We start from the raw sequence: 144,179 nt of genomic DNA on the forward strand, positions 1-144,179 counted from the left end.
ACCTTGGTGGTTCTTTCTCTCTGTTGACCTTCCTCAGCAGGAACCATCATAATCTATGGAGATCTAAAAATGTTCAACCTCAAAAGGGAAAAAGTTGAAGTTTCCATTTCTTTCTTCACAGGAGGTTCCTTATCTCTCTATATTTGGTAACCAGAAAGATGGGTAGCCTCAATCAAGTCACTGAAAAGGCCCTGCCCTAACTCCCACAGGGCAAAGTTTGATATTAATTTACATAAATAAAGGGCTTGCCTGACTCTTCCTGGAACAGAGAAAATCTTACTTGCTGTCTCTATCTAGACAGAGAAACAACTAGCAATGGCAGCTTCTCTCTCTCTCTCCACACAGACATAAACACACACACACACACACACACACACACACACACATTGATTAAAGGTTAAAACTCAATAAGAAAATAAGCAACCCAATTAAAAAATAGGCCAAAGGCCTTAAAAGACACCTCAGAACAGAAGAAATCCAGATTTCAAGTAAGCATATAAAAACATGAGCCACATCATATGTCATCAGGGAAATGCAAATTAAAACAGGATATAACTACACAACTATTAGAATGGACCGAAATCTGAAACACTGAGAACAACAAATGCAATAAGGATGTGTAACCTTAAAAACTCTCATACACTGCTGGAGGAAGTGCAAAATGGTACAGCCACTTTAGAAAATGGTTTGGTAGTTTCTTACCAAGCCAAACATAGTCTTAATGTATGATCCAGCAGTCATGCTTCTTGGTATTTACCCAAAGGAAAAAAAAACTTATGTGCTCACAAAAATCAGAATACAATGTTTATAACAGTTTTATTCATAGTTGTCAAAATTTGGAAGCAACCAAGATGTCCTTCACTAGGCGAATGGATAAACTCTAATACATCCAGACAATGAAATATTATTCAGCACTAAAAAGAAATGAGCTATCAAGCTATGAAAAGACATGGAAAAACCTTAAATGCCTATTACTAAGTGAAAAAGCCAATCTGAAAAGGCTACATATTATATGATTCCAACTATATCACATCCTGCAAAAAGCAAAACTATGGAGACAGTAAAAAAAGATCAGTAGTTGTGAGTGGTCGGAGGGTGGAGAAGAGAGAGACAAGTAGAGCACAGAGGATTTTTAGGGAAGTAAAAATACTCTGTATGATATCACAATGACAGACACATGTCATTATACATTTTTCCAAACCCATAAAAGGTACAAGACCAAGAATGGACTCTAATGTGATTATGGGCGATTATGATGTGTCAGTGTATATTAATCAATTGTAACAAAGGGGGCTCTGGTCAAGATGGTGGAGTAGATAAATGCTGTGCTTGCCTCCTCTAACAGCCACATCAGAATTACAACTAAACAGAATAGCCATCATTGGGAGTCACCTGAAGTCTAGCTGAACAAGAGTCCTATAACTGGGAACACACAGAGGAAGCCACCTTCAGACTGGTAGGAAGGGCGGAGATGTAAAGCAGGCTGGTCCCACACCTGCATGTGGTAGTTGAAAATCAACTATCTGTGGAGGTTCCCTTGGAAAAGTGAGGGGTCCTGGCCCCACACTGAGCTCTTCAGCTCAGGGTTCAAGTGCCGGAAAGAGAGGTCCCCACAATTTCTGGCTGCGAAAACCAGAGGAGACTGTGGCTGAGTGAGATCAAGGGCTGCAGGAATTGCAGGTGTTCCTCTTAAAGGGCTCATGCTCAGACTTACCCAGAGACAAACTCCCTCGTTCTGAACTCCAGCACTGGGGCAACAGCTCAAATGGCACCAGTGACATACAGGGAGGAACTGAATTATCTGGCTTGGGTGAGGGCTGGAGGGGCATCTTTCTCCCAGACAGAAGTGTTGGTAGAACCACTCTTCCTTTGTTGAGACCTTCTGCACCTGGCTTGCAGACCCAGGTAGCTGCCATATCTGAGTCCCCATCAACCTGGCTCACACTGGTAGCCCTGCCAGGTGATTCCCTGAGATCCCGCCTCTCCCAATGCTCAGGCCCATCCAAGCTGCTTCCAGCAGAGTTTCCATATAGTCCGTCTTGGCTCAAGCTGTAGACTTCCCTAAAATCTCTCAAAGGTTCACAAAACCTAAACAAGCAGCACCTGGCCTCACTGTGCCCTGTACCTCTTGCAGAGCAGCCCCAAACTTGGCACTAGCAGCAGCCAGCCTAGGTTTGCAGCTTGGAATCTCAAGGCACTTCCAAGCCCAGCATGAATGGCTACAATCTGTGGCTTGCTTATGCCAGGTGGCCCTGCATAGCGTATAGGAAGCAGCTGAAATTGGCCTACAGCAGGGCCCTTCCCAGGAGACCCTGGCTGGCATGCTCAGTGGTCTGCTTCAGTCTGAACTGGAGCCCTCCCCAGGGTCACATCTGAAGGTGACACACAAAGGGCAGACAGGGCAGGCACCAGAGAGCGCCCTGCTAAAGCAAATCCTGCTCTGTAGGGTGAGCCTCTGCACAACGGCTCCTCCCCTGGTCATGGTTAGTTATCACAATGGATCAGCCCAAGTGTCAATCCTTCCCATTGACAAGCAAACAGCAACCAAGGCTCAATTGCAACAAGAGGGCACACTCAACTCATACAAGGGACATACCTGGAGCACTCTGCCCAGGTGACCAGGGAAGACCTTGCCACTAGGACCTACAGCACACCTACTATAGAAGGACACTCTACTAAGCCCAGGAGACATAGCGGCCCTACCTAATACATAGAAACAAACACAAGTAGGCAGCCAAGACGGGAATACAAAGAAATATGTCCCAAATGAAAGAACAGAACAAAGCTCCAGAAAAAGAACTAAACAAAATGGAGACAAGCAATCTACCAGATGCGGAATTCCAAAGGATGCTCAGTTAACTTAGGTGAAGAGTAGATGAACTCAGTGAGAATTCTAACAGAGATAGAAAACATAAAAATGGAAATAGAAAACATAAAAATGGAGATGGAAAACATAAAAAAGAACCAGTCAGAAGTGAAAAATACAATAACTGAAATAAAGAATACCTTAGGAAGAATTAACAATAGATTAGATGAAGCAAAGAACTGATTTAGAGATTTAGAAGATAAGGTAGCAGGAAACACCCAATCAGAACAGCAACGAGAAAAAAGAATTCAAAAAAATAAGGATAGTTTAAGGCAGCGATCTCCAGCCTTTCTGGCACCAGGGACCAGTGCTCCTATGAGAACCTAATGCCTGACAATCTGAGGTGGAGCTGAGGTGATGATGCTAAGCACTGAGGAGCAGCTGCAAATACAGATGAAGCTTCACTTGCTCATCTGCCACTCACTTCCTGCTATGTGGCCCAATTCCTAACAGGGCACAGACCAGTACTAGTCTGCAGCCCGGGGATTGAAGACCTCTCGTTTAAGGGGCCTCTGGGGCAACATCAAGCATACTAACATTCACATCATAGGAATACCAGAAGGAGAAGAAAGAGAGTAAGAAATTGAAAACCTGTTTCAAAATATAATGACTGAAAACTTCCCTAATCTGGCAAAGGAAATAGACCTACAAGCCCAGGAAATACAGAGAGACCCAAACAAGAAGAGCCCAAAAAGGCCCACACCAAGACATATCATAATTAAAATGCCAACGATTAAATACGAAGAGAGAATCTTAAAAGCAGCAAGATAAAAACAATTAGCTACCTACAAGGGAGCACCCATAAGACTATCAGATGATTATTTAACAGAAACTTGGTAGGCTAGAAGGGATTGTTAGGAAATATTCAAATTAATGAAAAGCATGGACCTACAGCCAAGATTACTCTACCCAGCAAAGCTATCATGTAAAATTGAAGGACAGATAAAGAGCTTCCCAGACAATAAAAAGCTAAAGGAGCTCATCATCACCAAGCCAGTATTACAGGAAATGTTAGAAGTAAATATATATATATATAATAAAGATATATATATAATAAAGAGGTAATAAAAGCCAATAACTACATATCTGTCAACAATTACTTTAAATATAAATGGATTAAATCCTCCAATCAAGAGACAGGTGGCTAAATGGATAAGAAAACAAAACCTGAGAGGAAGGGAAAAAATGGTGCAAATAGAGGCTCTGTTCATCCTTCTGGAGACCAAATCAAAGTTGTGATGGAAACAAGGAGCAGCAACAAGGAAAAATCATCTGGGATCTAGAGAAACAAGCTATATAACTAGGGAGAAATCCAATAAATCACCTTGCAATAGCAGAAGGTAGAACGGGCTAGGACATGGGGCTGCCCAGGTGTGAGCGGCTGAGTGAGACAAAGGCTGCGGCAGCAGCAGAAGGCTCTTAAAGGGGCCGTGACCATGAACAGATTTTTGAAGTGACAGACCTGCTCACCTTGAGCACCAGTGTTGATTTAGCTGTGTGCAGCGGCCACCAGGGACTTCTAGGGAGACATTGTCGGAATGAGGGCTGAGGCAAGACTCGCTCAGTACAGAAGTGCCGGCAGTATCCATAGCTTTCTATTGAGCCCTCCCCACTACTAGTGCACTGGATACAGTGCCACCATAGCCTTGTTGCCATCAAACTGGGTAACAGAGATCGCTCCACCCAGAGGATTCCCTGAAATCTTTCCTCCCCCAATTTGTGGCCTCACCCAAGCCACATCCAGGTATATCCTCAGCAAGTCAGGTGCCCCGTGCTGAGCAGTGCTTAGACTCACACTGGAGGCAAGTGGCCTCCATTTCTGGTGTGGCTTTTTGAGGAAACTGTAAGCACAGCATCTGTAGACTGTTTTCTGAATCTTAACAGGTGGCTCCAGAAGGGTAGAAGCTTGGGCTAAGTTTGGCCTGTAGCTGAACCTCTCTCAGGACTGTGCCACTGGACACCTACTTCACAAATCCACACTAGTAAAACTGGGAGACTTAGGAGATTTGCTTAGTACACAGAAACAGACATGGAAAGGCAGCCAAAATGAGAAGAAAAAGAAGCAGAAGCCATATGAGAGAACAGAACCAGAGATCCAGGAATAATGGAGTCAAGTAATCTAACAGATGCAGAGTTCAAAACACTAGTTATAAAGATGCTCAATGAACTTTTGGGAAGTGTAGAGAACTCCAACAAAGAAATAAGAAACACAAAACTAGAAATGGAAAGTATAAAAGGAGATCCAGTCTGAAATGAAGAACACATGATCTGAGATGAGAAGTAGTAAATGTAATAAACAAAGGAATAAACAAAGCGAATAAAGAAAAGGATCAAATGACCTATCTGGAGGACAGGAAAGCCAAGGACACGTAATCACAATGGAAAGAAAAAAGATCCCAAGACTATAAAAATAATTTAAGGACCATATAGGACACTATTAGGGGTCAAAATATCCATCTCATCGCCATACCTGAAGGAAAACAAGATGTTAAACAGCTGTTTGAAGAAATAAGGATGGAAAACTTCCCTAACCTGGTGAAAGAAATAGACATACAACCCCAGGAAGCTCGGAGAGTCCCAAGAAGATGAACCCAAAGAGGCCCACACCAAGACATGTCATAATTAAAATACCAAAGATTAAGTACAAAGAAAGAATATTAAAAGTAGCAAGAGAAAAGCAAATAGTTACTTATAAGGGAACATCCATAAGACTGGCAGCTGATTTCCCAAAAGAAACTATGCAGGATAGAAGGGCTTGGCACAAAATATTCGACGTGATGAAGACCCAAGATCTGCAACCAAGAATACCTTATCCAGAAAGCTATCATTTAGAACTGAAGGACAAATAAACAGCTTTCCAGATAAAAATAAGCTAAAGGATTTCATCACCACTATGCCAGTATTACAGGAAATGTTGGAGGGACTTCAGAAGAAAAAACATGCATCAAAAATAGGAATAAAGAATGGTAACAACTACATTCCTATCAATAAGTACTTCAAATGGAAAATAATTAAGTGCTCCAACTAAAAAATAGAGTGAATAAATGGATAGGAAAACAAGACTCCTACATGTTGCTTACAAGAGACTCACTTCAGATTAAAAGACACACACAGACTAACAGGAAGGCGATGAAAAAAGATATTGCTTTGATGGACCTAGAAGGTATTTAAATCAGACAGTGAAAGATAAACACTATATGATTTCACTTATATGCAGAATCTAGGGAATAAAAAGAATAAACTAATCAAAAGCAGAGTCACAAACATAGTGAATGATTTGGTGATGGACAGAGAGAAAGGGGATGTGGGGACTGGGAGAATGAGGTGAAGGGTTAAAGAAGTACAAATTAGTAGTTGATGGATGGTCACGGGGATGGGGAGCATGGCATAGGGAATACAGTTAGCATTAATATGTTGGCTAGGTGGAGGGCCAGGAAAGGGAGAGAGCAATTGAGGGAATTATTTTACTAACTATATAGATGTCCAACCAATGTACTGTATACTTGAAACTAATTTAAATGAATTTTTTAAAAAAATAAAACAAAATCCTTACATTTGCTGCCTACATGAGACTCACTTAAGATCGAAAGGCATACACAGACTAAAAGTAAAGGGATAGAAAAAGATGTTTTATGAAAATGGAAACAAACAAACAAAAATTTGGCATAGCAATACTTATAATACCAGACAAAAAAGACTTTAAAACAAAGGCTATAGCAAAAGACAAAAGGATCCAGTTGTCCCACTTCTAGGTATTTATCTGAAGAAATCCAGAACACTACTTTGAAGGGACATGTGCATCCATATGTTCATTGCAGCATTATTTACAGTAGTCAAGATATGGAAGTATACTGAGTGTCCATCAATGGATTAATGAATAAAAAAGGATATATATATATATATATATATATATATATATATATTACACACACACACAATGGAATATTACTCGGTCATTAAAAAAATGATATCTTGCCATCCACAATAATATGGATGGAACTAGAGGGTATTGGGCTGAACAGAGTAAGTCAGAGAAAGACAAATGTCATATGTGGAATCTAGAGAACAGGATAAACATACAAACAATAGAAACAAGCTCATAGATACAGAGAGAATTTTGATAGTTGTCAGATTGGGGAGTTGTGGGGATGGCTGAAAGGGGGAGGGGATTAAAATGTACAAATTGGTAGTTACAAAATATGGGCTATAGAGTATAGCATGGGGAATATAGTCAGTAATGTTGTGATAGCTATGTGCGGTGTCAGATGGGTACTGAATTTATCAGGGTGATCACTTTATAAGTTATATAAATGTTTAATACTGTGTTGTACACCTGAAACTAATATAATATTGTATGTCAACTATAATTTAAAAAATAAAAATATAAAACATTTTTTAAAAGAACTGTGTAGAAACAACATGTGACACCTGGAAACCTGAAGTTTAATTCTCTAAACACTGAAAATTTTTGTATTTAACTGTTTCAAACAGAAATCTTAAAAATATATATCACTATAGTCCCTGCAAAAAAAAATTGTAACAAAGGTACCACTCTGATGGGGGATGTTGAAATGGGGTAGCCTATGCATGTGGGAGGCAGGGAGTATATGAGAAATCTCAGTATCCTCCTCTTAATTTTTCTGTGTTCCTAAAATTTCTCTAAAATAAAGCCTGAAAAATTTTTAATAAATAATAAATAATTAATTAAAGATACTGCCATTGCTTTATTTGAGCAGAAGAGGATGGGTTAGAGAGAATATGTTCCTTCTTTTATAACTGGATTACCTTGGACACCGGTCTTTATTTATTCATCCAACAAATACTTATTGCGTGAGAACTATCTGTCAGGAACTCCTCTAGGCACCAGGAATGCAGCAGTGAAGAGAAAGACCAAATCTCTTCTTTTTTCTGAAACTTACATTCCCATAACCTATAGAGGAAAAGAACAGTTGGGGGGAAGGGAGAAAAGAACACGAATTATAATAGGATGTTCTAGAAAGACCTCTCTGGTAAGATGATTTTTGAGTATGGAAATGGAGGATGTAGCAACTGAGTTTTTAGGTGGAAAGAACAGGGAAGACAAATACTAATGTACTTGAGGAAGTTAGAGCAGGGTGAATGAGGGAGACAGTGACAGGAAATGAGATGAGAGGCTTGGGGATAGGCACAGTCCATGTAGGGCCTTGAAGGTCTCTGTGAGAACTTTGTATTTTATGAGATGGGGAGCCGCTGGATGGTTTTGGGCAGAGAAGTAACATGGTCTTACTTCCATTTTCAAAAGATTGTGCTGGCCCCTGGCTCCTATGTAGAGAAATAGACCATAACGGGGACAGGGTAGAAGCAGGAAGAAACAGTAGAAAGTTTTTTCTAGTAGTCTGAAGGTGATGTCAATTTGGACTAGGCTGATCATAATGGTGGTGGTAAGAAATGGAAAACACTAGATAAAGTCAATAGAATTTATCAGTGGGTTGGATGTGGGTATGAGAAAAAGAGTTATGGAAGAGCCATCAGAAAAATGACATCACAATTTACTGAGATGAGAAAAAACAGCAAATGGATGGTGGGATGAGAAGCTGGGGAGTAATCAAAAGTTTGATTTTAAAAAATAAAGGATAAAAATCATTTGACAAAATCTAGCATCCATTTGTGAAAATAAAACTGCCAGGAAAGTGGGAATAGAGTGAACATATCTCAATATAATAAAGGTCATATATGACAACTCCACAGCTAACATCATAATCAATGGGGAAAAGCTAAAGCGTTTTGCCTAAGATCAGAAACAAAACAAAGATGTCCACTTTCACCACTATCATTCAACATAGTATGGGGAGTATAGCCCCAGCAATCAAACAGGAAAAAGAAATAAAAGGAATTCAAATTGGAAAGAAAGAAGTAAAACTGTCATTATTTGCAAATGACATGATATTCTATAGAGAGAACCCTAAAGATCCACCAAAAAGCTATTAGAACCAATCAATGAATTCGATAAAGTAGCAGGATACAAAATTAATATTCAATAATCAGTTGCATTTTATGCAGCAATAAATTATTAGAATGAGAAATTATGAAAACAATTTACAATTGCATCAAAAGATAATATACCTAGGAATAAATATAACAAATGTACTTGGAAAATTATGAGACACTAAAGAAGGAAAATAAATAAGATACAAATAATTGGAAGTATATACTGTGTTCATGGATAGAAAAAAATAAACATTGTTAAAATGTTCATACTACCCAAAGCAATCTATAGATTAAATGCAATCCCTATCAAAAAAACAATGGCATTTTTCACAGAACTAGAATGAATAATCCTAAAATTTACATAGAACTGCAGAAGACCCTGAATAACTGAAGCAATTTTGATAAAGAAGATCAAAGTATCACACCGATATCAAAATAGCATGGTACTGGTATAAAAACAGACACATATATCAATGGAATGGAACAGAGAACCCCAAAATAAACATGCCTACATGGTCAATTAATCTATGACAAAGAAAGCAAGAACATACAATGGAGTAAAGACAGTCTTTTCAACAAATGATGTTGGGGAAACCGAACACATAGATGGGAAAAAATCAAACTAGATCACTTTCTGACACCATATACAAGAATGAACTCAAAATCAATTACAGACTTAAATGTAAGACCCAAAACCATAAAACTCCTAGAAGAAAACATAGGCAATAAACTCTTCACCATTGCTCTTAGTAATATCTTTTTCTGATAGATCTCTTTGGGCAAGGAAACAAAAGAAAAAATAACCAAAGAGGACTGCATCAGATTAAAAAGGTTTTGCGCAGCAAAGAAAACCATAAACAAAATGAAAAGACAACCTACTGAATGGGAGAAGATATTTGCTAATGATACATTCAATAAGGGGTTAGTAATTGAAATATGTAAAGAACTCATACAACCCAACACCAAAAAACAAACAATTCAACTTAAAAATGGGCAGAGGATCCGAGTAGACAATTCTCTAAAGAGGGCATACAGATGGCCAATAGACACATGAAAAAATGCTCAAGGTTACTAATCATCAGATAAATGCAAATTAAAAGCAAAATGAGATATCACCTCACACCTGCCAGAATGGCTACCATAAAAACAAGTGTTGGCAAGGATGTGAAGAAAAGGGAACCCTTGAGCACTGTTGGTTCAACCATTATGGAAAACAATTTGGAGGTTTCTCAAAAAATTAAAAATAGAACTGCCTTGTGACCCAGCAATTCTACTTCTCAATATTTATCTGAAGAAACCCAAAATACTAATTTGAAAAGATATATGCCGCCCTTATGTTCACTTCAGTGCCACTTTCAATAGCCAAGATATGGACACAACTTAAGTGTCCATCAGTAGACAATTGGATAAAGAAGTTATGTTACTTATATACATTGTAATATTACTCAGCCATTAAAAAATGAAATCTTACCATTTGTGACAACACTGATAGACCTAGAGGGTATTATGCTAAGTGAAATAAGTCAGACAGAGAAAGACAAATAGCATATGATCTCACTTATATATGGAATCTAAAGAACAAAATTAATGTACCAACAGAAACAGACTCATAGATAGAACAAACTGATGGTTGCTAGATGGCACAGGGGTTGGGGGGTTGGGTGAAAAAGGCGAAGGGACCAAGAAGTACAAATTGGTAGTTACAAAATAATAAAAATTGGTATTTACAAAACAGCATAGGGAATGTAGTCAATAATATCATAATAACTATGTATAGTGCCAGGTGAGTATTATATTAATCGAGTGTATCGCTTTGTAAATTATATAAATATCTAACCACTACTTTGTACACCTAAAACTAATATAAAATAATATTCAATGTCAATCTAATTTTAAAAAATATTTTTAAAAAGAGGTGGTGTTTTTAGATTGAGCACATAATAATTCATCCATTGTAACAGGAGAGATGATCAGGCTTTTAAGAAGTTAGAAATTTTATGCGTGGGAATTTCTTTTCAACTTGTTGCCATAAGGTGGCAGTAGATGACTTCATATAAACCAAACAATTCTTAACATCTTGGGGGAAAATGGCAAAAGCTGAAGTAGATTTTGAATTTTTTTAAAGACTCAACGGGTGTTCTGAGGACCACATTGATGTGTCCTCATCCTTCTGGAAGTCCTTCCCTCTCCAACCTCTCTAAGTCCTTCCCTCTCCAACTTCTCTAAGCGGGTCCACAAGGCTTTTGGAGGAGTTCATACTTGATCAGATTCTCCAAGGATGGGTAGTGCCATCCTGCGATGATCATGTGGGAGGAAGTCCAGGCAATTACCTAGGCAACTACAGCTGGGACTGATTCAAGAATGAAGATGAATATAGAAAGAGTGACTAAGAGATAGCTGCAGCAGTGTAGGCAAGAGATGCTAATCAATAGGACTAGAGCAGGGTAGCAAATATGAGAAGGATACGATGGGCGTAATACATACTTATGAGGTAATATATAGCAGTAAAGGAAAGGGAGAAATCGAGACTGACTCTCAAGTCTCTAGTGTGGGTGAACAGGAAGATGGTGGTATGAACCGAATGTGGGGGGAGGACAAGAACACAGGAAGTTTGAGAGGAGGGTGATGACCACAGTTTTAGACTGTAGATTGTGAAGTATGTGGAGAGTATTCAGAGAAATGTGCAATGTTACACAGAAACATGGTGCTCGAAGGAGAGAACTAGGCCGAAGTCATTGAACTGGTTTGTCAACATAGTCAAAATACATAAGAATTGGTTACTGTCGAAATAGTTCAAGAATGGTGACATCTACTGGACAGAGCATATTGAATGAGAAAGGAGATCAACCATGAGAATCACCAATATTTAAGGATGGGCAAAGGACTAATAGTCCATCCAGAAAGAACAGCTGGAAAAGTATGAAGAGAATGAGGAGAATGTGGAGCTGAGGGAATACAGGCAGTGAAGAGTTTCAAAAAGAAGTCTGTATTCATTTGCTTGGGCGGCCATAATGAAGTACCACAGACTGGGTGGCTTTAACAATAGAAACTTATTTTTTCACAGTACTGGAAGCTAGAAGTCCAAGATCAAGGTGTCAGCACAGTTGGTTTCTCCTAAGGCCTCTCTCCTTGGTTTATAGATAGCAGTCTTCTTGTGTCTTCAGATTATCTCTGCCCTATGTATTTATCTATGTCCTAATCTCCTTTTCTTATGAAAACAGCTGTCATTATTGGACTCAAGCCCACCCTAATTACCTCATTTTAACTTAATTACCTCTTTAAAGACCCTGTCTCTAAATGAATACAGTCATATTCTGAAGTATCAGGGGTTAATACCTCAACATATGAACTCGGGGGAAAACAATTCAGTCCATCACAGTGGGTTTGATAGATATTGTCGAACATTGCAGAGACCCAGTCATTTAAAGATGCCAAGTGTCCTTTGAATTTGGCAATGCAGAAATCACGGTTTATCTTTGTGGTGCTTACCAGAGCCAGATGAGCACTAGGTTTGGGGAAGTTTTGAATGGAAACAAATACTCCTTGGAGAAATGTGCATAAATGCATGTACACAGACAATTTGGAAGAGTAACTATTAATATCTCCGTCCACTTTTCTCATTTGGAAATCAAGGTATAGGATATTTCTTACCAAATAATTGAAAATATTATGAATATTATGAGATGATCTTGAAGAGAATAACTTCATTTATTGAGCACTTATAAACTGGAAAAATTAGTTTAATCCTCACAACAAATCTATGAAGTAGTATGTATTACCTTTATTACCAAGTTGAGGAGGTGAAGCTTTTGGGTATAAGTAATTTGCCCACAGTGACACTGCAGGTGGCCAGACTGGGATTCACCCTTGCGGCTCTTTGAAAGATTCGAAGCCCTTGTCCTTAACTACTTTGTTATGTTGTCTGTATTTAAAGTAGACAGAGACAGTTTATTTACTAAAAGTTTGTTTGTAAGTCATTTGCTTGGATCTCGAAATACATTTTTCCATAGAAATGTGATTGGTGGTGATTGAGTTTCCACCAGCCTACAAATACATGTTTAAAATATAATGTATAGGGGCAGCTCCTTAGTGTAGTGGTTAGCACATTTGCTTTACACACAGAAGGTCCTGGGTTTGCGCCCTAGGTGGAGCCACGGACCATACCCCGGGTGTGCCAGGCCCCCCGGGGTGCACCAGGGATGCCAGGCCCTGGATGCACCATGAGCGTGTGAGATAAGACGCCCTGACTTCAGAGATCCATTTCTTAAGGGGAAACGGCAACATCCATAGGTCAGGGGTGGAAATTGGCAAGGGGCGATTTAAGAGGGGAAAAATATATATATATAATGTATAAGAAATGCTTTTTATATACTACCAAATAAAGAAAAACCTGAGGCTTTTGCTGTACTCGTGATTAAATAAAACAACAAAACAAGAATATCATTGAGCAAGAAGTTTTTTTTTTAAATTATCATAAATGCTAGGACTTGATTAAACATTAATAAGGAAGTAAGTAGAGGAAGGCTCTGGGGCATTTTTTCAAGCATTTAAGGCCACCTGTCATATGTACCTCTCCTGCCTGAGTAGCCTCTCACTCTTGTGCAACTCTACAATGCAGGTCATTTGTCGATTTGTCAGGATTGCATGTACTCATTTCTTCCAGATAATATTTCTGTGGAGGACAAAGTTAGATATTGTGGAGAACTAGACTGAGCTGCTGACCTATTTCTTGGATACTCATTTCTTACCTTGTTATTGACAAGCAGCCCTTTCCTTTGTTTACTGTAGCTGGTAGATTTTTGCTGACTCTTACTCATTGGTTGTTTAAACTGTTAGGTTTTGGAGGAAGGAAGGTTTTGAAATCTAACTTTCCTTTGTCGGTTTCAATCAGAGGTCAGAGATCAGATGAATATGTAGTTCGAGACTTAGGTCAAATATTAAATAGCCATCTGACATTTAACAGAATTTAACACATAGTCTTGTTTAAGTATCGGACCCACTGTAAAGTCATATATCTACGTTTCATCCATGTTTCTTACTCCTGTAACCACAGCCTTAGGCCAGCTATTTCCACAACCAGGCAGTCTCTGAATATTAAGAGTATAGATGCCTTTTCAGGCTGAGGTGAGGGGCCTACATTACAAGGAGTTCTGGGATCCCACCATTTAACTAGCTGATTTCAACTTCTAGGAACCACCATATTCTCTGTGGGCTGTAGTCGAAACATCCGAGAGAGGCATTATCTTATTTCCTCCCAAAGCAGACCTTGAAGTAAGAATGTGGATCCAAAGCAGCCCAAGTATCCCTCAACAAGGGGTAGGTAAACACTTTTTCAAACCCACAGAATTTACAACACCAAGAGTGAACACTAACGTAAACTATAGTCTTCAGGTGATAATGATGTGTCAATGTATGTTCTGATGTAATAAATGTACCACTCGGGTGGGGGATGTTCATGGGGAGAGGCTATGTGTGAGTGTTATAAGGTGGGGGCAGGAGATATATGAGAAATCTCTGTACCTTCCTTTCAGCTTTATTGTGAACCTAAAACTACTACAAAAAAATAAAGTCTGTTAAAAAAAAAAAAAAAAGATATAATAACTCCATACACAAGTGTTCCCTTCCTAGCGGACACCACTTCGTAATGTTGTAGCCATCCTGTCTTCTGCGGTGCCTTATGCTGTGCCTCACAAAAGATACTTATCTGAAATAAACCACAGAATCTCAGTCTCAGAAGAAAATCATGCTTTTTTGAGACTCAAGATGTAATTCCAGCTTGAAGCTGGTGCAAGAGAAATGCGTTGTGATTGCCATCAAATTCGAACTCTGCTTTAGAAAGCCCTACCTCCCCAGAAGAGGGGACTTGGAAATACACAGTGGAATGTTCACTGCCACATAAGGAGGACAGCCTATGACACCTTAAAGGGATAGTGCAGTGGATGCACAGGACTCTCAGTGCCCCAAAATCACATAAGGTAGATACTTGCTTATATGTAAGAGACCTGGTGCTCCATTGGTTTTGCAGCTCCTAGAAAAGTAAGTGCCTCCTGTAGTTACACTGCTGCACTTTGAGACATCTTCTTTAAACAGACAGATAGAAAAGTAAACAGAAATTTCTCTCAGAAAGAGCTACAAATTTGGGGCGGGAGCAGGACTTCGCAAACTTCATGAAACCTCATCACAAAAGACCAGAGAGCCTTGTGTCTACAAAACCCATGACAAAGAGAGTGCCAAAATTACCTAGATCTGGGTAGGATAATTCAATATTTCAAGAATAAACTCTTTTGGAAAATTATTTAATAGGCTAATGCAAAAAAACAGTGCCTGCTAAATACATACTCATTAACTGGGTGTTTTAATGCAGAATCAAAATGAACACATCCTGGAACTTTGCTATTAGATCCTGAACTGAATTTTCAAAAGGAAGAAATACTGAAGGAATTAGGAAGATTCTATGGGGGGAGGGGAGAGGAAAATTGATTTCTAATTTATAAAGATGGAGGCAGACAACGTATTGGGGGAGAGGGAGTTGTTACAGATACCACAAAAAGAAGCCAAGAAATAGTAAAATGTACCCAAAAAAGGGACAGCATATTAATTTATAAAAAAAAAAAAAAAGTTTATATAGATCACAAATTGGCAAAATGCAACACTTTATGCCTCTCAGAAGTTCCATATTGGTAACCCAGGATAAATGTGCCCAAGTGGAACCTGTAAGAATTTATTTATGAACTGTGACTCCATTGTCAAGGACTATAGCGACACACTGGTTGTTCAAGATAAAATGTCTGCCAAGGAAGCTTAATTAAAATGTTTACAGCATAGCCCCTCTGAGCCCTTATTTCTGTGTAAGTTTTTTATAGTCGACAGACAATACCAAAATAAAAAAAAGAGAACCTAATTCAGTGAGCAAAAACAAACAGACAAATCCATGGATTTGTTCACTGCCTGCCGGCTTTGAATGATATTTGCAAAAAGTTGAAAGAAAAGGTACAATGTTTAGAAAATAAAAATAATTCTTAAAGGAGTTTCAAAACAGAAATTTTGGTTTAAAGCGGATGAAGAACACAGGTTAGTTCAAGAATTGCTGAGAGAGAGCCTTCTGTGAGCTTGGTGCCCAGGATGTGCTGGAAGAGTATGATGACAGCCTGAATTGCCCTTCCCAGAAGAGATCCTCAGGGTAATGGGGAGCTGTACCCCCACACACAAAGGGCCCAGCAGGGATGAAAGAAGAGAAGGACAGCTAAAGTGTTTACAAAATCAGCAGGGAGGAGTACTCACGCCTTGCTGAATGAAGGTCTCAGACATTTCCGAACAGAATTATCCTCTTAACACCCTCTACTGTTGACTTAAAGTACCCTTATTGGGTGCTGTCCACCAAGTCTAATGAAAAACAACTTATAACAACATATGCCTTTCGAGAATGCCAAAAATTCTTGTGCAATGTCCGGACTGTCCCCTTCAAACGAATACCACCAGCACAATGAATGCTCATTTCCACAAGGCCATGAGTACCTTTGTTTGTCTCATATGTGCCCTTTCAGATCTTTGAAAGTTTGAGATGAAATGGCTAGCCAAAGTCTAAAACACGAATCATTCTGAGCATGTGGGCTGACTGCAATGGGTGCTTAAGAGACAGGACAAGCATGGTGCTGGTGCCTCCAGTTATTCCCTTATTCACTCATTCAGCCATATTAGGAAGTTGCAAGTGGAGAGAGAAACCTCCTCTAAGATAGGAGGAGAGGTGGGAAGGGAAGATTCCCAGACAGTCTCATCTCATGCCTCATCTTCTCCATAATGAAGGGAAGTGGGAGTGAGAAGCAAGCGGGGCAAAACCTTACGGTATTATGAACTGTGAGGAGTGAGTTAGGGAGAAAACAGTGACGGGGCACAAGCCCAGCCTGCGGTCTGAAGCTAGACGGCATCAATACAAGCTAGACCATGTTTGTGTGCCTTTGCTTCCTCAAGACCACTCTGAGTGAGGGAAAGGGGGCAAGTGGAGGTGGAAGAGGTAACAATCCTTAGTAGGGACACACAGAAAGGCTGGGCAAAAAGTCAGAGGCCTGGGGGCTGAAGGCATCAGCAAGGCATGTGGCTGAGGGCTGCCTTCACTGCCCAGCTCATTCTGTTGACTTCAGGCAACTCCAATAACTACTTGCTATCAAGAGTTCATCTCTAGACTGGAATCATAATGGTCACTCCACTTCACCACTGGGTTAGAATGAAAAATGATTCAGAAAACCATCTTCGAATGTGTCATAAAGCTTTTCTGAAGCATCAGAAACAAAGCCCAATGTTGCCAGCTGGCTGCCACTCGTGGACAAGGGTTGAGTGGGAGGATATCATGCTATGCCCATGAGTTCAGAAAAGGCACAAATTCTTATGTGCATTCAGAACATGGCTGGGGTACAGTCCCAGCTTCCAAACAAGATCGGGGAGGCCTCATGTTACCCGCTGTGTCCCAAGAAAATATCTGGGCTTAGATGACTTGGTGGGTTCTTGGGCATGTGTCATGCCACACTTCCTTTAGGGAAACTTCAGACCAAATCAAAAGGCTCTTAAAAGGCCAATCTTTTGTTCTAGTTTAGAAATTCAAAGCAGGAATTCCACGTCAAACTTCTGAAGGTGTCCATTACCAAAACCACTGGTGGCTTTGCAAGATAGGTGAAGAACATATACAAGCCCCTATCCAAATTGAATTGCCTCCTGACTTGGTCTGGGTGGCCCTCTCATACTTCTGAAACAGGACAAATCGACTTCATTCATAAATAATGGACTTAAAATATTAAAAATAAAATATGTTCAGATTTTTGAAGCTAAACATATATGGAGGAGAATTGAAAGAGGATTTTTTTGAGTTGCCTAATTTCCTACTTAAATTTGGTGACTCTCTTGCTAAAATCAGTTAATATGTGTAAAGCATTTAAACCTCTGTGTATAAGAGGCTGTTCTAACATATAAAACGTGGAGCAAAAGAGGAATCAACAATTTCCACTCTAAAATACCTCTTCAAGTCCTCCTCAGGTGGCCAGAGGAACTCTTCTTCACCAGCTCCTCCTCCACCCACTTTGGGCACTGCAGTTCATGCCAACCTACTCCCAGTTCCCACACCAGGCCTTGGGGGCCTTGGCCTGTTTGTCACTTATTGCCCACGGTTCCCCTACTTGAAATGTTCCTACACCCTGTCCTGCCTGGAAAAGTCCAGGTCTCCCATAAAAGTTCTGTTCAAATATCACTTCTCCTATTAAACCCTCCTGCAAATTTCCAACAGTGCTACAGTGCTGTAAGTGATGCTTGTGGTCTTCTCTGTCCTCAACCTCCCACCAACTTGTTATCTCACTGAGAGGTGCAATGACCTCTAATGTGGCCATCCCCTACATCAGACTGGGGGAACTGGCCTCACACATCACATTTAAAAGGAACAAATGGGTAAATTGCATAGATAAGAAAACTGAGGTCCAGAGGAGAGTGTACTGCACTCAGTCCCTGTGGTCCAAGCTGAGGCACAGCCCAGATCACACTGAAGAAAGAAAAATTTATTACCTGACTGCTGAACATGCTACAGAAAGGTTTGAGTGGCCAGGTTTTCCTGAACTCTTGGAGCTCTCAGAAGTAGCCCTCTCTCTTACGGAAGGCTAGTGCTCTCCTTATACAGGAAAAATGCAGAAGCTTCTCCTCTGCAGGACAATATCTGCCCTTCAGGCTCTGCCCCATCACTCCTTCTGGCTGGTCACTAGGCCCACGGTTCCACAATAATCAGAGTCAAGTTACTAGATAGCCTGGCTGTTGGTGAGCTGGGTACACAAAGACAACAAAGAGACAGGGCCTGAAGGCCAGCAACATTTAACTGCAGGTACCAGCAAGCTACAGGAGGGCACCTCTGGGTCTCGGTTCTAAAAGTGTCGCATCAACAGGTTGGGGGCGACCTGCAGATAAGAGAGACAGGATTGAACAGCTAGTAAGGCCCCAGGAGATGCTGGAAACATACAGGGTAGGGAGCCAAGCAATAGAATTAGAGAAAGCCCTAATGTCATCATCCCCAGAGACCACTTGGGAAATGTGTGCTTCTCATCTCTGCAAACTTTGGTCCTAAAAGGTTAGAGATCCTGGTTCTAAAAGGGTCACTCTACTCTAGAAGACATAGTGAGAGTCCCACTGAAGTCTAAGGTACGGAGCCATCTGGGAGGCTCCTTGGGCAGGAATTAGCAGATGAGAAGTCACTATCTTGACCCCTCTATCAGAAGATGTGGACTGCTGTATATATAAGTGGAGGACTGAGTGACTCATTTGGGCCCCCCCTTGTGTACCCTTGTGCAGTTTTGGTGGCAAATAGTAATTGTAAGTGCAGCACCCTGGGCCAGTAAGGGCATGATGACCAGGGGTTCGAAGCCCTCAAGGAGGAAGTTTTTGGTCCTGCCACATTGTAAACCACGGGCCCAGCAGAGTTGCTTGGCTAAGGGTAAAGGGATCTGAAACAATAAAGGAAAAGATACACTTGATCAATTTTAATTGGGGCCCCAAGATTAGCACAGTGATGGAGCTATAATTTGCCCCTCTAACCTTTTCTTTTAAGTTTTCTGCAGGATAAAATATAGAATGCCTAGTTAAAATTGAATTTTGGATAAACAACACGGCTTTTTTTTTTTTAGTGTAAGCATATTAGTAATATTGCATAGAACATACCATACTAAAGAAAAATATTCATCGTTTATCTGAAATTCAAATTTAACTTGGAGTTCTACAGTTTTGTTTGCTAAACCTGACAACCTACTCTAGGAAGGGAAACACTGGAAGCCTGAAGGAGCTGCTCCAAGGACCTATAAGAGGAAGTGGATCAAAGTATACCAAGGAGCCGACTTGGGTTGATGTTGTCATGCATTGCTCAGATTCCCACTTGAGAATGAGAGTCACTCCCTTGACTATTGGGCTGTTTCTGGAAGATTCTTCTCAGCAGGCAGCCCTGTTTAGAGGTTGCTCCAGCTGAAGAAAACTACCTTGTTTACCCATGCCTCCTTCCAAAGGCAGCCTGTACCCCTGAATGACGGCCTTATCCTTTCACCCCAACTTGGAGCAGACTCTTCCTAGCTCCAGGATTCTGTGTAGCATTGACTAAGGCCATCCTGGTAGGGTATTGCATCTCAGCTTCTCATCCTGCCCAATCCTGCTTCTTTTCAATGACTCCATAGGTATTTGACCCAAGAGCACTCCCTAATGAACATTCCACAAGTCAACCTCCATTTCAAGGTCTGCTACTGTCCCCGAATTAAAGTCGGAGGAAGGACTAGCATCATGTTGTATTTTTGTACCCAAAAGCGTTCCCTTAGAGGCAAGACACGTTCATTTTTAGAGCTCATTGCTTTGAGGCACTCAGCACTTTTATTCTGTGTTTCCAAATGTAAGGGATCAAAGGGACGGTGCCCCAAAGGAACCACAGCACCTACTGGTATCAACCTGGATATTGAGATGCCATCCATATATCCCATCTAGTGTTGCATAAAACCTGTTCCTTCTCCAGACTTCCTCATTTAGGTTCTCGATCATACCATTTCCCCAACTTCTGAGTCTGGAAATTCTCCAGTGGATCTTCGACTACCAACTCATTGCACCACATCCACCCTTCCCCTTGCATGCTCTTCCTTCCTTCCCTACTCTAATTACTCCTCCTTCTACTCCTGTCCTGTAAAAGAGCTCCTTGCCTCTTATCCAAGTCTCCCTAGAGCTCCTGGCCTTTCTTTTCTCTCCTACCTTACCCACACTATGACCAGGCAATTCTTTCAGTACAGTTCTTACCTTGTATCAGAGGAACATGAGTCATGGTGATGCCATGTGACCAAGAATGTTCTAGATAGTTTCTGCTTTGCCGGCCTGCATTCCCAGAGTGGTGATGAACAGCAGTGAATAACTCCTGCGAACAAGAAGTAGCTCTGTGTGGTTGCAAGCTCCTGAGATTTGGGTACTTATTACCCCCACATAATCTAACCTTTCCTGAAGATAGAGTCTACCACCCAGAGTGCCCTGGAGTCTCAGAAGTAACACTTCACATGTGACAAGGGAAGGTGTGTTGTTTTACAATGTTCAGCTAAAAGGACAGTTGATGAACTTAAGAATAACCCAGCATCATGAACTGGTACAAATGGGAGATTTAGACAAAGCTATTTGCTTTTCAGCTATTGCTTCAATTTTCAGAAAATTGACCAAGCCTACCAAACCATTTGCATTTTTGTTGGCTTGGCCAAGGGAGTTGGCAGTATCAAATGGTCCCTTGTTAAAAGCCACATCACTACTTATGTAGAGAGTATAACAAGTCAGAGAGAAGGAAAATGTTACTAGAAGATTTCTTAGAATACTAGCAAGAAGAGGAGACAAAAGTGAACAGTCTTTGTAAATAAAGGGAAAAGAGACAATGTTGCCTTAGTGTCTTTGACTTTGTGACATTTTATTACATAATTGATTAAAATGACAAGCCCAGTTTTCTATAAGCCTGAAAGTGGGTATATACCGTGCTTGGGGAAAAGCCATGCATATTAGCTCTGCACCCTAAAAAGAGTTCACAAACTAGTCCTGAACAGCCTATGTTCTGGGAATGTTTAATGAAAAATTCTTTCATTGAAGAAACTGAGAACACTTTGTAAATTAAAGTAGGAAAGTGTATGCAGCTCTGTAAGAAAAAAAAAAATCCAGGTTTGTTTGCTCTATTACTATTACCAAAGAATTTATCACTTTATTACCAAAAAAAGTTCAACTCAATTTCTTTAAACTGGGTGCGCAGTGAAAACATTTAACTTATGATTCAATTTCCAGAGCATTCCATTTTAACTCCTCTCCTGTATTAGCAGCTTATAAAGTTAGATTTCCCCTCCCCCCAAATGATTAAATATTCGACTGTAGTGGCTGAAAAGCAGCACCTATTTCATCCAGTTCCCTCAAAGTGCACATAGCTTCATGAAGAAGATAGAAGTGAAGACTAGTGGTTAGTTTAGTGGCTTTAAAAAAAAATTCAGCTTTTCTCACTTTGAATTTACCATAACCAAAAAAGACACTGGGCTGCCATTAATTGTTCTAAGTTAGAGCAGAAAGAAGAAGGGCTGGAAGAAGGTTCAGTGTTTATCTGCTGCTAACCTCCACTTCACAGAGAATAAAAATGAGGTCAGGAAGACCACATCTTACCCAGGTTGACTTAACCAATGAATGCCAGACTACAATTAAAGTGTCACCTCCAGAATGACAAGTCTGCACTCAGAGACTTATTCTGAAATATGAATGTGACAGGTAACCAAATATCTGTAGACTGGAAGAAAGAACAGTTGGTCAGAACGTGTGACTGGGCAAGACATTTGGACCTCAGTTGACCTTTTTGAATCTCTTTCCTTACCTGTACAATGCATCTGAATATTGCCTGCCTTGCCACCAGGCAAATTTGGTTAGGAGATCAAATGAGATAAAATTCATGAAACTTCCCTAAATGTTGAAGCCCAATGTAATAATAATAATACTGATTTGCTGAACACTTAAGACATACCAGGCATTGTGCTAAGCATCATTTCATTATCACAACATGTTAGGCAGCAAAAAGTCACTATCGTCATTGTACATGGGAAAGTAAGACTTTGGTTAAACCATTCATCCAAGACCTCACAGATTTGAACCAGGTAGAGCTGGTCCTAATATCCAAGCATTTAATTAAAATAATAACACATAATAATAACACTATAATACCGTACTATAATATTGTATAGTAATATCATATGTAGCATATATTACTATAGCATGCTAGTATTATACTATACTAACACCATGTTACTATGCTACTATAGTATATAGTGTACTTATTACATAGTACATATTACTATTTATATAATAACAGAATACAAGAATAGTATAATAATATCTTCATATAAGATTTCATGATCAATGGTAATAACTAGCATTGCATATATTTATAGCCAAAGAGCATGAGAGAAGATATTTATCCTATATGAACTGATCATAACAAAAAACATTTTTAGTATTTTCCTGATTTTGTACAAGTAATTAAAAAATTGTTGTCCTTTAAACCTTTCAAACATACAATTGCATTGGTTTTAACTATTTGTACCCCCTCCTTTTAAATGATGAATTAGTGAAAAAATAGTATTATTCAAAACAAGGTTTTATAATTTGTGTGTGTGTGTGTGTGTGTGTGTGTGTGTGTGTGTGTGTCTACTATGGGTTTTTCTCAAACATTTTTCTTGCATTTGAATGCATAATTTTGAAGGATTAGATTTAAAAATATTGAAGTCTCTATGGTAAATGTGATTTGAAAATTGAAATGGTCCACTCAGAATGGGCTCTATCTACAGCAAGCAGTACTTCAACATCTAGACAATTCACTTAAATAAATAATCTCCTCACTGAATATGATGATCAGCCTTCATTTTAGATAAATATTCAATTAACCAACTTCCTATGGTTTTCACTTTTTAACAGGTTGTGACATTTGAAGATAAATGTCTAGTCTTTTACTGAGAAAAACTTTGATTTTCTCAAATGTGTAGGGGCAGGTTCAACATTAAAAACTCATCATTTTTGTTTCAACTCTAAGACATAAAAGTCTTTGGTGATTAATTAGCAGCACTTACCTATTTACTTCCTCCCTTTCCCCAAGGGTTATGAGGAAGTCAAGAGTTTTAGTGATTAAAATATATTATTTTTTTTGTACTCAATTCATCACTTAAAAAAAAATCACTTCTAGTAGATCAGTATGACAAATGAGTAAACCAGGAGATGGCGTTGAAGATTAGCAGTCACATTTTAAAACCAAGTAGGCTGGTAAAGTCTCAGAAAGTTTCATACAATAACTGTTGTTTTGAATTTCTAAAAGTAGATGAATGAGGAAAATGTTGAAAGTAACTAAAACTGATGTAGAGGACACGTGTACGAAAGTGTAAAAAGCTAGTTTGTCATTTTTGTTCTCAGCAATCTCCTTCTGTCTGTTGTTTGTGAACACTTTGGGAAAAAATAATCACTGATTAAAATGTAATGCAACATGAAGGCAGTGTTCTTCGCTTTGTTTACTGCAGTATTCCAAGTTCCTAGAACAGTTCTTGACAAGTAGTAGGTGCTCAAAATAAGTTTGTTAAATGAATGCATCCGTGAAAGGAAAAGAAAGGAAGAACACATTATAACCAGGATTTTCTTTAAACAAAACCCTGTTGTTTGTTACATAGACTCTGATAATGGAAAACTTAACTTGGATGAATAAAAATGTCATCCTGTTAATTTCTCAGAAACTCCATTCGTTTTAGGAAAAGTGTACCTAATCTGTGTCTGAATGAATGTTTTGCTCTAGCCTAAACGTCAAGTTTTCTTTGGGTTGCTGACACTGACCTACCATTGAGATTAAAAAAACAACAAAAACAAAAACAAAAACAAAAACTGAGAAATAAGTGAAATTAAAAGCTTTTCAAAAGTTGTGAGTTGACCCAGGGCGATGGTGATTTAAAACCATATAGAAACCAGTGATCTGATGGTTTACCTTAAATTGCTAAGTAAATAAACATGCTGAGCATCCAAGATGCTCTGGTGAAAGTTTGGTAGGCTAGTGTTCAGGGAATTAATTTTGATATTAAGGACATCTTGGAAAATTAAGTAAAATTTCTGGTCCGCTTAAATATATTCCTATTTTGGACATTTATACTCCACTAGTAAGTTGCTTCCTACCAGGTCGATGTCAAAACTATGTCATTTTAAGGTGAACTGAAGTTCAGAAGCAATTAGCACGTGGATATTTCGGGATCTCTCCCCCAATCTTTCATGTCAAAACTGTAACCTTGAGGTCTACGCATCGTCTCTCAGAGTCCCCTCAATTCACCAGTTAAGTAGATGCAAAAGTATGTAAGCATTTCAAACATGTAGACAAGAGATCTGGGCCATTTTCTTTTTTCTTTTTAATGGTACGATGTTCTCTAAACACTGCAGAGGGACAGCCAAAGATGCTCCTCCCCCCGCCCTGCCCCTGCAAACACAGTTAGTTCTTCCATATGGATAATTCTCGTCTTTAGTTACATGCTCTGCAAGCGTAGTCCCCTTCGTACCAGATTCCCGCTCCTACTCGGCCGCCACTTTCAGCCCTAACCACATAGCTGTTGTTCAGCTGTTCTTAGTTATCAACCGGCCTCCCGCAGGTCCGGGTTCAGAGGCGAGGTCCCTATTTCGCGCCATGCTCTTCGCAGGAAACTACCACGAGTGAGGGTCGTTGAGGCCATGCGCTCCGGACTCGAGCAACGCCAGCCTGCCGCAGCGCGAGGCAGGTGGCGGAGAGAACCAGAGTCCCCAGCCTGGGGGCGGCAGACCCTCGAACACCCGCTCCACCAAGCCCTTGAGCGGGGATTTGCCTGCGGGGCCCTCCACTCAGCACTCAGCGCCCCTCCCTGCCCCTCGCGGGCACAGCAGGCCCCGCCCCGCCTCATGCTCCGCCTCCAGCGCGGCTTTTAAGCTCTATAAAAGTTTCGCTTTTCGCTCTTTGGACTCTTAGTTTGACCACTTGAACTTGGGATCCACCGCTGCCCTCAGCTCCCAGTTGGAGGCAAGGTAAGACCTGTAGTCTGGCAGGAGTATAGATATGAGGTCGGCAGGACAGAACCCGGAGCGCAAGACCAGAGGTCCTAGGAACCAACTCGAGGGCAGCGCAGGAGACCCCAGCTTCGGAGCCCGAATGGGAGAACAAGACTGTCAGGCCCTCTGGAGTGGCCAACACGGGGCCGTGGAAGGGACCTACACTATGCCGCAGGCTTCCCCGCAGTGGGCATCCCCTCATACCAGAGGCTGCTTTTGCTACTGGTTCATAAGAGGCCCAAACCCACCTCGGCCTCCGGCGCGTGGCTCCCTGTCTGGCAGTGGAGGAGGAAGAGCTCCAAATTTGCGCCACTGGGGCCTGCGCTCTGCTGCCTTAACCCCTCCGCGGTCCCTCGCCCTTCCTAGCACCCTCCCCGCCTCCGCTTCCCTTCGCGGGCCTCCAGGGTCTGTCTGGCTGACTCTCCGCGCGGCTGAATGTCCCGCTACTTGGATGCTGCGCTCCCCGACAAGGGCCGGAACACTGCTGCTTATTGGGGCTGGGACCTACTTGATCATAGGTGGCGAGGGCTCAGGGATATTCTTGGAACAAAGAGTGTGGGTGCGGGAGAAGGCCGGGAGAGGAGTTTCTGGGTGCTGAGTATCTGGTACGCCCGACTGCAGACGTGCCCGCGTACAATATTGGCGCGCGGGGGCCATCAAAGGAGTGTGAATTGGGGAGTGGGAAAGAGTGAAAACTAATAGTAAAGGGGAAAATGAACTGATAATAGCTTGGTGATGGGCAAAGAGGAGCGGGAATTACGAGTGAGTATGCAAACGGGGTGCCAAGAATGGCGGTGGCTGGATTTTGGAGTGTACGCAAAGGCAGTTGTGTATCTGAGCTGTGAGGCGCGTAACAAAATCCGAGAGTCCAAAAGTTGAGGTAGGAAGACAGACTGTGGAGGGCGCTCTCGGGAGGCGGCAGAACTGTGCACGTCAAGAGTATGAACGAGGCCAGCTGAGAAGATGTCTTCTCAATGAGACCTTTGATGATACCAACTCCTTAGCGCGCGCCTCGCTGCCTCGGAGACTTTCGGGCCTCGTGGTCATTGCCAGAGTTGGTTTAGGACTGGAAGCCCCAAGCCCCTTACCATGCTGGCTTAAGAGCAGCTCTTCTTTCTGTCCCCTGCAGGGCAGACGAGTGCCGGGGGCGCGGGGGGGGGGGGGGGGGCGTGGAGGCCCCTTATCATGATGTGCCTAGAACCTCATCAGGAATCCGATCTGATTTCAATAAATCTTCCAAAGTAATGCATGCGAATGTATATATGTGTGTGCATATACCTTTACATACACATTGAAATGGTGCCTGTACCCTGGGTGTGAAAATGAACTCTGAAAGTAAAAGGTGAAACATTTTGTAATCCTGAGTAATGTGTGCATTAAATACTAAAATGAAACCAAACAATTGTAGGGTTTGAGGTATCCTGATAACATGGGAATAGTCTCAGTAACTGCAAAGATATGCTAAAGGTAGAATGACAAACTATGACAACCCTCAACCGGGAAGCAACTTGCATTGTCATTGAAGCTGCCTCAAGAACTACTTGATAAATTAGGAAAACAGGAAGATGGTTTGTTAATAGAAAAGCTTAGTTAAAGTTATCACAGTCTTTTGCATTTTTAAATTTGTACGAAGAGTCAGATTCCAAAAGATGTGTCTCAGCCTATGCTATAGGATTTGGCAATTCCAGAGCTGAGGGCAGCGGTGGATCCCAAGTTCAAGTGGTGAAACTAAGACTCCAAGGTGGGAAAGCGGAATTTTATAGAGCTTAAAAGCCGCGCTGGAGGCGGAGCCTGAGGCGGGGCGGAGCCTGTTTCGCCCGTGAGGGTGAGGGGAGGGCCTGTTGCGCCAACGGAGGGGCCCGCAGGCAGTTCCAGAACTTATATGGTGAAAAGATAATGGAAAGGGAAGGAGTGAGTGTGAAAATAATGGGAGAGGTAAATGTGGAGAAAATGGTGGGGTGTAAGAGACAAGCCAGATTTCCTCTCCTGTGTGTCACTTCCATTGCCACAACCATGACTCTGACCCCCAGTAAACAAAGAATCTTTGGGATTATTGCCTTGGGAAAGAAAATGAACCCCTTTTTCATTAATCTCCCTGAGCCTTATTAATCAAAGCAGTCCATTTGGAGGGATCCTAAATGGCCTCACTACCAGGGTAGGATTGACCCATAGTAACTATGTGCAAGTAAGAAAAATAAGTTGAGAAAATCAACCCTGGTAGGTTGTGTTAGATATGACAATGCCAACTTTCAGTTCTGAATTCTCCTCCAGTCATCTGAGGTCAGCCACATGACTGTTTTTTTTTTTCCTAACACAGGTCCCAACACTAACCCAGGAAGGAGATAAAGCAGGAATGAGGACCTTAGCCATGCAGACGCCTGTTGGGAGTGAGCCTGCAAAAAGCAGAGCACATGGTGAGCTCCTGCCTCTCCTGCAGGGAATATCTTCACTCAGAACACAGTCCCTGGGAGAAAGTCTGTGTCTCTGCACGAAATTCAAACCAATGCCTGAGACACTGTGAGGATAAAGAGTTCCTGTATACTGGAGTCTACAGGCAATGAAGGAAAGGCATAGACTGATATGTACCCTTAACTTTAAAAATGGAGATTTCAAACACCTCAGAGAAAAAACTTGTAACAAGACCAAGAGAGGTTAAAAAAGACTGCAACCGAAGACGAACGGTATGTTCTAAAATGAAATTGTCATTTCACAGTCACAGCATGATAAAGGCATAGCCCCCACTCCTGATGTTTCCTTCCTGTGAAGGCACCATGGGAAGTTCTCCTGTCCCTGCCTACCTCCTTCCCTCCTCCTCAGGGCAGATGAATTGATAGGTGAGTTAGGGAGGAAGAGCTAAGAATCCTGCAAAAGCTTGTATACTATTTCCTTCTGCCCTGCAGGAACCAGGCCGGAGGGAGAGGGCTGCATTTGCCCAGCTGTGCTAATGATGGAGAAGCAGTCCTGGCTGATTCTGGAGATGAACACCAGTGTCTCTGATGCTTCAGCTGTGTTAGAAGTTTGGCATGAGCTCTCCACCGGGCCCCTCTATCTATATACTTCAATTAGTTCTGAATTTGGGTGGGCTTGCAGAAGTCATATTACTTGCATAAAGCCCCAACTAGTTAGTTAAAGAATTGTGATTAAACCCTGAGTCTTCTGTTTGGCCTGCATATTTTATAATAAGCCATAATATCTCTTAACACCATATAGCCAACACTCATTTTTAGAGGGGCTTGACTTCCCTAATTCAGAGTTTTCTACAAACCTACCCCTAGAGCCCAATGCTAAGCTTTTCTTGGCCACATTTGGTACCAGCCCTCTGTCCTCTAGCCCTAACTGGCCTGCAAACCAATTAATGACACAATCCTCACCCTCAAGCACAGAATGAGGAAAGGATCCATGATGAGCTACTAGGATGACAGAAAGCTGGATTCACTGTGGACTCTTAGAGCCAAGGAATCATGAAGGAAGGAGTGGTCCCTTTATGCTCAGAAAAGGCAGACTTCAGGTCCCAGCCCCCTCTGAGAAGAGCTCTCTACTTCCTGATGCTCCCGCAGCCAAATCAGCCACCAACTTCCGTCCTGGTCCTTTCATGGAAGCAGAGAGATGACTGAGAGGAGAAATTGCAGTTCTACTCCCTAGATACCACAAAGATGACTAAAGCAGGCTTAAAACCAGCCTAAGCAAGGGTAGTATGATTACTCTGATATTTGAACTGTCCCCCTAAGAAAATTATTCTACCATCATCTGCATTCTGAGACTCTCAGTTCTTTTAAGGTAAACAAATGCTTTCCTTTTATGATGAGAGATACGTTTCAAAGTTTCGAAACCCAACAAAGGCCATACATTTATGCAAAATGTCACTAGCATGTGATCGACAGCTATCTGATTATGGATTTGGGTTTGCATTTCATTTTAAAGTCAGAAAGCATTAACAACCACAAGGGCACTGAGCATATTACATGCATCTCAAAATTATACCCTGAGCTGATCACAGCAACACCAAATGTGTTAGTATTTCATTTCTAATCTTTTGCCTCTGCTTGTGATAGTGATGTTAATGAGAGTAAAGTAGGCTATGAAAGGAGAGGCAGGAAGTGTATATCAACTATAAATTGACTGATAAGGTCTTGAATTGCCTAATAATCAGGAATAACCAAGAATCCTCACGAATCATTGCCTCTTCCACGGAAGACCGATGAATAAGGGTATAAGCTTCTAACATGAAAATAAAACTCAATATTAAGATAACTTAAAAATTAACTCATCTAAACATGTGTTATGTAAAAGCACAAATATACAATGATTATTCATCTAGATTTCAAGAGAAACCTTCCCTACTCATTATATACCCTTTCCTCCCTAAGGAATAAAGAAAATAATTTTTTTCTAGACAATTCTTTCCTCATCTTCCCTAGCCCCTAATCAATCAATTGTCTCAAAGATCAGAATTTTTTAGGACCCTTGAGGAAGGATAAAATGCATAAAAACTGGAATTGCTTTAAAACAATGGATATGGGCAGTCATTCTCCAATACTGGTCAGTGAAACAGGACCAGAAAGTTTCATTAGAACCACCTGGGGCTTTGTGACAATGAGATTCTTGGGGCTTGTTATATAAATGTTCTATGCTCTGGTTTTAGGTGCTCAGTTTGATCTGCAATATATCAAAATTATTGTTTTAAAAATGCTCCTCAAGTTATGCATAGTTTATTTAATCAAAACTGGCTTTTTCTTTTTTACCTCTATGTATTTTTTCCCCAAAATAGTAAACTCAAATAACACTTGGCCTTCCCTGAATCGAAAGATCACGAAAAGAAACATTTACTAAGTATATGGAAAATGACTAAATGCTGCAGCAAAAGGAAAATTTATAATATTGACCATATTAGCCTTTAACTCCTCCCTCAAAATGACTTGTTTCATTGCCAAATATTATATTAATGAATGTTAATAAATCAAAAAAATGCTTATTTTAAAATGCTAATACTGAAAATGAAAGTAAAGGAGCAAAGACAAAGAGCAATTATCACCCTTTTTATGCACTCTCTAATGTAACATTCTAATCTAACATTCTCTAATGTAGACAAATAGCTCCTTATAACTATTCAATAAAACCATTAAGCTATGAATCATAAGAATAGCTACATAATTTGCAGGACCCTGTGCAAAATGAATACACAGGTCCCTTTGTTCAAAGAACAGGAAAACAAAAAAGATTTTTCCTTTCTCACATGATCTCTTTTGACCTGCCATAGTGGTTTTTCTTTTTATTTGTTATTATCACACTACTTCAGGCATGAAGATGGTCACAGCTCAAGTGTTGACCCCTGACAAGAACCTATATTTTTTTCAATTCCCCCTGTGACCTTGATGTAGGGTTCCTGTGACAACATTGGGAAGGAGGACTAAATAACACAGGTCTAGTCTCCAGGAATCAGAACCCTAAGATAATACTGGTTTTGCTGTACAGTAACATCTGGGATCACAACAACATAATGACCAAAGGCCATTTATAGCATTTACTAATGACCCCCCGTAGGATCAGAGTTATGCCAGCTAGCCCCTCTCTAGCCCTCATAGGAAATTCTTATTCTACCTAGAGATCTAGAACATGAAGAGACATCGGCAGAAAGATTGTGGCTCTGCACCCAAATTTTCTTGTCTGTTAAACAGAGATATTAATATATAGCTGTGCACCCTTATGCTACATGCATCCCCTGCAGGGTGGGCCTGCCCCTGTACAGGTGATGATAGATTTTGGAGGGAAGGATGGTAGCCCTGCCCTGAGGAGGCAGCTGCTGGGGATTGAGGACAAAGAGTATATGGTGAGTCAGGTCACAATAAACAGAAGGATGAGCACAGCCAAGCAGCAGGGTTGAAGTCCCAGAGGGAGATGAGCAGCTCCCACAGCCTCTCTGCTGGGACTGTGGTATTTCGACCCCTGCAGGGAGATCAAGGCCAGGGTCAGAATTGTTTTAAAAAGAAATAGACCTATCCAGTAGATGGATGTTGTCACATCACACAGTCCTGGTGATGGTATGGTAGGTATGCTTAGCACCTCCACAGGGACCTTCGGCAACACTGTGTAGGAGAGACAGATATAGTCATGTACACACCGATGTTTGACTTTGTCCAAGTCCGCAAAAGAGAAGTGGCTAAGGCACATACTAACTGAATGGCAACCATGGTCACAGCATGACCAGGCCCATCACCTGACGTTATGCTGCTGGCCCAACCACCCCAGCTGGTGAGCATCACACCCGGTAGTGCTAGCTTACCAAGTCAAGGGGGCTCTACAAGGACCCTAGTGCCAATCAGGATTCTTTTTTTTTTTTTTTTTTGATGTTTCTCAAGATTTCCATCCATAATCATAAGCAGCAGCAGTTATACCTGAAGTTCAGTGTTTAATGAGATGATAAAGGTGGCATTTTAAGGTTTCGGTGAAAAGCAAGAGCTGAAGTAACTAGAGAAGCGTTCTGGGTAGGACTTAAAAAACGAGCACGATTTAGTTAAAAGGAAAGACATGTTTAAATCAAGAGAAAATGAATATAATGTAAATATAATGTTATTTGTGGAAAAGTTAAGAGGCCAGACCGCTTATTGCAGAAAACTAAGAAGAAATAACATCTAAAAGATACTTTTCAAATGAAAATATAAAATGAAATAATTTGGAAGATGGATCTTATTTTTCTTTCACAAATGCATTTACCAGAAACACACAGGATGAGCAAATAGCCAGGTGACCATGTAACCCATGCCAAGTTTTCCAGATAGAGGGACAAAGTGGGTAGGAAACAAACCTGAGTTTGCAACCTACATCCCCATGGACAAGATGGAGACCTCTGGCATGTCAGTTGAGCCCTCTAAATTCTGTTTCTTCAGCTGTGAAACTGCGACCAGCGATGTTTGTCTCTTAGGGGTAGCTGAGTCAAATGCAGCAGTGTCTTAGCTACTATTCAGCTGCTGACAGAAAAAAAAAAAAAAACACTTGTGCTCTTTTAAGTAGACGAGCTCTCAGGGGACCTAACCAAAGAAGTCTATGCCTCAATTAAGAGAAAGCACTCAATCAAGAAAAGCTACCATATTTCAAGTCTAAGGGTCATCAATTATAATACGCACACTATAAACTGAATATTTCCATCCCCCACAAATTTGTATGTTGAAACCTTACCCCACTGTGATGATATTAGGAGATGAGGTCTTCGGGAGGTGACCATAGCATGAGGAGCCCTCATGAATGGATGAGTGACTTTATAAAACAGACCCCAGAGAGCTCCCTCACACGTTCCACGATACAAGAAACAGCGAGAAGACTGTCTATGAACCAGGAAGCAGGCTCTTACCAGACAATCTGCCAGAACCTTGAGCTTGAACTTGCCAGCTCCAGAAGTGTAAGAAATAAATGTTTATTGTTTAAATCACCCAGTCTATGGTATTCTGTTATAGCAGCCTGAATGGGCTAAAACAATGCATGTTATTAATTGAGGGATTAGGTGCTTATGAAATCATTGAAAGAGATAGAGGAGTGGGCCCTAGCCTGGGCTTTCAGAAATATCTCCCAGAACAATGCCCATGATCACCCACGAATTGATCTGCTTGGCTAACCTGCCATCTCACCATAAACCCAGAAACGTGGCTTTTAGACTCCAACCTCTGTAGTCCAGGAAAGCAACTAAGAAAGAGTAGAATGAGTACCAATCCATCACATCCACCCAAGGAAGCTAATATAAAAACCTAACACTGTGCCTGTCATTTAGAAAGCCCTCAATACACTTCCAACTGAAGCTGACATGAAAAATGGTACTCTTTTTTCACCTTAACTTAGGAGAGAATCAAAGAAAAGGGGAAAGCTAACCTGTTTCTTTTCTCCCGGGTGACTTTTGTCCCCAAACAGGAATGTCTACCACTGTTATCTATACAACAGTAATGTAGATGGGTTATTTTTTTTTTTAATTTTAATTAGTTTCAAGTATACAGTAAATTGGTTAGACATCTATGTAGTTAGTAAAATGATCCCCCCAATTGCTCCCTCCTTCCCCTGACCTTCCACTTAGCCAATGTATTCATGTTAATTTCATTCCTTATGCCATGCTCCCCATCTCCATGACCATCTATCAACTACTAATTTGTACTTCTTTAACCTTTCACCCCATTCTCCCAGCTCCCCAAACCCCTCTCCCCTTGGCCCATCACCAAATTGTCCACTATATTTGAGAGTCTGTTTTGATTAGTTTATTCTTTTTATTCCTTATGTTCCACATATAAGTGAAAACATACGGTGTTTATCTTTCTCTGTCTGACTTAAATACCTTCTAGGTCCATCAAAGCAATATCTTTTCCCATCCCCTTCCTTTTCACATGTAGGGATCTTATTTTCTTATTCTTCCAGCCACTCTATCTTTTGGTTGGAGCACTTAATTCTTTTCTATTTAACATACTTATTGATAGGAATGTCGTTGTTACCATTCTTTATTTTTGTTTTTGATACATGTTTTTTCTTCTTAAAGATGTCCCTCTGACATTTCCTGTAATACTGGCATAGTGGTGATTAATTCCTTTAGCTTATTTTTGTCTGGGAAGCTCTTTATCTGTCCTTCAACTCTAAACCATAGTTTTGCTGGATAAATTTTTCTTGGTTTTATATCCTGAGTCTTCACCCTGTCGAATATTTTTTGCCAAGCCCTTCTGTCTTGCATATTTTTTTTTGAGAAATCAGCTGCCAGTCCCTTACAAGTAATTATTTATTTTTCTCTTGCTACTTTTAATATTCTTTCTTTGTATTTAACATTTGGCATTTTAATTATGATGTGTCTTGGTGTGAGTTTCTTTGGATCTCTGATTTTTGGAATTCTCTGAGCTTCCTGGGGTTTTATGTCCATTTTCTTCACCAAGTTAGGGAAGTTTTCAATCATTATTTCTTTAAACAACTGTTCAACATTTGATTTTCTTCTGTTACGCCGATCAGATGAATATTTGGAGCCTTAATAGTGTCCCATATTCTCCTTAAATTATTTTTATAGTCTTGGCATCTTTTTTCTTGCCATTGTGATTGCATGTCCTGATTGGCTTTCCTGTCCTCTAGATAGGTCATTCGATCCTTTTCTTTATTCATTTTGTTATTCCTTTGTTTATTCCATTTAATATACTTCTCACCTCAGATAATGTGTTCTCCATTTCAGACTGGTTTCCTTTTATAATTTCCATTTCTATTTTTATCTCTTTGTTAGAGTTCTCTACACTTCCCAAAAGTTCATTGAGCATCTTTATAACTAGTGTTTTGAATTCTGCATCTATTAGGTTACTTGACTCCATTATATCTGGATCTCTGTTCTGTTCTCTCATATGGTTTCTGCTTCTTTGCCTTCCCATTTTGGCTGCCTTTCTGTATCTGTTTCTATGTACTAAGCAAAGCTCCAAAGACTCCTAGTCTTATTAGTGTGGATTTGTATCCAGTGGCACAGTCCTGAGAGGGGTTCAGTTGCAGGCCAAATTTAGCCCAAGCTTCTGCCCCTCCAGGGCCACCTGTTAAAATTCAGCAAGCAATCCACAGATTCTGTGCTTATAGTTGTCTCAAAATGCCACACCAGAAACCAAGGCCAGCTGCCTCCACCAGTGTGAGTTTCAGCAAGGAGTACCTGACCCACTGAGGATACACCTGGATGTGGCTTGGGTGGGGCCTAAGTTGGAGGAGGTGGGGTTTCAGGGAATCCTCTGGGTGGAGCGACCTCTGTTACCCAGTTTGATGACTTCGTGGCTATGGTGAGGCTGTGTCCGCACACTGGTAGGAGGAAGGGCTCAACAGGGAACAATGGATACTACCGGCACTTCTGTACAGAGTGAGTCTCTCCTCGGCCCTCACCAACAATGCCTCCCTGTAAGCCCCTGGTGCCTTCTGCATGCAGCTGAACAGGCACTGGTGCTCAGAGTGAGCAGGTCCATCATTGCAAAACTCCGCTCAGGGAAGCAGCCCCTTTAAGAGGCATCTGCCAGTTGCTGCTGCCTCCATCTCAGCCAGCCTCTCGTGTTCTGGCAGCCCCGCATCCTCACCCCGTCCTACCTTCTGCCATTGCAAGGTGCGTTCTTGGATTTCTCCATAGTTGTATGGCTTATTCATCTAGATCTCAGGTGATTTTTCCTTGCTGCTGCTTCTTGTTTCCATAACAACTTTGACTTGGTCTCCGGAAGGATAAACAGAACCTCTATAACCTATGCCATTTTTTTCTCTCTCCCACAGATGGTTTTTTGAAGTAGTTGATTTTCAAAGTACCTGAGACAGTGAAATTCATAGCTGAAGTGAGCAAATAAGAAAACTGCTTTATATGGCTCTTTAGTAGATTCATTGCAAAACGATTTTTTCTTGAAAATTCATTACTCCTTCTTAATGATTAATTAAACCAGTAAAGCCCTAGACATTTTAGAAATTTTCTGAAATATTTTACTCCTTGCTTTCCATTAACAATTTCAAGACCCATGATATTTATTCTTTCAAGAGAGTGATTCATCTAACCAACACCTACCCTGCTCACCTCCAAATTAAAGAGGGATGGCAGCCCGCCCTCTTGTTACATGTCCTCTGGGATACATGTGGGGAGCACAGGGATGAGGTGGTGTGTCTGTACTCTGGCCCTCGAGTCACCCCTTTGCATGATCCTGAGCAAAATGTTATCTCCTCAGACTTCAACGTTCTTACTTCTAAAATAGGGATTAAGTCTATTTTCTCTACCAACCTTCCATGGATACTAGGACAAATCATAAAACAGGTATAGGTTGTACACATTTTAAAGCAGTAAACAAGGTGGTTTGCCTTGTCCCCCACTACACCACAGTAGTCTAAATCCTTACCATTTCCTCAGTATTTTTTTTTTTTTTTGTAAAATGCTAGTCTTACTGCTTTTTTCATTCCAATAGAAAAAGTCCATGTATGGTTGGAAACCACACATTGCTCACTCTCTTTGTTACTTAAGAACATAATACGAGATGTTGACAGTGCAGCACCATGCCCCAGACACCGGCAGCAAGGCTTCGCGGTTAAGAGTTTGTCTTCGTGTCAAGTTCGGGTTTGAATCCTCTGCAGCTGGCTGAGACTGCATATGAGCTACTCAATCTCTCTAAGACTCAATTTCCTCATCTTTACAATGAGGGCACATCTCATAGGGTGTAGCATGGATAACAGACTGTAGTGTATGCCATAGTGTGCCACCCAGATCTTCCCTTTAGAATGGAGGTGCTTTTTCCCTAGCTGCCAACAGTAATGGCTGATGGCAGCTTCTGTCTGAAATGCTCCTTCGAATTGCCCTTGGTCGAAGAGAGATCCCACCTAAGATTATAGCCCATCTACGGTGTTAGATGAAGGGTGGAGCTTTCATCCAATGAATGCTCCATGCTTGCCCCAACTGCGGACATCTCTGAAGGATCATCTCAGTCCCAGAATCCTGACTCCTAAAGGTCAGCTAAGGCCTTTGTCCTGACTGCATTGTAGTTAAAAATCTCCCTTTGGCCAATCCTGCTTCCTTTCCCATCCCACAGGTGCAGATCTTGAGGGCACTCTCCAACAAACTCCATGTGTCAAAAATCAGCTCAGAGGCTATTTGCAGGGAACCTGACCTAAGACATGTATGCAAAGTGCCTCATAAATAGGAAGCACTCAATAAGGGTAAGCTATCAGATGTCTTCAAGTCTTAGAGGCATCAGTCATAAGATGCCCATTATTATGTATCACTTAGGAAGAAAAAGTACCCAAGATGGGAAGTCTAACAAGAGACACCCAAATATTGCTGAGACAGCAAGAAAATGTATAGGGCTCAACTATGGTGCTGGGTGAAGAAAGGGGGAAACACTGCCCTAGTAATCTGCATTGAGCACTCTTCAAGCAAAAAGTTGAATTTGAAGGCTCCCAGGTCAGTAGCACACCTAAGGGACCGGCAGAAGCAAGCACAAATTCTCTCTGGAAAAACTCAACTTCTATTCTAGAAAACAGGGATTATAAAACCCATTCGGATTTCAGAGATGTTAAAATGAGAAAGATATGTGTGCTAGAATCAGTGAAGTATGGCATTTCTCTGTTCACATAGACATGCGCATGGTCAGCTGTCACTCTGCAGTAGCAGTAATTTCATTATCACCTGTGAAGTTCACTATAGTCAAAACTGACCATGGGAGATGACCAGGTTTCCTGTGAACTCTGAAGCTGATGAATCCAAAGTAGCAATCCCTGAGATAAAAGCATAACCCACTGTGGCTGGTAAGACTGATGACAGTAGGGAAGAGCTCAGAGTAGAAACTGGGAGAGCTAGGTTCCAGTCCATTTCTACTCCTCATTAGCTTTTTGAGCTAATAACCCACTTAACTTTTCTGAAGCTCATTTTTCTCACACATTCCCATTAATGAGAGGCAAAAAAGCTGTCCTTCCTGCTCAAGTATTATATTAGATGAACTGGTACTTTGAAGGGTTAAATGTACATCATCATCATTGTCATCATCACCATTACTGAACACATATATTGAATAGGTCTTACATCTTAGGTCCTAGAGTTACATGTACAAATAAAACAAAATCCCTGCACTGATAGAGCTTATATTCTGGTGGGTTCTAGTGTCATTATTTTAACCCAATTCTTTCCATAGTGGGATTTGCCACACTTCTCATAGTTATGATGCCCAGAGAAGGTTCAGTTCCAAATGGGCAAGGTTTTCAACAAGAATACAAAAATTGGAGTATAGTAATGGCCTGTTTCCATACATACTATTTTAAAATATGCGTGAATCAACTGCACACCTGCGGTTCAGATAATGAATCATTTATTTGCTTGAAAATCATGCAAGGGAAGGTGGGAATTTGGAAAAGGTGGAGGCATCCAGGTATATGGCTTTGATCAGGAAACTTCTCTAATCCATTGCATCCTACACACCTCTACTGTCAGGGATATCTTCCCCACTCCTCAGCAATTTGTCTGCTCCAGGCCCATTTAGATCACAATCTACTTTGACTCTGGACTGAAGCAAAACAAGGGATCACTTTCAGATGATTGCAACAGGGAAGCAATAAGTACAGCAGTTAGGAGCAGAGGTTCCAAAGGCAGACTGTTTTGGGTTGCGATCCCTTTTTTGAGACTTAGCATCTGTGCAGTCCTAGGCAAGTTACTGGAACTCTCTAAGTCTCTGTTTCCTCATCTATAAAATGAGAATGATAGCTCCTGCCTCATAGGCTGTGGTAGGCATTAAGTGAGATAATGCATATTAGGTTCATCGTATTCAGGCAGAACAAGTGCCCAATGAGTGACAGCTGTTACTGCTATCATTGTTATCAGTATTACAATACCACCCCTCCGGTCTAGATGTGTGTCTCAGTGATGTTCCTGACATGGTCTTGGGAACATTTCCACAGTTGGACAAGAATTTTTATCAAACTGAAGAGGATGCCAGTTCTGACGCTTTTTATTGCAGCTTTTTGGTAAGATCCCTCTTAGGCATACCAAATTTAGAGGCTTCGCTGTCCTGCCTGCTCTCTGTGAGGGGGTCAGCCGTTTATCTGCCCACCCCTTCCTCCATCCCTCCATCAGTTCCCTCAGGTACACAGATGATACCTAATCCTACTCAACCCCCTTTCCTTTCACAGACCACTAAAAGGCCAGACCACAGGACCTACATTAACCCAAGTTGAGACAGGTAGGGAAGGGTGGACAAGGCAAGGTGAGTCCCCCCTGAAAGCAGTGTGTCCCTTCATCAAAGAATCCAGTTCACCAACTTCTCCCAATTTAGAAGGCCCAATGCTCAAAAACTTAGACTTGTCTATGGCCATGCCACCCTGGACATGCCTGATCCCCTCTGATCTTGGAAGCTAAGCAGGTCGGGCCTGGTTAGTACTTGGATGAGAGAGCGCCTAGGAAGACCGGGTGCTGAAAGCAGAAAACAAACAAATGAAAAAAACCTAGACTTCTTTCTTTATTTTGACTTTTAAGGTGATCTCAACAAAAGAAACCAGTTTGGAGCCAGAAAAACATGGCAACGTGTTCCATTCATGTTTACCCAGAAACCTCTATCTCCTAGAATTTTTAAAATTCCAAATTTCAATTCTTTCCCTATCAAAGCCAATTTTGCTAGTAATGTTTTTTTTTTTTTTAATGGACTTTATTTTTTTAGAACAGTTTTAGGTTAATAGACAAATTGAGCAAAAGTGGAGCATTTCCATGGCCTTCCTCACTGTCAACATCCCGCCTAATAATCTTTTATATTAGAGATTCTCTAATAAAATGAACTATCTAAAAGGGCAGAAGCTTTTTTTCATAAACCACACAGAAAATTTGCTTTTTATATATAGCCACATTCTAACCTGGCAAAAAATTATAGGAAATATATCTATTCTTGATAAAACCATAATTCAACAAAGGTATTATTTTGCCCCCTTGGCTCCAAATTCAAATTTTTCTCCAGAGAAATTAAATAAATTTTTTACACTCATAACAATGTTCTTTAAAAGGGGGAGGAGGGTTGTTATTATTGTTTTTCAAATGGGTTGTCCACATACATCTCCTGCAACAGGAAGAAAACTCTTTCCTTCTGCCTCTCCAGGACTCAGCATCCATCTCGAAAGATATCCTTTCCCCTTAGCTGCATCAGAGGTCTTTTCTTCCTGCTTCTTTGGGATTATTATCTGTATACGTTTTCTTTTTATTGCATTAATGCACCAACCAGGACCTCAGTACAATGTTGAATGGAAGTGACAACAGCAGACATCTTTGCCTTGCTCTTAATCATACGAGAAAATTGTCCAATCTTTCACCATTAAATACAATGATAGCTCTAGGATTTTTGTAGATGATCTTTATCAGGTTGAGGAGGGTTCCTAGTTTGCTGAGTTTTTGTCTGTTTGTTCATTTGTTTGTTTTAACCATAAATAGGTATTAAACTTTATCATACGCTTTTTCTGCATCTATGAAGAATCATGATATTTTTAGTCTCAAAATGGTGAATTACATTGAATTTCAATGTTATGTCAACCTTATGTTCCTGGAATAAAACTCAGTTGGTCATATTTAAAATGTATTATTGCTAGATTAATTTGTTTGCAAAAAATTGGCAAATTTTTGTTATAGTTTCTATGTTCATGAGATATGTTTGTCTGTAGTTTTCTTGTAAAGTCCTTGTCTGGTTTTGGTATCAGGATAATGTCCGGGAAACTCTCCTTTCTCTTGCATTACTTGAGTTTGTGAAGACTTTATATCATTCCTCCTTGTTTGGTAGAATTTACCAATAAAGTCATCTGGAATTAAAGTTCTCATTGTGGGAAAGTTTTTAACTATCAATTCGATGTACTGAATATATATAAGACTATTGTTGAATTTATTGGTGTAACATCATTCATAACATTCCCTTTTCTATTGTTTTAAAGTCTGTAGAATCTATAGTAACACCTCCATGTTAATTCTTAATATCAGTAATTTGTGTCTCTTCTTCCCCATTTTCTCCTGGCTAGAGTCTGGGTAGATCCATCTGCCTAGAGGCTTATCAATTTTATTCATCTTTTTGAAGAACCAGCTTTTAGTTTCCTTTTCTTTACTGCTTTTCAGTTTTCTATTTTACTGATTTCCATTCTTTGTTTTATTTTGGGCTTAATCCAATCTTCTCTTTCTGGTATTTTAGGATAAAAGCTTAGTCGTTAATGAGAAACCTTTCTTCTACTGAATGCATTTGATACTATAAATTTCCTTCCAAGTACTGCTTTAGCTGGACCCCACATTTTGATATGTTTTCATTTTGATTCCACTTAAAATATTTCCTTATTGTTTACTTTTGACCCATGAGTTATTTAGAAGCATACTGTTTAATTTCTAAATATTTAAGGATTTTTCAGTTATCTATTATTGCTTTCTAGTTTGGTCAGAGTACATACTTTTGTATAATTGCGATCCCCTAAAACATAATGAGTTCTTCTATGCCCCAGAATATGATCTATCTTGGTGAATATGACAAATGCATTTGAAAAGTATGTATTCTGCTGTTTGGGTAGAGTGTTCTAGAAATGTCAGGTCAATTCGGTTGATAGTATTGTTCAAGTCTTTCACTGATTTGCTGTTTATTTATGCTATGAATTACTTAGGGAGGAGTGTTGAAATCCCCATATATAAACTGTGAATTTGTCTATTTCTCCCTTCTGTCTTGAAACAATGTTTCACGTACTTTGAGCCTGTCATTTTTGGTGCATACAAATTTAGGATTGTTAGGTTCTCTTGATGAATTAGGTTCTCTTGATGAATTAGACTATTTGACTTTTTGAAATGTTCTTCTTTATCCCTGCTAATATTCATTGTTCTGAAGTCTGCTTTATCTGATACTAATATAACTTTCTTTTGATTAGTGTTAACATGATACATTTTTTGCCATATTTACGTTTAACCTTTTTGCTTCCTTATATTTAAAGTGAGTTTCTTATAGACAACATATAGATAGATCTTGCTTTTTTATCCTATTGACAACCTTTGCCTTTTTTAAAATTAAAACTGTTGGGGTGACATTGGTTAATAAAAGTCAAGTAGGTTTCCAGTGTACAATTCAATGTCATATGTAATCTCTGCCATTTAATTCAAATGTTTAGAACATTTACATTTAATTTTTAATATGGTCAACATATGTGGATTTAAATCTACCTTCTTGCTATTTTCTATTTGTCTTTTTTTTTTAAAAAAAAATGCCTATAGCACCTGGTCTTCCTGAGTGGTCTCCCATCCAAGTACTAACCAGGCCTGACCCTGCTTAGCTACTGAGATCAGTTGTGATCAGGCACGTTCAGGGTAGCATGGCCATAGACTATCTATTCTTTTGTTCCCTTTCCCTCCTTTCTTGTCTTCTTTTGAATTGCTTTTAATTATTCCATTTTTTCTTTATTATGACTTATTAGCTATACCTGTTGTTTATTAAATAAAAGTGCTTTCTTTATAGTTTATAATATACACTCTTAATTATCATAGTCTATCTTCAAATAATATACCACTGCATATATAGTGTGAGGACCTCACAATAGTATACTTCCCTTCCACATTTGGCACTGTTGTTTATGAATAGCTTTGGCTGATTCTAGTGTATTGAACCATGTCCATAACCAATATTCCGATAATACGACAACCAGCACACAGGGCTCAACATATGGGGCAAAAAGAAAAATGGAATAGTATGTCCCATGTTAATAATATTATTTAGGGAGAGACTAACTACATAGTCACCAATTGATCAGAATAGTCACCATCCAGCCTTAACCCTGGAGTAGGGCACTCTAAGACTCCCAGTTACACTGAACACTTATCTTTTATTTGCTGGCTCATGGTGGTGTCTAGGAAAGGGTCAGGAATTTCCAGGGCAAAGACAGGGAGACAGGAGGTAAGCTAAGGACAGCAGTTATTTATTAAGCAGTTTAGAAATATTTCAGTATTTTAATACTGTTTGACACAAGCTGTGCATATACCCTAGAGGTATATGTAATGTGAAACATTCTTTATATACATATTTCTCTATGGAATCTTCCATAATATATGGCATGTTGGCTAATGCTACAGCATGAGAGAATTATCTGAGGGCACAAAAAGTATCTAGGTTGATCCATCAGCAAAGCCAAACACAGGAGACAGCAGAAAGATCTTACACATGTTACAAACCTTAATTGCAAGTATTTAGTACTTGCCATCAGACACTATGTGAGGCAATTCACATTTATTATCTCTAAACCTCACCACAACCTTTTAAGGGTGCACTGTTATTCTCAACATACAGGTGAGGCTTAGGAGGCATGGAGAGATTAAGAATTTGCCCAGGATCACACAATGAAGAGGCACACCGGTACTCTCTCTCTATGACTCATTCCATTGCCCTCTTTAATTATAGCTATTCCTTCTAGTACATGAAGAATTTATTATATAAAAGTGTTTCACTTGTATTAGTGTCTACCATACCAAATAAAGCCCAGGTTCATGCCTCATCTCTCTATATTCCTAAAAGTTCCATTAATTACTTTCCTTAACCTAAAGAGGAATCTTAGAGCTGTAGGAACATGGGTTACTAAAGTCCCATGATTCTGGGAAATTAGCCTCATAGATACAGTAGTCAAACAACCCAACTCCAAATCCCTTAATTGGTGCCACAAAGTGTAATCTTCACAAGGCAGGACTCCCAGAGTCTGCAACCTTTCTCAATTCAGTATCGTCTAGATAGTATATGTAGTAACTCCTTGAAAAACAAAGTGGCTCCTGCCTTGTATTAGTAAACTAAAAGATTAAAAATAAGAAGAGTTTATATTCTATTTTAAAGCAGCATCTTTTCTCTTAGGTAGCCTTATTTTTTTGAAAGAGAAAGTGACCCTGCTTGCTCAGTAAAGATGAATCCAGCTTACGGTTAGCTCCTTAAGTCTGACAAATCATATTTTTTTCTTTCCTGAAAGGGAACACTAGAAATTACTGGTCCCAATCCAACTCTCCAAAAGCTGTGAGGACTTTATGTAACACTAAACTCCCAAATCTGTGACCAGAATAAGAAGTACAATCACTAATAAAACAAATGTGGTTTAAAAGAACTTTAGTTTAATAATTAACACACTTGCCACCTCAATTATAGCCAACTCAAAAGAAAGATACACAAAAAGAAATTGGCCTCATAAACATACTCAACTATAAATGGATTTTATTTTTCTACAGTCGAAATGGTAACAAAGTTTTACATGAGAACCCTTGGGCCTTTATGAACTCACTATTTTTTAAAAAAGCATCCTCAGAAGACGGAAGGAAAGACTCTGTGCAGTTTTATACGATTAATATTTCTGTATTATAGAATACATACATTGGTGATTAGAAAATATTTTTCAATGCCAAATTAAAATATTTTACCTCTTGTTTACCATTTGATGAATAATTTTCACTAACAGGTTTGAGATTATCCTATCGGCCTTTCTCAAAAATGGCAAATAGTTGGAGACTTTTTATCTAATGAGAAATTGAGTATTTAGTTCATTTTCTTACTGAATGTAATCAGAGTCCTGGGCTCTGCGCAGCAGCTGCCTTAACAATATGTAAATTTAAGTGGCCAATGTCAGCCTAAATATTTGAGAAACTCCCTTAATTTCTTTTGCTCACAAATGCCTCCTCTGTTGAACTTCGCTAAGCATTGTTCTCTAATGGCAGACTGGAGCCACATCCAGTCTCTTCCTCAGGATAAGCAAGAGATAGGATGCAGAGGACAGGAGGATAGAGTAGATCTGAGTTTTTCCTCAGCTAATTCCAATTTCCTTATTTTGACTGAATTCCTACAGGAATCCAAAACTTAATTGTCAAGTAGTCTTAATTTTTGGAGGTGATGACATTTTTTCATGTCTTCATGTGAAATCTTGCTATGTAAAGTTCGTCAATGCAATAAACTTTGGTGCATAACTAAATGGTATCAAGATACAATGTAAGTTTAATTGTGGATCAGTTTAAGTTTAACAACATAGGAGGTGATAAAATGTTCAATTTTTTTAATATTTTATAAATGAGTTCAGAGAACGCTGGTGGGTATGAAGAACCTGCTATGAAATAGCAGATACAACTACAATGTGAATCTGCTAAAAAGGGTCCACAGTTAATAAAGTAGTTTATATAAGAGTAGGGGCTCTAGTTCCAATATGTATAGTATTGTTTGTGCATTGGGGAACTAAGCATCTCTACACTTAACTGTCCTCATATAAACATTTATCAACTCCATCATTCAAGAATTATCCAATCACTTTGGTGATTCAAAGATAATCATCATGTATTTTACTTTCAGAAAAATTTTAAAACCTGGTTGGGGATAGGAGCAGTACATAAAAAGCAATACATAATTCTAATACAAGAGAGAAAAAATTGAAAAAGCATAAACCCTGAAGCAAGACTGCCTGGATTAGAATTCTAACTCCCACTTTCTTTGAGAAGTAGAGCACATAACTTAATTCATAAACCTTCACAGTTTCCTCATTTCCAAAATGGTAATAATAGTATTTACACTTCCGAATGTTTTACGAGAATTAATTTTAATATAAAGAGCTCATCAAAACTACAATGAGATATCATTTCATACCCATTAGGATGGTTATTATCTTAAAACAAACAAAAAAATAAAAAACAAACAAAAAAAAAACCAAGCACACACTGCAGGAAAAAAATAAGTGTTGCCAAGGATGTGGTTAGAAGTTGGATCCCCGGTGCATTGATGATAGGAATGTAAAATATACAAACACTGTGGAAAACAGTATGGCAATTTCTCAAAAAATTGAAGTTATCTTATGACTCAGCAGTTACACTTCTAGGTATGCACTCACAAGATCTGAAAACAGGGATTGAGATTTTTTACACCCATGTTCAAAGCAGCATTATTCACAAAAACCAAAAGGTGGAAGCTACACCTGTTCATCCACAGAGTAACAGATACACAACAGGCGGCATACACACACACACACACACACACACACACACACACACACATACACAATGGAATATTATTTAGCTTTAAAAAAAAATCTGACAAATGCTACAATATGAATGCACCTTGAAAACACTATGGTAAGAGAAATAAATCAGGTGCAAAAGAATATTCTGTAATTTCACTAATATGAGGTACCTAGATTAGTAAAATTCATAGACAGAATGTAGAATGGTGGTTACCAGGGGCTGGGAGTAAATGGAAAGTAGTTGTTTAATGAGTACAGTGTTTCATTTTGAGATTATGAAAACATTCTGGAGACGGACAGTGATGATGGCTGTACAACAATGTGAATGTACTTAATGCCACTGAACTATACATTTAAAAATGGTAAAATGGTAAAATTTTTTGTATATTTTACAATCAAAAAGAGCTCAGAACAGTCTGCCACACAGTAGGTACTCAATAAACATTAACTATGCTTAGTGCTTTGAAAAGAGTTTGAAAGGAAAAATTTACAGTCAATAGATCAGATATTTGGGTGAGAAGATTTCATCTGAGCTAAGACTTGATAGATGTGTAAAATGGATAGCAGTTTATTAATATCACACTTTTATCAATAAAAAACTAGATGTTACGTGATGGGTTTGCAAATACTTTTGTCTAAATTTAAATAATAAATTAACTATTATATGCTAGGCATGGGGGTTATATTGATGGAGAAACTCATAGTCCAGTGAAAGGGTCCAAAATATACATAGATAAGCATGGAAAATTAATACATTTAAAGATCAAACAAATACCTCTTACCGCCTAATTCTACATTTTATTGGACAGTTTGCAGTAGTTGATACTAAAAATTTTGGACTTTAAAGAACTCTAGTTACATTTTAGATCATCTTTTTTCATACTATCCCACTTTTCCCCAAACCCGCTACCCCATTTTTTTTCACTTGTTTCTTTTACTAAAACCCAGTCTGTCTTTTAATTTTACTCTTTAGTTTCTTCCAGTTAGTAGAATCATTAAAATCATAATGAAAAACAAAATTATAAATTAAGTTATACTATAGAAATTGCTGATAATTCAAAAGCAGTAATTTCATATAGCTCAACATTATGGCAACTCCAAAGTCCTTGTTTTTAAGATTTTTAAATCTGACTTTTATATATTTAGAAATTAAGCACAATGGCAGTAATAGGACTTCATGTTGAAAAGTGACCTGTTGATTTCCAACTTATAAGCGCCATTTTCTATTTCTGAAGGATAACAGCCAATCTTTTCTAAATTCAGTCAACTTTTCTATCATTGTCAGTTACATAATGAAATAATTATGTAATAAATATGTAAATGAAACATAACTAAGGTTTCATTTCTATTTGGAAGCCATTTTGTAATTTTTAAGCTACATTTCAAGATATTCGGAAATGAGTGCTAAATATTTAATGCCAAAGTTTCACTGAATGATCTGTCAAACAACAGAATACACTACTAGCAACAAAAGGGAATAGACTACTGACACACAACAACATGAATCAATCTCAAAAATGTATGGAGTGGAAGAAGGCAGAGTGTATATTGTAGTATTTCATTTATATGAATTCTAGAAAAGACATATTTCATCGACAGTAACAAAAAACAGATCTGTGGCTGCCTACCGCTGGGGGCAGAGAAATTGACTGATTGTGGAAAGGAATATAGGGGAACCTTTGCAGGCAGAGGAAATATTCTCTATCTTGAGTGAGGTGATAGTGACATAGTTTGTCAAAACTCAATGAAATGTACACTTAAAATGGGTACATGTTATTTTATGTAAACGCTACTTCAATAAAATTCATTTACAGAAAACAAAATGACAGTATATTTTTAAGAGTTCATTTACCGAAAAAAAAAAAAAAGTATTTTTAATTAACAAGAAAAAGATGAATATCTTATTTTTAAAAAATTAATGTAGTATGGATAAAGCTAAAGTTTGCTTTGGCCACCCTCTCAATCCTGGTTTCTACCCCTTAAACTCTCCATCTATATTATCTCCCCCAAATAAATAATCACTGTTGTGAGTTGGTATGGGCTCTTTCAGACCTTTAAAAATATGTTTACATACATAGACAGCCACTGAACACATAGAGTATTATTTTGTACAAAGGTATAACTTGCACATATCTTTTTGCAACTTGCTATTTTCACTTAGCATTATGTTTCTGAGATCTATCTATGTTAATATAAAGTCAAAATCTTTGAAATCCAATATAGCAATTTATTGTATGACTATAGTGCATTTTATTTAGCCAGGCCTTTCCCCTCCTGACAGATACTTACGTTGTTTTTCACCATTATAATTCACTAGTGTAGTGATAAACAACAGTTACCACTGGGGTGGCCACAGGGATTACAGATGGTGTTCCAAGAGCACTTTAGCCTTATCTGTAAGGTTTAATTTTTTTTACAATGAGAATGTATTCATATATTATACAATTTAAGTATTGACTTTAAAATTTTTTCTGATACATAAATTATCAGAAAAGAATAAAACAAAATCAGTAATAGGAAGCAATCATCTATTAAAATATAAAGAAGACAAAGTTACAGGGATATTTGTGTATTCATGGTTTGAGACATAAGCACTTACTGAAAAATAATGATCTGAACACAAATAGGTCATATAAACACATCCCCTACACAAAGCAATTATAATGAAAATATGAACATATTGGTTATCATTCCATCAGCATAATTAAAGCATGCAAAAATACTTCACTTATACTTTTTGTTTTCTTCTTTTATGACTATGATGTCTTTCCCCATCCCTGAAATGAAAGGGGTAAAAAAAACTATCATAAATGATGGACATTTTAACACAAAAGCTTTAACATAATTCATCGATAACATACTTACATCAGATATAAACCAGAACAAGTTAAAGCATGCATTTACAACTGAACTGTGATTTTTTAAGAGTAAGTATGGACGATGCATCATTAAAATTAAGGAATAAACAAAATTGATTTTTTTAAAACTGCACTTTTGAGTTCTGCCTTAAAATTAACTTTGAATAAACATACATAGTTTATGACCAGAAAATTTATTTCAAAGAAAATACTAAAGTCATAGAAGCCGTCTGACACCCTTATCCTGGCTCCTATCTCAATGCCCCATAATTCATTCCATCTCAGGGGGGAATAGCAAAGATTAGCCTATTCAAAACTACTTCCTGCTAATACTCAGTTTATCCTCTATAAAAAAAGTATTCATGTTTAGATTTTGAGGCTAATGTAGTTAAGTAAATAGAAATTGATCAGATGTCAAAAATTAATTAAGTGAAAGAAGCACTAACAAATCAGAAAGTAGAAGTTTAACAAGCAGGCTAGTAAAAAACAGGCAGCAGAACATAATGTGGAAAGGCACAAATGTGGCATGGTGTGCATGAGAAACTGTAATTTGGGCTAGCTAGAGCATAAGTTATACATTTCATGGGGTAGTGCCAAATATAAGAATAGGTAGGCAGAGGCCCTAACCCTGGAGATCTTGAGAGCCATTCGAAGGAATGTGAATTTTGCCAATGAAGAGTTTTAAGAGGTGAAAATTCATTCTGGCATAGCATAGGGATGGACTCATAAGGGACAAGCTTACAAACAGAATAATTAAGAAAATGACCATTATTTTCCAGATGGACAGCAATAGTCACAGAGATGTGTATGAGGTATTTTTAGGTAAAACTGACAGCAATTAAGACCAGATGGTAAGGAATAAAAAAGGAATATCTAACATGACCTCCTGATTTCTGACTTAGAAAAAAAGATGATGGTCATCCACCAACCAGGACAGGAAATGCTGAGTAAAGAGGAGCAGACTGAGAAAAAGAAAGTTCAGTTATAGACCTGATGAACCAGGTAGATGCCCAGTAAGCAGCTGGAATACAGAAATAGACTTCAACTGATTTAAATTCATTACTGTAGTCTTAGTTCATATTTCTCAGCTATCAAAACTTTATCAGGGATATTAACAAGGGCAAATTGATATTAAAGTTTGGATCTTCTTTCTGACACTATACATCCTCTGTCTGAGGAATTAGCAAGAGAAAGAGATAACAACAAAAAGAGAGAGGAATGGTGGAAGAGAGGAAGGAGGGAGCAGAAGAGAGGCAAACACATTTTTAACAGTTAACCTTCTACCTAGACATTACTTTCAAATGCCCTGATTAGAAAACAAGTAATAAAAAAGGAAAACCATATCCAATCAGATATACAGAGAACTGTCACCAGAGCTGTGGTTATTTGAAAAGAATGAAACAGGATGACTGTTAAGAATGTTCATCAATTATTTATCCGCCTTACCTTAATTAACTGCTACAATCTATTTTTTCAACATGGTCTATAACAGAAGGAACTGTCTATTTTTCAAAAATAAACAATTCAATGTTAGATGACACAGTGTTAGACTTACCTCTCTTTCCTTCTTCTTGAGTCCCAGTTTTTATCCTTATCTTTATTTCTTTTTCGTTTATGTGGGCTCCTACTCCGATCCCTTCTATGTCGTGAACACTCAGCATCCAAATAGCTTCCACCTGACTGTCGTGAATCTACTGAAGCTGATCGCCTTTCTTCATTCCTGAAACACCGAAAAGAACATTAATCTCTTACTTTTAACCACTGGTCTCCCATATAGGCCAGGCTGAAGTCCAATATTCTATATCAGACCAATGATAGATAACGTCTAAGTAAATATGTATAATCTTATATATCATACAAGGCAATCAAAGAAACATAGCTTTTATAACACCTTTTACAACGCTGGTATAATAATCCTAAGCAATGACAAATGAAAAGCATTCTGATGAGTTATACAGTGTGCTACTAATGGCCTTAGAAATGCTAAAATTTAAACAATTACAGGTAACATTAAAAGAGAATATTTTCACCGATAAAAACAATGACATACTTTTCAGCATTATCCTCCGCTTTTTCCTGTTCCTCTTGCCAATGATTACTGAGTTCTTCCATGTGCACATTTATCACATCCCGAATCACCTTAGGAGAGTTAAGCACAGAATTTCAGATAAGAAAGCTGTTCAAAAAATTAAGATATAAGATAGGGGGGAAAAATCACCACTGACAATCAAATATTTATTAAGAGCTATGATACAATGGACTATAGGATGTGTTTAGAAAACAAAAGAGATAACAGTCAAATTGAAATATGAATGGTAGATGAAAATATATCAGCTAAAGTTGATAACTATACTGTGACTATGTAAGAAAATAACCCTATTCTTAGGAAATACATACTAAGTATTTAAGGATAAAGAATCAAGATGTCTATAACCCTTAAATAGTTCAGAAAAAAATTTATGTACAGACAGAAACTGAGAGAGCAAAAAATATACAGATAAAGACATTACAAGTGATCTGTATAAAGGATAGACAGGAGCTCTTTGTACTATTTTTAGTTTTGCAATTTATTTATATATTTGAAATTATTTACACATAAAACTTTAAAAAAAAAATCTTACAATTAAGTTAAATGACAGACAAAACATGAAACATTATAGTCAATTCACAGATACTTTCCCAATGAGACTATAAATCAATTACCTAAGAGCCATTTAAAGGTGTTTTTCTTTCATATTTATTCTGTGGCATCACCTAGCACAGCGCTAGTCACTATTTAGATGAAGCTTACAGATGGTTCCCTCACACCTAATTAGGAAAGTTTTAAGAAGAAAGGTACAGGAAATAAAGGGCAATCTCAGACACATACTATAGGTTCAGGTCTGACTGCATTTCTCTCCATCTCAAAGAAATTTTCAACAACTCCTAAAGTAAAAGGGAACAATATCCAAACTCTGTAACAGAGGCTATGAAGCCTTCCACAATTTTACTACATCACAAAGTAGAAGCTAGCCTTATCTCCCACTTGACAGTTCTTTAAAAGCCCCAAGTTCTAGCCACCTTGGATTACTATCAGGTCTCTGGAAAACTCCTGTACTTTTAATTTTTAGTAACACTAGTCTTTTCACCTGGAAAATGCTTATCCACTGTTTCCCCTCCTCCACTATATTCTCTTGCAGAAAATCTAAGACAGGTCAAGGTCTAACCCAGAGAGTGGTATCAGTCACACACACCTGAATTCTAATTCCAGCTTTAGCACTTCTGGAGTAGCCCTAAATAACTTCCTGACTACTAGTTCTATGTGAGCTCCATGAAGCCAAATGTCACTGGATTCAGTTTCCATAGGGCCAACCTAGCACACGTCCATCAAATAGGAAAAATCCAATAAACAGACATTCTCTTACCCCATCTCTGCTTCTCTCCTTCTCTCAAATATTTTCTCTATGACAGCTATACCAATCTTATTGTTTTTAAGAATTTTTCCTTCTTCCCACATACTTTGATCTCACCTTATTTTAGCACTTACCTCAATTTGTATTTTGAAAGGCCTTTTTCACTTATTAACTAAAATAAGCTCTTTAAGGGTGGGATCTGTGTGCATTTATTTTATACCCTACAGCAATATGGTATGCATAATAACTATACTATGTAATAAATTTACTGAAATTTGTCAAAGTTCAGGTTATAGTCCAGAGCAAAGAAAAAATATATAAGATATAAGTGACGTTAGGAATTGATAAAATGTTGAAAAAGCCCTGACCAGGGATATAAATCACTAAAAGATCTGTAAACACTGAAGTAATTCACAGATAAAAGATTATTTGGGATCTGTTTCTAAAATTACCAAGCGTTAAGGCAGGGGAGATCAATAGTGAGTGGGGATATAAATAAAACCAGGAGGTTGTATGTTGATAATAGTCTAATAAACTTGTAATGAACATACAAGTTTATTAGACTATTTCATCCACTTCAGTACATGTTTCGATATTTCCATAATAAATAGTTAACCATAAAATTGTAAAGAACACTAACAGCAATACTTGATTATAAGGTTATGAGACTACAGAATAAACAAATGAGGTATTGTATAACCAAGTATTTGAGGGACTATAAGAATCACTAAGGTAGTATGACATGGTCCCAGACCTCTACTGAGATGTCTAAAGTACATACTTTAATTACAAAAAGAACAGCATAAAATTAACTGCTAAGCCATGTGGTACAGAGCATAAATGTGACAAGCCACTGGATGGCTCAGAGTCAACTAGCACCTCATGGAAACAGTGTATATCAAGATTTCAAACAGTGACATTCCGGTTCATGATGGAGGCATAGGAAGACCCTGAACTCACCTCCTCCTATGGATACAACAAATATAAAGCTACAGATGGAATAATTTTCCTCTGATGAGGATCTGAGAGCTAGATGAGCAGTGCCTCCACAACAAAAAAATAAGAGATGCACTAAGATAGGTAGGAAATGCAGAGACACGGGCCCACCCCAGGTGTGATGACTCACAACCAGAAGGGATTCAAAAATAAGAAACTCTCCCTCAAAGAGTGAAGGAATCATGCCCCACATTAGGAACCCCACTTCTTGGATCTGGTACAGGAAAGATGAGCCCCAAAGTGTCTGGCTATAAAAATCAATGGAGATTAAGTCTGCTAAAACAAAGAACTGTAGGGAATGGAGAACATGCTCTTAAAAGGGCGTGTGCACATACCCACTCACCCTGAAATCTAGCACAAAAGCACCATTTGAAAAGGCCTATACCACAAGTGAGGAAGATCCACCTACTAAACTTAAAGCAGCTGCCAGCTAGGATTTTCCCTGGGGACATAGCGCTAGCTGGCACCAGACTTTAAAACTTGCTAGTGACGAAGCTGGTATATGCCATTTTTGATGCCCTTCCTCTGGCCTGCCAGCATAGGTAGAGTGATCTGCTCATCCTGTGCTGCTACCAGGCCAGGCAAGCACCCGCACCCTGCCCAACCCATGTGGTAGCCACACAATAAGACAGACAAGCACACCGTGCCCCATACTTCCTGCACAACAGCTGCACCACAGCCAGGCCAGATGAGCGCCCCATGACCCACTCATCTCACACGGCAGCCAGCCTTGCCACAGGCTGTGGGTAGACACAGCTCACACAAGGGAAGCGCCTTGAGTGCCTGACTCTGGTGGCAAGAGAAGATTGCATTTTTGGGCACCATGGATCATCTACTACATAAGACCACTCTTTCAGGGCCGGGAGAGGTAGCTGTTTCACCTAATACATATAGACAAACATAGGAAGTCAAACAAAATGAGGAAACAAATATGTCCCAAACCAAAGAATAAAACAAATCCAGAAAAATACCCTAATTGAACAGAGACAAGCAATATACCTGATAAAGAGTTCAAAGTAATACTCATAAAAATGTTCAACAAACTGGATGAACATAGTGAGAACTTTAAGAGATAGAAAATATAAGTATCAAAAATAATTTATAACTAAATGACAAAATACACTAGAGGGGTTCAACAGTAACTGGATGAAGTAGAAAAAATCAGTAAGCAGGAAGACAAAGCGATGAATACAGAGCAGAAAATGAAAACAGAATTTTAAAAAGCAAAGATACTTTAAGAGACCTCTAGGACAACAGCAAGTGGAATAAATTTCACAATATAAGGGTCCCAGAAAGGGAAGAGAGAAAGAGCCACAAAAGTTATTTAAAGAAATAATGGCAAAAAAAAAAGCTTCCCTAATCTGGGAAAGGAATCAGACACTCTAGTCCAGGAAGCCCAGTGAGTTCCAAACGATATGAACCCAAAGAGAACCACAGCAAGACACATTATAATTAAAATGGTAAAGTTAAGAATAAAGAGAGTAGCAAAAGAAAAACAACTTATTACTTAAGAGGCAAACCCCATAGGCTATCAGCAGATTTTTCCACAAAAACTTTAAAAGCTAGAAAGGAGAGGCATGACATATTCAAAGTGCTAAAAGAAAGTTTTCTAACCATGAATATCCTACTCAGAAAGGCTGACATTAAGATTTGAAGGAGGTCACGAGTTTTCCAGATAACCAAAAGCTTAACTTCATCACCACTAAACCAAGCTTACGAGAAATGTTAAAGGAACTTTTCTAAGCTAAAAAGAAAAGGCACTAATTAATAGAAAGAAAACATATATAAGTAAAAATATCACTAGAAAAGGTAAATATATAGTAAAGGTAGCAGATCAGTCATCTATAAAGCAAGTAGGAAGGTTAGAAAATAAAACAATAGTTCATGAAAATATAAAATAAAAAGATATAAAATGTCATCAAAAATATAAAACATGGAAAAGGTAAATATATAAAGCATTGGAATATGTTCAAATTTAAGCTGCTATCAACTTTAAAAAGACTTATATACATAGGATGTTATATGTGAAACTCAAGGTAACCTCAAAGAAAAAACATATAGTAAACTATACAAAGGAAAATGTGAAAGGACTCTAAACATAACACTAAAGAATGCCATCAAACCACAAGGGAAGAGAGAAAGAGAGGAAGAAAGGAACAGAGATGAACTATAAAAACAGCCAGAAAACAATTAACAAAATGGCAATAAGTACATACTTATCAATGATTACTTTAAATGTAAAGGGACTAAAATCAGCAAGCAAAAGACAGAGTGGCTGAATGAATAAAACAACAAGACCCATCTATATGCTCCTATAAGAAAGTCACTTCAGAAGGACACACACAGACTGGATGTGGAAGAACGGAAAAAGATATTCTATGTATATAGAAATGAAAAGAAAGCGGTGTTTCTATAAAAATATCAGACAAACAGACTTTAAAACAAAGACTATAATATGACAAAGAAGGGTACTACATAATGCTAAAGGGGTCAATCCAGCAAGAGGATATTACTTTTATAAATATATATACACCCAACATAGGAGCACCAAAATACACAATGCAAATATTAACAGACCTAAAGGGAAAAATTAAAAGGAATACAATAGTAGGGGACTTAAACACCCAACTTTTAGCAATAGATCACTTGGACAAAGAAATCAGTAAGAAACCATTGGCCTTAAATGACACATTAGACCAGATCTACATAATAGATATAGAGAGAGAACATTCCATCCAAAAGCAGAATACACATTCTTCTCAAGTGCACACAGAACATTCTCCAGGACAGAGCACATGTTAGGCCACAAAACAAGTTTCAATAAATGCAAGAAGACTGAAATCACATCAAGCATCTTTTCTAACCACAATGGTATGAACTTAGAAATCAATCATAAGAAAGTGGAAAAACCACAAAAATGTGGATATTAAACAACATGCTACTGAACAACCAATGGATTAACCAAGAAATCAAAGGAGAAATTAAATTTAAAAAAACCTAGAGACAAACAAAAACAGAAATATGACATATCAAAATCTATGGAATGAAGCAAAAGCATTTCTAAGAGGGAAGTTTACAGCAATAGAGGCCCACCTCAAAAAACAAGAAAAATCTCAAATAAACGAACTAACTTTACACCTAAAGAAACTAGAAAAAGAACAAGGCCAAAATTAGTAGAAGAAAGGAAATAATAAAGATAAGAGAAGAAATCAATGAAATAAAGACTAAAACAATAGGAAAGATCAATGAAATTAAGGGTTGGTTCTTTGAAAAAATAAAATCAACAAACCTTTAGCTAGACTACCCAAGAAACACAGAAGGGCTCAAATAAATAAAACATGAAATAAAAGATTACAAGTGATATTCAGAAATACAAAGGATCATAAGAAACTACTACAACAATTATACACCAACAAATTGGACAACCTAAAGGAAATGGATAAACTCTCAGAATACAATCTTCCGAGACTGAATAATGAAAAAGAAAACCTGAATAGACCAATTACTAGTAAGGAGATCAAATAAGTAATTAAAACCTCCCAAGAAATAAAAGTCCAGGACCATATAGTTTAACTGGGGAATTCCTTCAAGCATTCGGAGATTTAAAAACTATCTTTCTCAAACTCTTAAAAAACTGAAGAGGAAGGAATTCTTCCAAATACATTCTACAAGGCCAGATTATGAAAAGTCTGAAATCATAGAAGTGAGGAATAACGTGGGAATCATTAGGGGTTCAATGAAGAAATTCATATACCAAAAATTCATCAACTCTATCACTAAATGACATCTGAAAATAAATCTAGATATACATCAAGAGATTAATGTAATTAATTATATGATTTTATAACATACATAATTTTAATTTATAGTATATATATAAATAATTTATACCAAGATATTTCTTAAATCCAAATATTTAGTAGAGTACACTAAAATTTCTGTCCAAAAAAAAGATAGCTATTTATTGAGTAATTTGTGTCTGTTAGGTTGGGGGGGTGGGGTGGGGCGGGGTGCATCCTGCCTGGAGGCTTCCCAGTTTGACATCAAAATCGGACAAAGGCCCACCCTAAAGCCCTGGCTCCGCCCTAATCCACCACCACCCTAATCCGCCACTACTCTAAACCACCACTCTAATCAGGATGCTCAACTGACATTCCCCATTCTACACTCTACCCCCATATAACCCTATAAAAACTATGCCCTCCTGTCCCAGGTCGTGAGTTCTCTGGCCCCTCTCCTCTCGGGACCAGAAAACTTCACCGGGGAACGCTCTCCTAATAAAGGTTTGCTTTTAAAACTTCTCTAGGCGTGACAAATGTTTACCTTACAGTGCCTACATGCATAATCTCAGTTAACAACGCTGCAGAGTCTGTATTATTATAAAATGAAAAAAAGCTGAATCTTAAAAAGCTCAAATAACTTGCCCAAGTCAAATAGCCAATGATATACAGAACTTAAGTTCAGCTCTGTTTAAAGCCAAAATCCATCCTCTTACCACTTTCTCAAAAGGAGGTATTTTTTAAAAAGATTATGCCTCTTTATGTAAGGTTTTTGTACCCAGAAAAGCCTTTGTCTGGTAAAGGGTGGGTCTGAAAGCAATGGAGCAAATACAAAATCAGGTATGGCCACCTGAAGATACAATCTCTGAGGAACTGTGGAATTCTGTAAAACAGACTCAGAAAAATACCTACGGGCCATTTCTGTTCTGGGGCAAAGCTCTACAAGATTATGTAAAACTTACCTCAGTATATGATTTCTTGGTTATGTGAACATTCTTAGCTCTATAGGACTGGCGTCTTCTTTTATAATCCCTCACTTCTGCCAGGATTTCAAGGTAAGATTTTGGACTCTTTCGACTATTATCTAATAAAGAATAAAATAAAATTATTATATGCTTAGAAGCTTTTAAATTCTTATAAATTAGCAGGAAGATCACAATCATCCTACATTTCAGTGTAGCACACAAAAATATTATAAAAATTCCACGTTATATAAATGTGCTACGTTATCATTCCTTTTCTCTAGCCATTAGTTGAATATAAGAGTGTTTAGGTACATAGAGTCAAGTAACAGCACAGCTGTAAGTAACATTCTTACAGAAGGAAGCTATGCTTAATGAAAAATTAGAGAGCAAAATTTCATGTACTAAGTAAACACCTTAATATATATATATGAATATCAGATGATACAAAACTATCCTATTCCAACTCATCTTAACACTCAAAGAACAGAATGACAGTTAAGAAATAAAAAACTAAGATATTCATCTCTAACCTTGATTGACTTTTGCAGCCAAGTCTACAAAGAGATCACTGTCATTTTCAATAATTTGAGAATCAGAGCGCTTTTTCTTTGTCTCCTCAATTACAAAATCATAAAGGGCAAGACGATCGGCTTGGGTTAGATCACAAACAAATCGTTTGTGATTCAGAGGAACTTCAACAGGCAATGAAGAATAAATCCCTAAAGTAAAAATAAAACCACAAGAATAAACAATACATGAAGCACTGTGGACTTAAAATTCTACTACTTATCTTTAAATATATGCTGTAATAATACAATATTAACACGATTTTTTCATGGTAATCCTTAAATATATAAAGTATCAATCTATATGATAAATGATAAACAATGAGACTATCCTGAATGCTATAGCCACAGAAAGGATGTACTGTGGATGTTTTCTATTCTCTCCAATAGTGTTAAGACAGATCCCATGAAGGCATGCTTGGTAGTAACAACCATGAGACAATTTGCTTCTAAGAAAACCTTTTGGGTAACAATTTTTAAAAGGCTACCCATGTTCTAAAAGTAGATATTAATTTCTCATTTATATGCTTTTTCCCATAAAAGCTAGGGGAAAAACTTTTAGTAGGTAATAAGCATTACAGTGCCTTTGAAAAATACAGAAAATGTGTCTTTTTCATCCAACATATCAAGTTAACTGTTCCATATTCAAAATACATCCCATTGTGCAATGACTTAGAGCTAGGGACCAAAAAACAACTAAGTAGCAGAAATTCCACACTTCCTCAGAACAGAAGAAGACAGATTAATACTTGTTTTAATTTTCTCAAGAAACAGCATATTGGCTTAACCAAGTTAACTGAAAAAAAGTTAACAGCGGTGCCCCCACAACGGTTACGGAACTTTCTAAAATCTGCTCGTTAATGAAAAAAAGTAAATACAATACCTTGATATGATGTATTAAACACTGAAGAAAAATTTGGTTTTGAGATTCAAATTTTCTCAAAGAAATAAAAAATCATTGTAACTGCAAATAAAGCAATTTAAAATGATAGTCCCATACTTCATTATTCACTAATGCAAATAAAGAACATGAGCTACTAAAGAAAAACTTTAGTATTTGCTATGTTACTCTAAAGTAAAAACTCTGGGTTCACAGAACAATGTAAAATCAGTGGCTCTTCCCATATACTTATATTTGGTAAAGTCTAGCCTTGTTGACTTCCTAAGAGACCTAAAAAAATTTTTTTCAAACAAAACCATACCATGAACTAAGTATTACAATACAAAAAAGGAGATGACCTTACATTTGTCTACAAATTAAGAGGATAACTACATTGAATCTGAGTCTGTGGTTTAAAAGCTATGGATAACAATACATGGCCATTTGTACTAATTGAGGGGTTTTGAATTAGTGGGGAAGAAGGGTTCCTTCCTTTTCAAGTCAATTGATTTTACTCTAATTCTGGTGGACACTAGAAAAAGACCTTTTATGCAGCCAGATATTAAAACATTTAATTTAAAATAATATAAAATAAAATATAAAAATGAGTTAGCTTTGATAAAAGTAATTCCTTTGAATATAAGCTATAAAAGCCTGGGAGAAAAATACAAAGATTAGAAAACATTGTATAGTCATGCGCCACTTAATGATGGGGATATGTTCTGAGAAATGCGTCGTTAGGCAATTTCATCATTGTGTGAATATCAGAGTACACTTACACAAACCTAGATGATATAGCCCTACTACACATCTAGGCTATATGGTACAGCCTATTGCTCCTAGGCTACATGCCTGTACAGCATGTTATTATACTGAATACTATAGGCAACTGTAATTAAGTATTTGCATATCTAAACATATCTAACCCTGGAAAATGTACAGTGAAGATACGGTATAAAAGATAAAGTGTGTGGTGGGGGCATATGGGTTAGTAGGGCAGGGGAAGGACTGTGGAGGAAAGCATGATGGGAGGCAGAGCAGACATGAGAAGGAGGGAGCAAGGAAGGGAGAAAGAAAAGAGAAAGGGAGAAAAAGAGCAGAAGCAGAGGCCAAAAAGACACAGATAAAGCTTGAGACAAGAAATAAAAGGGGGAAGGAGGAGAGAGAATGAGAGAAAGAGGAGAGGGAGGAATGGAACTGGGAGGAAAGTGAGTTTGTGGGCAGAAGTGTGTGTGCATGTACATGTGTGTGCAGGGACAGGCATGGGCTGTGGGAGGAGTTTCTGGGCTCCCCTTCTCTCCAGTCCACTATCCTAATTTCTTTACCAACTCCAGGCCCCAGCAAGGTGCAGGGCACAAGGCAGGTAGACAACAAGCTGAGCCACTTGTCTATTTAAACCACCAAGAGCTAGCCATAAATTCCACATCTTAGCTGGGTTTGGCCTTTTCTTTCACTATCACAAACTTCTGCTTATAATCCATTATAATTTTACAGATCATTATTGTATATTATATGCATTCTGTTGTAGACAAAACGTCATTATGCGGTATATGACTGTATTATAAGCAAGCTCCACATAAACTTTTGCCAGTCATTTTTAAACAAAGAAATATAATTTCCTCCTTAAAATATTTTTGAATTTTCTTTATTCATCTTAAATTTCCGTATGATGAAGACTGATACTTAAATTCCTTGAAATTCAACTAAAATTCCAAATCTGGACTATATTATTGTGACAGTGATTAAGATAAAGTTTAGAAATTTGAGTGATACTTTTAAAAGGATATCATTTGCAAAAAGGATACTGATATCTTTAAATAAGGAGTACATTCAGGTTCCTAATTCCTCTTTATACTCACCCCAATTACTGAAAAAGAAAAAGTACAGGAAAAGTTAAACAAACTGTATTCAAATCATTCAGAACACAGATATTTGTGACAAAAAAAAAATGGATAAACACACTTAAATACATTTACATTTCAATAAAATGTAAATTTTCAAACTTGAGTTTCTATATGATTTAGAGGTACATCTGAATGAGCTGTAATCACACCAATTCTGAGACCTTCTTTCTACTTTTTGTATAGCAGGTTTTTTTTAATTGTGATAAAATATACATAACATAAAATTGGCCATTTTAACCACTTTAAGTGTATAGGTCATTGGCACTAGCACATTCGCATTGTTGTGCAACCATTTCTTCTATCCACCTCCGTAACTTTTCATCATCCCAAACTGAAACTCTTAATCTCCTTTTTAATAACTCTTAATTCTCATTCCTCCTTGTTAGTTGCTCTTACCTCCATAGAGCATCCTAACCATACGGGAAACAACACTAAATATTAACAAGAGGCATTGTTTCCAAAATACAAATTCAGAATTTTAGGGAGAATTCATATAGAATCAATTTCCTAACATTAGAGATAAAGAAATTAAAGCCCACAGAAGCAAAATGACTTGCCAAATTCTCACAAGTAATAGGAACAGATTAGCTCTAGAACTACTGTAACCCAATCTCTTTAGGGTTCTTTAGTAAACTGATCTTCAAATCATGGCCATGACTCAAATAAAGTTGACCCTTAAACAATACAGGGTTAGGGCCATGAATGAACACCAACTTCCCCGTGCAGTCGAAAATCCTTGTATAACTTTTGACTCCCTAAAAACTTAGCTACAGTCAGCCCTTGGTATTCATAGGGGATTGGTTCCAGGATCCTCGGCGGATACCAAAATCCACAGATGCTCAAGTCCCTTATATAAAATGGTATAGAACAATGCACACAGTCAGCCCCCCACAGCCCCGGATTCCCAACTGTGATTTGAAAATTCTGTTTTGGTATCCTCCTGGGATATCGAAATCCATGAAATGTGAAACCTATGGATATAGAAGGCCAACTGTATTTAATTTAAAAAATCTGTATATAAGTATATCTGCACAGTTCAAACCCATGTTGTTCAAAGGCCTACTGTATATATCATAAAAGTATAGCAACTCTAATCTTTAATATGGAAGGAAAAAGATGAACCACTCAATATAAAATGATTGTTTATGAGTGGAATTAATATCTGAGTTATAAAATTAACCAAAGTAACTATATATGAACACAAGTAAGTAGATCTAATGGTTGTTTAAGCTTTCACAAAATTAATGGAATAAGAATTCTGTACCTTGAGTTTAGATTTAAGACTGATGAAATAAAAACATAAATATAACCTCATTAAAAAAACATAATTTAGTGAATAACAAAATATTAATTAAATGGGAAAATGTAAATTTGTTCATGTTAGTCATCTTCCTCCAAAGTAAATACATCAATAAAACAATATTAAAGAGGTCCTGGAGTAAAATATTTAATATGCCTAAGATATAAGTGAGTCACGAAAAATAATCTTTGTTAAGACATTGCAGAACTCTACACAATATTTTTGAAAAAGCTTTAAAAAGGTTACAGATCATATAAAAATAGTTATTCTTAACAAGTAAATCTTAATTTAAGCTAGTGCAAAGATTCAAAATCAATAAAAGTTCCTTTTAACTATTGAGAGTATTCATTCAAAGCAATTCTTTGCTTTTGTAAAGAACTAAATTCAATGTCCAAATCTGCCTTTTAACTCGATTACATAAATAAAAAGCTTAGAACATTTTCTAATGTCTAGAATATCACTCATATATATAAAAAAATTCTCCCCCATTTCATTATCTTAATATTGCTTCCTATACATTAATTTGCTTAGAAATTAAATTGCTTAGACAATAGCAGCTTCCAATTACTAGTTAAGGCTAGCATAGCATTCATTATCTCTATTGCTCTAAACAACACCACAACATAGTTTTGTATTACAGAAAAGGAAGCGAAAACTCAGAAAAGTTGTCATTTGTAAGAGGTGTAGTAATTAATTCTTTAAAATAGTCTCGCATAAAGTAGAATAAACGATGAACAGTATTAACAGTTACAGTATAGAGAATTGAAGTTTGTGATTTCTACTTAATCATGATAGACATAATAATGGATGTATTTGAGCAATACCTAGAATCTACAAATTTCACTAAATGCGGAGTTTCTAACAGAAAGCAGAACAACTCGGTTCAGAGTTTGTGCCAAGATTCAGAACTTGGTTCTCAACCCAGCTTTGCTAAGCAAAGGAGTGTTAATTTAATTCACTTGTGCACCTCTACTTCTTTACCAACTGTGGAGGGGAAAATATTTGTCCAACCTATCACAGGTCTGTTTTGAGGCGTAAAGAAATATATAACAGAGCTTTGAAAAAAGGATCGCTCTTAAAATTTAAAAGTATTGAGGGCCTTTAAACAAATACACCAGAACTTTGTCATCTCTATCAGACAGGTTCTTTTTCCTTATCTATAAAAAGCAGACACAGGACTAGATGATATCCAAGTTCTCTTTCAACTCTGAAATACATCCAGTAAATCTATCTAACTAGTTAAGATCAAATACAGTCATTTAACAATTAATCCTTCCAAAAACTAAAATTCTCCCCGTTTTAATTGGTTCATTAACTAAACAGAGGCAATGAGTAGAACCAATAAGAGGCCAAAACAAGGCAATCTTTTCAAAAACAATGAGGATCAAATGTCTCCCTCAAAGAAAAATACCTGGAATTTAGCACAAAAGTACATAAAAATGGGAGCTTCAAAACAGGAAAACAAGAAATGTGATTCTGGTTATTTCAAGGAACCAACATAATATACACTAAGGATAAGAGACTTCCTCCTTCTGAACTTAGGGAGAAATCAAACCCAGATATTGGCTGAGAACAATGGGTTAAGACCCTGAACTTCAATCAAATAAAAAAACAAATCATAACAATGAGCTGGTGAATATAATCCAACTCGAAAGAAAAGTGAGGGGGAAAAAAGGTATGTCCAGAGAAAGCAACCATTAGAAGATTTGAAAGACAACTCGGAAATCCTTATAGAAGGAGGCAGTCATGTTTAGGCTAGATGTTATATCTAGAATCAGAAATCTAACTCTATTTACTCGTTTACTTCTGTTTTTGATAGGTTAAGTTTTCTTTCAATTTCCTAAAAGCTCATGCTTAAAAATTCTAACCTAGTCTCTGCTGAAGTAAGTCCAAGTCAGACACTCCTAACCCAGCTCCAAACCTGGGCATGAAGGGAAATGAAACTGAATGTAAAACTTTTGTGTTTGTGCTTTATTCAGGGGGGCAGCTATGGAGACTGATCTAAATCTTTTAGCCTTATATTGCATTTCAACATTCTTACATTTAACAATGGGCTAATTCTCAAGAAAGGAAATCTTGGGGTAAAACAGTTGTACTCAATGAGATTTATTTACTAAATAATAATTTTAAAAATTATCTACAAGGCAATCCTACCTACTAGGTCATTCCAAAGTATGAAGCCCTAGCTAAGATAATGTCCTATTGAGGACTCTGGTGTATTTGAGCAGAAAATATCAAACAAATGAAGTTGACACCAGGCACAGTATTCTAATTAAATTAAAACTTAACCTTTCCCATGTAATTGTTTTCACAAGTTTCTTAAAAATTAGTAACATGTTTTTGTGGGGGGCAAAAACAGTTTGATTCATTAATTAGCTCAAACTATGATGCCACTTACTTTGATTATAACAATCGCCATCTTTTCCAACTGTGGTTCTAGCTTGTTTAATTATCTGGAATTGAGAGTCCTTATCTGTCAAAAAAAAAAAAAAAATCCATAAACATAACATGAATCATTAGTGTCCACAATTAAATTACTAACTGATTTCCAATCCAGGCTCTTTGAGCTCATAGAAAAACCTTCAAGAATCTTAGAGGAAAAACCCACATAAGTGCCTAGGAAATCCGAATGCATAATTCTTGCAGATCTGACTAGATCCCAGTAAGTAACCAGAGATCAAGTGGTTCAGAAAATTTATTCAGGCATGCAGCAATAGCTACTACAAATTTTAGCAACCAACAATATCTAAAATTGTTTGAATCATTGTGATATAATAGTGTCAGGCGCTATTCTAAGAATCCTACATATATCATATCATATCATTTAATCCTCACATAGGAACTATTACCGTCATACCCATTTTATGAAGAAATTTAGGCCAAAAAAAAAAAAAGTTAATTACTTTGCTAAAAGTTGCACATTAGTGACAAAACTAGGAGCTAAAACAAGGCAATCTAATTTCAGAGCCCAAGATTTTAATCTCTTGGAACACATTTCCATCTTCAGTCCTATCTTCAAACTGTTGTGTGACCAGATTTTTGTTATAATCAAGAAGCATCCTACTGTATAAGGCTTTGCAAAGTTTTCATTGCCTATTAATATAAGCTTGGTCTCTAAATTTCAGATTACAAAAACTAGTTTCACTGTACATTAATTAATCCTATATTCTCTTAAGGTACAAAATTTCCTTAATCAGAAGCAAAAACTCCATTCTTTTGATAATTTAAAATGAATTGTCAATACCTATACAAATATATCTACAGTAAGACATTTTAAAATTATAATCTATTAAGCTAATACTTACTTAAAGTAACTGAAGGTATCCTTGCATTCTCATAGAAAAATTCAGAATCATACATTTTATCCTAAATAGTAAAGAAAAAAAACTTAAGTGTTTTTGAGTATCAGACGATTAACTATTTTAAGATTAGGCATAAACCAACCATAGAGTAGTATCATTTAAATATTTTTGCAATAATTTGTGACATTAGGCAAGTACCATTCCATCCCACAAATGACTATTGTTTTATGTCAGAAAACCTCACACTGTCTCTTCCATACATTATAAATTTATTAATGCTTGAATTACATGACATATATATAATAAATATATGGTACCTCTTCTTCTTTGGTGTAGCCCAGTTTCCTCAATCTACAGGATACCATGTGCTTCGCTAAAGATGATTTAGGCATGTGATGATTGGAGTCATAAGGGCATATCACAACTTCATCCTATAAAAATCAAACAGAAGCAAAGGAAAAAGGAACACAATATTTGAAGATTTAAATAATTAAATGTTTATACTTAGGTGGTATTATCTAGTTATGTCCTCTTCTACATGCTTCTCCCAACCCCATCTGAGTATATGTGCATGTTAAAAAAAAAAACGACAACCTCCCTCAATCTCTCTTCCCCTTATAGCCTCTGCCTTCTCTCCACCCTTTTAAAGCCCAACTCTGAAAGACTAATTCACACTCACAGCCACAACAGCCTCACCCACCAGTCAGTAGGTCACTAACAATCTTCTTGCTACTATAGCCAAAGCACATGTTACAGTCTTTATAATATTTGAATTCTTAGAAGATCATAATACAATTGTCCATTTCCATCATCCTGTTCCATTTACCTCTCTGGCTCCTTCTACTTAGTCTCCTCTAAAGATCTGTCTTTGTTCTACCTGTCCCCCTTTGTTATTTTTTTCCCAAAGGGACCTTATACACCTGTGGTACACATATATTTTCTTTTATTTACATTCCAAACCCTCAAACCCCGCCCCTTTGGTAACCATTAGCTTACTGTCTGTATCTATGGCTGCTTCTGTTTAATTATTGTTTGGATTCCACATATAAGTGAAATCATACAGTATTTGTCTTTTTCTGTCTTACTCCACTTAGCATAATACTCTCTAGGTCCATCTATATTGTCGTGAATGGCAAAATTTCATTCTTTTTTACTACTAAATAATATTCCACTGTGTATGTATATCACTACATGTCCCCTTTTAAATGTTGGTGTTTCATGTATGTCTAACCAGTGGTATTTTGCCATTTGACATAGACTTACTGGAAGAACTCATGACTTCGATTTTCACTATATAGTGATGACTCCCAAAATCTAATCTTTAGACCTTGTTTCTGTCTTGAATACTTTACACTAAAGACACTAAAATTTCAAAATGACTAAAAATAATTAATTACATTCATGGTCTCCTGACCCCCAAACCTGTTCATCTTGTGTTTTCCTATTTCAGTGAAAGGTCTTACACAGGAAACTGCCTCTTCTCCCATATTATCCACATCTAATCAATCACCTATCCTTTTTATGACTAAATAACTCTGAAATTTCTCTACATAATCCATCCCCACTACCAATTTCCCAATTCAGGATATCATCATCTCTCTCCTAGATTACAAAAGACATTGCCAAACTGCTTGCTCTGCTTCCAGTCTTGCTGTCCATTCCATTCTCTACACTGTAGCTAGTGTGTTCCCAGGTCTGCCACTTACTGACTGTGAACTTGATCAAGGTACTAAACCTTTATTTCCCTCAGTTTCCTCACCTATAAAATGGATACAATAGCAGGACTTCTCTCATAAAGCTATTGTAAAGATTAAATAAGTTATACATGAATTTATATACCTAAAGCAATTCAAATAGGACCTAATACAGAGCAAGTGTTCAATAAATGTAAGCAATTACTTTATTAAAAAGAAATATATTTAGGATATGCCTAGCTTAAAATACTTCCATGCCTCCCCATTGCCCTCATTAAAATATATGTATATAGATTTTAAAAGGCTCACAAAGAGCCCTGTAAGATCTGGCCCCTGACTACTATCATTCCCCTCCTTCTCCACATCCTATGCTCTAGCTGTCCTTAACTATAGGAGGTTTACTGATCTGGTCATGCCCTTGTCTCTGGAATTCTACACATGCTGTTGATGTTTCCTTCCTCTGTGCTTCACCTAGCTAAATTCAGCTCACTTTTATTATCAGCTTAGAATTCACTTTATCCAGGAAGTTTCTGCTGTCCCACCACAGTCTATGAAGGGTGGATTAGAATTGTACTACAGCAATTCTAATCCACCCTTCATAGACTTTGTCATATTATAATGTTATGGCTGATTTCTGTTTTCCTCCTCACTACCACCAAACAGTAAGCTCTATGAGGTCAGGAACTGAGACTGCTGTTCACTCAACTTCAGTATTAAAATATTCTAACAAAAAAGTATAGATTCATTAACTATCTGGACTGCACCTAGTCCAGGAGTTATAGATGTCACTTACCAGGATTTTTTTTTAAGCCAGTCGCTTTCCTGAATATTAGATATTGGTTTTGCAGAAGTAAGAGGTATACCATAGCTGACAGTCGAATTTTGGAATTTTACAAACAAGTTTTAGAGTGGCAGCATAGCAATTAAGCACACAGATTCTCAGGAGCAAGAACGCTGGGGTTCAAATCCTTACTGCCATTAGCAATGTGTCCTTGGACAAATTCGTACCTCTCTGGGTTTGCTTCATCTGCAAAATGTGGCTTAACAGTACTTACTCATGGGGTAAAGATGAGTATTAAATGAGGTAATATATAGTAGGTGGCATATACAAAGAGTTGTTAACACAAGAAATCCAAATTTACTACAATGCTGAGTAAACACTGGCATGGAAAGGCTTGAGTTAACATTTAAGTGTTCCTGTATTAGCGCTTAAATATAGCACTTTGTATACTTCACCCAATGAAATTTGCAGCTTCAAATATACCTCTAAACAAAAAAGTGTTTTTTTAATTCTACTATACTGTTAATACTATAAATATGAACAATCTGTATATAAATCAAATACTTTTTTTAGTCTTTTTAATTTTCATTTTTCAATTAGTGTTGACATTCAATATTATTTGATATTAGTTTCAGGTGTACAGCAGACTGGTCAGGCATTTATATAATTTATAAAGTTATCCCCCTGATTAGTCTAGTACCCACCCACCTGGCACTCTATGGAGTTGTTACAATATTATTGACTATATATATTCCCTATGCTGGACTTCACTTTTAAATGCCTCTGGGGAATCAGTTATGTAATTTAAACTCAAGAGAAATTATTACAGCATGGTAAACCCAGAAAGAATTTAGAGATCATGAATTATCTCACATTGGAACATTTCCCTTCCTCCCACCCTACTAAAAAAAAAGTCAAAATTAGTCACTCTAACAGACTAACCTACATTTTTTTTTTCAAAACAATAATATTTTGGAGAGCTGCTAGTCACCATCTCTTAGTGACGTTCTTTTAATAATTCTAGGGTCGGTGCTGTCCCCAGTCAGAAGTGCACGATTTTTAGGCAAACAAAGGTGAACTGAACTCCCAAGCTCTCCTGACACCGAACCTGGTGCAACTGCGGAATCCAAGTGACAGATGACAAAGCAAACCAATACCTGTTAGTAGCATTCTGAGACCCATTCACTTTCTAAATAAACATCAGATCTACCATTCTCCCCTCACCCACAGCATTTTCACATTTTCTTTAAACTCGAAGTTCCGAGGCAGGTGTGCGGCACAAGAGGTGGGTGCGGAGCGCTCGGCGGGGGAGCGGGGGGGAGCGGGGAGTAGACTTGCCCGCCCCGCCCCAGGCCCCGGAGGCGTCATGGGCGTTCCAAGCCGAGTCCCAGGCGCCCACCATGGCTCTGCAGACGAGGTGGGGTGGGGGGAGATGGGGGCGCTCCTATGTCCTTCCCTCCACGGCTCCCCGCGCGAATTCCTCCACAGCCAGAGAAGACTGCAGGCTGAGGGCCCCCAAAGGAACCCCGCGTGCCTACACCCATTACCTCTGCCGCCTCCTCCTCCCCAGGGTCCAGCCGATCCAGGCTCCAGCCCAAGGACACCGTCACTTCCTCCAGAGTCCGACAGCAGCTCTCCACAAACTCGCTCAGCTCCTCCTGCAGCCGCCGCCGCTCCTCCACCGGAGGAGGATCGTCCTCCATGGCTGCGCCGGCCCAGCCACAGAGAAACTGCCCAACTGCTGGTCGCGCGCGCGGGATTCTGGGAGCTGTGGGCGGAGCACAGAGACACGTGACTAGAACCGCTCATAGGGAAGGATTCCGGGGAGGGCCGGAACTGTCGTTTTGAGAGGTTTTCCTCTCTTCCAAATATCGCTGCTTTTGTAACTGCCTTTCAAAGCATTTGCTCCTGGTCTTCCATCAACAGCATCCCGCCCCACCCCAACTCAAAAAAATATAGCTTATATCCAAAAAAAGTTTAAAGAATAGTACAGTTAGGATTAGCATAGCCATCCTCATTAATTAATATGTAGCCACGTTTCCTTTCCCTGGGTCTCCACATACACGGTCAGCCCCACACACTATTTTTGCTGAATTACTTAAAAGTAAGTTGCATATACTTCACTCCAAATGTCTGTATAAATCTCTAAGGATGTTTTCTACGTAATCACAATACATAATCAAACCTAAGAAAATTAATAATTTCATAATATCTAATACGCAGCTCATATTTAAATTTCTTATTGTTCCCAAAATTCCTTTTATAGCTGTTTTATTTTTTCAACCTATAACCTATAATTGGTTATTATCTCTTTTAATCTGAAACAGTCTCTACTACTCTCCTTTTAAAATTAAGTCTTTGAATTTTGTCAGGAGCCTCACGGTTGTCGTAGAATGTCCCTTTTTCAGGATTTGTCAGATTTTTATTCCTTTATGATTAGATTAGTTTAAGCGGTCTTGCAAGATGTGTATCTCTTCATTGCATCTCATAGAGGACACATATTTTAGATTCTCCTGCTATTAGTAATGTCAAATTTGATAACTTGATAAAGGTGGTGGCTGTATCATTCCATTTTAATAGTACATTTCCTCTTGGTAATTGGTAATCTGTGGGATGATAGCTTGAGGCCATATGAATGCCCTGTTCCCCAACAGACACAAAATCCTTCACTGAATCTGTACGATGTTAGGAGCTATAGGTGGTAATTCTTTAATTCTACCGTGGCTTCTACTTATTAGTTAGCATCCATTCTTACATCTTCATTTTGTTGTTTCACTATGCAACCAAGGTGTTGATTTATTGTTTTTAATTCATTACTACTACTCTATTACCATTTTAATTTTTGTTGATTCTCAAATTATCCCAAATTTGACCAGGGGAAGCCATTTTAAATCACTCCTTGTGTTTTCGACATGTCCACATTGATCCTTGAATGCCTCCTTACTTTGATTAACACAAGCTTACTTTGTACATTTCCTACCCAAGACCTGGAATCAGCCCTTTTAATTTCCCCACATAGTTTCAACTCCCAGAATCTAATCTCTCTTATGTTATTTTATTCACACCTGATGCCAAATCTTTGCTTCCCTTTGCACTTGCATCCACCAGATGAAAAAATAAGCTGTGTAGGAAATTTATGTGAACAGCTGTTTCCAAAGGCAAATAGCACAGTTCTCTGACCTACAAAAAAATGGGTGATGAGTCTAAAAAGACAGTACCAGAAAACATGGAAGTAGATCAGTAGCTGTAAGCAGATGTGGGTTAAGGGATGAGTTCTTGAAGTTTATTAATTCTCTGCCCACAGCATCTTTTATTTGCATTTACAGAGCCCAACAGCCTGGAAAATGTGAGGCTATTTGGATGTGAAATGATTTTCACTGACAAATTTTATTTATTTCCCTTTTTGGTAGATGCGCCATGTATGTAAACCAATTCAAAACTTAATGCAGGTCAAGTATGTCCTTTCTCCAGGACATAGCCCATCCTCATCTCAGAGCTTAATGACAACTTTGGCAGCAGCTTGAAGGAAGTGTACTGTTTCGACCTTAGGAACGACTTTATACGGATGCTTGTTAATCTGTTTAATAATCATTTTTCTAGAACAGTCTCCTGCCCCATTATAGATTATGCCTCTGTAATGGGGTGAATTGTGTTGTCCCTCCCCATCCCGCCAAAAAAAAAAAAAAAAATTTATGTTTCATCCCTAACCCCCAATGTGACTGTATTTGGAGATATGGCCTCTAAGAGATAATTAAGGTTAAATATTATAAGGGTGGGGCCCTAATGTGATAGGACTAAGTGTCCTTATAAGATGAGGAAAAGACACCAAAGCTCTCTCACTACCCAACACTGCCCACAAGACAGAAAAAGTTGTCACTAGCCATGGAAGACACCTTGATCTTAGACTTCTAACCTCCAGAACTATGAGAAAATAAATTCGTTTAAGCCATGCGTCTGAGCCATCTTATTATGGCAGCCTGAGCTAACACAGCCTCCTAGCTCTTCTATAAGGAACTTCCTTCATTTACCCCAATACAGCATTTATCACATATCATGTTTTTCTTCCTTTCATATTACGAGGACTATTTTTGTACCATGTGCTCCCTACCATGGAATACACAGCTTCTGTCACAATATATGGCACGCAGAACTCAATATTTAGTGAATGGTTTTCACACTAAGTACCAAAGCCCCAATAAAGTGTTATCTTAAATATGATCTTTTTTGTCGTACACGATTAGCATTTCATTTGCTTTCCCATTTCCCAATACTATAAAATTCTATTGTATTACTATATGCAAGTAATTACTTTGTGTTCTGTTCCCATCTAGACTGCAAAAGCCTGAAGTCAGGGGACCTCTAAATCCTATCTCCTCATAGCACCTAGCTCAATAATAGACACAAAACAGGTATTTAGGAAAGTCATGTTAATTTAATGGCAAATGTCTTAATCTCAAGTTTCTCTTTGATCCAAAGAATAGCCTGTCTCATTGGCCTTCAACAGAGATGTAAGAACTCTTCAGGAACTATGTTCATCAATTCAAGGACAATTCTTTTAGGAGACAAAATAAAAAACCGTGTATTTTAAGTACAGCCAAAATAGAATCTTAGCCACCTCATGTGTTTTAACTGTTATGATGATGACTTTTGCCCATGGTACTCGGCACTCACTGTCAGAATAAACTAAAACTGGCTATTGTCCCCTAACCTGGCCTCTTTACACAGGCTTCTTTCCAAGGACTCTACCTGGTACACAATAGGCACTCAAGAAAATTTTTTAAAAACTAACATCAAAGACCAAATTCTAACAAGAATTCAGAACTAAATATTTTGTAAATGATTTTTCTTAATATGTATTTCATAAACCAAGTTTTAGACATTTTACAATAATCAAAAAGCTGCTGCTAAATGCTCTTGTGTGTATAAACATGTTATTAAATCAAAACACAAAAAATTTCAAAAGTCTAAAAGTTTATTGCCAGAAATAGCAAACTTCATAGGCAGCTTTTTAAAGTACATTGAAAATGACAAGCAAAATAAACAGAAAACTTTGACCAAAGAAAAGCAAAGATTGCTATCATGCACAAACAGTCAAATTAATACCAAACCAAACAGGTACATAAGAGTATATAGGCCATATGATCCAATTCTAAAACTAAAGACTCATTCCAAAATGCTTAAGTTTGGGTGGGTTTCTTTAGGGTAGGTAGGAGGATAATTTTCTCTTAATATAGAAAGTGAAAATATTTAGATGAGAACCAAAATGATGACTAAAATATCAATGATCGATTTAATTTTCAACTCCACGAGCAGAAATCTGTATTATAGGCAAAAGAAGTTCAAGAATGGATCAAAAATCTAAACACAGAAGAAACAAATTTAAATTCAATTTGTGCTATCCTTACAACTGATTACCACTTCATGTATACTACACCCAGTGTATTACGTTAAATGAGCTAAGAAGATAAAAAGTGAGAACAGCATTTATTATTTGATTTCAACCATGCCTGTATTTCCTTAAGCATAGAAAATTATATCACTATATGCTAAGCATTAGATTTTATTGTTTAATAAAATGAAAATTCATATAATGAAGTCAAGGCAGAGCCCCAATTCCAACCAACTACTAGTGCCCAATAGAGCTACTGCTAAAGGAGTAGGAGTAAGAGTAGGAAGAATTCCCTGTTGCATCAAAGCTTCCTCTTCGGGACCCACTTCGAGAACCAGAACGAGAACCAGAGCGAGATCCAGAGCGGGACCCGGAACGGGAGCCTGGAGCAGAAGACATGTTGTAAGGGCTTGGCAAACCCTTGGATGAAACAGAGGCAGCCTCCAGAAGGCGTAGACCACTGATATCTTCCACCATGGAGCGATTCATAGCATCTTTATAGGATATTTTTAATTTGGTTTTGGGGCAGGTCAGGATTTTGGCATAGCTGCTGGTGTCTTGCAGCCTTTGAGCTGCTCTGCCGTCGATAAACCCCTTTCTGATGGCTTCTTCCGTGCTTATCCTCCCATGCACTTCTGGGTCAACTAGGCCTCCAGTGAGGTACTGGAACTCCAGGAAGCGCTGACCTGCTTCATAAGGAAGCCATTTTTCTTTCACTGCTTCTGCCGCTGACATCTTCTTTCCCTTCACACCTTCAAAGCCAATGAAGGCTTTCTGAGCAGGCTTCAGCCTGGTGGCCATATCTTGATCAATCAGGCCCTGGGAGATTGCATCTTGAAGTGACAATTTCTGACCAGTGGTTGGATGGATGATGCCACCTGTGCAGGCCTGAGCCTCCAGAAGCCTCTGACCAGTGATGCTATCCACAATGCCCCGCTCTATGCCTTCTGCAATGGAGATTTTCTCCAGGTTTTCTGTGTCAAAGATGGCTGCAATAGGGCTCGATTCTTCCAGAGGTTCAGACAGAGAGCTGCTCTTAATGGTTAAATTCCTGACACTGGATATGGTAGAAATCTTACTTACCGACTCATGTCGGGAGTTGCTAAAAACATCATCACTGGCACTACCACCCATGCTAATGCTATTGCCGACACCATTTTTCAAGGAGATCATATCGGCAAACTGAGTGAGGCTGAGGCTGCCAGATCGGTACTGATCAAAGAACTTCCTATCAACAAGGCCCTTGTCAATAGCATCTTGAATATCGTACTGGCTACCTGTCTTCCTATCTACCAGAACCACCCTGGTAGAGCCATCAGATCCAGTGATGGTTATTTCTTCCCACTCACATTCCTGCTCACACAGTTCTTTAAAGGTTTCATAATCTATAAGGCCCTTCTTGTAGGCCTCCTGAACAGACATCTCCTTGTTGGTTTCTGGATCAACGATGACCACTCTACGCTTCCTGAGAGTATTTTTCTGTGATGTCTGCACCTGTTTCTTCTTTTCTTTCAGAGGCAGTAGGCAGAGCCCTGTTTCCTCATCCTTGATGCATCTTTCTTTTAGTTGCAGATAAGTAAGATTTTCTTCAGTGTTTGGGTCAAAAAATCCTTTTGTATCATCACTTGGATCTGAGAGAATCTCACTGAGCTCCTCATTAAAGTAGCCCCTCTTGTATGCCATATCAACTGGTAATCGATGGCTCTCTTTTGGGTCGATGATCCCACCGGTTGCAATCTGTGCTTCTAACAAGCGAATGCCATGGCCCTTCTCAATGAGTTCCTTGTTCATGGCTTGGAACAAAGAGATGATGTTTCCCGTTTCAGGATCGTTATACCCAGTGACAGCTCGTTCCGCAGACAGGAGCTTCTCTTTGAACTCAATACCCACTAGACCCCTTTTATAGGCTTCCTCCACTGGTAACCTCAAGTTGCTAACAGGATCCACTATGAAGCCAGTGGCTGCTTGGGCTTCTAGCAACTCCAGAGCAGTACCAGGTCGGACCAAGCCAATTTTCATGGCCTCATAAATGCCAAGCTTCTGTTTTGTCGTCTCATTGTATATGCCTGCTATGCAGCTTGAACCCTGAAGGAAGTCCTTAATTCTTTCACCAACCTCGTCATAAGAAATTCGACCTGATTCCAGTTCATTTACAGTGGACATTCCCAATATACCAGAATCTACTAGCTCAGAGACGGTCACAGGTTGTCTGATTCCTTGGAAAGACATACTTCTCTTCTGTACTGACAACAAGAGCAGACCAGTGTGGGGTTCAATTCTGCATCGTTCCCTCAGCTGCATGTAACTGACCTTCTTTTTGGTGACTGGATCCACAAAGTTTTTCTGACTATCTCGGGGATCGTTTAGGGACCGATACAAATCTCTGTCAATCAGCCCACGGGCTAAGGCTACATCTTTTGGCAAAAAGACACTGTTCACGGGGTCCACTATCCCCCCTGAAGCAATCTGGGCTTCCAGCAGACGCATTCCAGTTTCTCTATCAATCAAATTTTTCTTGATGGCTTCTGAAAGAGATACTGTCTTGCCTGAAAATGGATCATCAAAACCAGTGATAGCTTTTTCTGCTGTGTATATCTGTTGACGGTCATCAAAGTCGATGAGGTCCCGAGCTATTGCATTGTCAACAGTCAGCTTCTCATTCCTATGGGGATCAATTATACCACCTGTAGCTGCCTGGGCTTCTAGAAGCATGACTGTGGATTCTGGAGTGATTAATTTCTTTCTCTTGGCTTCTACCAAAGAGTACTTTTCCTTAGGGGAAGTAGAAGCTCCAGCAATAGCTCCTGCACCACGAAGAAAAGGCTGGATTTCAGAAGCAACTTCTTCTACTGACTTTTTCCCCTTCAACAGTTTGTCCAAAGTTGCTTTGTCAATCAGCTGGCACTCATAGAGCTGCATTGCCGTCACCTTCTTCCTCAGTCCATCAAACACCAGCTTGGAGGAGTCAACGGTCCATTCGTACTCAGTCTGGGTCTCCCGATGGGACCCATATGGGCGCTGTTTGAGTTTGTCAATTTCCCTCTGAAGTCGGCAGCGTTCTGTTTCCAACTGTGACTGGGTATCCCTGGTAGAATCTTCCAACTTTCGCCTGCACCTCTCTTCGATCCTCTTGATCTCTGCTTGGAGTCTTTCAATCTCACTTCTAAGGCTGTTCTTCTCTCTCTCACTCTTTTCTCTTTCTGATTCTATCTTCCTAATAGCTTCTTCCTTGCGGGAATATTGAGTTTTCCACTGGTTAAGGTCATTCTGGATTTGTTGTTTCTCACACTCCAGGCGCTGTTTCACCCTACTTTCTGCCTCTAGAGTTGCTTTTGCACGGTTCAGCTCATCCTCCAGCCTCTGCAACTTGATCTTGTCTTGCTCCAGAACTTTGATTTTCATCAGAAGGCTCTCTCGTTCCTGCACCACCTGAGTGCACTGACTCTTTGATTCGTGAATCCTATTAGATGCCTAGAATTGAAAAAGAAAGAAATGGGAAAAAATGTTTTGATCATATGACTACCACAATTTGACCTCTTTTCTTACTTTAAAAAAAAAAACTTGTTTACTTATTTTCCCTTTCTCTGATTTCCCCAGATATATTGTTATTTTTTTATCTTATAAATTCATGAAAAAAATTCTGTAGATATATGTTGCCACTTTGATAAAATGGCTTCATACTTACTATTTTTTCCATAAAATGAATTGGAAATTGTAGACCTGTCTTACTTGTAACAGTAATTATGGTTTGAAAAAATTGGGGACGTTTCATTCCATGTAATTACATCCACTATACCTACACCTCACTTAATACAGCTATAATGCTATGTTTAAAAAAGCAATAAAAATTTATGGGTATATATACACACACCGCCCCACACAAATATTGTCTATAGAAGTCAAATGTATTAGAAATTACAGAAATTATTTTTAAAATAGGAGTTAAAAGAATAAAAGCCAAATGAAGAGGGCCATGATCAAAAGAACAGAATAAGGCATGCAGAAAAATCATGTAAGTGAGAGAGAAAAAATGTTTTTAAAATTGCGTAGAAAACACTTATGACACGGCTTTTATTTAGGAAATTTTTAGTTAAAAATGTAGGTCACAGCAAATATGTAAGAGCTATCTTCTAGAAAATAGAGTGGAAAGTGATCTCAGCTGCTATACCATGCTAAAGTTCTAAAAGCAGGGCCAAACACAGGTTACTCACAGACTGGCACTTGATGCAGTGACAGAATAGAAAGGCAACGAGTACTGAAGTTACTTTAAAGCAGTTGTGTGGATGGTGACAGATAATAGTAAAGCAATAAAAAGAAAAATCAGACTGTGCAAGCATCCATCTCAGAAGCAAGAGCACAGTTAAGATAAGACGATAATGGGAGTGAATTATTGAGAGACAGTGGAGCTGTGATCAAATATTTGTGAATACCTCTAAAGCCTGCTTTTGGAATTTCTCAATTTCCTGTCTCAAATTTTCCCTCTCTCTCTGTAAATCATTAATCAGCCCCTGCAGTTCCAGGGTTCGGTTGTTGCTGATTTGCAGCTGGCTCCTTAGTTCAGAGATGGTTGCGTTTTTATCACTATCCATTTCACTTCGGCCCCTTCTGAGTTCGTCATATTCCAGCCTCAGGTTTCGTAGTTCTTCCTCCAACATCAAGTGCTCCTTGGTCAGGTTCTCTGTGAGAGACTGAAGCCTCTCGATTTCTATTTTGCTTTCATTTAAGCTTCTGCTTTTATCTTCTATTGCCTTCTGGAAATGCTCATTCCTTAAGTGAGCCTGTTTGACATTTTCTTGTTCCTGGAGCAACTGCCGCTTTAGGGCCTCGACCTCCAAGGAAAGCCTCCTCAGCTCTTCCTGGGTCCTCTGCTTCTCCCTCAGGTGGCCATCTAAAACATCTCTCTGCTGCCGGAGGTCATCCTCGCTCCTTTTCTTAACAATGGACACCTGCTCCAGCTGCTGGGTCAGGCTGGTGATTTTTACTGCTTGCTCTTTCAAAGATTTCCTCATGCCTTCCAGCTCCTCCTCTAGCTGCTTCCGCTTGGAGGAGTCGTCTGAGGCTGTCCTCTTTAGCCAATTCAGCTCATCTTCCACTTTCTGCTTCTGTACCTGCAAATCTTTCAGAGAATTCTGGAATCTTGTGATATCCTGGTCCTTCACAGACCTCTCCTGGGAAATCCTTTCATAGTCAATTTTCAGGCGCGTGAGTTCTTTCTCCTGAACTTTCAATTTGCTTATTGTCTCTGTTGCACTATTATTTGCTTTCTGCAAATCATACTGAGCCCTTTGCAATTTAGCATTTTCATCTTCCAGGCATTTCCGTTCATTTGTTTCTGTTTCTATAAGTTGTTTTAACCTTTCAATTTCCCTGTTTTTATCCTGGATCGTCTTTGCAGCATCATCAAGAGACTGCTTATATCTCAGGCTCTCTTCTGTTCGAATCTGAGTGACCTGTCTCAGCTCAATCTCCAGCTGCTGCTTTCTCTGAGACACCTCCGAACCAGTGGCCTTTTGCTGTTGGGCGGTTTCTTCGACCCTCCGCAGATTCTCCGTGGTCTGGGCTAAAGTGTTCTTCAGTCTCTTTATTTCTTCAGATAGGCTCTTGTTTTCTCGGGTGAGGTTATCTATCTGGGTTCGGTAGCCACTGGTGTCATCTTCCTTTTGCATGGTGAGCTGGTGGATGGTTGTCTTGGTGATGTTGATCTCTGTCTCGAACTGGTTTTTTAAGCTAATGATTTCCTCATCGTAACTGTTTCTTACCTTAGCCAGTTCATTTTCATATTCCCAGCGGCGCTTGGCCTCCTCCTGAAACTCAGCTTTAAGTCTTTCAATCTCCTTATTTTTGTCCTGAATGGTCTTTGCGGCCTGCTCCAGGGACTGCTTGTGTCTTGCATTGTCCTCTGAGCGCTGCTGGATGACCTGCTTAAGCTCTATCTCCAGATGCTGCTTCTTCTGCATCACCTCAGAGCCACAGGCTTTTTGCTGAAGAGCATCTTCTTCGGCCCGCCTTCGCTGCTCAGTGGTCTGCAGGATGCTGTCATTCAGCCTGACAATTTCATCCTTCAGATCTCGATTTTCCCTTGAGAGTCTATCAAGCTGGTTTCTAAGATTTTTGGAATCATCTTCTTTTTGCATGGATATCTCCTTGATAGTGGTCTTCGTAATGTTAATCTCTGTTTCAAACTTGTTCCTTAAATTACTCATCTCCTCATTATAGTGGTTTCTTACCTTTGCCAGCTCATTTTCATATTCTCTCTTCCGGTTGCTCTCCTCCTGCAGAAGAACCCTCAACCTTTCTATCTCGTACTCCTTCTCCTTGATGGTTTTCTCAGACTCTATTTTTTGCCAACCAAGGCTCTCCTTTTCACATTGCCTTGCTTTCTGCAGTTGGTCATAGTCGTTCTTCTGTTGGTCAAATCTGTCTTCCACAGCCTTTCTTCTTCTCTTTTCATCTTCAATCTCATAAGTAAGTCTGGTGATCTTCTCATTGAGTTCTTTTATTTGGCCATAGCACTTGTCTAGATTTTGCTTAGCTGCCTTTCCATCCAGCTCAGCTTGTCTCTTCAGTTCCTCTAGGCTTACAAGCTTTGCTTTGAACTGGGAACACTCTGTCTGGTATTTCTGCAGATTCTGATCCAGGAATTTGTTCTTATTACAGTTTTCAGAGTTGGCATCTCGGGCCAGCCTGAGCTCCTCTTCCAAAACTTCAATCTTGGTGTTTTTCAGCTGTGAAAGTAAAGTCAGAAATATGTTTTATTACAAGATAAATAAAATATTTCATATCACAAGGAAGAAGCAGTACTTTTCCCCTCCCAGATCAATGTACATTCTCATTTCTCTTTACACACCCGCACAGGCACGCAAACAAGCAAACAAGCACACACATGTGCAGATACCTGCCACGCACATAAGCAAACGCATAAAGAGTAATATAAGACAAAAACTACTTGACAAAAATTCAAGAAATCTGTATTCTCCTCATAATTCTTCTATCTGTTGCTGGTGTGATCTTAGTAAATGATATATCTTGGAAATACCAGCTTCCTCATCTGTAAATGAGGTAATTCCAAAATCAAAAGCCTCTCATTTCATAAATTATGTTTCCTTTACTTCCAAGTATAAAACAAGTTTCCATTTAAACTCAATTTAAGTATTAGAAATGAAGAATAAGTTAATCACTCAACATAAAAAATTCAAATGCAGCTAGTCCAGGATATTCTTATTCTTAATTTAACACAAAAAAATAAAGGAAATTCCTTGACCAAACATTAAATGAAATTACTGGTTTTGTGCAAAATAAAATAGCTGTAATTTTGCAACTATTACCTAAGTCCATTTTGGAGCATGGGACTAACCCCAGGCTTACGAGCAAACTATATTATACTGTGTAGAGGAAATATAGTTTTACCAGTGAGTGTATCCAAATCCATGTTATAATGAGGCAGTAATAATAAAGTTCTATTCCATTTTATTTTTTGATGCTCCAAGGAAATGGAATAAATTACCTTCAGATCTTCCAAACTCTTTAGCATCTCACTTAAGAACCTGTAATAGTCTCCAGACCTTGTAAGTAGCTCTATGTACCGAGCATGTATATCTGCAGCCTTGAAGAAAAGGAGGAAAAGGGAAAATATATATATAATATTTCAAAAAAGTCCTATGCCAGTTGACTGATTTTATTTTCTAAAACAATGAAATAGCAAAAATTATAGTTTAAAGAATGAATTCCCTTCTTTCTTGCATGTTAATGCCAAATTCTAGAAGTACAACAAAACAAAGGGCTAAAAACATTGTACACCATCCTCATCACTCTAGGGTGTTTCTCCTAAACCATCTGACAGGTGATGCTCTCTGACATCTTTGGGAAGAAGTTGTCTTTTTGAAATCCACTAGATATTTTCCACTTTTTAAGAGTCTCCCTCATTACGCCCAGAATTTAAGCCCAGTTTCTGCAAATACTTTAATATATAGACAACAGATTCAGACTTCCACTGATAATTTCCTAAAATGCATCAAATATTGATGACTCACACTAGAGGGAACATAACCTACTATTCTACCTTTTCAAATGGATATCCTATAACAAGGGATGAACTCAGGCACTATACGGAAGACAGGAAAGAGGCAGAGAATAGAGAAGAGGCAGAAAGAAGGGCAGGCCCTAAGAGATATGGAATGATGTATATACCTCTTGCAGAATCACTCCAGAAGGAGACTGAACCATGGACCTCTTGATAGGTATGTTCAGTAAAGTTTCCAGTCCTGAGGTGTACGATGCCAGCTGGACTTCATAATCCTGAAGAACAATGAAGATTAAGAAAAACAGACTTGATGAACTTAAAAGGAGTCACTGATAACTACAATTCCACAGTTTCAAATCATCAACCTGTATTTCTAATGATGAACCCCAAAGGCTATCATGAGCATCTAGTGCCCAACCGGCTAATATTATCTTATTAAACCAAGCAGTACATCTTTATATGTTAATTGGAGAATTTTGCACATTTGAAGAATAAAGACCAGACTGTTCTCACAGATATTGCCGATGCAGAATGAATTCAAGTTAATGGGTAACAAATTTTTATGCTTTGTTCAGAAGAGAATATATAAAATCCATAATTGCTATCTTCAAGAAGTTTATAATCTTAAAAGTGTATCAGAAAATAATGCAGTTAATAATATTCTTGATGAAATATCAGCATACCTTAATTGAATTTGCACAAAGTTCAGCATGTTTTTGTACTTCTTCTGATTTGTCTCGTTTGCCAGAAATTTCATTATGCAAGTTCTATATAAAAAATAAAATATTTACAAATGTTAAAGTATATAAATATTTTTTAAATAAACGTTATTTCACTCTTTAACCACTGTTATTTTTTTCCCTCCGTTTATTACTACATGTACTGACCCATAGTCTCTCAATTAAACCTTAGGAGATGAGGATGTTTTTCTATTCAGAAAAGAGAAAGATCTTCAACTTCTTATTATCTACCTAGAAGGTTACTTTCTAGTCAGTGCTCTTTTTCTGGTCCTTTCACTTCAATTTATAAAGATACTTATTACAATGTTACATTATTTCCATGTTCATAATTACATTTCTTTGTAAACATCTAAATTGTTTTTCCTCTGGGCAGTTTTTAGCATTCACACAATGGGCTAGTAATATTAAATATTTATCATTTCAAACCTAGACACTGCTATGAAAACCAGAGAAAACTACAGTTTACACCCAAATAATTTCAAAACAGCTCTGAAAAGGCAACCTGGCTTACCTTCTGCTCATTCAAAAATCTCATGACTGTGTTGGAATCTCCAAACTTCATGGATTCTAAGGAATCTTGGCGGCGTTTGGCATCATAGAGCCACTTGCAGAAAGCCTGATAGTTATCACGATAATTCCTCAATTGCTTAATTTGTTTTTCCAGGTCCCATAATCTAGGAAAAACACACATAAAATTATAAAAATTGTTAAAGCATTGTTACTGTTCCTCGAAGTATTTTTTTTACAGAGTTACCATAAGACCCAGCAATTCCACTTGGCACATACACAAAAGAAATGAAAAGATACATCCACACAAAAAGTTATACATGAATGTTCATAGCAGCATTTTTCATAATAGTCAAAAATTGGAAATAACTCAAATTGAAAATAACTTCATCAGTTGATAAAAGGATAAACAAAATGTGGTATAGCCAGACATAGAATGTTCTCAGCCATCAAAAGAAATGGGGTACTGAAACATACTGTACCATGTTTGAACTTTGAAAACATTATGCCAAGTGAAAAAAGCCAGCCATGAAATGACCGCATGTTGTTTGATTGCATAAAATGTCCAGAATAGGCAAGTCTATAGAGAAAGAAAGTAGACCGGTGGTTGCCTGGGGCTGGGGGGGTTGAAAGTAGTGACTGCTAGTGGGTATAGAGTTTCTTTTTTGGGGTGTCGAAATGTTCTAAACTTAGATTATGGTGATTGATATATAATTCTGAAGATCACTAAAGATCACTGAATTGTATGACACGTGAATTTTATATTAGTAAAGATACTTTTAGAAGGCAACGCTAGTAAAATGAAATACAAACAAGATTCAGGAAATTTTTTTAAAACCTCCATTTGTGGTAAACATTTATTTTATATATGATTTAATTTTCATAAAATTCTTGAAGAATACTCACTCCAAAAATCTACTTCTCCCAACAGTCATAACAAGTGCTTATAGGGTACGGAAGAGCTTAATCAATGGTTTCCACTGTTTCTCTAAGAACTGGGATGGCACCTGGCACCTGGCATGGGTTGGTTCAAGCTTGGCCAATGTGCTGTACTCTGTTTCCATTTCTAACAAAGCTGCCTAACAGGCAGTCCACAATGAGAACACCTATTATGCTAACTTTCACACACAGCAAAACCACTATTTTTTTATTGTGATTATTTCAAGTAATATTATTCTGGGGACAATCAAATGGGAAGAAAGTACAGAAGGAGGTTGGCATACCTGAAGTCTATTTGTTTATCTATTCTTTGCCAGCGATCTGTCAGCTGTGTGACCTTTTCGCTGAACTTGCCCAGATCCAGGTCATAAAGTGGATATTGCTGTGAAGTCTGGGAGTGGATCTGCTGGGCCCTCTGCAATTCTGTTGTCATGGTGGCCAACAGTGATTTCTTCAAGTTCAAGTCATTTTTAATTTTCTGTCATAAGACAAAAAAGAGGACAAATTCATCTCATCTCCCACTTTAGGCTATACAAGTCACCAAAAGAAAAAAAGTTTATAAAACCCTTTAAAATATTCATATTTTAAGTGATAATAATAAGTTCACAAAAATATATTTACTGATTGCATTTCCTAATATTTGTACCAACGATCTAGTTCCTTGTGCTACCTCATTAAAAAGGATTCAATGTGTAAATTAGTTTAAGAAATGCTAAATATCATACTCTATATATTAACATATTAATGCCTCTGAGAAGTCCAATAGTAAAGAAAACAGTTTAACTGTGTTTAACTAATCATTCTCCAGATTAATCTCACCACAAATTACTTTCTCACATAGTTTCTGCTAACACACTCTGGGAAACTGTACTAGAGATAGCAATTGATATCAATGTGTGGCAAATGAAATTTAGTAATCCTCAAAACTCATGAAAACTTAGTAAAGCCTTATAATTGGGGACTAAGTTCTGTATGATTTCCCATTAATGGGGCCACTGTTATGTCCTTCCACATTACCTTCAGTCCACAGCGGTAAGCTTCCACTTTATCCAGATCGAGGTAAACAGTTTCCTCTTCGGTGAGTCTGGCTTCATAAACCTTTAACATGTCTTCTGTTTGGAGAATAGCCTGGAGTAGTGCTCTCACTGTACATAAGCTGTAAAGAGCAAAAGAGGCAATATTGTCAGTGACTTCATCAAACTATGAACATTTGGCTCCCACCATCATTATGAAAGAGAACAATATTAAAGCAGATAAAAAATTGTTTTGCCTAGTTTATAAGCTACAAGAGGAATAAATTTTCTTCCCTCTACTATGTTTCAGACCACCATTTTGCATTAACTGAAGAATTCTAAGTCTGGCCTTTAGAGTACTTAACTCTAAGATGCGTTAGATCTCAGGATGAAATTAACACCCTTGGCTAGAAGACCCTCTCTCGAATGCAGAGAAGAATGCAAGTAAGCCTCTAGTGAAAAGAGAAACTAAGGGAAAGGCTCCAGTAAGCCAAGCACATAAAGCAAATGAAGTCTGACGAAATGAAGGTTAAACAAAGCCAAATGTCTGAGATTAGCATTAGCGTGATTACCTGTTTAAATAGCCATCTGTAACGCCATTGATATTTTCCAGTTTCTGAAACAGCCCAAATACCTCATTCTGTAAATAGCAATATTTTTCAGAACCTCTGAAGTTAGCTAGCATATCTTTAAGCTGGTTGAGAACTTCAGCAATTGCTTGAGAATCATTCTGCACACTCTGTCAAAAAAGGAAAGGCTCTTTTGATTTAGTTGTGTGATTCTTAAGATCATTTTTATACTTAAAAAGTTCACTAAATGTAAGATTCAAGAAAAAGACTGACTTAACCTTTCACTTTCTTCTACAGGGAGACCTTATCAGTACTATGTAATATATACTGCTTACTTAGAATACACACCTTGGACATTCCAATGCAGTGCCTAGACCTGTCTGGGCAGAGAAGGTCCTAAGCTAAAACACCTGGGCTATAGTCCCAGCTCTGTCAATGGCTTTGAGCTTCTACTCCACCAACCAAATCTCTCAGTGTTAGTTTCCTGTTTATAAGTGAAGATAATTCCACCTGTCTAGCCCATATCATAGCTGTTCTAGGCAAAAACTAAATTAATGTTTGTGAAAACTTTTAAAATGAACCAAGTACTATGTCCCACAAAGGAAAAACCTGTATCTGATTCAGCCACCCATAGCGAAGGTGGCTGTGGCTAAACCCCCACCCTGGCAAATGTCTATGAATTTGGAAAGATGAGAAAAGAATTCATGCCAAGATCCTGTTTCCTTGAAAAATAATGTTCCTTGTCTATAAGTATTTAAACCAAGGGGTTTTTTTATTAGTTTGCAGAAAAATATACCTAGAATCAGTCAAAATATTAATGGATACCTACCTTTAACTCATTTATTTTCACTATGATATGATGAGAAGACCCTTGGTCTGCCTGAAGGATGTTTTTAAGAGTCATTCTGCCCTCACAGTGTTCTATCTGCCTGCGCATCTTCTGGAGCTCCATCAGCATCCATGTTTCTTGCTTGTCATTTTCTCTGTTGGTTTCAATTACTTTATTATGGTTGACATCTTGGCAGGAACCACAATGAGTGATTTCAGTTGTTTTTACTGTAAAAATGTTAGGACCACAAAAATCAGAGGATTTCTAGTTAGAGGGTGTTAGGCCTAAACAAACGAACGAACAAACAACAACAAAAACCCATACTGCATAAAAGTATAGCTACTTCCTTTGATTTAATTCCGAAAATTTAGTGTATAAATGACTTTTGATATATTATTTTTCAAAGAAGTGATTCTGAAACTAGTTTTATGAAAATTATATTCTTAAAGAATCTGTACGTATAGTTGATGCAAAGAGAAAGATGCTCCAAACCAACCTGTCTGGTGCTGGGGATGGCCAGGGAGCTGGATGACCAGCGTCTGATAGTGCTTTTGGGCATCTGTGAACTGTGACTGCATTTTCCGTTTGTCATCATCTCCAAACATTTCTGAGCCTTGGCTGTTTCTGATGAATTCTTGGTAGTGTAACTCAAGGTCAGATATTGTCTTCATGTAATCTTCCTGCCGCATTGTTTTCAGCTAGAAGTAAACCAGGCAGAAGTGATTTATGGTTCCCCCATAGCATGACCAAAAAGAAGTGCTGAAAAATGCCCTGTGCTAGATGGGGCTTCGGGCAATGCTCATCACAGGCCCATTAAGATACAAAAGGTCTTTGAAGGTAGAGAGATTGCTCCTAAGAAACATAGCAATGGGTTATCAATTTTTCTATAGAATTTTATTCTTCAAAGGAAATATTATTTAGAAGCCCCAAATATAAAGCAGATCACAGCAAAGCTGTTCTGACTGAAAAGAAAAAAGGATAAGAGGAGTCGAAATCAACCCATTTTGTGCTCTGCTCCTCACTGCCATCGCAGGCATCCCAAGATTATCCCCTTACCTGGGATTCTTAAACCCCAGTTTGAAAACCATTGATCTTGAATAACTAATGCTTTGGTGTTCTTCTAAGGATTCTATCCCACCTTTTAATTCTGTGATATCCAGTCAATAATTTATGACCTAACTTTCCATTACATTTAAGGATATTAGGATCCAGAAAACTATAGTAGGACCACATGCCTTTGCAGGGTACTGCTGGCTTGTCAGGTAACTTTAATTTGTCTCATAATCAGCCACATGTGAATTTCTCCCATTCTGTATCTGACAAGCCAGACCCTCTGTAGCAGGCTGAGCTGAATCTCTTAATGAGATACAATAGCATTAGTTGTACCTCTAGAAGGTTTGCCTGGTGGGAACATGTACTGTGCCTCCTCCGGGCAGCCTGGGTGGTCCTGGGGACATACCTTGGCAATAGTCATGGCCCTGATTTTCTCGATGTCGATCATGCAGTAGTGCCAGGACACCAGGCTCTTCATGTTGATGTAGAGCTGGTTCCACAGAGCCAAGATGGCTTCATAGTACTGCTCAATCCTGGGAGACACAAAGGGGAAACATGCTGAGCCCGGCTTTCAAACTTTATCACAAACGGGAAATCTGGTCATGCAACTACACAAAATCTAAAACAGAACTAACAAGAGTAAGGGGTGAATGTATAATTTCCAAAACATTCAACATGTCAATGCATTTGGATTAATTTACTCCCCAAAAGTACATTCTCAATGAGCTACATTAGTATAGATAGTTTGAATTATTTTGATCAAAATGCTTAGTATGATTTTTTGTTGTGTGTTGTTTGTAGCACACACTTTTCAACTGACAGAAGTTTAACACTGGGCGGAACAGCAAGGGAGAAAGCATGGAACGCTGGGGGCTGCCTGATGGGGCTCATTCTGCTACCCACCCTTCCTATTCTGAGGGTGGTTACAGATTTCTATAGCCAACGGTTTAGAAGAACCTGACATGGACAATCTGTTAAATGAAGGCTCCACCTATTGATGAGCAAATATTGATATTAAGGGCATTTTATAGTTGTGACTGCATGCAAAATTACTGATTGTCTAAGAACTTCAAAACAATGCCTTTAAAGTATATAACAAGAATTATATATACTCCAACCCTCCTATAGTCGGACATTCTTCTTTATCTCCCCATAAAAACTATATCTTTGACATAAAATTATAAAACAATGTAAGGGGACCTTCGTAAGGTTCCTTTGGGGTGGCGGGGTAGAGGGCATTATCGTAAGGAAGAGCATATTTAAGTTCCTTGTATAAGCACTTGCCCTATTTCTCCCCACTCTCATTCATGTCATGGCTACAAGGAACTTCAACAACTTACTTGCCAGCAAGGTCCACGGCCAGCGGATTTGGAGGAGGAATAATCAGACTAACTGATGGAACAAGCATGTCCACGCCTCCTGGGCCTGTCACGTACCACTTGCTGCGCTCATTGTTGTCCTTCAGGATGCACTCATCCCCTTTGTGTACAATTTTCTGTAAGGCAAGCAACACCGTGTTTTGGCTTTGTTCATGAGTACACATTTTTATCTATTTTTCTCAAAGCTATAAAGATGAAAATATACATACTATTTTGAGCTTTTTACCTCATTATTTTTTCCTCAAATGAAGATAATCTTTGCACAACCCAACAACACTGATGCTTTTAATAATACATGTGAGCCTGAAAGGTGAATTAGGTGAAGTACTTTCTGAAGATAGCCTGGGGAATCCACCAATAAAGTGAGAAATCCTTCTGTAAAGTAAAATTTCAGCCCATGGCTTTTCTATGTTTACAAGCTCATGTTTTATGTATTAGATTTTAGCGTATGAGAGTCCCTTGTCTCATTCATTTGCTTTTAAATTTTTAAATAAAAATTTTATAATTCTGGGATCAGGTCCTCAGAAAAATAACTTTCTAAATTAACTCTAGTATCTAACTGGCTTCTTTTCTAAATTAACTACAGAGGCAGCTTCTTAAAATATGACAAGTATCTTAACTAGTAAAATGTAACAAACTTGATATTCATATATTTCAATCTCCATTTCAAGTTCTTCTCTCCACAAAAGTTCTTAAAACATTTCTTCATGGTAGAATAAACTCCATTGTTTTATCATATTTATCTAACCAACTAAATACATTTTATATTTCTTAAATCCTCCATAATTTTTATAAGAAAATAAACTGAGAATTTCATAAATTATTACTAAAAACAAGTCATCTTTTCATGTAAATGCATGTATTTGCCACAGAGCCTACAGAATATGTTCAATCACTGCATAAAATCTGTGATGACATTCACTTTAGATGCAGCATAATGGTCACATTTTTCATTTCTTTTGTGTCAGAAATTTAAAGATGAGCGATCACAGATAAGTAAGTTTTGCATATTAGAAGTATTTAGCCTTAAAATTGAATTAGACTAGTTTTAAAATACTAAAAAACCTGCCATCGTTATGGACAAATATCATGTGATTCAGAATAAAGCTGCTGCATTTTTTCAGCAGCTTGCTGCTTTGTATATAAAAGAGAAGACATTTGCTAATGTGCTCACTGATGCCTCCATTAGATTCTGCTCTCTTGATTGACAAAAATTCATATGTAAAGGAAGGGGAAGCTTTTGTATCACTCTGAATAAGTGAGTACACACCTGGTCTTGTTTGTAGTCACACAGAGCCCTGAGAATAATGGGCTTATTGCTTCTGTAGTCTGGGTTACGCGGTTTCAGCTGCACAATCTTCTTGGACTTGTTCACCAAGTTCTGTACCTGACGCTTGTACTCAAGGATTTTCTCTCGTTCTTTCTGCATTTGCAAATAAAATCATACTTTAACATAGATACTCTGTAAATTTTAAATAATATCTTCATATGACATTAATATAGTTACTATGATATTACAAATGAGATGTTGCTATAGTTACTTAGCTGTAAAAAACCACAAATTCATCTATCTTTGGGGACTGTAAGAACCTTTCATAATAAGCAACTCCAGAAGCTACAACGCCATGAATTAAGTGGGCAGGAAAGAATATCATTGTGTAAAAGGACATTTATGTTGCTAAAACTTGAAGTATGTTTTTCCAAAGGAATGTTCAGGTTATCACTTATTCTTTCCATTTTTATTTTGAGCAATAGTAATTACTTAAGCAACAGTAATTTTTCATAGTAACTGAACATGTAAAGAAATTTATTTTGAGAAAGCCACTAAAAGATGAAGAAAATGCTTGCTTGAGTTTGGGCATACATTGTTCTGTACAATAATGCAAATCTGCAGCCTGAACTGTGTCAAGTGCAGGCCTGTTATCTCTCCCTGCACAAGGCTGCTGAGGGCCTGGGTCTGAGATGATACCTCTAGCTCCTTGATCTGTTCCAGCAGGCGCTGCAGGGGCATGTTCTTGTCACAGGAGTACTTCTTCCTGATGGAGTCTTGAAGGCCTTTCAAGTACGCTTCAGTTGACTGGGCCTCTTCAAAAAACTGTTAAGGAAGAGAGTGATCCAGTGTCAATGAAAAGCAACTCAAAGAGCAATTTCATCTAGTATTTTTATTTCAAGGACTATCTTCCCTAAGAGTCTTTTTGATAGGTGGATAGAGAAAAGATTAGAGCAGAAAGTATCAACTTATGTGACAGCAAGAGACTATTTGAGTGATTGATGAACAGGTTACCAATCCATGCTTCTCTAAACTAAAACCAATAAAGGATATTTAGGCAATATTTTGAAGTTTGTGTTCAGTGCTTTTTAAAACACATTCAAAAGATAAGGTATTAAGGCCTAAATGACAATTAAATTATTACTAAGTATAAAAACCTGAAAGTAGGCAGCATTTTCTTTGAGATGAACATCAATGCATTTGGTGATCTGAAGAATCCAACTCCACTGTGTCTGTAGAGTATCCATATATGCCTGAAACAAGAAAACATCAGCTGTCTCACCACCACTCAAATGGTGAAATTCATTCAAGCTGTGAATTTTTAAAATCTAATTCCAAATCAAGCAAATTTTTTTCTTTCTTTCTTTTTTTTTTTTTTTTACAAAACTTAAAAACAAAATTTCCCAACAGGGAACTCTTGAGGTATGGTAGAAATTAAATTGGATACCATTAGGAAGATTAGTCAAATATTCATTCAAAAGGCATAGCTACAATCAGAACAGACACTAGATAGTCTTAGAGCAGAGGTCGTTCCTCCACTGCACCAACCACTGTTCTTGGATAGCTGCTAGATAGGGAAGTCCTAGGCAACCATGCAGAGGGCTTGAGGAACTTAAAGCAATGATTTTACCAACTAATATGGAAATACTTCAATTTTTTTAGTGACCAGTATGACCATACCAGTACTACCAGTTAATGTCAGCCCTGAACACAGCCTACAGATGGCAGTCTAAGGCAGAGGTAAGCAAACTACAGCTCAAGGGCCACATTCAGCCCACTGCCTACATTTATAAATAAAGTTTTATTGGAACACAGGTTTTAACCACCATGCTCATTCATTTACATATGGCTATGGTTGATTGCACACTACAATGGCACAGTTAAGTAATTTTGACAGAGACCAAATGACCTGCAAGCCTAAAATATTTATTATTTGGTCCTTTCCAAAAAAATATCATCGACCTCTGGGTTGATGGATCCCAAAATATAAAATAAACTTATACCTTTATGAAGAGAAGAATCATTCATTTGCACAGTCTTACTTCTTGAAAAGTTTCCTTTTTTTTCTCCTAATAAACATGTAAATCTCATAAAGCTTACCTCAATTTTGTCTGAAGCTGGATGCTGATTGAGGACAAGTTGATCACTTTCTTGTTTAAGTTTGTTGAGTTCTTTTTCCTTAACTTCCAATTGACTCATGCGTATCTGCAAATGAAAGAAAACTCCTTCAGAACAATTCACCGATGGTCTTCCATCACTTCCGCCGTTTTTAAGGAAGTTAAGTAAAAAACTACATTTTGGAAATGAATTATGCCAAACAATCTTGTTATGTTTTCCTCAAGAATCATAGCATTTTTAAGAATGGAAAGGATGTTTAAGACCAGAAAGAATGTTTGAAATTATCCAATCTGTGGCTAAGTCCAGACTGGTGACATCTCTTGTCCAAATTCCCACAAGTAAAGTGACAAAGCTACAGATAATGCTGAGATTTTTTAATTCTAGGTTTTAACCACCATGCTACTGTGCTACACACACTCTGGGACATATGAATGAACTACTTCTTACACTATCTAATGTCTTCCGGGGTGTGTTAAACAATGCATTGCCCCTCTTGAAAAGCTTTCAGTATGGAGTGGTTTTTCATGACCATTTTAACATAGGCTGAATTACAACTGGCTGATTAAGTCATTACAAGTCCATCTGAGGCAAGACAGGCAGTGCAGAGATAGCCTCTACCCCTCCAGGAAATGGCTCCAGAAATTTTTCCTTTCTTCGGACATTCTCTAGCTTTTGCCCCAGCAAGAGGGGATAAGCCAAAACCGGTCTTTTCTAGCCTAGATGCCATCTTTGGCTAAGGCATGACCTTTAGCTAATTATAATATCATTATAATTCCATCTGTATCATAAATACTACAGCTCCCGTCATGCACCTGACACCATGACAGTTCCAGAAACACCACGAGGGGAAAAAAGCAGGAAACCGAGTTCCCTGCCTACAGGGAGGAGACGACAAGGCTATGTCAGGACCATGTTCCCCTACCCGACCTCCGGGGAGAACAAAAAGTTCATAATCAGCCATCTTAGTGAGACTGTGGCATGCATTCATTCTCTCTCTCCCTCTCTCTCTCTTAGTAAGCTCACACTCCCCACCTTGGATGTGTACTTTTGCTTTAATAAACCTTGCACTGTTCAACTTACCCTTGAATTCTTTCTGGTAGAATAAGACAAGAACCTGGTAACTGGAGCCCTTAGCTTTCATCCCCACCTCAGCAGCCTCCAAGAAAACAGCCTCAAGGCAATTATCTACAAGTAACTAGGGGTGGCTTACGGAAAAGGCCTCCTGCTTCTGAGCAATGTTGGTGTTCTTGTCACTCCAATCATACAGCAGCTCCTCTTCCTCACAGTCATTGATCCACATGATCTCTCGGGATGTGGCTTGGATGATATTCTGCAGGTGGCGCAGGTGATCCATCCTCTCAAAAGATGCTTTCTGAGCAGAACATTCAAAAGCAGCATTAGATAACAATATACAGATTAATGGCATTCCCTGCATATCTGATACACTTGCATTGTCCTTTTTGATCCCTTTTACCAAAAAAAAGCACAAGAATCAATAAAATGTTAACTTCTTACATTCACTGACCATCTGGTATGTGAAAAAAATCCATCCAAACTTGCAATGAATAAGTGAGCAATTTTAGATTCAAAAAAACAGCCTAATCCAAGAAGAGTCTTGATTCAGATATTGATGTTTGGGTTCAATATTTAGACTATGAAGGGGAAAATGGGACTCTTAAAAAGATAAATCAAGCCTTTTCTGCCCTCTCTCATATCCCAAAAATTCAGGTGCCATCAGTCACGCAACAGACTTAATAGGAAAATTACTGTCACTACTAGCCAAGTTATTTAAAAGTATCACTGCCAATAAGGAAATATTGAAAAAGTGAAGACAGGGTGACACAAATAGGCAGAGATGGAAATACCTCTTATGAATCAAGTAATTGATTCAGAGTTTGTCACAAAATGGTGATGATGGTCTGGTAAACCTCTGTCTAAGGAAAACAAGCCTCATAAATAGGCTGTAACTCACAAGTGGAAAAGCTTTATTATATTAACTGCAAGTATTTAACAAGTGTTATTTACGTGACAATTAATTTGCAAATAGAATAGCACTTGGCACTGCGTTCAGAAAAAAAAAACATTTAAAATTTACTTCTAAAGGAAAAGCAGCAGTAGAAATGAAATTAGCATCTACAAGCCCTTCAGTACATGTCCAAGTACTTACAGGGTCATTAGGTATAAATACCTAGCAGGTGCCTTAGCCCCCGTTGGTGCTCCACATTTATAGAACTTAGCTGAATTGAACCCAGAGACTTCAGAAATAAGTCAGCTTACCAGCAGGTTTTCATACTCCTCCTCCAGCTGGTAGATGGCAGATTTCTCACGCTGTAAGAAGACAAACAGTCGCTAATGATTTCATTTCCCTTGTGAGTTTGTATAGAAAGAGCAGCCCCTCTAAACTTCCTTTTTGTCAGGTACTGACTTCACAGCCTTTGATAGAAAGACTATTTGTTCTATGAAATCTTTTACCCACAGTGACATTTCCCCAGTTGGTTTGGAAGCAAACCCTCACTGGCCTGGCAGTGTCATCTCCACAAAGGTGTGATCACTGTCATTTAAACACTAACTTATGTGCTCACTTTGGCAGCACACTAAAGACTAACTTGTTACAAAATTGTAAAAGTTTGAAAACAATTTTGGACTTCCTGGATCTTTGAGAAAATTGGTCAGATATTTAAGTGGACGAAAGTAAGGCAAAACAGAAAGACAGAAGAAAATAAGATGAGTAGCACTGTTCATTAAAAAAAAAAAAAGGCATAAAGATCTGGGGCAGGGTGAACAAAGTGCTTAAAACCAGATGAATATTTTATGCTGTAATTCTCAACCTAGCTTCGAGTCAGTCTTTTCAGCAAAGGAAAGCTATCAGGATGATAACATAATTTCCCTTAGTAGAAATACATTTCAATTAGCAAATTAGAAATACATTTCAATCTTCTGTATGATTGTCAGATTTTCTCTATTTGAAGAGAGGCTCTGCTTTCTGCAGAAAAAAAACTACCACCCCTAAAAATACCTATTTACAAACTGCACACGAATGAGTGCTCCTATGCCCTTAGCCTTTTGTTTACTTCCATCCCGCCCCCACCACCACCACCTCGAGTGTTAACACAATCTCTATTAGATCTATCAGATTCCACTTCCCCATTTATGAAACGGGATTTTTAAAATTTTCCAGTCTGTTGTGAAAAGAATCATAAACTAATGTTTCAGATGAAACTGCCTGGGATCCAGTAATTACATGCAACCCTTCAGTATGCTTTCTAAAGACTCAAAAGTGAAACATTTCAAAGTACCAGGTCAGCTTTAATTTTGTCCAGCTGCCAGCGATAGTCTCCAATGGCATTGTGGATGCTCCTGTGGCTGTTGATATGCTGTTCCACGGAGGCCAGGTCCACGCCCCAGGAGATCATGTCCATCTCCCCCTGCAGAGGGAAAGAGAGTCCGCCCTTCATTGCCGATACTGTGCATCTGACTCACCTGACCTACAGCATCAGGGGTCAGAGTACCAAGGGACATACATGAAACTGAAAATGTAAATATTCAATTTTGAATACAAAAAACATTTTTTAGGCTTGGTATTTCCAAACAGCTAATGAAGTTTCCCAATTGTTTTCCCCAACTTGTTCGAGCCAGATGAGATAGATTGAAGAGAGGTGATTCAGAAATGAGATCTTTGAAACTTAGATCATGTCCTCTGAAAGAAAAAAAAATCTACATGTGCACATGCAAGTGGCATGTATGTGTAGTATGTGCACATACCTACATACTATACCTAACATACAGTATGTTACATATACTGATAGAAGTTGTATAGACAGTCATTTTAAAATGTGCATCAAAAATAGTTCATTAAGCTCAGTCATGCACTAATTCCCAAGCTGTATAGCTAATGTAAATGTATTTTTTTGTTTTTCCTTAAATTGTTATGATAAATGTAACTCTAAATTCAGTATTTACTATTACTTTTCAGGAAGCAAAACACCCTATGGCCTATTTCAAAGAGAAGTTACTATATATACGCAATGCCTGAATTTCAGTTAATGTTAACAACAGTAAGATTATGAATTTATATTAGTTTTAAAAAATTAAATATAACTTTCAGTTTGAGTCTCCACTATTTCAAATTTAAGAATGCCACATAAGAATCAAACACAATTTTCCACAAATTTCATACTGTTGCAAATCTATTATCTCGTCTTTCTTTTACATGAGCTCATGTAAATTTCCAAATCACCTGTGTCATCTCTTAGACATGCCAAGGGCAAACATTCCAGTCTGGTATTGCAGCAAGAACATAACACACATTGTTCTAAGCCACATCCATGTTCTAATAAACTTGGCTAACTTTCAGAAAAGGAAGCCATTTCAGAGTCAGACAACTGAAATTTACCCAGGACTTTGATCCTTCTCTCCCGCAGTTCATTTTGCCTTTAACAGGAACAGGTGAGTGCACTGGAAAGTTAATGAGATGGCCAGGCTCTGGCTCATGCCCCTAATTACCAGCCAGGTGTACAATATCTGACTGGCCCATCAGCAGAAACACAAATCAGGGAAACAAAACAAACACCTGGCACAGGAGATGTGAGACTCCCTACTGATTGTGCTGCTGGGGACACTGCTCCCTTATCAGCTGGTCCCTGCACCTCAGTCTCCTGGGAGTGAGAGGAAGAATGCAGGCTATGCTTAGGGAAAGAATGGATAAGAAGAAAGGGGCCTGAGAGAATCCCAGAGCAAACCAGCAGTAAGTGATCAAACTGCATAGCTCTTTTGAAACTATAGGAGCCACTGATTTGAAAAGCATCACTCATCAACTGCATCTGTTAGAAAATGTTCCCAACACAACAGAAAGCTGAATCTATGTGATAATGCCATGTTCCAAAATTTTTAAGTGTTGAGTCTTTCTAGAAAGAAATTCTTACAAAGCTACACATGACATAAATACAGAAAATGGCAAATTCTGAACTGTCATTTTACATACTGTCATACTAAAAAGAAATTAGGGGATTTCGCATTTAATAATTTGGTTCAAAGGTTGTTTCGCCTAATATTATTGATCCTGAAGATGTAGTTCCAGCCTCATCAGGCCTTCCTTTGACTTCTCCATTCTACAGAATGGGAATGCCACCCCTCCCCCACTCCTATCTGAACAGGATTTTAGTACTGTTTAAACACAGCATTTAATCTCACTCAGGATAGATTTGGCATCTGGGTGTATGAGTCACGTTTTCTTCAATAATATTCATTTTTAGGGCCATGGAACATAATTTTTGAACCCTCATTTTCTGGCATGGTACCTATATACAAGATGCTCCAAGAAATGTGTATTTGAAGATTAGAAAGGAATTTTGCAATGTATACAAATGTTGAATCACTACATTGTACACCTGAAACTAATATAATATTGTATGTCAATCATACCTCAATTAACAAAGGATTAGAAGAGAATTTGAAAACATGCAAATAGGTTTGTATTTCAGTTTCTAGGATTATAATTTACATTTACCCTCTATAAACCCTGCCTTCTATAATAATATAGTCCTTATAATAAGCGGGAGAAAAAGTTAACTGAATGAATGACTGTTTAGACCCATAAGCCTCACCACCACTTCATCTAGTATCAGGCTTTCGTTATAAAATTCACATCTCCATGATTATGGCATATTTCTACTGCCACCTGTTCATTGTAGCACGTAATTACTACATAAAACAACAAAACAGTAATTAGCATTGAAAAATACTTTGTAGAAACTCTGGTTCTAGGGAAAGGATCAGCACATACTTCTGTTGGCATTACTTAACTTCACTCCCACGACAGTGACATACTGATTGTACAACAAGACAGCTGACACTTCAAAAATATATAGTAAGCAACCAATGAGCCCAAACCAGAATATCCAGCTTTACTGTCTCCAGCTCTCCAAATCTGTTAACATTTTAAAATCAAGCTCCACAATGTTCTTGTCTTTTTAAGTACCTTTCAGTAACACAGATGAGGTCAGTTACTACTCAAATACAACAATGAAGTTTTTTAGCACATAAATTTCCATAACAGATTTTCCGATTGTGCACAGTAAGTGCTAGTCAAAATCCACTAATTAAATTGTATCTGTTAAATATTACCTGAGTGATAAAATATGACTATAAAGCAATGAGGCTGATTCTGTAAGCCACACAAGAGAAAAAAGCCTCAAATTTCATTCATTTCAAAATAGAAGCCCACTTTCAAATTGTATCTGAGGAAAATTCCAAGAGGAAAAAGTTGTCACTACCAGCAGAAGTCCAGAAAACTCTTTCCGGCCTGACCCCTAGAGCTAACCGTGCGCCATTACATACCCCTGGCCTACACAGGATTGGAACGTTTGAGAACCAGCCCTCGTCCCTCTGGTAGTTGCTTACTTACCCTCTGCTGCCTCATCCACCCCAGACATTCGCTGGTGACACGCTTGGTGAATTCATCCCATCCGGAGCCACTCTGACAGGTGTACCCTCCACCACCCTTGGAGCTAGCCCTTCGGACTCGAGGGACACTGATAGCTTTATACAGGGCTCGCATTTGCTCCTGGAGCTGAAGCAGTCTGAAAAGGAAGGAAAAACAATTATACCACTGCAGGGACCAGCCTATGAAAACGTGCTGGGCAAATTTCCCCTTTTCTGAGTTTCTTTTATGTCAGTATATAATGTTTTAATTGAAGCATATATTTCTTCATCATATGATTTGCATCTTGATTGCATACAAAAACTTAAATATTATGATGCTCAAAGCCTGAAACATCATAGAAAGTTTCACTGGCTTTGCTTAACCTAGTAGCACTTTTTGCTTTCTTGCGAGTTTCACCCTGGGAATTTTGGGAGCAAAATTCCAGGTACCTTGAGAGCAAAATCAGACTACACATCTCTGCTCTAAACTGCATATCCAACTCTAAGAGTCTCATTTTTGTTTTCATTAAACTAAGCCTGATTTGACATTAGATGCTTAAAAGTCACATGCTGTGCCAAAGGCCTTTGCTGACCCCTCGAGGGAGATACAGTTAACCTCTCATGGCAAACTCAGCTCTTCAAAATAAGCACAATCCTTTGGGCAGGTCAATTTAGTTCTTCTCATGGCAGCTTTGTGATTCCACAAAAGATGAAGGTAGTGGGTTTAGTCAATTTGTATTAGATATACATAAAGCTACAAAATACCAAGTAAGCAAGCCTCTCCTTGGGATCTGGGTCATGAGATTGAGTATATGACATTCATCTTCATGAGGCCTGCCTGCATTCGTGCTCTCTGGGCAATACCTTTTCTGATAAGCATCACAAGGCTGTCCCATCTGCCGCATCTCTCTGATCAGGCTATCAGTAATTTCCATCTGATCATTGGCCTGGGCGAAGCACTCATCCAATTCTCTGCTCCGAGACAGCTGTATTCCATCTCCATATTTCAGTTCCTAAAAGAAAGAATTATATGAAAGAAACACACAATGAAAACTTCATGTGTGTTAATGGAAGAAAAAGCTTCTGCTGTAGAGTTAACAAATATTATACGTTTCCACTTTGCGAAAAAATTTATAACTGAAAACTATCTTATTAATTTGAGAAACAGGGATAACTATAGGGAGATTCATGAACCAAAATTTGTGGACTGCATTTTTAATTTTTACCAGACTTTTAAAAGCATATTTACTGAATGCTGATCTTTCCCTTTCTTCAATATGATAAATGCCTATTTTCATATTTACATAGAATTCTCACCTAATGGGAATTTCACTGTGGTAAATAAGAATGCTGTACAATGATACTAGATCAGGTCTGAGCTTTTCTTATATCTTGTGAAATAATGACTTCGGTTCTTAAAAAGAAAGCTGTCTAATTCATTATATTGGACTAATCAATTTCCTGGTTTTGATGATGCATTGTAGTTACGTGAGATGTCACCTTTGAGGGAAGATGGGTAATGAATACACAGGACTGCTCTGTACTATTTTTACAACTGCTGTGAACCTATAATTATTTCAAAATAAAAAGGTTTATTTAAAAAAAAATAAGGAAAGCTTCCTCTGTATGCAAAAGGCTGCTGCATCAGTGCCATATATGTGAGCTTTCTCTAGAATTTTACAATTGCTTTCGTTTGGCTTCAGCCAAATAAGCCTTATTTCTCTAAACAGAAATGTCAACAAATATGGTACATTTCCCTGACATCACTGCACCTCAGTGAATATAAGTAAAAATAAGCTGAAATCATGATGCCATGTACATTTATGGAACTACATGTAAAACATATTCATATCCACTGCAAACTGCTCAGGACTGGTTGTATGTGTTCATTAAGAGGTCACTGGTGCCTCCTGTTTTGTTTTACATAAAAGAATCATAGCACTGTGATGAACATTCAGAGGAGGATGTTTCAAATCGAGATTTGAAACAACCAGAACTAGAATCGAGGCAGTTTACTGAGCCCCAAATATCTTTTTACATTAATTCAAGTTATTTTTTAATAACTAGAACCCACACAATATCTAAAATTAAGAAATTAGAACATTAAGATATTTTCCAAACAGAACACATAAATTCAGTTGATTTAAACCCTTCTGTATTTAACAGTGGTACGTTGTGATGAGTCAGATTCCAGATTTAACCCCTACATGAATATCTGCATCGAGGACACTAGAACTCAAGTCCTTTGCTGAAGAGATACAGCCAATCGAGGAAGGAAAAGAAAAGGCAGCTATGGCCCCACCTTTCTCTAGTCTGTTTTTAGCAAACTCATAGCAAATGTGAATGCTACAGTTTTTAAAAATAAAAACCTCACACAGAAAATATCATGGAACCCAGGATTTCTCAACCTGTTTCAATGAGATTTCAAACTATCTCAGTAATATCAAGAAATATCATGAGGCTTTCACAAATGTTATCATTGTCCTCAATTTTCGATTTCTTATTTTTCCATATTTTCTACCTCGAATAGAATTGTTCTCACAACATAGTAATTTTTTTCCTGAAAAAAAAAAAAAACTTATTAAATTGATGGTGTACATCACGATCCAGTGACATAAACATGTCAGGTACCATTTCTAGGAAGAGAAAGTATTACAAAATAAATGATAACGGCTTGTCGCAATTCCAAAAGGGTGGCAATCTGTAGTGTAAACATTCATTGAAAAAAAAATTGTGTGAGCACTGGTTCCCATTGTTAAACCAACATTACAAGTAGGTTAAGAATTTATACATCACTCTCCAGTCTGTTTTGAAAAAGATACTCACCAAACTGTACGTATGTGAAAGAGAACAGTGACTAAGGATGCACAGGTGAGGGCGATGACAGTCAACTAACTGGGTGCGGAGGGTACTTGAGGAGAATGAGAAAGCTTACCGGCTGCACGATCAGCTCTGCCCGCATCAAACAATCCGAGCAGTTCTGTAAAAGCTCTTGGATGGTGTTCTGGTTCTGGTGCCTGGACATCGTTCCAGTTTGACTGATGAGGCAAACACAAAGAAAGCAGATGTAAAGTTTTCTTTCTCGATTCTGAAATAATTTCAAGCTTTCAGAGAAGCTGCGAAATGAGACAAAATACTCCTATAGATCCTTCTCCCAGATTCTCCAGTTATTAACATTTGCTGAGTTTCCTTTATCCTCGTGTGTGTGTGTGTGTGTGTGTGTGTGTGTGTGTGTGTGTACACATATACATATTTTGGGGAAGCATTTGAGAATAATCACGCCCCTTTGCCATAAAATATTTCACCATGTATTTCCTAAGAATAAAGACATTCAGTTGTATAACTACAGTACAACTCTCAAAATCAGGACATTTAAAGTGGATAGGATACACTTTCTACTCTACAGAACTTTTTCAAATTTTACTAATTTGCCCAAAAATGACATTCACAGCAAGGTTTTTCCCCAGGTCCAAGATCCAATCCAGAAATACTCTTTTGGGTTGTAAAAACACACTTCTGGCAGCTTATCCATCACACCTCCTGCTTCTTCCTACTACTCCTCCAACACCCCAACTCCCTCTGGAGAAGACTTCACGGCCCAGAACATGAAGGTATCCCTGACGAGACTGGCTGAGAAAAATAGTAGGAAACAAGAGAAAAGCTTATTTGACAAAAATATCTTCTGCAATAACAGAAGAAAAGATAATGGTAAAAAAAATAATAATGGTATAAAGTGATGGGAGAGTTAAAGATCTTTAATGCAAAACAAGCCACTTTTCCTTTCAAGATGGCCCTAAAATACTTTTCTCTGCAATGATGCTCATCCACATATACATTTTAAATGAAGCACTTTTCTAGAAGACATATGGAAGAAACCTTAAAACAACAGTGATATTTAAGAAGAATGTTGTAGAGGTTCCATCTTTTAAAAAGATTATGGGAATTTAATTTGCTCCAGATAGAAATAAAAAGAACATGGTATAATAAAAGTCTTACTTTTTAATTTGCCAAGATAAATTATGTTGCAGCACAGCCTACTACAGTTTAATTTAAGAGAGATTTAAAGCATATTAAATTATTGTTTACTGTCCAGGAAAAGTCCTCATGAATGTGCCACAAGAGGCCTGAGTTGTTCACAGGGCCTCAGAGCTACCCAGCCCTTCAGCCAGGGCCACCTGCTGATGAAACTGTTTAATGCTTGTTTGATGTACCCGACTTTCTCTTACGTGTGTGTCTGTGTGGGAGGGGCGTGGGGGTGTGGGTGTCTGTATGTATTATAAAGAAAGAATTTCACTGTTTTAAAAAAAGGTTTGAAAATCACAGGCTGTACATAGATTGGATAAAAATCGCAAGAATGTGGGAAACTACTCCCTCTGTGCCTGATTCCGTGCCATTTCACACTGGGAAAACACTGACTTTCTCTCTGCCATCTATTTGCAGTTCCTCCCTGTAAGCAAGGCTCCCCAACAAGCCAGCACTAGCTGAATCTGCGTGGGTGAGGAACCAAGCTTCCCCTGGGAACCACTCCCAGATGATGACATGGCTCCTCCAGGCAGGCCTGGGCAACATGCCCACCTGAACGGCCCACCTATCAAAACCAGGACACCCCACGCCCCATGAATGCAGTCAGTCTCTTTCTTCCACTCAGAATTATACAGAAAATTTGGCACAATCCCATACTGCTGAGATATAAACAAGACTACGTCGGTTGTCCAAACTTGTACAAAATTCCAATTGACTTAGAATCAGAATACTTTCCAAAATGTACCTATTATAAAATAGAGGAAAGAAATTCAAGAGACAAAGCGAAAAAAATTAGAACTACAGAAACCTCATTTAGAACCCTAGGATGGATGGATAAAGAATTAGAAAGGTCCTATATAAATTATATGTGTTTTCTTTTATTCAAGGGGGATGAGAGTACTTTTCTACTGAAACATTTAGTAATTCTGTTCAACAGTTTGGTTCAGAGAGTAATTCCTGCAAAGAATGCCAGTCCCCAGGATGTAAATGAAAGGGCTATCTCTTAGCACAATGGAAAGTCAGAGTTTCCTGACTAATTTAATAATGTGTGCTACTGTAAGAACTATCACAAACTGAGCTAGTAGACAGAGGCAGGGAAAATTGGGTGAGGAGTATATGAGAACTCTCGAGTATATTTGCAACTTGTCTTGAAATGTAAAATTATTCCAAAATCAAAATGTGCTTGAAAAAAAAAAAGGGAGGCCCAGCTCAGTTGTGAATGAAAATACCAAAATGTACGTACAAGTCTTTTTCTTTTATTGTTCAAATAATTTTAATAACTGGAATGTACATTTTTAATATGCAAATAAAGTTTTAAAACCTGTGGTAGCTCTTATGTGCAGATTCCACGCTCAGACATGCTAGTGTGCAATTTGGGTGTTTTTTGTTGAGTTTTAGATGTTCAGCTTATTGTTGTTTCAAGGGGAGAGATCTGGCATGTTTCCCAGGGAATACATACAAGTCTTTTTAAAGTGAGTTTATGGCCAAATTAATTTGACAACAAAATATCAAACTCACCAGCTTCTTTCTACAAACTACTAAAGTAGTTAGTTACAGCAGCAATCCCCAATGCTTTGGCTCCAGGGACCTGTGCTCCTTTGAGAATCTAATGCCTGATGATCTGAGGTGAAGCTGAGGCAGTGATGCTAATGCTGGTGCTGGGGAGTGGCTGCAGACAGATGAAGCTTCACTCACTAGCCTGCTGCTGACCTCCTGCTGTGCGACCCAGTTGCTAACAGGCCACAGACCACTACGGGTCTGCAGCCCAGGGTTGGGAAGCCCTGAGTTACAGGATACTTAAAAATTAACTGTACGCAGGAAATAGAAAGGTAAGGCAATTAAATGTTGGCTTAAATCAGTGACCTTCCCACATTTTTCTGGTTCCGTCCTACTTTTAGAAGACATTCCTACTTATATAGAGAGCAGTTTATGTCTCTATAAAGATAAGTCATCTTATTTGCTCCCCCTCACCTAAATATACCTGAATTTAAAGAGAAAAAAACAGGGAACTTCATACACTGTTAATACTAAAAAGAATTGTTCATGCTTTATTAAAGAACTTGCATGTATTAACCATACATGCCCTTGATACCCGCTAAAACCTTATGCATTTTGCTTGACGTTTCAGTAAAAAAATTAATAAATGTATGGGAAAGAGGAATGCACAAAAATCTGATTTCTTTAAGAGTCAAAACAATGAAAAGCTAAAGTGTTAGAACAATGTAATGATGAATCTTTGGTATTACTATTTGTCTATAGGAAAGTATGATCTGATTAACCAAATTTCATTTTATCCATAACTTTTCAACACTTCATCTGGTCTTTAAAGTAAAATCTACCTCTCCTATCTTTCATTTGTAAGAATCTCACTTCAGTCCAAGGTGAGAAAGGGCACCTTTTAAGTAGCTCATGCTCAATCCATAGAAAAGAGGTGGAGGAAGGGAGATTCAGGCCCCTGAGGTTTACTGACTGAGAAAAGAGAACCCACCCTCACATTGCAGTGTGCTGTCTTAGCCTGGTGAAGAATCCACAAAAAACTGGCTATTCCCAAATCAAGGAGGAAGTGCAAGTAGATACAATTTTAACCCTTTGGGTTAGTGCGTGTCAGACACTCAATGCTGTGCAGTGCTGGATTCCTCAGCATGAGAGCCAGGAAAGCTTGCAGCAGGGAAGATGTGCATTTTTTAAAAGTTGAGTGTCATTCAAAACTTTCTAAGTCAAATTCTATTTTTTATTGACCACATAACAATTTTAGAACTTTTTTTTCATCTCAGAAATTTTCTAGACATCAGTTTTCCATCTCTTGAGTTAGATAGTAGCTAAGATTTCTCTAGCTTACTCTTTCTATAACTCTATGTTATGAAACCACCAAATTCATTCTTCCTGTTGAAAATAATACAAAAGTCTATATTCTGTCTAAAGAGTTTCCTTTTTAATTCACAGAGTGCACTTTGGGAAAATGCAAAATTCTATCATATATGGAAAACCACTTTTAATAAATTTACTATTTAACAAGTACATAAGGATTTAAAAAATCCCTAGCCTCAAAGAAATTTTTCATACTGGTACATACAGGTGTTAGGGGTGCAGTGATTTTAAACCATGTTAGGAACTGTACTAACAAATTCAATTTCTAAATCCTATTTCAGTGGCACGGAAGATAAAAGATATCATATTAAAAGGGAGAAAAAACTCACTTGTGCCAAATCAATCAAAAAAGTATTGACTTCTAAATTAAAATTAACAGCTGTCCTTGAAAAAAAAATAACATTTGTTCTTAAAATTGTTCAACTTTTTAAAAAGTATTTTATCTTCAAACTCACAAGGATAAATGATTCATACTATAAAGAGCCTGTCTGCACAAACATTTATTTTGAAGTTCATCCTAACTTGTTTAAACAAGTAATGGTTCCACCAGTTTGCCTAAAGATTCATTCGTCAGTGGTTAAAAGGAAAATGCGTTCTGGATTTTAATCCAAAGATGGAGCACATGAATATGTGAATGATATCATAGAGCTTTCTATGTTTTATTTCATTACCTCTAAATAACACTTTTTTTCTTTAAAAATGACTCCAAAATTATCTGTCTTAAGGCATTAGTTTAACACTTGTTGCCAAGATTATAGGAGAGAATAAAAGAAAATTATTTTGAAGAGAGGCAAGCAGCGTTACAAGGTAAAAATATTTAACAAGTTATCTTCCTTGATTTATAAAAGTAATTTTAAAATCATCTTGTCTGTTCATGATACATGTGGCCCGTGCCACCTAACTCCGTATTTCTTTTATGTACATACTTTCTCTCCCACTGGATTCCTTCTTTCCTTCCTTTCTTTCATTCCTTCATCTCTATCCCTCTCTCTCCCCACCCCCCATTCTGTCCCTGTAATCTCTGGTATTTCTTTTGTTCATTCCATCAACATAGGATCCTGTACATGTGCCAGGAATAGTGTCTTGTGTCTCTTTGTATTCAAGTTCAGGAAATAATGGCTTCTGAAAAGCTCAATAAATATTTGTTGGAAATACAAAGTATGTAATGCATTAATACTGATCTTAAAACCAATTTGCTTAGCTCTTTATAATTTTCAAAGCATTTTCACATATACTATCTTGTTTGAGTTTCTTTTTAAAATCTTAAAAGGAAAAAATGTAATGTTTGTTGAAAAAAATATTTTTACTTCTTCACTTAAGGACAATACCTTACCTTCAAGACTCACTAAACACTACCATCCTTCAGAAGTTACAGAGCGAAGTTTCCTCTTCTATTGAGCTTTCCTGCCCACACTTCTGCCCCCATTCTGCACTAGTTATTTACACACCTGTCTTCCCTACTCCTAGAGAGCAAAGTCCCACATGCACCTGACAATACAGAGTTTGCACACAGAAGGTATTTAATGCATGTTTGTTTGGTTTGGTAAAGTAGAAGTAAACAAAGTCCAATAAAAGACTGATATGAGGATATTACCACCCATCTCATTACCCTGATTTCCAAAGCTTGATCAAGTAGTACATCTACCCTACCACCACCCTCAAGCAACAGTGAGCAAAAAAGGGTGTTTTTGCCCTATAAATTTTAGGAGGGCCTCCTCTGTTCTTTCATTCTGTCCTCACCTAGGAGCTTTGGAAGCAGTGCTCTAATAATAAAGTTTCACTTCCTTTGCATGTTTATTATTTTCAGTTTTTGGTGGATTAGGGGAGAGAGGTAAACTGATCGCGTATCATTAACTTCAAACAGACTTTGAAGTGAGGCAGACTTGGGAGTCCACTCCCTGCTCAGCCACTTCTGATTGTACAGCCTATGACTCTGGAGCAAGTTAGACTCATTGTGCCTGGAGTTTCTGCATCTGCAACGTGGAGGCACACACATCTCCTGGGGTTGGCATGATGCTTAGTGGAGCTACTAACGTCTGTAAGCCCAGCAGAAACTAAATCCTCACTGTAAGATAGCTCTTAGGCTGTTGGCTGCTGCTGCTGTTATGACATGGTTCTCTGATTTCATTTTGATTTTTTACTTTGTGATTTTTGCCATAGTTCATAATTTTAAGGATATCTTGCAGCAAATTGAGGGTGAGATGAAAAAAAAAAAAGACAGAAAAGAAGAAATGGATTAGGTACTAAGCATGAGGCATTGCAGAGGTTCCTAAAATTACCTACAAAAACCAGAAAATAATAGTTTGAGATAGTTCAAAGAGGATGATATATTCTAAGAACATGAAAGAAACTTATCGAAGGGCTAAGAAAATTCAGGAAAAGATCTGTATCTTTCTTTTGTTAAGCTGGGACGATATGTGAATATTTAGTCCTTACAAATTCAGGGTCAAAATAGGGATTTCTATTCTGAATTATTTCTCTGTGTGAAAAATTACATTCATTCTGAAGCCTAAAAAAACCCATTTACAATCTTCTGATTATCCATCAACAAGCCAACTTCTCTTTTTTTTAGGTGTCAGAATTTTTAAATCCAAACAAAAACTTAGACCTATTTACCGTAACCTCTTACTAACATGTCATCATTTTCATGAAATGTAGATTTCACATCTATGTCATCTTTGAAGGTCTTGGACCCTTCCAACACCAAAGGTGATAAGGTGTAAATTATTGGGCTGCAACAGCATTTTATAGGACATTGCCTAAAATAAGTGGCTCACTTAAGTGTTGGGTGATAGTTTCAACATTAGAACCACGCCTGACCATTTTCCCATTAAGTGCAAGACAGAGAAAGAGAAAGACAAAGGGTGGGGCAGTGCTCCAAGTACCAGTGCCACCAGACTAAAGAAGCACTCTAGAACCACCTCTTCTGGAAAGACTGGTTAGCAGAGAATTGCGTTAGACTCTCCAAGTCACACCCAGGCCTTCCTTTGCTCCACCCTACGAAGTCAGCATTGAGGCATCAGGGGCATCAGCAGTTTTTCTTCTTTCCCAAGACACTACAGTCACCTGAACAATGAAATTATACCCATATTTAGAGAAAAAATTAAGTACCATTGAAAGCCGTTTTGTAGACGTGGCCAACAATTAGTTGGCTTAGTGCAGCATCATAATATGTTTTTTTCCTAAGTAGACGGAAACTCTACAAGAGTATTAATGAAAAAAACACAATAGTTAAGAAATAAATATTTTACAGGAATGCAAAAAATTAAAAAGTAAAAACATGTTAGACCAAAGAGTTTACAAGTAGAAAAGATGAATTCTGATAACTACAATTTCATAGTTTGATCTTGTCTTGAGTCACTGTGGTATACTGTATTCAAATGTAGCTCAACCCCCAACTAGCTGTGTGATCAAGGCCAAGTTATTTAACTACTTTAACCTAAGTTTTCCATCTGTAAAATGGGTACTTTGTCATGAGACTTGAGATAAATATATAATATACCAAGCACATTATAGGTGTTTGCCAGGTGATCATAACCATTATTAACCATTGATCTGACATTTTTATAAAATATGTAATGTACTTAAACTTAATAACCATGCAAATGTTATCTGCCACATATTAAGCTAAGCTGAATCTTACTTTGTAATCATTTCCCAGAAAAACATTTAGAAAATCTATTCTGTTAGTCACCCAACCCTCTGTTTTCTCAGACTCTCCCTTGCCTCTTACATCCAATTCTTAGCTGAAGCTGCCTCTTCACCCAGGAGTATCTACTTTCCTGTCCCACTGCCACCAACCTGGACTAGACTTTTATCAGCTCTCTCCTTCAATGGTGTAATTGCTCCCTTAAGCAACTCCACCCTGCAGCTAGGCTCCCCCTTTCATGCCATGCTGCACATTGTGACCACAGAAACAATCCAAAAGCTCACTTAAGACAATACCATTTTCCTGCTCTTCAAATGCAGGAGGCCTTCACTGGCTTTGATGAAAATCTGCAATGGCTCCCCTCAGCCTATCCAAATTCTTCACCATGATGTTAAGGCCCCCCAGGCTCTGGTCACAACCTATCTTTTCTCCTTAGGTCTTAACCACTTCCCCACATAGAACAAATGCTGAGAAAAGCCATCAGTCTACAGGCCTTGAATTAGCTCCTGGTTTCCCACCTCTCAGACCTTTCTCATGCTCTTCTGCTCCCTCTGAAATGCTTTCTACCCATCCTTCTTGTCCAGCTGAAATAAATACTCCGAAGTCTAATTTAACACCAAATTCCTTTATAAGTCTTACTAGTTCAAGTCTTACTACAGATGTAATCTTCATAAGGAGACAAGATATTATCTTGTCTCCTTATGAAGCCTCTGATTCATTTATAACCCCTCCCGTCCATTATCCTTTTGTATTTTATAGTACTTGTGTACTTATTTTCCTTTAAAGAGCATCTGCTCTTTTCAAAAAGCCTTTGTATTTTCAGCTTTGAAACTCAGGACACCTAACAGAGCCGATGCTCAGTAAGTATTTACTGAATGAATGAAGAAATAGAGATACTTTCATCATATAAGAACAGGATTGTCTAGTGTAACACACAAGAAATATAGTCTAAAAGCACAGGATGACAGCAGTACAGAGGGGAGGGACCTTGGATTCTAGTGCCGACTCAGCCATGAGCGGACTCAGGGATTTGCGGCAATCTTAATCTGGTCTCTCAAGTGGAAAAGCAAGGTTTTTGTACTCCTTTGCATTCCCTCCCACTCTAAAATTCAATATAAATGGACCTGTTTATTTCATGCTAATATATAGGCTACTTTTAAAAGGTAGCTTAAAACAGCTTAAAATATATATCAAATAGCAATCACATGTGTTTTGGTTTTGAAATCATGAGTTCTGGAGAAAAGTAATAGCATTATAACCACAGATTTCTGAAGCTTAATGACGATATCCAGCTTTTAATCCTCCTACACAATCTACACTTTGATCAGTGAAAGATTTAACTGTGGGACTTTCTCACTTGGCTACCAAATTTCATTACAGATTTGTAATTTCTTTGAACTATAGGAATAAAACTAGAGTAATTCTGCCTTAATTGAAAACAATATAGCACCCTATACAAGAAAAATCCAGTTTACATTTTCAAAAATATACCTATTATGTTATCAAGCATGTAACATTTACCAAACTTTAAAATATTAAGTAGAGCTCAAGAAGAAATTAAATAAAGTTGATACAAATTCCATCCAGCCTAATATAAAGAAGGCACAAGACAGGTCAGGGAATAAGGGAGAATTAGAAGTTATACATAATACTGTTTTTTAAAAATGACAAGGTTATTAATGTTAAGGACAAAGAGAAGATGTTTTAAAGTCACTTTAAAAGTTAAAATAAGATCTGAGCTCTACACACTCAAATTACTTTTTTAGGGAAAGGCTAAATAGAAACACTGATTATTTCAAAAATCGTCAATCTAATTCAGCCAATAAAGTATTAGTTTTTGAAATAAATTAGTTTAAATTCAACCAGCTGTTTTCATGCTAGCTTTGTGCTTTAAAAACAAAACACTTTTATTTAGAAAAATGTTTGGTCAGAAACGCATTTATTAAATTTATAATCATCATCCATTTAGCTCAGGGCAGTCGTGTCAGAAGTGGCATCCCCCTTTTACCAAGTGAGTGCCACAAACAAACAAATTCCTCCGCACCAGGAAACGGGTGTGGGCGCAAGCTCTGTCTCTCGTCCATTAGTCGCCGTTATTTTAAAATGAATGCAAAAGTCAGCATTCGCGGGCTACTTTGTATTGGGTTAATTACTCAGTTAAAGAAGGGTCGACAGCAGCTCTTCAGGCCAGGATGGGGCAGGCTGGAGTAACTCCAGCACCCGATCTGGAAATGATCTGGAATGATCCCATGCTGACTTGAGCCCCTACAGCCTGAAGCCCCGCTAACCCGGCAGATTAACATCAATGAGCATAAAAGCACACTTCCCAGATTTAGGTAATTTTTCACTGGAGTCAGCCTTTCTCAGATATAAAAATTTGACAGGTTTATAAACAGCTTTTAGGTTGGAAAAAACAGACAAAAGAAATGATACTGTACTATGAGAAAACAATGGGCCTCTCCAAAATTTTGTTTCAGCGATGAATACTTATAAACCACGTATCTTTACGCAGTTCATTAACAAATATATTAATTAATGATTTCTTCTACAAGAAGCCAACGGTAATGTTGTCAATTTAAAAACATTGACTTTAGGATAACAGAAACATTTAAAAACAAAACAAAACAACTTGTTTCATAAAATGCTGGAAAAAAGAGCTGCTCAAGAATCCTTATAAATTCTGGCTTGGATTTAAATGTGCGGATTTTTTTTTTTTTTAAGGTGATTTCCAAGGACTGGCCAAGTTTAAAAACAAACTTAAAAACCAAAGTAAAAACTGGAAAATGTTTCTCCCCATTCTCCCTATTGCTTGGCACATTTTTCCTGGAAATCCCCAGGTGCATTTTGTTCAGAAAACAAAGAGCACCAAGATTAAGAAAATTCTTTGCTAACTCACAATTAGCAAAATAAATTATCAAGATGCTCCAGGAAAATATAGAGGGAGGCAGAGAGAAAGAGGGAAAAAAAAAAACCAGGTTGCAACTTGAGTACTCTCTGCCTTCAAAACCAATGGCCCAACTAAAACCCCCTGGAGTGTATTCAAGTTGCTTCTCTCAACTTGAGGCCACAAGGCTGGGTAAATTATGTTCTGCAATTCAAGCGACTTTCCCAAAAGCCCTATACTGGAATGGCATGTGGGTGCAAGGGTGTGAGGGGGCGGGGAGGGTGCGGGCTGCATAATTCTCACGGCTCACGTGGACATCCCGAGCCCAACACCGGGGCCCGGGCAAACGCAGGTTCATTATCTTGCTCAGCCACCCAAATGGCCCCCTCGATCAGTTTCCTCGATGATCCCGAGAAGTAGAACCTGTCTTTTCATTGGGCCTCCCTGGGGCACCTTGGCCAGGGCCTAACCCCAACCGCATAGGTGGGACCCGGCGCCTTCCTGCCGCCCCTGCCGACCCCCAGTTGCTTAGGGAGCAAGACCCTGCGCCGCGCTCCACGACCAAGACAATGAGGTCGTTTCTCCGGTGCTTTATAAAAAGAGGAAAACAAAGCGCAGGCGCGGGGCCACAGGTGCTCTTGCCAGCGGGGGCTACGGTGCGGCGGACCGAGGGGGACAGACATCGCCCCGCGGAGCTCGGACCCGGGGCCAGGTGGCTGCCTCCGCTGGAAAGCTTCATTTAGGTAGCAGAGAAGGCCGAAGGGGGCCCTTCGCGGGACCGGACCCTGAGCGGCCGGAACGCTACCTCTTTACAAAAGCTCTTGGGTGGCCAAGCAGCCCAGGCGCCGCTGCCGACATGGTCTCGGGGTGACCAGGAATTTGGAGTGGGCCAGTAGACACAGCGGAACGCCGACTCCGACCCTGGCCGCTGAACGGGCCGGAGCCCCTCTCCTTTGCCGTTTTACTTTTGGTTAGTTAGAGAAGTTGGGTTTTGCTGTCGTAGCCCCGCCTGCCTGGCCTCTCCACCCTTGGGTCGGGACAAAGGGGATGCCAGCCCAGGCCTGCCGTGCAAGGGACAGTCCTGGAAGCAGCCGAAACTCCAGCGGCCCGGCTCCCGGGAACGGACAACGACCGGACTGAATCCCGGCTTGCACACACCCCCACACAGGTCTGCGCAGCGCAACGGGCGTCAGGCACCTGGGTCCTGCCCCAGCGGGAACAGGAAATGCTTTCATGACTTCGGGCAAAAAGACTTTTCCTCTCTCTGGACTTGGTGTCCCCGTGCGTCAGGGGAGGACTGTCCCTCTCCTTCCCAACGGGCTGAGACTGGTTCTGCTAGGAGTGAGGAGACCCCGCAGCTTCGCCCCGGAGCCCCGCGCACGCCGCGCGCTCCCGTACCGCCTTGGTACCCACCCGTAGCCGTCCGAGTTCTGGTCGGTGACCGTGTAACGCCGGGAGTAGTACATCCTGCTGGTGCCCCCGCCGCCGCCACCGCCGCCGCCGCCGCCGCCGCCGCCGCAGGTCACCTCGTAGCGCAGGTCGGGGCCAGACTCGGCGCGAGTCATGCGACCCAGAGTGTTGATCCGCGGGTGGGATCCTCCGTTGCAGCTCATATCGGCGGGCACTCAGAGAGCCGCTCAGCGCCGAGACATAAGCGAGGACAACCGGCTGCGAGAAGGCGGAGGGCTTTGAAGGAAAGGCCAAAACCGGGAACTGCGGTGGGGAGTGCAGAAGTGTCTCGGGGACTCGCGCGTCCACCGGGGCCGTCACGGCCGCTGGGGGCGGAGGTCGGGCGCCGGCGTCGGCGACGGGCGGGGAGCCGGAGCGGGAGGAAGAGCTGTGGCTCGGAGGGCAGCAAGGGCGCAGAGGAGCTGGGTCGCAGCTGGGTGTTGGTGTTGGTTGGTGGGGCGCGAGTCTCCTCCCCGCTGGCACCAGGCGCCGAGCCACACCTGGCCGGTTTCTTCCCAGGGCGGGGTGCGGCCGCCGCGCTCCGCCGTCCCCAGCGGGTGTCACCGACGCGCTCCGGCCGCCCCGCCCCACCTGCGCCCTCCAGCCTGCGGCTCCGCCCTGCGCCACCGAGGCCTGAGTAACGAGGAGGGGCGGGGTCGCCCGAGACCCGAACGCCTCGGGCGCGGCGACCGAAGAAAGGACGTGCAGTTGCAGGGGCCGCTGCGCACAACGCTCTGGCTGCGGTGGCGGGACGGTGGCCCCTGCTTTGGACTATTCTACAGTCCCCAAGGTGGAAATAAGATGAAAAGAAAGAACCGTTCAATTGGACAATTACTTATTAAACATTGAGTTTTGCTCATTCCTAGAAACGTGTCGATCAAGCTTTGACTAGAAGCATAATTGAGGAGAGAATGCTTAGATGATGCCGTTTTGTTTGGGGGCTTTTTTGAATTTTGTCTTATTTCAGTAATCCAGAATTTTGCCTCAGAAGTCTTATTTCCGACATGTAAAACGATTTTTTACACATAATCAACCACTCCTTTCTGAGGAAGTCTTTGTGGTAAATAATTTATTTGGCATGAAGATAAGAACACTACACCCCGTTTTCCGTGGGGTAACATGAAAATATAAGTTGAACTTCTTTGTATTTTGCTTATTCGTAATTATTTTAAACTAGAAAATACAAAGACATCCACTCCCCAGACTCCAGTTGGCAAATTTTCTAAAAGAGCCTTGGGAAAGATTGTCTCTCACACCCTACAGCACCTTCTCCCTAAACCCAGCCCTTTCCCAACTCAGCCCTCCAAGGACTTCAATCTCTGAAAGCAGCAAAGAAACCTGGACAGAGATCATCTACTTGGTACAGATGAGTAACAGTGAGCCAGAACATTCCAGCGACTTGCTTCAGGACCCCTCCCAGTTAGTGGCTGAGGGTGAACTACACAATAGTCTCAGTGACCTCTGTTTAGATAGAGACCCAGTGACACCGTCCATAAAAAGTTGTTTTTATAATTTGGGAAATTATTCAAAGTTACTCTTTAAAAAACATTTAAAGATCTTTATAATAAATATTATCTTCCAAAGTGATGCCGATTAACTTACTTTCCTAAACAATTCTTCTGAAATGTTTATGAACTGTAAAGAACAAAAACAACCACATTTACAAGTTGTAAAAGGTCATAGGGGAAGTTTCCTAAATGTTCTCATATTATAGCACCCCTAATTAGACCTTGCTTTTTAGGCACAAATCTTTGACAGTGTCCTGTTCTTCACAACTGACCACAGAGTTGACGGGCTTAAATCCAAGAAGCTGAAACATACAATAAAAGTTCACCACTGTTAGTGCACCTAGTCATTCTCATAATTGTCTCAATTTCCTCTCATTTTTTGTAAAGGTAAATGCAGTAAAGTGTTCAAATGATTACATGAACACTGGTGTATAGACACAAACAGTGTTTCTTCTAAAATTGAATCAATAGCTGCACGTCGGCCCCAGCGCAAGCTGCCCAGCATATTTATTGGTTGGAAGCAAGAAAAGCCATTTGGGGCTGTAAGTGCATAATGTACAAAATCTGATTTAAGATGTTTTTCCTCTATGCACCTCATTTGTTCAGCAAATAATTATAATCTACAATCTGAAAGGGCCAATGCTAGACTTCAGAAAGTACAACAGTGAACAAGACACAGTCGCTGTCCTTAAAAATGTTACAGTAAACTTAAATTTTAAAAATTCAGGGATTCCTTTATTCCAATGATATGTAACAATAAGATCATGCAATTGCACTGTAGAATTCTCCTTAAAAAGAACATATGTCTATGAACCTCCTCTCACTAGTGACGAAAGCTCCACTCAATTCAGGGGCCCTTTGTGAGCTCACATTGTGTAGCCACAGGCACAAACACCAGTCAGACTTTAAAGAGCTGTTCAGTCTATTTACGAAACAGGGGACAAGATGAAAAGCACAACTAATCAATTACACACCTCCGGCAGCCATTTTTCCCTGCCCTTCTTCAGGTATTCAGCTCAGAATACCTGAAGAAGGGCAGGGAAAAATCGCTGCCAGGTCTGGGGAATCAATGACTTTCATTTACTATCTTTGTCCAAAAAGGATAAAGGAAGATAAGAGAAAGTAGGTTGACGTGATAGATGGAATCCAGACATTCACACTTAGTTGACTAAGTTGGCTTCTCTCATGGAAGAGCCCACAGTGAAGGCTGGGGATCAGAGGGCCATAGTTCTGATTTATTGCTATAATTTACTTGGGGAAGAGCTCAATTTCCTCATGTATGGAGTGCAAATAATAATATTTGCCCTGCCAACTTTCTAGATCTACAATGAGGATCAAATGAGATAAAAGATGTGAACATTCTTGAAAACTGAAACATTATATAAAGATAAGGGACCACTCATTAAAGCAAAAGCTCTTTGCTGGATGTGAAATTTTAACCTTTCCTGTTTCTGTCTTAGCCCTCATGTGAATCAATAAAGCTTTCTCTCTTTGAGACATTTAACCTTCACTTATTTAAAAAGCAGTTACTAAACATTTACTATGTACCACACATAGTAAATGGTCACACGAACATGATACAGCTCCTGGTCTGTAGGGTATCAAGTCTGCAACATGAAAATAAATCATTATAATACAACATTAGGTATGCTATCATAAAGTTATGTTTATAGAATTACAGGAGCACAGCAGAGGGTTTTAAAGTAGCTCATTTCTTACAACTAGATTTTAAAAGTTCAGAATCTGAAGTCTGGCCAAGTCCTAGCTGACCTGAGTAAGGTCAGCTATTTTTTCTCTGCCACTTGTAGATAGCTCCCCTTTATACTGTTAGAGACAGATCACTGACACTTAACTTTCTCTCTGCTTGACCTTAGAAATGACCTTGCGGTTAGGAAAGAGGCATCAACTGTATCCTGAGCACATTTTTAAAACTAAACAGAGCACCTTAATTTAAGTGAGCTGAAGGAATCATTTACTTGCTCAGAATCCCATGGGAACTTTCTCATATCTGTTGGTAATTGATATCCCCTTGCCACAGGCAAGATTTACAACCTGTCAGTGAAAAGAGCTGTTCTGCCTGCCAGGGGAGTAGTATTTTAACAGATAGGAACTACAGAAGCTAGAATTGGCACTATAAGGTGAGATAAAGAAAATGCCTAATGGTTAAAATGATTAATGCTTAAAATGTCAGACAATTTAATTTTTAGTAAATATATGTGTGTGTGTGTGTGTATCTTTACTCTTTGTTACTTTTCCATTTGTATAAATAAATTAGAATCTTCCACAAATAATGAAATCTGGATTCTCAATATCACAAAAATCAAATCGCTTTCCTAGTTAAAGCTGTTGAAACTATTCAAAGTTTTCATTGAAGAAAGCAGTTTGATAAACCAAATAAATTTCATTTCAGAAGAAGAAAAACGTTGGTGAAATATATATATATAGTTGACCAGAACTATATTTATTTTCCTTGGTTCCTTGGTTCAAGCATCTTCCAGAAACAGGATAATTTTTCTGTTTGTAGTTATTTTTTGTTTTTGTCGGGAAGGTGGTTAACTTTTAAGAAATTAAATTTCAAATACGGTTTCTGTCACTGTAGTTGTTTTTTTTTCTTTGCTGCCATTTGTTTTGGTTTCTGCACAGATAATATCTTATAAAATATTCTATTTTTTTTTCATCATTTAAGAGTACGTTTTTTGACTGCCTTTTTTTGGATAGTGTGGATTTGGGAGATTCACCCATGCATTCCTGCCTAGTCCTCTTTTTCACTAAGAGCCCAAGTTTGCCAGGTGGGGGAGACTGGAGGTTAAGGGTACAGGTAACTGTGAGCACAGTGATGGACCATATAGGGGCGACCCTAGGCCAAGTGACTTCTAACCCACCAAAGTAAACAACAACTCACATTAATTTTAGTGGGAAAGCTACATAGTCAATAAATATAATATGGGAGCCAAATGAGTTATTTTTTAATATAGTCTCCAAGTAACTTTTTAAGCTTGTCATGATTGTCAGAGACTGTTATGCTAGGATTGAAACATTTACTCAAACTTCTATAAATATAAAGTCAAGATGCAGATTACAGCTGGTAAACCCAATTATCAGCAAACATTGGATATATAAAGTGCTAACCTATATGAAAAAAATTATGAATACCTACCTACTCAACTTTTATTGAGGGAATTCAAATTTTCTATCCTATAGAGAATTTCAGAAATGAAAGCTATCTTAAAAAGAACTTTTATACCTGCTGCTTTCAAAACTTTTACAGCCTCAGAACTCTTTCTTCAAATGAAACCCTATGAGGATAGCCAGTAGCTGAAACAGATTATAATGGTGTCAAACTGGTTGTAACCTGGTGAGCGCCCAATGCCCAACCTCTGTACATTGATCACGCCTTATGATGATGCTCAGCCTAATCTACCCCCAGCATTTCCCCTACCAAACTGCCATATAAACCCAAACCCACATTTAATAAAAGAAAAGATTGGTGAATCCCACATAAGTTAAGATACTTTCCTGAGTCACTTAATATCTAAAATACTAGAATTCTGTCTGTTTCTATCATCATGCCCTCTCTACTATGTCAATATTCCTATCCAATTAGGCATGAAAAACTCACTTTTCTGAGCCATGATTTGATATCAGTTTAAAACCAAGAAACTATTCTATTAATTGTTATTTTCCTATACTACACACATGGGATATCTGAAAATGCAGTAATTATAAAGTAATCAGCCTGCTTTGAAGAAGTCATGCCAAAAAATTATTCTTATTAATTTTAAACATATTCCTATAAGTGAGGTGATTATGTTCTTTGGCATCCTCAAATTACAGTGCATGTTTTTGTTTTGGTCATTTTAAAAAATATATATAGTTTTGATCACTTAGAAAAAGTGGAATTAGAGATTCATATACAAACAACATAAAATTAGAATGTAAATAGGACCATAGATGATCTGACATCTAACTTTGGGTAGAGTATAATGTAAATGAAATGTAACCTACTCTCAAAAGGGAGCATCTTTCAAAATTTAGACATTCATAGGCAATAACAAATTCCCACAGCCATTATCATTTTATCATCATGAAAGCTTTATTGTACATACATTGTTTCCCTGTTGCAAGGAGAAATGTCAGCATGAGGGAGTTCGAAGAATAAGTTCCTTTCATAAATTATCTTAACATTTAAAGCATCTAAAGCAGAAGACGAAATATGAAACATAAACCAACTGGTGTATTAACGAAAACACACAAAGCGAGCATCTAAATATAGTCGGAGCTGGGGAAAGACAAAAAACCATCCCCAGTTTCAACTGACTCTCCTAAAGTAGGGTTGATGCAGTAGGTGAATTTTGTCAGAGACATGGTAAGATCATGGATCGTAGAAAAGAAACTCTATTCAAATTCCTCATTGTACATAGAGAAAACTGAGGCCATGAGAATTTGCATTACTTGCCAGAGACTCAGCCTGTGAGGTGAAAAGCCTGGATTACAAACCCTTTGACTTGCTAATAAATCGAGTAAAAAACTTGCTTAAAGGGTTGAATCTAAAGTTGGTGTTTTTCCCCTATTATAAAAGTATGCATGTTTGCTGTAGAGCAGTGGTCTCCAACCTTTTTGGCACCAGGGACTAGTGCTCCTTTGAGAATCTAATGCCTGCTAATCTGAGGTGGAGCTGAAGCGGTGATGCTATCTCTGGGGAGTGGCTCCCCTGTTGCTCACCTCCTGCTGGGTGGCCTGGTTCTTAACAGGCCACAGACCCTTACCCTGGGGGTTGGCAACCCCCCCTCCCTCCTGCTGCAGAGTACTCAGGAATTAGAACGAAATGTAGAAAAGCTAAGGAAATTTCACCTATAATTATATAATCCAGACAAGGCAAGCACGTTAACCATTTTTGGTAGATTTCCTTCCAGTTTTGTTGTTTTTTAATTAATCTTTTGCCTAACTGATTAGCAGCAGTTATATACAAGTTTGTGTCCAGCTTCTTAATTTAGCATTAAATCTTGGAGCATTTTCCAACCTCATTTAAAATGTCTTGTTAGCATTGCTTCAAAAGATGCATGCTATTTTGTTGTTGTTGTTGTTGTTGCTGCTGTTGTTGTTTTAAAGCCTCTTTCAAAGTATTAAAGTGCAGATCCTGGAGCTTTCCATGCAAGTGACCCAGTGTTCTAGAACTTTTCACATCAATGGCAAATAGCATTCACTGTGGATGGGAAACAAGAGAGGGTGAGGCAGGCTGAAGCAGTGAGCAATCACTTCATGGAAGGCAGTTATAACAACCAACAAATGGTGTTTTGGGAAGCAATCCTGCCCTGCAGGACGCAGGCATGTCTCTGTAGGGTCTTCCCAGCAATTTTTCCTTAGCCCTCAGCACAGGGCTGCAGATGTTCCAAACCAGAGAGGTCTTCCTGAAGCCTCTAGCAACTCAGGGACCCTTCGAACTTAGGAAGCTCTAAGAGACTGGGCTATTTTGTTTTTTTTTTAAACCAGCTCCTCATGATTTAGTGAACTCACTGCTCACCTTCAAGTGAAAAAGCTTCCCATTAGCGAGAGTCAAATTTAAGAAAAAATCATGCAAATCAGGAGGAGGGTCTAAAGGATTGTTTCTTCTGCCATAAATTGATGCCTATGACAGCAAATCTGACTTCATTTGATTTGTGCATTTTTTACTGATTTGCAGAATTTTAACCTGAAACACTTCAACCGCACTGAACATCAGATGAAAACGTTTCAAATTTAGGAAAGAGCTATAGCACAGTTCTACAGCAGTTTCAACAAACCCATAAAGCAGTTCTGTCTCGCAAAAGTGGGTGTGGAGAGCTACACACCATTCTTGTTGAACCTGTCTGACTGCTTGCTTGAGTTTTAACTGCTTAACAGTTTGGCTTCAGGTGGAATCAAGAAAAGCATCTGGAGTCTTTTTCCACCAAGGAACTCAGAAGAATGTCATGTCATCTCTAAACAACATTTATTTTACTTTATTGAATAAAGAAAATAAATAATCTAATGATTTAAAATTGGAAGTACAGTATTTTTAAAATAAAAATCAATATTCCTATTTAATGTATCCCTGAAAAATGTCTAATATACAAAAGAAGGGTTTTTAAACCTCCTTTTTAACTATGGAGAAACTTGTCATTATAAGATGGAATTATATTAATACAAAATACATTCTAATCCCAGAGTTATTAAAAATAAATATTAAGAAAATGAGTGTGTTTATATAAACACGAATGTAGAAAAAGGCAAAATGTTTTGTAAAGTTATTTTAAAAAGCAATTATTAAGCCATATATCTATAATGTGGTCAGATTTTTTACATTAAAAAATATGTGTTAAAAGAGACATGAAAAGCGATCTTAAGACGTAGAGACTATTGCTGAAAGATGGATCTATAGGAGACTTATTTATTAGAGTATACATTTCTAATAATAGATCTTCTAATAAAAGTATAGAATTTTTCAAGACAAAGGTAGCTTTCATATATAGTTTTGAAAATGAAAGCGAGATTCCTAACACCTGAGTCTTAAAAATCTAATATTTACCAGTTTGAGAAAAATTATTATTATTCTATTCATTTGTATGGCACCTTACAGGGTTCTTTTTTTTTTTTTTCATTTTAAAAATTGTGATAAAATATATATAACTTAAAATTCACCTTTTCAACTGTTTTTAAGTGTACCACTCAGTGGCATTAAGCACATTCTCAATGTCGTGCAACCATCACAACCATCTATCTCCAGAACTTTTTCATCATCTCCAACAGAAACTCTGCACCCAGTAAGCAATAACACCCTCTCCCCTACCCCAGCCCCTAGAAACTTTTATTCTACTTTCTGTCTCTATGAGTTTGACTATTCTAGGTACCTTACATAAATAGAATCATACAATATTTGTTATTTTGTGTCTGGCTTATTTCACTTAGCATAATGTCTTTAAGGTTCATCCATGTTGTAGCATATGACAGATTTTATTCCTTTGTAAGTCTGAATAATATTCGGTAGCATGTCCCTACCACATTTTGTTTATCCATTCATTAGTTAATAGACATTTGGGTTGCTTTCACCTTTTGGTTATTGTGAATAATGCTGTATGTTGTTTTTTTTTTTTAAGTAGTAAAATAATTACAAACTTTTCCTTTACAATTTTTTCTCCTCTTGGAGTTAATAACTGTCTTTTTTTTTCTTTTGCTTACTTGTCTGTTGTTATCGTAAGTTTATGCACAATCTCTCTGCTAGTCGACTAAATATTTTCTCAACACTAACATTCACAGATATTCTATTTCATCTGCTTGATGAAATCCTTCCTGGTGGGGGTTTGGGGACGTGAGCAAAATGGGTGAAGGGGGTCGAAAGGTATAAACTGCCAATTGTAAAATAAGGGCTTTAACATGCAACGTGGTGACTATAGTTAATAATACTGTATTGCAAATTTGAAAGTTGATAAAAGAGTAAATCTTAAAACTTCTTATCAAAAGAAAAAATATTTCTGTAACTAAGTGTGATGACAGATGTTAACTAGACCTATTATGGTGATCATTTCACAATATTATAAATATCAAATCATTGTATTACCACCCAAAATTAAAATGTTATTTGTCAATTTTACCTCAATAAAGAATCAAAATAATAAAAAGTATTGCAGCCTCTGAAAGGAAAGGAAATAGGAAGGAAGGAAGGAAGAAAGGAGGGAAGGAAGGAACAAATGAAAGAAGGAACAAAGGAATGAAGGAACAAATGAAGGAACAAAGAAAGAAGAAGAAGAAAGAGAAAGAAAAAAAGAAAGAAAGAAAATTTTCCTGGAATGTTCTGACTTGCTCTGCTATGAGGTGATTGCTCTCCAGACCTGCTTCTTCATTGTTGATGTGGGAGTTCTCTTTACCTTCACTCTGTTCAACAAAATCCTTCAAGGCCAAAAGTTATCCTGAAAGAAAGTTTATTGAGCTATATGCTAGCTAGGAAAAGGACCAGCCCTGAGGCATGCTGTCTAAACCACCGGTAGCAGGGCTAAATGGAGGAAGACCAACATATCTGTCATCCTGGGTTGAAGGAATTCTTTTATACAATGAGTTTGAAGAAGAAAGATGTAAGTAATTTTGAAATAATGTATATTGGCTACAGGTATGGTGGGTGGGAAAGGGTAAGCAAAGTAAGTTCTGTGTTAGGTAAATAGACTGTAAGGAAGAAATATTTGATGCTTCTGGATTGGTTGTGGGCAACAGTCTAGAATGTTTATGCATAAGCAGGATGCAGTGGTCTCTGTTAGCTGGCTATTCTTTCTAGATAATCACTGAAATAGCTTCCGGAAGTTGATTCAAAGTTTTACACATATTCAGGAACATCAGTAGTCTTTTGTTTTTCAGCTCAGGTGGCCACTTAACTTTCCCTTGTCTCTTCCTTTCACTCTCCAGCCTGCTGTAATTAAATTTAGGACATCTCAGAATTTTTTCTCTTGTCAACCCTAAGGGTTCCCTTTGCCTGCTGTGTGCATTGGTAGACCCTGTTTTCTGGACTGCATGCCCTTCATGCTCTTGGTTTACTCCCTCATTTTGGTGGCACACATCTTCCACCAACTTTACTGATAAAGAATGCATGGGAGATAAACTTTTTGAGAACTTGTGTGTCTGAAAGTGTCATTACTGTACCACACACTTAACTGATAATATGGCTGGGTGTAGAATTTTCCATTGGAAATAATTTTCCAATAATCTTCAGATTGTTGCAAGTATTGCTCTGTCATCTTTCCTTTGTGGAGGTGAAAGGTCCAAAGCCATTGTGGCTCTTTGTACATTTTATGAAACCTTCAGTAATCAGGATGTTCTATAATTTTTAGACCATAAAATTGAGGGGGAGGAGGGTCAGCCTAAATGCCCTTCTTACTTGGTTCTCAGTGCAGGAGAAAGAGTGTATTATGGACCAAAGAGTTGCTGAAGCAAAAAAAAAAAAAAAAAAAAAAAAAAAAAAAAAAAAAAAAGTCAGCAGTCTGTAAACATGACAGTTATGGGAAGAAGAAAAATGTAGATACTTTTTAAATTTAATAAATATGGTAAATGAACGAATTTCCTTTAAGAATAGGAGAAAAGAGGGTCCTTTTCTTCCTCCCTCCCTCTCTGTGTTTCTTTTTTTCATTCTTTTTCTTTTTCTCTTTCTCTCTTTCTTTCTTTCTACCTGTATTTCTTTCCAGAGATGAGTCTACATCTAGGAAGAACAACTTTCTCTACAGAGAGACAGATCTCTTTCCTGAAAATGCAACAAAAGCAGGCACCCTGCTCAGTCTCCACTTCCCAGGCATTACCTGCTCCCTCTATTCAAGTGAGAGTGGAGTGTTAAGAGGAGGTCCACAAAGCCAGCTCAGGTGACAGGAGAAGGGGGAGTGGTCATATCTGGCTCTTATCCCACCAGGTTTCATCTGTGCCCTTCGCCACTGGGGGAACCATCTAGCACCTTCTCTCCATCTCCTCTCAGTCAGGCAACATTGTCTCCCCACCCCTCAACTGACTCCCATTCAACCTCATCCAATTCACCTTCTCCCGTGCAAGTGAGTCTCTTGTTGACAATTTAGCTGCCCCAATTCAGTTTTACATTTTATAGATTAATCCATTTCTGTTGCCCACTCTAACTCTAAACACTGTTTATCTTCTCAAGTTTCTAAGAGGAAAAAAAAAAAACATTCTGGTTCTCAAATCATCTTTACTTCTTGACTCAGTTTATGCCACATGCTCCATACTCCTCATCAATCTAACCCTCTAATTTAAACTTTTTCATCTCAGCTAAACATTTATCTGCAAGGATTTTCAAAAATGTCATCTGTATATTTCAAAAGCGTCAGCATGCATGTTGGCAAATAGTTTAAATGGCCACAATAAGAATTCATAACAAATTGAGAAGACAAAAGGAGTGCTGCCCTTTCTTTAATCTTTTCTTTCTCTCTCTTTATTTCCCTAGTTGTTTTGCTGGTCATGGACTTGACGATGTCCTATGTACAACGGATTACTCCATTCCTTTTTCCACTCCATACCGCATACCCGCACCAGATTAACCTCCTGAAAAATGTTCTCCCCATTTTATTCTCCTCCTCGAAATCATCCCTGACTCCCCACTCTCATCAGATAGGGTACACACTCTGCGGTCTAGCATTCAAAGCCATCTGAAACTGTACACACATCATGTTTCCCTGCCTCTGTACTTTGATTCATGCCCACCCTCATTGCAATGCTCTCCTACCTTCTCCAAATACTCTGCTAGATTCATCTTAAGTCTTGCTTCTCCATGAGACTCTCCCAAGTCACCAAAGCCCATGGTTCATTTTTCAAATCCATTCTACCATCAGTCCATTATACCTTCCATCCTTTCATTCAGCAAACTTTTCTTGAGCACCTATTATGAATCACACATTGCGTTAGAATCTGAGGAAACAAATAAATAAGTTGTCTTTTCAATGCTGACAGGATTGACAGTGTAATAGACCAAATAATAGCTACCATTTAGTTTACACATACCATAAACTAGGTATAGTACAAAGTGTTTAAAAAGTTTGGTTATAAATTATCTTAACAATAACACTGTGAAGGAGGTATTGTAATCCTCATTTTACTTAAAATAAAACAGAAGCCCAGCAACATTGGGTTATCTATCCAGAGTCATTCAGATGATAATTAGCAGAGCAAGCAATAAGAGTCGATAAAAACTTACCCTAATGTCCAGACTCCTGGGTGACACATGCCCTCTCACCACACCACCCACATCTTTCTCTCTCTCTCCCTCCTCCTTCCCTTGCCCCACGCTTTCCTCTGAGCTCAAACTCTTTGGCAATTGACCATGTACTGTACTTTTTCTCTTTGTATCTTCTTAACTTGTTATTTAAGTTTTTTGTGTGGTTATATACTATGTCCCCAATAAGATTTATAAATGCTGAGAGATAGAGGGAATTAGAAAATGATGCAGTCAAGAATATCGAGACTTTTACAAAGTAGGATTCATATATTTGCTCTGGTTATAACAGTTTTGTAATGGCAACATTTCAATATTTTATGGAGTAGGAGGATGGCATCCATGAGTTAAACATAGATCACGAGCACTCTCCAACAATGACCCCCAAATTTTAAATTACAAGGACCATTTTCTTATTAAAATTGCAAATCAACCCATAAGCAAAGTTGGGCTTCTCCCAGCAACCAGCGGGGGAAATACACGATAATAAATTTCCACAAATTTAACAATGTTATTAAGCAAATCTGTGTTTTATTAATCACAATTGCACATCATACTTTTGAAAAGTAGTAGACGTAAATGTAAAATATTATCTATACAGCTATAGCTATGCTTGTAAACCCATGACAAAAACTCCTTCTCTCCTGAGGCATCTATGTCCCATAGGTTAGAACCCATTGACCTGTGAGTTTGCCGACCCTGAGCCGAGCATAGATAGGATGAGGTCACCTTTTAAAGGGGCATTCTTCCCTTCCAAGTTCAGAATTGTTTTATGGGGAGGAATCTTAATTTAGGGCAGAGCTCTGACATTTATCTGTTTTCTGTATTCAACAAGAATACAAAAGGAGGATGGTTCTCGGCTCACTGGCTATGTAGTATAATTGCAACTGGTGTCAATGGGATTTACAGTAATGAATTCAGTGGCAAATTAAGTGAGTTCATTTTACCTGTGTCTTACCTCTGCACAACAGATCTAAGTTTGGTCAAAATTGGAATATGCAAACTGTCAACTGATAACAGAATATTTGCCAAGGGAAAAAGAGATCACCTTCCCATCCCGATTGAAACTTTTATTCTAAGTCCTCTCTGTATTTTATTTAAGGTAAGACTGTATTATCTGGTTAGAGAGTGTCTCTAAATGAACCTGCAAGAAATCATTTGAAGCACAAAATACATGACTCTTTGCATAACACAAAAAGGCTATTCAATATTTTGCTCATGTATCTACCTAAAGAGACCTAAAAATCCTTCTGACATGAGAGTTTAAATTATCTGCTCACTATCATGGCAGAGCCGAGAAGGAAGGGGGCAGCCTAACAATCGGTAAGCTATTACCCCTAGAAAGAGAAAGGCTCACCTGAGTATAACTACAATGCATTGTTGCTTCTTACCTAGCAAAGAGATTTAATTTAAAAAGTAATTAACTGGATTCACTTAAATCTAACCAATCCAGAGTTTTTACTGATTTATACTAGAGAAACATACATGGTATTATCTCCATCCCAAAATGTATTTAGAGCTCTTATTATGTGCATGGCATAATTAAGAGCAACAATATTTTATTTTAAGAAATTAGGTGTTTTTTGTACTCTAAAGGTCAAATCTATAGATACTCTATTTGGTCTTCCAAGTTTTTCTCTGGTGTGAAAAGCAGACTTCCACCTTGGAAAGTCCGGCCTCTAATACAATGCCTCGTACATAATACGACTCAGTAAGTGAATTAATTAATGAGTTAATGAATGAGATGCCAGTGGCTTCAGCAAACAAGTGTATAAACACAAATATCCTCATTCAAGGAAAACTCAGGCTTGCATCTTAAGCTAATAATCAAAAAGCCGTACATTCTAACAGTTAGTTTTAATACCCATTTTCCCCTTCCAGGTCTAGATTTCTTATAGTCTTTACATCAAAAGCAGAAGTAAAAAAGGAACTCTACAAGATTGTATGTGCCTTTTGTATGATGAAGAGTAAAATCAGTTCAAAGCATTGTGTGTGGCGGTGATAAATTCTGAAAAGCAGAATTTGTTGAGGAAAGTTTGTATGCTAGGATGATATAGGATAGAGAAGCCTGTCTACTGAGGATAGAAAAAGAATAAAGAAAGTCAAGGCAGGGAAAGAACAGAGAGATGAGTGTGGGTGGGTGTATGCAAGCAGATGAGTGCATGAAATATACCAGCTGCTAATAAGGTGATCACAGCACATCTTGCTTCTTCACTGGCCAAATGATTAAACAGAGACTGACCCCATCTGTGGGAAAGGCATTTTAGCCTTTGAGCTCTATGACTTTCTATCAAGCTGTTCCAACTCACAAGGCACAAGGGAAAAGGTGAAATAAATAGCATTCTTTAGAATTATGATTGCTAAGGTAAAAATATTAACAAAGAAGCTCTCTGTCTATTGGAATGGATTTAAACTAGTTAACTATTAAAATGGAAAAGGCCAAACCAGGCAATGTTAGTGTATGACATTAGAATTAAAGTAGTGATTACCTTGGGTCGGGAGTGACAGGGAGAGGCCAAAGAAGTGGCTTTCTGGTGTGATGGTAATGTTCATTTGTTGACCTGGAGACACAGTGTGTACATGTAGGTGAAAATTTATCCAACTACTCTCTTATGATTTATATATATACATATATATATTATACTTCAACAAAAAAATTACTAAAAATGCCTGTATAGAAATTTCGAGGCTACTTTATTGGCTATTGAATCTATGTAAAAAAAAAAATAAGCAATTTCAAAATTATATGTATTTTCTTTAAAGAGAGTGGCTGATGGATAGAATACTAACGATCAAGAGAAAGAATGCCTATTCATGAATCAAGTGTTTTGAGCGTCCCAAGAAGATGAGAAACTAGTCCCACATAATTAAAAGAAATATAGGGCTATACTTACTAAAGTGCCAAAACTGATTAGCCAGATAAAAGTCTAGGCCTCTGCAGGTCATGCAGCCATCCAGCCTGTACTTTCCTAATTGTTTTCTTCTTTGGTATCATTAAAGGCCTTAGTAACCTGCTGGTACACAATGAACACAGATCAGTGGCCATTAATCAAGGTCATGGTTCACCTAATAGAGATCGTTCAGTGGGCATTCTGTTTGTCTTACTTAGTACTTGGTTGATCATAACGAATGGCCAGGTCTATTATTACAGCTGCATCACAGCCATGTTCTTACCCAGAAAGAAATGTTCCACTCACTCCCCACCTCACACTGAATATATAGAAGGCAAACACAACATAGGAACACAGAGGTCCCATGAGATCTCACGTTCGGACCTACGAGGCCTTCAGATCTGACTGCTGTCCTCGTTCATGAGGGATTCACCCAGGCCTCCTCCCCTGACTTTAGTGGTAGGTCTCTGAGAGCTATCAGCATCTAAAGCCTTCACTGTCAGCATGCAGCCCTTTAGTTTGTTTCCTTCAATCTCAAGAATTAGAAGAAATGACAAGTAATTACTCTTTATGTGGGAGGAAAAAAGGATTTTTATCATTTTTTATACTCAAAGATAAAATCTTTGCAGTGTTACATGATGAAGTGGCAGGATTTTCAAGTCAAGTTTATCAGCATTCCACACAGTGCACTCCCACCTTGACAGGGACAATTCCTTCTCTTCATATTTAATGCCAGATTCTGTGCAAGATTTCATGAATAAAAAGAAGTTCCAGTGTTCTTACAAAGGCTGAAAACAGAGGCCCCAGCAGCTCAGTGGTGTCCAGAGAGGTAATATCCAGCCAGCTCAGCTCTGTAAACACTCTCACCCCGTATCCCGCAAACAGCCAGGTGCTCCTCCCACAGCCTCTGCCAAGATGCCCAGGAGAAAGGCGCAGTGATGGGAGAGCCCAAGGAGAAACTGGCCACACATCCAACTACTCCTGCAAATGTCGAAATTGATATATATATATATAAATCAGGCCAATAAAATGTACAAATGGGAAAAGAGGAATGAAGGAAAAAAGCCAAAATGATCAACCAAGAAATTAAAGAAGACTCACCTGCAGAAAACAGAGAAGCTGAAGCCAGGAGAGACCAGCCTCTGATGAAGCAGGAAAGAAAGAAGCCAAACCTAATCAACATCATAAATCAAATTTCATCAATTGTTTCAGTATCACCCTCCTTGAACAATCTAGAGGAATTGTTTTATCAACTATTTAGTAAATGCAAGTTTTTAACAGTTCTAGAAATACACTTTTAAGAAGAAACCCATTCTATGCCTTAAAACATTTGTGTGTGTGTGATAAGCATAAATGCTTTTTTTCGGAAGTGAGCTCATGAGCTGCTTGTTTATTTTTCAGTACAACTAGAAATTAATAAAACATCAAATTAAGGAAGACTTTGGTCATAGGCTAGGGGGCAAGTGGAGGAGAGTGTTTGGCAATTTTCAAAACGAGAAGTGTAACCAAATGGCAATCTGAAGTCATTATCATACATTTAACTTATTGTAAATATTCATATTACTTAACTTTATTCCCCTACTGTCGTTTAGTAGAATTATTTATAAAACCGTTTCCTAATCTTGGCTTTCCCTGACAGAATCAGGTGCTCTCTATGACATTTTTGCTCACAGTAGCCCAGCTTTACCTAATAACTTTGTTAATGTACTGTGAAAGGATAGAAAATTTTGAGTGCATGTGATAATAAATCATGAAATATGTAATTTTAGATGAAGTAGATTTTCAATATTACAAGATAATGGTATTTGAGAGCCTCTATTTTTTCCAGCTTTAACGAAATATATTTGACATATAATGTTGTGTTAGTTTAAGGTATATCAAGACATGGTGTTTGATACACATATATATTGCAAAATGATTATCTTAAAGTATTAGTTGACCTTCTATCACCTCACATAATTACCTTTTGTATGTGTATGTGGTGAGAATATTTAAGATCTACTTTCTTAGCAGCATTCGAGTATATAATACAGTATTGCTAACTATAGTCACCATGCTGTACATTAGATCCCCACAATTTATAATAGTTCTAGAAATACAGTTTACCTTATAACTGGAAGTTTGTATTTTTGACCAAAATCTCCCCACATCTCCTACCCCATAGCCCCTAGCAACCACTAACCTACTCTCTGTTTCTGTGAGGTCAGCTTTTTTAGATTACACATATGAGTGAGATCACACTCTATTTGTCTTTGTCTGACTTACTTCACTTAGCATAATGCCTTCGAAGTCCTTTGACAGCCTCTACAAGAACAATTTGTCTCCAAATTTTAAGCTAGAAAGTCAGTAGAATAATTATAAAAGAATTATAATTACACAGCATTTTATATTTTCAGTACTTGCATTAAGAATTATATGCAAATTGATCATCATGTTTATGTCCTGATCACCAAAGAAAAACCAGTAAAACATCAATTAAGAAAAAAAAGATACTAGGTGTGGTAGGAATCGTAGGTAAGTAGACAGGGGTTCCCAGCTAAAGGAGGTTATGCAGCTTGTCTCACGTCACATAGCAAACATTACAATAGTAAATCAGAATTTGAACCGTGCCTTCAAGGTCCTTTCATACATTCTCAGCCCACTGCTGTTTCCATTGCATCAGATGGCCTTCTGGAAAACTCATCATCCCACAGGCATGCATGGCTTGCACAGCCAAAGAGCCCGAAATGGGTTGAAATCTAAATGTTCTCATTCACTAGATGGCCTATAGCAATGACTCTTAAAACGCTGTGTCTCGGATCATCTGAAGGACCTTTGAAAAAACACAGTTGTCAGACTCCTTTTTCAGAGATTCTGACTCATTTGTTTTGGAATGGAGCCCAGGAACTTTGATTTTTTTAAAAAAACAAAAAACTCCCTAGGTGGTTCTAATGTGCAGCCAATTAGAGGAAAATCATTGCTCTGTGGCACAAGTTCTCCACCCTGGGTACACATCAGAATCACTTGGGGGAGCTTGAAAAGCTGCCTGTCCGCATCCCATCTTCAGAGGTGCTGATTCATCTGGTCTGTGGTACAGCCTCAGCACAAATCTCCCCAGGTGACTCTAATGTGAAACCAGGGATGAGAATCATTAGTCATGAACTCCCTAAACCAGGGGTCCCCAATCCCTGGGCTGCGGATAGTCCATGGCCTATTAGGAACCGGGCCATACAGTACGAGGTAAGCAATGAGCAAGCCAGTGAAGCTTTGTCTGTATTTGCACCCCATCTCCAGCACAAGCATCACCACCTCAACTCCATCTCAAATCATTAGGCATTAGATTCTTATAGGAGCACTGGCCCTGGTGCCAGAAAGGTTGGGGACCACTGTCCTAAACCACTCATTTTTAGTCTAAGTCATCTCCCAGGGAAGGTTTTCAGGGCCCTGAACATTGCCATTCTTAAAATTCCACTGCTATCTGTGTTCAATAAATGCTTGTTGATAGAATTACCTAATGAAGATCAATGTTGACAGACAGGCGAGAAGAAAAGAACAAACTTAAAAATAATGAGGGTTTTTTAGTCTATGGCTGTGCCACTTTGAACATGCTTGTTCTCATCTGATCTCGGAAGCTAAGCAGGGTCAAGCATGGTTAGTACTTGGATGGGAGACCTCCTAGGAAGGTCAGGTGCTTTAGGCATAAAAAACAACTTAACATATAAACAAAATATGAGGATTTAATATGAAAATGCCCTGTGGGTGCGTTGTACAGTCAGCTAAGCAAATATTACAACAGTACACAGATTATTTTACAAAGGCACAGGTACTCTTAGGTAGAGTACTATTCTAAATCTGGAACATCCTTGTTCCCAAGGATATTTTGAGAGTGGGAATAAACAAATACTTCCCACCATATTTAATTCCTACCACAGACAAAATCGCTTTTCTGAGTCTAACAACAATCTCAAAGCAAGCCTCTGGAGAGCAAGATAATTCTCTTACCAAATGCACTCCCCAGCAGGTGAGCACAGATGGGTATTATAATACGAGTTCATATGTAGGAGAGCTATTTTACTAAGTGGATTTGATTAGACTAAGAAAGGAAAATGATTTCCTCTCTTAACATTATTTAACAAAAACGTTAAGTCAACCAGTAGGATAGCAAAACTGTCTGGGCTGTGTAATCTCACATTTGTAACAAACATGCCTAGGAAGAAATTTATTAAAATAGTAAGAGGGCCCATCTCCAAATAGTGGGATTATGGTGATTTTTATTTTCTCCTTTTCTATGTTTTCTAGATTTTTTTAAAAATCAAGATGGGTATTACTTTATAATAAGAAAAAAGAATACAATCCCTTTTTAAAAATTTAATTGTGCTCAAGTTTGGAGAATGATTGTCAAAGGCATTCTAAACCTGCTGGCATGTAGGTGAGGAGGAGCAGGTTTGTCCTGCAGTTTGAAAATTCAGCAAGTCCATTTGTGCTTTCATAAGCAGTTGGAGGTTTTGCAATCCTGATGCTGTGCTTGCCAGGTACTTGCACTTGTCAATAAACGTTTATTGAACACCTAGAATTTACATAAACAGAAAACTCCTTCTTAAACTTCCTTTTGTAGTAAATTATCTAAATTCTCTATCTTGGGCTCTTTCTTCACTAACCCTATTTTTTCTAATTTTGTAAACATTTTTTGATGTTTACAAAACATGGCTTGCTGTTTGAGGAGTAGAGGAAAAGAAAATTAAACATCTTTTGTCGCAGAGATATCAAAAACTGATTATATTTAAAAGGAAATACATTCTGTTTTTAATCTTTATATGTGTACCAGTGGTCCACTTTTCCATCCTTACTGTAACAGCTGACATTCCTAGAGGGATTGCAATGCCCCAGCACTGTGCTGTTTTACCTGTATTATTTCAGTTAATCCACCTAACAACCCTATAAAGTACATTCCAGTGTTATCCCTGTTTTTTTGTATGAGAAAATAGCAACACAAAGAAGTTCAGTAACTTGCCCAAGTTCCCACAATTTGTCTCCTGAACACAGGGTTGAAAACTAGGCAGACACAGAACCTGCTTGAAACTACTCTGCTAATTGTTCTATTGTGGACTGTGTTTTGGGAACACATGATCCTGTGGTTTAGGACTCTGTCATAGTTCTCCCAGCTAGTTTAGTGCATCTTTTCCAACCTTTTTCCCACTTTAATCTCTGGCTCATAAAGCAGTTTCCCAGGTATAATCCACTGTGAAGTTTAAAGGAGTTCATGTTTAGACAAATTCCTCCTGAATGTTGAGCAAGATAAGAAACATGTTCTGACAAACACAATGACAGTCTACATAAAGAAGCCTTGATAGTTTATAAAGAAATGTTCCCTTCCTAACCAAATCCTTTGTTAAATGTTAATATCTCTATTGCAAAAAGAAGGTAAATAAATGTAATAAATGTAGCCTCTGGTTACAGGGAGTGTGTGTGTGTGTGTGTGTGTGTGTGAGAGAGAGAGAGAGAGAGAGAGAGAGACAGACAGACAGACAGACAGACAGAGAGACAGAGAGACAGAGAGAGAAAGGTAAAAAAGTTTAATGCCAAATAGTATACCAAAGGCATCCTTTTTCTTTGGGCTTCATTCACAACCTCCTTAACCATTCCATTTTTAATAGCTCTTTTCTTTCATCCTTCTCTCAGCTGGAAATGATTGCTTTTAATTCCTTCTAGTTGCTCTACAGCAGGGATTCTCAACCTTGGCACCACTGACATTTTAGGCCAGGAAATCTTGTTGTGGAGGCTGCTATGTTTTGTATTGTAGAATGTTTACAGCATCCCTGGCATCGTTGCCCGTAGCACACCCCTCCACCCCGTGACTTGTGACAACCAAAAATATCTTCAGACATTGCTACATGTCCCCTGGGGGTGGGAAGTAGAGGGGGAAAATCTCCACCAGTTGAGAAATATATTCTGAAAATATTCATTGAAATTATAACGTGACATTTATTATTTTCCATATTTCATCCCTAAATATTGTCTTGAAGATTTTAAGTCCACATATCAGGCCCCTCTAGTGTTATTTATTTGCTTTTCTCCTTGTCTTTGCCTTCTTGAGACTCCATCTGATGAACTCCCCAGGCAATCCCCAGAAGGCAACATGCTGGCTGCTGCAACAGGGGCACAGAGATGGACTTGAAGGGTCCACGAGTGTGATGTTGGGAGAATGGGGAATAGAGGCATGCTCTCTGCCTTTGTTGCTACGTTAACCACAGACCTGGCTTGATTCAGGCAGGCCTTCCTCTGAAGCTTATATGGACAAAACCGTAACACCTCACACATTATTCCAGCAATTCCTCATAGAAAACAAATGTCTAATCTTTGATGGTGTTGATAAACATAAAACATCTCTGCCTTAAATGGCACTTGCCTAAGGGTGAAGCAAGACTGATATATTAGCAGAAATGACGTTTAGACTACATGAAATAAATATACTAACTCAGGCTATTAGCTTATCTTTACTTCATGTGTATGTGGGGCTTAATGATGCATGTATTTATATGGATGAGAAAGTGTGTGGTGGGAAATTATTTTCATTTTTTTGAATCAAGTACGAAACAACTTAAACAAGACTGTCCATGGCCAGCTTCTAGTTGACCTTCAACCATGATGCCTGAGGACTCAACAGGTGCTTTACCTGGATTGTTTTATTTAAATCTTACAACAGCCTTAAGGAGTGTGCATCATCATCATCTCCATTTTATAGATGGCTAAGGCTTAAGTTTGGCCAAATGATTTGATCAAGTTCATATTTCTAACAATCCGTGAAACAAGGAGTCAAACCTAGACATCTTGTCCCCGAGGTTTTTTGTTTGTTTGTTTTTTGTGTGTGTATATAATTTTTAAAATACGGTAAAATACACATGACATAAAATCTACCACTTTAGCAGTTGTTAAATGTACAGTTCTGTTGCTTTAAGCACATTCACATTGTTTTGCAAGTATCATTACTATCTATATCCAGAGCTTGTTTCATCTTCCCAAAATGAAACTCAATACTCATTAAATAATAACTCCCCATCCCCACCCTCCTGCCCCCAGCCCCTGACAACTACCATTCTACTTTTTGTCTCTATGAATTTGATTACTCTTGGTACTAAGTGGAATCATGTAGTATATATCTTTTCATGACCAGCTTATTTCACTAAGCATAATGTCTTGAAGATTCATCCATGTTGTAGTATGTCATAATTTCCTTCTTTTTTAAGGTCAAATAATATTCCATTTTATGTATATACCACATTTTGTTTATTCATTCACCCATTGATGGATACTTGGGATGTTTCAAAATCCTTCTTTCATTTCTTTTGGTTATATATTCAGCAGTGGAATTGCTGGGTCACATGGTAGTTCCACGTTTAATTTTTTGAGGAACTGCCATACTATTCTCCACAGTAGCTGAAACATTTTACATTCTTACCAATGGTGTACCAGGGTTCCACTTTCTTCACATCCTCATCAACATTTATTTTGGGATTTTTGTTCTTTTGTTTTAGAGTGTGGTTTTTTATTTAATAGTAGCCATCCTGACAATGTGAAATGTATCCCTAAGGTTTTCAAATTTAGCTATATGCCAAGTTTTTCCCTTCTAGACCTATGCTTGTTAAATCAATAGCAGTTTCAAGTGTGCACACACATAATGAAATGGAAAGATCTTAATCATATGGTAACTCATGAGGATTCATGCCCATTACAGTCCTCACCACATTCAGCTTGGTCTCTTTAGTAAGCTAGTTAGGAGGTTGGCTGAAAGGGCAGGAATGGATGATATAAAATCACCTTCCCGCTCTCTAACCCCCGGCCTCTTGGATGTCAAAGTACGCTTCTTCTTTTCTCTCTTCTACATTTTTAGGGATCTCTATATAACATTAAGGAAACAGAAAAGAAATCACATTTCAAAAGAGATCAGCCTATTTTGATTATATTAATTTTAATGAGACTGATCTTTCAGGAAACCTGTTCCAACTTGATCAGGAGAGCTTGGTGTAGGCAAATCTTCCACCTGGCGTTCATAACTTGGACGAAAGGTGTGGCTGCCAAGACAGACAGGAGTGACTCATACCTGCCTACAACTCAGCATGGGCCCTACCCTAGGCGTGTCCCTTTCTCCTCCATCCTGTCTTTTCTCTCTGCTTCATGCTCTCAGGCCTTCCTTGCTTCCAGGCACCCTGGGAAACAGTGGCTGAAATAACATGGAGATGAGTCATAGCTCATGTGACTGCTCAAAGAAGGCAGGAGCAGCCTAGGATGACTCCTAGTTTCAAGACCCAAGTTCTCAACCCTTAAGCCATGATAGTTTCAGAGCAGCTTCTAGTTCAAAGACCTCCTGACTAGAGCTGCTTGCTCAGGTGGGAGGAGAGCTCTGAATCTGGACCAAAAGCAGCTTTAATCGGGATGCTGATGAACTTATGCGGCAAGTGAGTGCTGTTAATTAGGTTTTGGGTGTTTCCTGACAATTTAAAAAATCACTCAATATCAGCATTATAGAATTGTAGCATTTTAGGGCTGAAAGGGATTTTAGATATACAGCATCCAAGAATTTCAGGATTAAAATAATGTGTAGTATTGATCTCATCCAGAGTTGTGCTGGAACTGGTTTGTACTGTCTCACCAGAGCCCACTGTTAAATTTTCAGGAAATTTGTGAGCCAATTGACTTCAAATTGGTAGCTTGAAATGGGTCTTCGGTGGGATATTTACACCACAGAAATTGACAAACAACAAATCGAGGCTTCTCTCTCCCCACTCCTCCACCAAGAGCTTGTTGTTTAAAATTTTACTAACACATCATTGATCTTATCCAAGCCTGTAATTTATACATGAGAAGATTGAGCCCCAGATTGGGGAAATGACTTACTTAGGGGTACACTATTAATTAGTGTCAGAATTTAAGATCTACGTCCTTTGCATCCTTGTCCAGTGAATGACTACCTAGAGCATAACCCTGTCACCCAAGGCCCAGCATCCTGCCAAAAAATAGGACCATGAGGCTGTTACTGCAGTAACAACAGACAATGAGACAAATATGATCTCAAAAATAGGTTCTCAGGGAAAAGAGATTGCCCACTGTTGGACCCATCCTGGAAGTTCCTATAATATTTTAAGCTGAGTAATAACCACTATTCTTGTCCTACATGAAATGCAACAGGGAGACTTGGACACAATCATGTATTTGTGCTATTCTCAAAAATAAGAGGCTTGATTGCCCTTGAGAAAAAAAAAGTGGCATATTTAGTAGACATTTATCACAAGAGACAATAGAGCAAGTCTAATAATATATCCTAAAGGATGGAGTTTCAGGCTACAAATCTTAGGCTGTTTACCCCTTGTGATAAACATGCTTTCAAAACGAAAGCAAACAAACTTGGATGTTTACATCAAAATCATCTTGGGCAACCTCCCCATCCTCACATGTAGTAAAGCCTATTGGCTTCACTAATCTCTTTACATTGCCCTCTTCTTTTTAATGACTATATCTCCACCCAATCCAGGCTCCCATTACCTCTCTCCCGCACTATTGCAAAACCCTGCTAACTAGTCTCCCCACTGCCAGTCTCTATTCATTCAAAATCAACCTAAATCAACCCTGACAGATTTTCCTTTGTCAAGTCCTGTCAAGGATTTCTACTCCTCTGGCTAAAATGTCTTGCTCTGACTGCTATTCAAAGCCACAGATGGTGACCTTCACCAAAATCTACTGTCTCTGCTCCCTAAACGCAACCTCAAGCATCCCTGCCTCTGTTTCTTCTCCCTAGAATGGTCTTCCTTGTAACATCACCTGCCAAAAGCTCTTTTATCCCAATCCAAAATTCATTTTAAATGACACAACCTGCTTGGAACTTCTCTGAGACACTTGACCAGATGTTCTGTCTCAGTGTCTGGAACCAACCCTGAGCGCTGTGGTCTCCCCGCAATACCCTATCTTGCCCTGCGTCATAGTATTGCCTAACTTGTTGTTTTTCATCTGTTCTTCTTCCTTTCCCCCACCTCAAAAAATGCCACAATTTCTCATTGTTCAAGTCAGAAATTTAGAAAATATTCCAGATTCCTTCTTCTTTCTCACACACTCAAATCATTTCAAATCTCTCCCATCTGTCTCCTTCTGTTCATCCTCCCTTGCACTGCTTTAGCTCAAGCTATCCTCATCCAGGAGCCAGGGCAGGACTTCCTATGTGGCACTGAGGTGGCCAGCCTCCAGTCTCCACATTGCTCACTACCTGTGAGGCCTCGGGAATGTTACTCAGCTTTTCCGAGCCTTAGTTTTCTCATGTGAGAAAAATGGTTAAAAAAAAAAAAACACTATCCAAAATTTTACACACACACACACACGACATATAAAGAGAGAGAAAAAACTACCATATCGTAATAACTGGATGCTCATAAAATTATTCATTTGTGATTTTTTTGCTTGAAGTAATAAAACAATTTCCTAACTGGCCTCTGGCTGCAGTGACACATAAAAAAAAATCCAGTGCTCACTATGCCATCGATGAGCTCTATAAAAAAAAAAAAAAAAAAACATGTGATCATGCATCTAACTTTTTTTTTTTAACAATAGCTCTCAGAATGAAATTTCGTTGTTGGTTTTTTCTTAGCTTAGTTTATAAGTCCGTGTACTTCGTAGCCCAGCTGTACCTCCTAATACTCTGACCTACCCCCAAGATAGAAAAGCAACGAGTCCCACAAATGCAACAAACCCTGTCACATGTACAAACCTTGCACATGCTGTTCTAAAGGTCTCTAATCCTCCCGGACCCATGTCCACCCCAGTCCCCACTGCTTTCCACATCCACTAACTCCTCAAGTTCTTCTAGATGTAACTTAGCTGTTGCCTCCTCTGAAAAGCCACTCTGAGGCCCCAGGAGATTTAAGGCTCTCTCCTCTATATTCCAATTGTCCCAACATTTCGTTTATAATATTTCACCACTAACTTACCTAGCTGTGCGCCCCAGTAGATTCGAGGTCCTTGTCTTATTGAACTTGCTGTCCCCAGTGCCCAGCTCTAGGTCTAGAATGTGTACATAAATAATAATCTTTTATTGAACGACACCCCCACAATATAGTATAAGCTCATCAAAGTCCAGGGTTAAATCTGCCTTGTATTTCTTCTAACATCTGCCAGTTTGTCTTACACTAAATAGCTTTTCAATCAATATCTGGCTACTTAAGAAACAGCGAGGTAGACAGTGTGGCAAAAGCATACTAAGCAAAAGGAAGAAAAAGGTGAGCAGCAGGGACCAGAGAGGGATGGAGCTTTGAGGCCATGGTAGGGAGTGTGGGTTTTGTTGCAAGTGTAATAGGAAACTATTAGAGGTACTGAAGTAGATGACCATGATCAGACTTATGTTTTTTCCTTAAAGCCAAACTTAAAAGGCCACATACTGTATCCTTTCATTTATACGAAATATTTATCACATTCAGAGCCCTACCTAGGGGACCATGGTCCTCAATTTTCTCCTTTATAAGATGAAGTTAGACCAGCTGACCTCTAGCATCACATCTATGTTTTTGATTCCTTGTTAATAAAAATGACTATTTTTATTAAGGGACTCATGGCCTCTATTTCAGCAGTGCTGTGATGCAGTGGGAATGACCCTGGAGATGTGGATTCTTCCACTGGTTGGAGCATTTACCATCGGAATGACCTTTAAAAAGTGATTAACTCCTCCAGAACTTGGTTTTGTATCTCGAACATATGGGATTTCTAGGAGGTGGCTCCTATGGTCCTTCTCAAAGATAATTCATGTTCTAGCCCATCTTCACCTTCTCAAGTCAACCTAGACCAGCCTTTGAATAAAACATATATTCACTCATGTTATAGATTCTAGGAGTATTAATAAGATTAATGTCATCGATATTTTCAAAAAGATTGAGAGAAGTACATAAAATACTGTGCATGTATGAAAAAGAATACAGTAGGTGCAAATACTGACATACAAGATGTCCTTTGAGTATTGCTAAGTTAAAAACTTGAGTTACAAAACAATATGTGTAGTATGATATCATTTTTATAAGAAAATAATGTGTACACATGTATATAAATACTCAAATCTTTTCCTCCCTCGATCTTTCCCATCTCACCATACACCACAATCCACCTGGCTGCTGGAGGCAAAAACACAGGACTCGGTCATTCTTGGTTCCTTCTCTTCCTTCACACCTGCCTCTTTCTCTTCATAAGAGATAGGGGAAAACTCACACGGATATTGCCCTTGGTAAATTTTATGATCTAGGGGAAAAAAGACAATTCACAAAAGAGAATTAGGGGGAAAATGGAACAGATGTTATAATTGAAGGGAAGAGAGCCCTGATGGCTCAGGAGGTCAGAAAAGAGACCTGCAGGGGCTGAGTTAAGCTTGAGACGTGGGTCAGGCTCACGGAGGGCAGGCTGCAAGGGCAGACGAGAGAATGAGTATGGTGTATGAATGCAGGGAGGCCACCAGTGAGGCAGAGCTGACAAAGGTGCCCGTATTAGTTTGTTAGGGTTATCATAACAAAGCATCTCAGACTGTGTGGTTTAAACAAGAGTGATTTATTTTCTCACAGTTCTGGAGGCTGGAAATCCAAGATTAAAGTGTCAACAGGGTGGGGTTTTTGTGAGACCTCTCTCCTTGGCTTATAGAAGGGCACCTTCTCTCTGTGTCCTCACAAGGCCTTCTCCTTGTGTGGCTGTGTCCTAACCTCCTTTTCTTATAAGGATTCCAGACATACTGAATTAGATTCTGCCCTACTCACTTCATTTTATCTTAATCACCTCTTTAAAGACCCTGTCTCCAAATGCAGTCACATTCTGAGGGGTACTAGGGGTTAGGACTTCAATATATGAACTTTGAGGGGACGCAATTCACCTCATCACAATGCCTATGCCTGAGATGCAGTAGATGGTCAGGAAATGGTTGAACAACTGAATAAATGAAGCAAATGCAATAGCTCTGTTTATAGGTACAGTGGGAAGTTTGTGAGACACTTAAAGCAGAAAAGGTTATTGAGAACCTTGAGCACTGAAGAGAGAAGTCCAGGTTCAAGTTCTAAGACACCCTTGAGCAAGGAAACACCGTGATGCTGATGATGTTGCAAGCACATTAGACGACATTGGTTTGCCCTATGATTTGGAGCAGAGGCAAGCCTAGGGGCAGAAAGAGCAGATGAGAGGCTATTTCCATCATTCTAGGTGTGGGGTAACAAGGGCCTTGACCAGGGTGGTGGCCATAAAATAAAAACTGGAGACAGATGTGTGTGCCTGAGGGTTGTTCAAGCACCTGCACCCAGCCGATATATCTGTGAGGGCCACATTCCACCTTCATATTGAAAACAATGAGTCCTTTAGACACTGGGAAGGCAGTCATTACTAAAGCAATGTGAGATGAGCTCATAGGTCCTGGGACACCAATGACTACAGACAATTCCTTTTGATTCAAAGCTGTCTCAATTTGGCCCCTCCTGCAGCTGGGCCTTCTCTCTTCTACAGTATGAGTGGGTTACACTAAAACAGATTTTTCTTGGTTCAGAGTGGCATTAAGCTTACTGTTTCTTGTTGTGAATTTTGTTACCATCTCCCGTAATCATACCACTTATACCTACTAGGATGACCGCTCTTCTCTTCCCTACCTCTGGAGATCCTACCTGGCCTTCGTTCACATAGCCTTCTGTGACACTACAGCTCATGTGGCAATCTCCCTTGGCTGAATCCTAATTACACATATTTATACTACAAAATGAACCATGTTACTGAATAATATACCATGATCATGCTTGAGATGTTTGGAGTATTAATACACCATACAACCTCCCCCATGAGACTCTAAACTCCTTGATGTTATGAATTTAGGATTTCTTATGTATTTGTTACACTACCAAACCCAGTACACATTAGGTGCTCAATAAATTAATGCTGAGACAATAGCCAACACCCCAAAGGTCCATGTAAGATTTTCCCTTGGCTCAGGAAATGGGGTTAATGGGCAAAAGGAAGAGATAGAATATAAACATGTTCATTTTGATTCACAAAAATGACCTGTAAGCCCCAAACCATTGCTCCCTTAATGTAGCTCAAAAAAGCATTAACCCCAAGTCAGAAGGACTCTTAGATGGAAGCTCCAAAAGGAGCTTGGCAGATGGGAACTCAAAGTTGACTCAACCTCATATGTATAATGTTGATAAAAGGGTCAACCGAACCAGACTCTTGGCAGTCTGCATCCAAAGAGAGGATTAACCTGTCCTGGGAGGCAGGCGAGACCAACACTTGTGATAATGATCATGCAGAGGGCTTGAGGGAAACTGGCGCCAGAGTAGCCTTCAGGGAGGAAGGCAGTTGTTTGAATAGGACAAAGAAGAGTTAGTAGGTTTTCTTTGTTTTTGAGACATATGAAAGCTGATCCTCAAATTCATATGGAATTTTAAGAGACCAGTAATAGCCAAAATAATCTTGAGGGAAAAAAAAGTTGGCAGGCTCACACTTCACAATTTTAAAATTTACCGCAAAGCTACAGCAATCAAAATAATGTGGTACTGGCATAAGGATAGATATATAGACCAATGGAATAAAATTGAAAGTCTAGAGATAAACTCATGTATCCATGGTCACATGATTTTCAATAAGGGTGTCAAGTTCATTCAATGGGGGAAAGAACAGTCTTTCCAACAAATGATGCTGGGAAACTATTTTTACAAGCAGAAGAATGAAGTTGGGCCCCTATCATATACCATACATAAAAATTAACTCAAACGGATTGATGACCTAAATATAAGATCTAAAACCATATAAAATTCTTAGAAGAAAACTCAGGAATAAATCTCCATGACCTCAGATTTTCAATGGGGTCTTATATATGACACTAATAATACAAGCAACAACAACAACAAAAAAATAGATGAATCAGATTTCAAAGTTAAAATCTTTTGTGCACCAAAAATCATTATCAAGAAAATGAAAAGACAACCTAGCAAATGGAAGAAAATATTTGCAGATCAAATATTTAATAAAGGTTTAATATCTAGAACATATGAAGAACTCCTAAAACTCCACAAGGCAAACAACTGAATTTTAAAAATGGGCAAAATAGACATTTTCTCCAAAGAAGACGTACAAATGGTCATCAAGCAAATAAAAAGATGTATAAAATCATTAGATTTTAGGGAAATGCAAATCAAAACCACAATGGGATACCACTTCCTACCGACTAGAGTAGCCATTATCAAAACAAAACAAAACAAAACAAATGGAATAAAATGAGTGTTGCTGCAAATGTCAAAAAGTTGGAGCCCTGATGGGAATGTAAAATGGTGCACCCTCTATGCAACAGAGGTCATTGTTTCCTCAAAAAACTAAGCGTAGAATTACCATATGACCTGGGAATTTCACTCCTAGACATATACCCAAAAGAATTGCAAACATGTGTCCAAAGGGATATTGTTCACCAATGTTTATTGCAGCATTATTCACAATAGCTGAAAGATAGAAACAATTCAAGTGTCCACTGACAGATGAATGGATAAACAAAATGTGGTATATACATACAATAGAATATTATTCAGTCATAAAAAGGAATGAAGTACTGATACAACATGGGTAAACCTTAAAAACCTTATGCTAAATGAAACGAGCCAGACGAAAAAAAGTCAAATATTGTGTGACTCTACTCATATAAATCA

General features: G+C 38.4%; 2 protein-coding genes, 1 long non-coding RNA gene, 1 other non-coding gene and 1 pseudogene across 5 annotated transcripts; 2 read left to right on the forward strand and 3 right to left on the reverse strand.

Annotated features, from left to right (window-relative positions):
• The first annotated feature begins 25,297 nt into the window (after positions 1–25,297).
• LOC107507207 lies at positions 25,298–28,596 on the forward strand. The gene is made up of 3 exons (XR_001596118.2): positions 25,298–25,402; positions 27,744–27,840; positions 28,327–28,596. It is a non-coding gene; the product is annotated as an uncharacterized LOC107507207 (long non-coding RNA).
• A 10,618-nt stretch (positions 28,597–39,214) lies between these two features.
• On the forward strand, positions 39,215–39,332 carry LOC118605368 (annotated as a pseudogene).
• A 2,781-nt stretch (positions 39,333–42,113) lies between these two features.
• LOC118606781 lies at positions 42,114–42,232 on the reverse strand. The gene has a single exon (XR_004952614.1). It is a non-coding gene; the product is annotated as a 5S ribosomal RNA (ribosomal RNA).
• Positions 42,233–44,074: 1,842 nt separating this feature from the next.
• Positions 44,075–70,036, reverse strand: SNRNP48 (small nuclear ribonucleoprotein U11/U12 subunit 48). The gene is made up of 9 exons (XM_016138250.2): positions 69,836–70,036; positions 66,131–66,244; positions 65,817–65,877; positions 64,910–64,984; positions 58,392–58,580; positions 57,859–57,980; positions 50,780–50,868; positions 50,285–50,449; positions 44,075–48,648 (listed from the first exon to the last, which is right to left on the reverse strand). The coding sequence occupies exons 1-9, from the start codon at positions 69,989–69,991 to the stop codon at positions 48,600–48,602; spliced, it is 1,020 nt and encodes a 339-aa protein (XP_015993736.1). The 5' UTR covers positions 69,992–70,036; the 3' UTR covers positions 44,075–48,599.
• Positions 70,037–73,242: 3,206 nt separating this feature from the next.
• On the reverse strand, positions 73,243–113,938 carry LOC107507209 (desmoplakin). Of its 2 annotated transcripts, none has more exons than XM_016138251.2 (24): positions 113,372–113,571; positions 101,470–101,572; positions 99,399–99,547; positions 98,518–98,692; positions 95,411–95,539; positions 94,392–94,442; positions 93,325–93,486; positions 92,097–92,201; positions 91,154–91,249; positions 90,696–90,821; positions 89,997–90,149; positions 88,688–88,842; positions 87,754–87,880; positions 86,791–86,992; positions 86,295–86,521; positions 85,469–85,635; positions 84,901–85,039; positions 84,168–84,361; positions 82,949–83,111; positions 82,381–82,464; positions 81,865–81,972; positions 81,182–81,280; positions 78,108–80,402; positions 73,243–77,148 (listed from the first exon to the last, which is right to left on the reverse strand). In XM_016138251.2, the coding sequence occupies exons 1-24, from the start codon at positions 113,569–113,571 to the stop codon at positions 73,915–73,917; spliced, it is 8,643 nt and encodes a 2,880-aa protein (XP_015993737.2). In that variant the 3' UTR covers positions 73,243–73,914. The 2 variants fall into 2 exon arrangements, with proteins under 2 accessions (XP_015993737.2, XP_036093190.1); XM_036237297.1 differs by having other exon boundaries at positions 73,915–77,148; positions 79,905–80,402; positions 113,372–113,938.
• Between the last annotated feature and the right edge of the window lie 30,241 nt (positions 113,939–144,179).

The sequence above is a fragment of the Rousettus aegyptiacus genome, unplaced genomic scaffold (genome assembly GCF_014176215.1).
Source record: "Rousettus aegyptiacus isolate mRouAeg1 unplaced genomic scaffold, mRouAeg1.p scaffold_m13_p_1, whole genome shotgun sequence".
Lineage (NCBI taxonomy): Eukaryota > Metazoa > Chordata > Mammalia > Chiroptera > Pteropodidae > Rousettus > Rousettus aegyptiacus.

Coding starts and splice junctions, on each gene's coding strand:
- SNRNP48 (XM_016138250.2), bottom strand. CDS start 69,991: ATGGAGGACGATCCTCCTCCGGTGGAGGAGCGGCGGCGGCTGCAGGAG. Junction 57,981..58,391: donor GGCTGCAAAAGTCAATCAAG/GTTAGAGATGAA, acceptor ATTCTTTATTAG/ATAATAGTCGAAAGAGTCCA. Junction 50,869..57,858: donor CCAAGAAATCATATACTGAG/GTAAGTTTTACA, acceptor AACTCTCCTAAG/GTGATTCGGGATGTGATAAA.
- LOC107507209 (XM_016138251.2), bottom strand. CDS start 113,571: ATGAGCTGCAACGGAGGATCCCACCCGCGGATCAACACTCTGGGTCGC. Junction 84,362..84,900: donor CTTACCGCTGTGGACTGAAG/GTAATGTGGAAG, acceptor GTCTTATGACAG/AAAATTAAAAATGACTTGAA. Junction 77,149..78,107: donor TCCAAAAGCAGGCTTTAGAG/GTATTCACAAAT, acceptor TTTCAATTCTAG/GCATCTAATAGGATTCACGA.